The sequence below is a fragment of the Callospermophilus lateralis genome, chromosome 5 (assembly GCF_048772815.1).
Source record: "Callospermophilus lateralis isolate mCalLat2 chromosome 5, mCalLat2.hap1, whole genome shotgun sequence".
NCBI classification, from domain to species: Eukaryota; Metazoa; Chordata; class Mammalia; order Rodentia; family Sciuridae; genus Callospermophilus; species Callospermophilus lateralis.
In genome coordinates this window covers 107,477,756-107,599,651 of record NC_135309.1, presented here as the reverse complement: position 1 = coordinate 107,599,651, position 121,896 = coordinate 107,477,756, and the positions used below count along the sequence as shown (strand labels likewise).

Genomic DNA, 121,896 nt, shown 5'->3' with positions numbered 1-121,896 from the left:
ATTAAGACTACACCACAAGAATTAATTGCTTTATATATATATCCCATGATGTATTAGGTTTTATCAGAACAATAAATGCTAAATCAGAGCTTACCTCAAAAGATAACTAAAATGGCTTCTGCAAATTCCTGTGCTATATACTATGTTATCTGAAATACAATATAAATTAGAAAGAACCAATAACCTCAATGGGGAACAAAAAATTCAACCTAATTTCAGGTTGCCAGTCATATTAATTTACTTCTATTTTTTATTTTAAGATTAAATTTTCTTTAAATTTAGAAACATGTCAAGTGACTACAAAGATGGGCATTTTTGTAATTTATACATCTAACTGGAAGCTAACTTCTAGTCAGAGAGGCAACAATTTTGTTTTTAGTTGATACAGAATTGTCAATCACAGGTTTAGATAACTACTAAAGGTTATTTGTTTTATTGAGTATAGAGAAGAATTTGGCCATTCTTTTAAACTTAAAATGTTTACTCACTATCCCAAATTATTAAAATACCTCCCATATTAAGTTCTAAAAAGCATTTGAAGCATTACAGGCCACTGATATAACGTAGGGACAAAATAGCTACCCTATCCAAGTTTTAAAGACAAACAAGAAATTTTGAGCTCCCAGTGAATTAACCACACTAAAAAGCAAAATGCTATATACACTTTGAATCTAGATTTAAAAAAAAAATGGGCACATTATAAAATGATTTAAATTTCAGGCTCTACAGACTGAAATTTGCAAAGCCAAAGTTGAGGAAAGAAAGTGAATGACAGAACATGTTAAACACACATACACACACACACACACACAATTAACAAAAAACCTTTCTACATGCTACCATGCATTTGAAATTTTATGAAACAGTATTTATAAAGTCACACGCACACAGCTCAAACTTCAGTGCAATGGCTGTATCATTCAACACTTAAGAGAACAGAACCATGCAAAGAGGAGCAACTGCTTATAAAAATGGTTATTTAGTATTTATTCTGCAATGCAAAGGTGACAAACTAAAATATAAAAAGGCTGTTATGGCTTAACATTTTGTTGCAGATTAAATATGCAGCATTGAAAAATGGAAAGGTGTGGCTTCATCTCTGACCAGCAGAGTTAAAAAGAAAAATCTCTCCATTTTCCTTCATCATCATGGGATACACTGTTCAGGCAATCCAAATTAATAAAGACTTGCACTTTCATATGGACATAAGATCAAGTGTACCAGTTAGGTTTTCACATTCACAGTATATAAGAAAATACACATGGAAGGAAAAGTAAAGGGTTAACTTAACAAGGATTTATTCACAGGAGTACATGTAAGTAGAGAAAAACAACAGAAAAGCTAAACAAATGAAATGAAGAGGATCCAAACCAACTTTCACTCTGTAGCTTTTAACTTGCACCCTGTGTGCATATATCTAGGGCACAGAGGGCCACCAACATGCGCCAATACAGTGTAGGAACCCTGCATTACATCCATTAACTTAAACATATCTTTAAGATCATGCTTTGAACAAAAAAGGGAAAGCTTAGAAGGCAATATGTTGAGTGGGAATAAACATTGAAATAGAGCAATCATTTTTCAACTTCTACAATTGTCTTTATGTGCCAACTAACATTTATGCAGCCTTTTACAGATCTTTTACCATGTCATTTAAGTTTTAGAAGTTTTGATAAAAATCACTAGTAGTATATAACCATGCAGAAAGCACATCACACTGACAGCACAGAGGCAAAGATTTTGCACAGGTATATCAGCTTTCCACATTGTGCAGGTTACACACAATACAATATCAATCTTATTCCTAACAGATCCTAAAAAGATATTTCAAGGCCTAGCTGTAAACTACAGTACTTTTATATAGCTATATTCTTAATAAAAATAAAATCCACAAATCTTAAAAAGGAATTTTAAATGCAGGGCTATATTGAATTGGTAAAATGCAACACGAACTGGCGCAACATAGGTCAATGAATACCAATCTCACTCTATGTGATGCAAGCATGCTACTTTCCCACTAATTTACTTTCAATCACTATGAGCCAGAATGCATGCCTGAACCTTAAACTGCACTTTAAAATAATGTGTTGGCCTAGAAATTAAATCTAATGAAGTACAACCATCAAATTATATGCACTACATTAATGTTTTAATGTAAAATTAAGATGTCAACTTTAGTTTTGATATGCCCAACCCCATTTATTCCACCCTCCCTCCCACCCCGCAAAGGTAAAAGGAGTGACTCATTTGGCATTTCACAGGGTGCTTCATTGTTTAAATTTGTTTTGTTTTATTTTCAACATTTTTTGGGGGTACCTTAAATTGTAATTTCCAAGAACCTGCTTCTACTATGGGAAGGCAAGCTGATTTTAACTCTATTAGTTTTGTTTGTGTAGTTCTTCATCAGCATGCAAAACAAGGCCCCATAATGTGGGAACATTTATATAAAAACCTTTAAATTAAAAAAAAAAAATCTTCTTTACTGTTTGTAACCCCCATTCTTAGGTTCCTTTATTGTGCGCTATAGAATTTTTCCTCTTTCTTATCCCTATGCATCATTTATATGGTTCTTGTTTTGGTACAATTCCCCATAATATTCCAGAACGTACTGTTTTGTGAGTAGACAGAATAGATTATTTTTGCTTCTTCACATCCAGTGCGGAGTTGTAATTGAAGACAGATTTCCACCCACAAAGGCTCCAGATGTTAAAACGTTTCCCAACATCGACTTAATACAGTGACGGCACACCTCCCTCCCGCCCCTCCCAGTAGGGTTGGGATTGTACTGTATTCCCTACTGGTATACCCTTCCCCCCTGTAAAGGGTAACATTTTCCCTGGGTGCAGAGGCTCCCTCATAGTCTCCAAGACCGAAGGACCTATAAGAAACAACAGAAACAATTTTATCTTTAACAACTGTCAGTGGAAACATAAAATTCAAACAACAATACTATCTTTACCTATAAAATAAGAAATTGGACAAAATGGCTAAGATTATGTTAGTTAATTTTAACCACACTGCTTCCTTCTTCTATGGCTCTGAATTGTTACCTGCATTAGATATGAAGTGAGGCCAAGTTGAAGAAACAGAGGCACACAAAACTTTGTACAGATAAAATTTGCTTTGCATAATGTTACCAATCTAATTCTTTTTTTCTTTTTTTTTTGGGGGGGGGGGAATGAACCCTAATGGGAACTGGTTATTATTTTTTTTATTTTAATATTTATTTTTTTTAGTTATCGGCTGACACAACATCTTTGTTTGTATGTGGTGCTGAGGATCGAACCCGGGCCGCACGCATGCCAGGCGAGCGCACTACCGCTTGAGCCACATCCCCAGCCTGAACTGGTTATTTTTTATATAATAAGTTACCTTACTGTCTTCAAAATTAAATATCACTTTCTTTAGGACAATCACTTTTCTTACTTACAGAGAATTAAAACATCACTCACTTTTCCAGTAAACCCAGTACTATGGAAACAAAAATTTACTTCAAGAACCAGAAAAGCATTAGTTATTTTTGTTTGATGTTTCACCACAAGGACCAGAAATGTGCATTACACTATAGACAGTACATTCAGTAAATATACAAAAGCAAGTTTTAACACCATCTTCTTAATGTTCTAATTTTCACTCTTCCAACTCAACTTTATTTGGTTATTTTTTTCAGGCCAGCTGACTTTCCTAATGAGAAATTTCCTAACACAGTTTTAGTGGTGAAAAGGACATAAATAAATTAGATAAGATTATTGGATAAACTATTACCTGATAGTGGTCCTTTTAAACAAAACTCTACCACCCACTCATGCCAAACTTTGGATATGCAAGAATATTCATGTGAATTCACAGAGGGTGATTAGTGCATCTGTGGAGAAGTACAGCAACCCCCTTTTTCTCCTGCCTCTGAAAAAATGGGAGAGGAGTACAAAACGGCAGGAATAAGAGGTACCGATCCACTTTTAGCTCTCATTAGGAAACTGAAAATACCAGTCTCAGAACAATCACCACCACAGTTAATTTATGATGAGACCAAAGAGATAATAAATTTGAAAATGATCAAAACTTATTAACTCAATGTTGAACCCTTTAAAACAAAGTCATTTCATCTACTGCAGTCACAAGATTCAACAGTGAACTAATAAGCACGCTAAAGCCACAAAACAGCTCTGAGGACTTGACACCTAAGTGGGACAACTAGGCAAAGGGCCCGAGACATTCCTTAAGGTTGCAAAAGTCCATAACTTGGACACTACATTTTTTTCCAGATTCAAAACCTAAATCAGATTAAACAGGCAGCAAGCAAAGGAAAACTCCAGTGTTGAGTACAATTCAATTTGGTGTACACCTTCTGTAAACACATTCAGCACACCCTCTGACTTCCAGTCAAATCAGTCTCAAATTTGAATCTTTGAAGATTCAAGTCATCTTCAAAACCTGAACAATGTCAAAACTCTGGTTCACTGTACTGGCTAATGTTTCTAACATTTACTAAGCCAATTAAATGTGCTAAACAATATACTAAGTTATGCCATTGCACACTGTTCAGTATTTGATCCTCAACATAATTTAATGAAAAAATTAAGCTAAAAGATAGGAATTGTTAATCTCACACAAAGAAAATGTGGGGGGAAAAAAGAGTTCTCACTGGACTTGGCCTTCCACTCCCACAAAAGAAAACCGAATCTTTCAAGTCCCCTTGTGGGGCAAAATTCTTAAAAACAAACAAAAATCACAAAAAAAACACCCCTCTAGCCTTTATGTAGGTAATTTTAAAGTCTAATATTATTCCAACCCTATAGAAGACAAATAGCTTTTTATTATCTTTTACAGTTTTAGATTATAATCCTAAATTTTTCATCCTGAAAATTTCTAAACTTCTTATAACTTACCCCTAATTTTGGGACTGCAGCTTAAGTGTACTAGATTAAACACCGTAAAAAGCTGCAAGACGCTCTTTTAAGGGAAGAGGAAACTGGTCAGAGAAACGCCTCCAATTTTCATCCCCAACTTGATTTTTAAATCCATGAAGGATCTGCAAAGAGTCAAAAACCATTAATTCATCACTAACAAAAGAAAAACTGATCTGTATAGCTTTTGAAATCAAACAATATTGCTTTTTTTTTCAAATATTTTATCCATTTCAAAGTAGTAAGCTCAGACTTTGTTACAACCTATACCACTGTAACTTGCCTAAAAGCATCTCACAAAATATGCTTTAGTTAAATATAAAATCCAACTAGTATTCTAGGAAACAAATTTATTCTAAGCAATCAGACATCACAATAATTAAAAACAAATAAAAAAGGCACAGAATTTACCCAATGAATAAGACTTATCATGCTAAGTCTTTTCAAACTTGAACTATATAAGTTTTGATCTCATGGCCGAAAATATAGCTCACTAATTTCAGTATCAGATGATGCAAACGTGTAACTGCATTTTATTTCTTATTCAGTTATAACTGAGTGATGAATGGAATTAATCAAAAGGGGCACTAATAAAGCAAAGAACTATGTAGGCTCAATTATTGTGGAGACTACTTGATGCTATTTCCTTTTTTTTTTTTTAAATATTTATTTTTTAGTTGTAGTTGGACACAATACTTTCATTTATTTATTTTTATATGATGCTGAGGATGAAACCCAGGGTCTCACACGGGCTAAATGAGTGCTCTACCACTGAACCACACCCCACTCTGTAAATATGCTATTTTCTGTACACGAAGTAATGGTACTACATGAATCAGTGGTTTTTTGGGAAAATATTTTCAAAGTGCATGATCTATTGATAGTCACACCATATTTTAAGACCAAACATAGTTCTTCATTAAGAACAAAGGTCATATAATCTACCCAGAGTGAAGAGCCTAAATTTAAACTAAATGTTTAAAAAAAAAATTCAAACTTTCAACTAGAAATTTAATACTCCTACCATGCATCATGAAGACTTATTAGTTACCTTACAGAACATGTCTCTGAGATCATCTTTTGGATTAATCCACGATGCAACAGCATCACAAAAAAATATAAAATCCTGTAACAGGCAAAAACCACATCTTAGATTGATAATACATTTATCAAACTTAGCAAAATTCAAAATATGCATGACTCAAAATTTATGTCATGATACACTCATAGCTAAAAGGGGAAAAACAAATTTAAAATCAACAAGGATAAGGAATTAGAAGTATTTGGGATGTAAATAAATGTCCTATTATATCATAAAACAACAACAAAAAAAGCAAATCCCTGCCCAGTAAATGCTTAGCACACTGAGAGCACCATATCAATACCAATAAAATACTTTCATTATTAGATTAATTTAACATATAAATTAAATTCAATCCTGAGATCTGATTCAGCATAGAAACAACTTAAATCCAGCTAAATATATATCAACTGAGCTTAATCTGACATATTAGGAACTAGGGGTACCGGGGATTGAACTCAGGGGCCCTTGACCACCGAGCTACAGCCCCAGCCCGATTTTGTATTTTATTTAGAGACAGGGTTTCACTGAGTTGCTTATCACTTTGTTGCTGAGGCTGACTCTGAACTCGAAATCCTCCTGTCTCAGCCTCTCAGGTTATTTAGATTACAAGATCAAGCATGGTGGCTCACTCTGGTACTCCTAGCTAATTAGGGGGCTGAGACAGGAGGATTTCATGTTCAAAGTCCAGCCTGAGAAACTTAGTAAGACCCTCCTTCAAAATTAAAAAAGAACCATGACATATTTCATAAAAATATTTCTTCAATTTTGATTACCGTAATGAACTATTAACAATTCAACATAAAACATTCAACATATTGCTAATGGTCTGACATGTCAACTACTTCAAATTTTACCATTCAGTTCAGAAAACAAAAAAAATTTACCAACGTGTGTAAAACAATTATTTAAGCAAATGTCATTTACATTAAGTTCACTGTTTATTCAAATCAGGATTCTAATGTCATCTAAATATCCAAAGATAATGTTAAAAATTTAAACACACCGGGCCAAACAAGGTGGTGGACACCTGTAATCCCAGCAGCTTGGGAGGCTGAGGCAGGAGGATTTTGAGTTCAAAGCCAGACAGCAACTTAGTGAGACCCTGTCTTTTTTGGGCAGAGGAGTGTTTCAGTGTTAGGTACCCCTGGGTTCAATTCCCAGAGCCAAAAACAAAACAAAAACAAACCCACACAGAATATATAAAAATTGTGATTAATATGAATGGAGTTAACAAATTTCTACTAACTCTTAAGTTGGTAGTGATTTTATGACCACTGTGCTACTTCTACTACCTTTAAAAACTAACAATACCTGGTGAAAAGATGTTTAAGACACATGAGAAAACAACATTTAGTACTGGAAAACAATACTAGGAGGTTATTTTGAAACTAGGATCCTTATCTCAAGGTAGTATTGGCTTATTCTGATTATTAAGTGATTAATGTTTCATGAATGTGAAATTAGTCAAAAGATCTTTTTCTAGCTCTTTTCTATGCATATCAATCACATTGATTTGAATTTTAAGTAATTATTTGCATTTCTAAGACCAAGTTAACAAATACCACATGTAAAATAAAAATTACCAAAATCTCAATTAAAAAGGCCAAAAAGATCCTTTCTCTTGAAAATGTAAAGATTTTTATATTTTTGCATTTAATGTAGGTCTCTCACAGCCTGAGTTTTGTTTTTTGCACACATATGGTGGAGTTCAACATGCTCCTTTGTTTTTTGTGTCCAGGAAACTGGCAATTGGATCTATAAGTTTTACTAGACTCAGGATCAGCACTGATACCAAATAATTAAAATGCCTAAATGTAACAAGAATTTAAGCTCAAAATAAGGATGAATAAATGATAAGTTCACAACATTAAAGCAATTTCAATGGCTGATTCAGTATTCTATTTACTGTTTGTAAATTTGATTTCCATAAAGTTTGACACTGTTGTAGATATTTTCAAATTCAGCAATCTGATTGCCATTCATGACAGGAGACATGTACAAAGTAAGTAAATAAGTAAAGCCTGAATAAAGATGGAAAAAAACCCAACCTGGCCCGATTCCAAGTAAGAATGTAACCTTACTCTCTGAATCTGCTATTATAATCTTTCCATATCACCCCTCAAATAATTTTATTACTTAGAACATTAAAGTTAAAAACAAATCATTGTGAATATCTTACTTGGATTACGCCACTAGGATTCACACTGATCATGGTACAAATCCCACGGAATGCTGAATCCTTTTCCTCATTGTCTCTTATGTTTCTCAAAGAGGTACACCTATAGAATTACAGAATTGTTTTTAGCATTTAAGTAAAAAGCATATTCAATTATAATACTAATAGACAGTATTTAATGGAATAAGCACCACAGTGTAGATAATGGTTAAATTAAAAAGAGTGGTTTTTAGAAAGCTTAACTTTCAGTTTCTCATACTTCCTGTATGATGGATACATCTCATCTCAATGCAGTGGAAACAATGAAATTCATATTTTCTTAATAGACTACAACTACACAGACAGACAACTAATTTGGCTCATTTAAAGTATTAATGAACCAGAGCCAAAAAAAAAGTAAATTATCAAATTTTGAGAATTGTATTGACTTGTATTCCATTAAACACTACTAAAACCAATCTGAATTGAAGATTATCAATTGAAAGAAGCAGAACATAGAATATACTGCCACAATATAAACTATTACTATACAACTTATGGTGTAGATGTTTAACTTTTACATTAACAAGCAAATAAGATTTTATACATAACAAATTTAAACATGTATTTAATGCAATCCAAGTTTCCAAATTAATTCTAAAAAAGAAACATAATGCAAAAACCTAAATTTATAGAAATTGCATGCATCTTAATTTTTCTGGTGGATATTTAAATGCTTTTTATGTATAATCAAGCTTTTTAACACAGCAAGCATGTGACAATCTTATCCCATGCATCAATTAGTCGTTAGCCACAACATAAAATAAATATACATGACGATGCTACTAAAAAACCTCACAAACCTGATAGGACAAGATTAGTCACATGGTTGGCAATGATTAAGGATTGTGAATTTTGTAACCAACTGAAAATATATCTAAAAGTGAGATAGAAAGAGAAAGAAATAGTGAAGAAAAATGAATTAAAAAAAAAGATTGAATAATACACACCAGGGTCTTATAAACTGCTGTAGCATGGGGGCCACCTCTTGAGGACAAACGTAACCAAGACGACCAATTGTTATTGCTAAGGTAACGCAATCACGGTTATACACCACCAAACGCCAACCAAGACATGAGCAAATGAGGGGGAAGGAGAAAAAATAAAGAAAAAACAACAAATAACTCAGAAACAGAAACCAACAGAATTTGTGTATGATAATAAACATAAGATTTCACCAGTGCTGTTTATTACCACCCCCTAAATAAGGGGCAGCAACATATATGGCATACTTTTGGAAAAAGAAAAAACAAAAGGAATTAAAAAAACTCTATAAAGATTGAGAGAACACCAAAAACCATGATGAATTGCTTTTCTTGCTCAAATAGTTTAAGAAAAAAAAGAGAGATTAAAATGAATGGATTTAGAGAATCATTTAAAGCCAGTCAATTTCAGAATTTAATATGAAATCTACATTTCCCCCAAGAATTAGTAAATATAATTACATTAATGAATTTTCAAACATGTCTCTATAGCTATAACAGTTCAAATTTACTTGTCATTTCCCTGTACCTCCTCTTTTATAAATTATTTCATTCTTTGAAAATTATCTAAGAAAATTAATTCAAATTTTTCTAGTATATAGTTTGATTTAACATTTCCCAAACAAGCCAGCAGGTATCTGTTGCCTGATATATCAAAATCAATTGTCATATTTTAAATAGTATGTTACCCAGTGAATGAATAGATTGGAAAATTGCTATGCTACATGTCAAATTCCATTCCAATAGACCTCTGAAAACTCAGGTTAATAGTCCACTAATTTTAAACCATATTTAAAATAAAATTCTAATATAGTCCACTGTACTGACACGTGATATGTGGACCATAGGGAAAAAAATATTGTCTCTACTATAAAAGGTTTAACATAAAATAGTTAACACATTATACTGATAGCATGCTAATATTTAATTTTTTAAAAATTTTGAAGGGGACAAACATTTATCATCAAAACTCAGGAGCTCTGAAACTTACAAAGACCTAAAACAAGTGCAATTTAGAACTGCATTCTGCAATTCAAAAGTACATACATATAAATACATTTATACACAACGGGAAAAAATACAAACAGAAAACAAACCATGAAGTGCTTTAATGGTGTTCTCTCAAAAACTTACAGGTTAACCTTTCATAAAAAAAGGGGTGGGGGGAGTAAAGAAAAATGTTTAAGGATTACTTGAAGCAAACTACACAGATAATACTAAAATTCAGCAGATTCATATGAAGCAAGAGAAAGAAAACCTATGTTCAAAAGACACAAACTATGCAACATTCTCATTGAACAGGCAAGTATGAACAATCCAATGAAACATGCGATAAAGCAGATGATGGTCCATTGAAAAAGTTCAGTGTAGGATATACTAATTAGAAAAAAAGCAATAATGGCATACTAAGGAATTGGCTTTATGAAATAGTGAGATAATGTTAATTAAATTGCTAAAACTATAGATAATGATTTTCATTTAATAATCAAAAACCCACTCTCTTTTGGATAAGGAATAAAGAAGACAGAATTTTATGTAGTCACTTGCAGTTAAAAGTAATCTAATGAATATCAAGCTTGTTTCTCAATTTGATTGAATCCATCAATTTGTAGAGTATTATCAATTACTTATTATTTACTTGACATAATCATATATAATGTAGATCTTCTATATAAAGCCAATTTGCTAAAGGAACTAAATAACAAATTCATCAGCTGATATCCCACAAGAAACTTTAATATACATTACACTCAACATTTATTTGCAGTTATGCATTCACATTTAAAATAAATAGGAAGTTTTGTTTAGGTTCAACAATAATTTTATAATGGCAAGTGTTTCAAATCTGAATGTCATGTATAGGTACTGCATTCTAATGAGATAAAAGTCTGACAAGGTTTCATAACCATCCTAATAGACTTTCATACTTTTCAACAAGAAAATCTAATTAACTTTGTGAAGTAAACAGTACCCATACAGCCAAACAGCCAGATAACCGTTTCATATTTAAAAGATTTCCTTCCATACCAATAAACAATGTCAATTTTAATTATGTAAAGACAAAAATCAACTCTATCATTTAAAAATACCAAATTAAAGTGTCTCTGAAAACAAACTTTCTTATTTGGAAAACCTTATTTTACTCTTTGTTCAGTATTTGGTAAGAACCTCATTGACTATGAATAAATTACTAGAATTATCTTAGGATATAAAGAAAGGGATGTGCCTGAATGAATACAGAACTTAAATCTTTCATTATTAGCAACAATCAGGGATGGTGGAAAGAATAGGACTCAATCACCCTAAGTGTGTTCTATAGTATGGAAGGTACTCTTTAATATAAACATGCTCTCTGTAAATGCAAAAGAGAAACAAGCCTCCTAAATAAAACTCCTATAAGGAACTGCATGAGTTCCCAAGTGAAGGAAATTTTATGATGAAATACAAAATACAAACGCCACAGTTAACCAGCTAGTCACTGAATTGCAATCTATTTTTGGCCAGATTTTCATAGATTAAAAAATCAGCACTTTGCATCTCTCAGTTACACTCTGGATTAATTAAAAAAGCAAAATTCATACAGTTCAATAGTTAGCTGGAATTCATTTTAGGGAGTATTAAAACATGGAAATAGGGGAGGAAAAAGCATTTTTCAAATGTTTCCGAAAACTGGTTATGGAATGTAGTTAAAAGAATACATTTTGTTAGTGAGAATTCAAAATAAATATAAAAAGCTGAGTTTTAAAAGCTAGCTTATTACTTTGGTTTCTCTACGCATCTTAATATTAAAAGACAACTAATTTTTTCTTCACCATAACAGTTCAGTTATATGGTACCTGTATTCTCTAACAACGTCTTTGGTGTGTTGGGTCTGTTAATGATTTCTACAAGCTGGTGCAACACCATAGGAATATAAGGCTGCATCTCTATACCTATATCATCCCACAAAAAGAGAAAAAAGAAGAAAAGAAAAAAGAAATGAATGTTAAAACATTAGTGTACAACATTATGCTTCCCTTATTAAATGTGGCATAGCTTTATATATATATATATATATATATGTATGCACACAAATATTTTTAATTAAATTTAAAAAAGCGCAAAAAAACAATTATGAAAACATCAACAAGTCTAAAAATTTATACTTTTCTGGGAGTGGAAAACCTCTTACCCATTTGAATGGAGATTTCTCCAATTGCCCATGTGGCATTGTTGCAGACCGAAATGAACTCCGGATTTAGATTGGTTCCCAATATTGGCATGAAATCGGCTTGAAAAAAAAAAAAAAAAAGAAAACTAAGTAATAAACTTCTAAATAGTAGTATATTAAATTTCAAAGGGAACCTACTCAGTAGATAAATCTAGGCAAAAAATGTTTCACCATAAAATAAACATTACAATATCAATTATGAAATTGATGAAAAACACTTCTTAATGTCTGGTAAAATTTATCTTAGGGAACAGAAGGAGGTAATTATCTGGCTACTGAATTTTTATTTTGAATTAATCCAGGAAACTGAGTTTTGGCCCATTTTAGTTATCTTTAGAAATTGAGTAATCTTTTTGTGAGACTAAGAAAATTCAAATTAAAAGTGAGGAAAACACAGTCAGGCACCATGGCACATGCCTGTGATCTCAGCGGCTTGGGAGGCTGAGGCAGGAGGATGCTAGTTCAGAGCCAGCCTCAGCAATTTAGGGAGGCCCTGTCTCTAAATAAAATACAAAAACAGCTGGTGGATGTGGCTCAGTGGTTAAATGCCCCTGGGTTCAATCCTGGGGGCGGGGAGGAGTACAGAAAACATGATAAAATGGAATTTTCCTAAAAAAAAAAAAAAATTAAATAAAACAATCCATGACTTTGGTTCTAAAACAACTTTCACTCTAGTGCCCAATTTGAAGTCTTTAAATAAATATTACTTTCCACTAAAAGAAAGGAGGGTTTGCAAAGAAATATCTCATTATAGGAGAAGGAAGGAAAGGTGCAAAATAAGTCTAGACAGTCTTGCTATAACAGAAAAAAATTCAGGGACCAACTTGATTCAACTTCCACTGCTAGCAGCACGACAATTTGACTGTGACTTCATAATGATATTAAAACACACACACACACACACACACACACACACACACACACACAAGCTAAAACACAAAAGATACCCTTGGAGGATGCTGGGAATCAAATAGTTATTTTGAAAATTGATAAATAAAGAGAAGCAATCAAGTAATTACCCTGTACCTCTTACATGATTTGTACTTCAGGGTAACAATTAATATGGCAAATGCCTCTTTTACATATATTCTCACTATTAAATAAAGAATGAGAATATCATGATGGGGGGCAGTAACAGGGATCAAAACCAGGGGTGCTTAACCATTAAGCCATATCCCCAAGCTTTCTTAGTTCTTATTTTGAGACAGGATCTTAAATTGCTTAAGGCCTAGCTACACTGCTGAGTTGGCTTTGAATTTGTAATCCTCTTCCTCAGTCTCCAAAGTTGTTGGGATTACAGGAATGTCACCATATTTGGCCTATTATAACTACAGGCGTGGGCCACGATGCCCAGCATAATAAATTTTTAACTCTTGATAAATTACTGAGTTGCAATGGTATGAATGCCTTCTCCAAAACTCAGGCCAAAATTTAATTAATTGCCCCTATGATGGTATTAAGAGATGGAAACTTGCTGGGTGTGGCAGTGTATGCCTATAATTCCAGTGACTAGAGGATCAAAGGTTTAAAGCCAGACTTCGAAGGTTAATAAAAACTTAAGCAACTCAGCAATAAACAAAAAATAAAAAAAGATGGGGATGTAGCTCAGTAGAAAAGTGCCCTTGTGTTCAATTCCTGGTACCAAAAAGAAAGAAAGACCCTGGGTTCAAACCCCAGCAACACCACCAAAAAAAAAAGAAATGAGTTGGGGAGAGTGGGGTGGGAAGTTTAACAGGCTGTGCATGGTGATGCATAGCTGTTATACCAACTACTTGTGATGCTTAGGCATGGAGATCACAAGGTTGAGGTCAGACAGCAAAAAATCCCTATCTCAAAAAAATAAAATAAAAAAGGGCTGGAATGTAGCTCAGCAATAGAGCCTTTGCCTCACATGCACAAGGTCTTGGGTTCAATCCCTAGTACAAAAAAAAAAAAAGTGTGTGTGTATGGGGGTTAGATCCTAAGGGCTTTGCTATTCATAAATGATTAGATCTATTCATTTAATCATGAATAGATTAATGATGTTATTGTTGGTATGGATTTCTGATAAAATGACAAGAATCCCGGAATCTCATTAAACCTGAATCTAGATCTAAGTGCCAATGTATTAGTGAATAAAAAACTTTTACTGTTGGGATACGATAAGAAGGCTCTCACTACATATGAGCCTTCAGAATCATAAAATAGGATTTCTCTCAATGGGCCAGATCATTCTTTGTTATAGAGGAAAGGATGTGTTACAGGATATTTAATTCATCTATTATAGGATATTTAGAAATACCTTCTGCCTATATGCAATGAATACCAGTAAAACACCTCCCTAATGTTAAAAAAATGCCTCAACATAGTGGAAAATATTCCTTGGAGACCAAAATTGCCCCACTAGAACCACTAATCTAGACAATACTCATTATGATCGACAACATTACAAAAAAAGAAAACAAATTAAATGAAATCTAGATATCAAATGCTTCTTCAAGAAAGTACACAATACCACTTATCCTGGAATCTCACTGAACCTGTCTCTAGATCTGAGTGCCAATGTATTAGTAAATACAAAATATTAGTAAATACAATGTATTAGTATCTTCAATGGCACCAGAGAGATGCAATTAGTAAAATACAGAGTATGACAAACTATTTAGGACAAAACAAACAAAACAACAACAACAAAAATCCTTGGTTTAACAGCAGAAACAAATGAAAAGAATTTTCAGTATTTCTGTCTATGGATAGTGGCATAGAGGAGACAAAATTGTACATATACTGACACCAGTTATACTGACACAGTAATAGAAAGCTTATTATACTTTATTGTCTTAAAAAATTTTAATAAAAAGTTTAAAAATTATCTTTAATTAAAAAATAATAGGTAATAAATATTTGTATGACTAGCTCCCCACAATATAAGCATTCATTATATTTTTATAGTGGTTGGGTTTAAAACTTTAGTATGGCTCTTAACATATCCTAATGTTATTACTCAAAGTCTAAAAATTATTATTATTCAAAAGCACAACTGTAGCAGGTGAAAAGCCGTGTAGGTGTTTTAAATTAGGTTTAAATAACATATTATAAATAATTATCACCACAGAAAGGAAAAAAAAAAAAAAAACCCAAATCACTTGACCCATAGGTTTGAGAAACTGAGATTACAATATTTAAGGAATCCCTTATTATCTTCATAAAAGGTTAGGATAAGTGCTATGCTATTAAAAACAAATATATATAATTTATTTTGTAGTACTGGGAATCAACCAGAACCCAGGCAAGAACTCTATTGCTGAGCTCTGTGCCCAACCCATCATTTGTTTTAAAAGTGATATTTATTTAAAATTTCCTAGATATTTGTAAAGGTATGCTGGTGCATTAAAGAAGAAAACCTGATACTATTTTTGGGTACCACTACCAAAAAAGAGGCTACTTATGAAGATGCCTGACTAGCACTCAGTATGAAGGCTTCATTGCTGGGCATATCTGTTAATTCTAAATTGATACTACTCACAATTTCTTCCAGTCACAGGACTGCCTAAAGGGCTGCTGAATAGACGGTAAGCTCAAGAAAACTGGAGTTCCCACATCCTACCTGCTTCGATGAAAGCTCCTTTACATTGGTCAGTAGTAAAACTACATACTTATACATGTTGAGATTCCACAAAAATTTTTAATAAAATTTAGTAAAAAGCAAATGTAATGTAAAAATAATTTAAAAAAAACCACATCCACGGCAGAAAATATTCATACCTATACAAGGTTTAACATGCTGAAAGCAAGCTTTAGTCAGGTCACCTAATAGGGCAAAGGAACTCTGTCGAACTTCTGGCATTTTATCCTGTAAGAGAGAAGAAGAAATTAATCCCAAGGTGACAGGATGAACCAGGTTTCGGTTCATTTTAATCTTACAAATCTTACCTGCATGCATTGATACATTAGTGTTAGGATGTTACTTCTGGCTACTAGCTGTTCAATGTTGCCTCCAAGACCTTCAGCCAGCCCACTGAGTAAATCAAGAGCCACTATCATAAAATCTTTATCTGGAGCCTCATATTGATCTGGTTGAGCATTGTTCAGCTACAATTAAACACATTTTATTTTTAATCAATTACTGAAAAAGTTTGTATACTTTATGTCTAACTTTAGATATGAAAAGAAAATACCATGGCTTGTGCAAGAGTCTTTTGTACTAGATTCACACAACGCTGATACACAGGTTCACAGTATGGAAGAAAGCCAGATTGCAGGGCCGTGGCAACTGAAGATAGGCACTAGAAAGAATAAAGTACACATGCTAAAATATTCTGGGTAAACTTAAGATTATGATAAATGCTTAAAACAACTCAAAAGGACCCTAGCTGTTTATGAGTCTGCTCTACTACTAGTCTAGAGCAACCAGTTTGGATGTCACTATTGTTGTCAGCTTGCCAGCCTATCAGGAGAGGTTAATTCAGAAGAGAATGTAAAGAAGTTTCTATAAAGAATTTGTCCTTCAAGGAGAGACTATATGTTCAAAATTTCCCTCAAATATAAGTGATAATTTATGCCCCTATTCCAAAGATGTGGCTAGACTTTACTGGACACATGGAGTCCTTGTTTAAAAGTAAATATACATAAACATATATTTAAACCCTCTATCCATGGATTCAATTTGTGATAAAAAAATATTAAGAGAAATAAAAAAGAAGGTGCATTTGTATTAAACATGCACAAATTGGGGGAAGGGTGTTGTTATTCCCTAAACAATAGTATGCAATAACTACGATTCTTTTTGTTCTGTTAGAAATTAGCTGTTGTTCTTAGTTGCAGAAGATTTTCAATTCCTGTCTAGGGATAATCCACGGCAGAAACTGGTGACCCTTAATATTATACGGGGAATAAAAATGAAAATGACTCAAACTGGCTCTAATAAAGTCAATTCAAGTAGGTCTGTCATGTTTCATACTGAACACCATATAAAATATCTTTAAAGAAAAAAATAATAAACATACATGGAAAAATTTTCAAATTAAAGAAATACAAAGTGAAGTCTCTTCACATCAGCAAAAGTCCTAAAGCTACTTCACATGTAATGTGAACAGATAACACAAAACAACAGAAAACATATTATAAATACATTTATTATGCATAGAGTAGTTAGAGTACTATACAATAAAACCCTTTGTCTACTTTTAAAAAATATAATGTCCATTAACAGTAATTCTTCATACGAATGTATTGTAACTTAAGTAACAAGAAGTTGTGTATTTATTCAATATTTAAAACAGAAATGGTGCTGAATATATCAACTTATTAACACTATTACCATAAAACCCATTTTGGATTAAAACATGTATTTTTGATGACATACCATGTTAAATTAGCTAAATATTACCAGCCCAGCATACCTCAAGTAAAGGAAAGAGATCTTTATCTTCATCCTTTAACATGTTCCATTTCTGGATCAGTGGAGGCATTAGCATCTGAATATATTCCTATTTATAATGATGAAAAACATGTAAAGCTCCACTATCATATGTAAATAAGTCCATTGAGTCTATGAAAATTAAAATCCATTTAGAGCAATTGTGTAAAATCATTACAGAAGGCATTTTAAGACTCATTCTTTACACTAAATAGTTACTTTAAATTTTTTTGCCTACCTTTTCATTTAGATGACCGTGTCATCTTATATATTTTTTGAATATTTTTTGAAAGAAAATGTACATCAATAAATACATCACTACATCAAAATGTAGTGTTTGTTAAATTACAATCAAAAGAACATTTAAGTTCTACTTTTCTGTAACAGAATGTTACATGTAAAACAGAATGTTACACAAAAAACAGCTTTGCTTTTATATAGCACATTATAAATGAACAGATAAACTTACATGAGGAAAAAGATTCACAATTAGCAAAGAGAACGTATTTAAACTGAAGAATAACCAATAAAAAAGCCAATAGTCATAATAATCATATAAGTAGGCGGTACAGATTCTGAAGACACCCAGAAAATATAACCTATCCTCCAATCAAACTAACACCAAAGCAATCCTACAAACCAACCATCTTAAACATCTTAGACTTTTGATTTAGCAATCACATGTATCAAAACATTTTTCAACTCTTCACCAGGGATATTAAGCTACACTAAAATTCTATCATCATATAAATCCTAGTCAAACAAATCTACTGTTCTCTTCTACAATATTACTACAGACAAGATCCTTTTGTACCACATAGCATTTTTAACCTATTGCCTCAATTTCTAATTGTTTCATATAGTACACCCAATATACTTGCACATTCTGAAGAAAAAACTAGATGTGGTAATTAAAAGTTAGTGTTTATAAAGTGGTAGATACAAAAACACTTGGAATTAAAGAAAAGTAGGAATCTAGAATATGGATATTTTTCTTTTCCTCTAGTTCACATATTGGTGCATTCCTAAGAGATGCTACTGTAATTTCCACACTATTTGAAAGGATACACTTGCTGCCTTTCTAAGATCTATATTCTTAAAGCAAAAATTAACTTCATTTTTCCAAGTCTTTTTATTCCCAAATTCAAGCTAACTTATTGAAAAGAGCTTAGATACTTACTGGCTTGTTTAAATGATGTCCTACTGAATCTGCTAATGTTCCTATGGCGTCATAAAGAATAAGCAGGTTCTTATGTTGGTATTTACTAAATGCGAAGACCAGGGTATCAAGTATATAAGCAAGGTAAGGAACAAGTTCTGTACAAGCCTCCTCTTCTAGGGTAGCAAAGGCACTAAAATTTTTTAAAAAGAATAAACATTTATCGTTGTGTAAAAGAAATAACTTACAATAGATAGGAAACAATCTTATTTACAGAGTACCTATTTATATTTTATATTCCTTGCCTCATCACACACACCAGTTGCTTATTTTTACTATTTCTTTTCCATTGTTTAAAATCACTTTTTCATTTCAAAGAGGCTGTTTCCATGGGTAGCTGCTTAGCTACAGTGGTAAAAACTGTAAATGTTGTTCATCCGTGTATTTACTAATTCAACAAGTTTATTTAGTGCTAAACTATTTATATAATCACTGAGTAATTGGAATATGGTCATGAGAAAACAAGCCTCTCTTCTCAGGGAGCTTGGATTGCTCTGGATTAGTGAAAGTAGAATTGAAACAGTTAAATTCTACTTTACACCTCACCCTTCATATGCATAAGCACATCAAGGATTATTATAGAAACACAGGAAAAACTTGAGTCTCAGTGCAATTACTTCAACTTGATATCTAAATGTCTTGATAGTAAAAATAAAAACCTTAGTCATGCCAATGAAAGTCCTACTCATTAGCATTCAGAACTATTAATCCATTACCTTTGTAGCATCTGTTATAAATTACAAACACACAGTTATTAGGCATTTCCTACTACCCTGTAAGTTTCAAGATGGCAGAAACTATAAGCCTAGCATCTAATATGTGTAACAACTAGTAGCTAAAAACCAACAACAAAAAAAAATCAAAATGTACTAAATGAATAAATCACAGGAAACCAATATATATCCTTCTCCAACTTTTTCACCATAGCCCCCTTGTTCAACTTTTCCCCATCTCATTAAGAATTAGAACTCTTCTAGGTATTACTGCTTCAGACCTAGTAAGATTCAACTCAAATTTACTTTCCTCTTTGCAACAGTTATTTTTTTTCTGTTAAAAAAGTCAATGGGATCTGGGGTTATGGCTCAGTGATTGGGCGCGCTGACCTAGCATGTGTGAGGCACTGGGTTCGATTCTCGGCACCACGTACAAATAAATAAATAAAGGCCCATCAACAACTTAAAAAAAAAAAAAAAGGCAAAAAAAGTAAAGCTATTAAGAATAAGAAGGGGGAAAAAGTCAATGGTAAGCCAGGTAGGGTGTGCATGCCTATAACACAGCAACTTGTGATGCACAGGCAGGAGGATTAAAAATTCAAGCCCAGCCTGTGCAACTTAACAAGACCCTGCCTCAAAATAAAAAACAAGGACTGAAAACATAACTCAGTGGTAAGTGCCTGGGTTTAATTTCCAGTTAAAAAAAAGAAAAAGAAAAAAGAATCAATAGTAGAAGCAATTCTACTTGAAAAAGAGTGATAAGTGGCAGCCTTTTTAGAACACAAAGGTTTGTTCTAGGAACCAAATACCTGTGTTAATGAAAGCAGGAGGTCTGATTTATAAAAGAGACTCAAATCTAACTGACAGACAACTAGGGGCACAGATCCACTAAGCATCAAAAGTCACAGATAAGGCTGTTTCCCTGTAGTATGCTATTTTTAAGTCCTTTTGGGTATACAGACTGAGGAGTGGGATAGCTGGATCAAATGGTGGTTCTATTCCAAGTTTTCTAAGGAATCTCCATACTGCTTTCCATATTGGTTGCACCATTTTGCAGTCCCACCAGCAATATGTACGAGTGTGCCTTTCCCCTCATATCCTCGCCAAACTTATTGTTGTTTGTATTCTTAATTGCTGCCATTCTGACTGGAGTGAGATGAAATCTTATAGTAGTTTTGATTTGCTTTTCTCTAATTGCTAGATGAACATTTTTTCAAATATTTGTTGATTCACTGTATATCATCTTCTGAGAAGTGTCTGTTCAGTTCCTTGGCCCATTTATTGATTGGGTTATTTGGTTTTTTTTTTTGGTGTGAAGATTTTTGAGTTCTTTACATATTCTAGATATTAGTGCTCACGCAGCCACATCAATGTTTATAGCAGTGCAATTCACAATAGTTAAATCGTAGAAAAAACCTAGATACCCTTCAGTAGATGAATGGCTGAAGAAAATGTGGTATATATACACAATGGAATATTATTCAGCATTAAAGAGAATAAAATCATGGCCTTTGCAGGTAAATGGATGGAGCTGGATAATATAATGCTAAGTGAAATTAGCCAATCATAAAATATGAAATGCCAAATGATTTCTCCGATTTAAGGATACTGATTCATAATATGCTGGGTGGGGGGAATGGAGGATTAAATGAACTGTAGATAGGGCAAAGGAGACGGGGGGGGGGGGGAAGGGGGAAGGGAAAGGAAGAGGTATATCGGTATAGGAAAGACAGTGGAATGTGATGGTCATCATTACTCTAAGTACATATATGAAGACACAAAGGATGTGACTCTACTTTGTGTACAACCAGAGGAATGAAAAAATATGCTCTATTATGTTTAATATGAGTTGTAATGCATTCTGTTGTCATATATAACAAATTAAAATAAAAAAAAATAAAAAAGTCACAGATGGTAAGTGACAAACCATAAATTTGTAGAACTTTCTGTGGAGTTACGGTAATTGACCTGTAGACTAAGAATACGAATCTACTCAAATTTTGCTATTCCTTTAAGAGTAGAAGTCCTGCCAGCAACACTTCAGTTGTCTGAGAATAAGGATGTGAGATAACTCTACTGTTATCATAGCCACTGAATGGAAAAAAGAACAAATTGAGGAAGAAAAGCAAAGACTGAATGAAATTCAGATAGTCACATTTGATGCATAAAAACATCAGATAACAGTTGTAAATAGAAATTTTTCAGCCTAACAAAATGTGCAATTCCCAACAATACATATCAGTCCTATAAAAAATTCACTAAGAAAAAGCAGGGAGGAGCCAAGTTTGGTGGTACACATCTATAATCCCAGTAACTCTGGAGGCTAAGGCAGGAGAATCTTGAGTTCAGAGCCAGCCTCAGAAACTTAGTGAGACCCTGCCTCTAAATAAAATATAAAAAAGGATGGTGATATGGCTTAGTGGTTAAGCACCTGTGTATGTTCAATCCCCAGCATCAAAAAAAAAAAAAAAAAAAAAAGGAAAACAACTTCCTTCTATTGCTGGAGGTTTTCTGTTATGAAATATTACATTAATGGTTTAATGTCAACATTCCATCACAAGTTTGAAAATTTGTCTCTCACTGAATTACCAATTCCATAATGAAGACTATGTTATAAATTTGTCCCACCTGCAGGCAGCTTCTTGTACTCTCTTGTTGCTATCCAGGATACGCTTTAGCAATTCTGTCATTAATGGCTTCAGGTACGTGTCTGGTGGCTGGCTAACTACCCAGTGTGCATAGCGGCTAAGTGTCCAGCATGTTATGGAGCGCACAAGAGCCTTTTTATCAGAGAGGCACTGAATAAGGTGAGGAATAAGCTCAGGCAGGTATGGAATCATGCCCTGCATGCAACCTAGAAAAAACAAAATAACAAAAAACTTTCAAAAGGTGCCAAATGTGGTTTAAAATTTTTTAGTTGAATACAAAAGTGACACACGTACCCATGAAAAATATTCAGTGTATTCTCACTGCTGTAAATATATAATAATCTATACCAACATTATTTTAAAATAATGAAAAACAGTTAAATGCTCCCCTTAAGTTCTTTTTAGTAGGATTAGTACTTCATTTTACCTCTGCTAAAAAATTACAGCTTGCAGAAATGCCTATGTTTTACTTCTTGTAGATGAATGTTTACAACCAAAACAAGATCAACAATAACTCTTTATATAGGATGATGATACTCCTGTTTTTCTCAGGTTTCCCAAACTTCTTAGAAAACAAAGCTATTTTTCTAGCAAAAATGCTTCAGACATCAGAGCCCTTTTTGTTCCCTCTACAATAACAAAAATATCTGCAAAGTGACCTGTCTAGAAGTAAATCCAAGACTGTTTAATCATTTAAAAATGGTTCAAAATAGAAACTTATCCCAAGATGGCTTCTGGATTCAATGATTTCTTTTAGTTTAATATGGACCACAGTTTTGTCTATGCCATATTGGCTTTACCAGAGAATAAGCCAGTATGTAAATCCAGAGTGAACCCGCTTTGCTTACAGAGTAACAATTCCTTAAAGTAGCCTAGCCTTATACCATGTATTGAGGACTTTACAATCGAAAATGGGCTTACCTTCAGCAATTGCTCCTAAAACCAAGATGCCCGATTCTTTAACAACCCATTCATGATGAAAAAGCAATTCTTTCAAAAGAGGCAAAATATGTGGCAATAGCTCATCACGATATACATTTGCAAGAACATCTAAGGCAGCAGCAGAACATTTTCCTAAGAAAATATTTAATTAAAAAATAATTATATTAATCTCTATTATCACTTAATTACATATTTAAACATAAATACTATATGTATAATGTTTTAGTCATACCTTTAGAGTTAAGAATTCAATGAAATAGAAGGTAGTGACATGAAAAGAATCTATTAAAGAGAATATGCTTTTATGACAAAGAATTAGCAAAATAATTATGCAGACATTTAATTCTGTACATGGAGGTCAGACTAGAATTCTACTGACTACATAGAAAAATTAAAATGAATACTGTTCCACTCAATTCAATACTTCCAAAATAGGATACCTACTGTTAAAATCCTGAGGAAAAATAATATATCCATTTATTAATTCCATTTAACATTTCTAGTGGTAGACCATTTAGAATCAAGTATATAATCATTTGGCTGGAAGTTAGGCCCATAAATTGGAACAAAAGTCACCAAATGAAGCATAAAATGTTAGAAAATATTCTTTACAAAGGATTAACTATAAAATAACTTGAATTTTATTAACCTAACAACTTAGATAAGAACCAATGAAAATATAAAGCACAATAATTTTTCCAATGTGAAATAAGAATAGCAAATAATTTCAAACTATTAGAAATGACACAATTCTTAAAAAAAAAAAAAAAAATCCCGATTCTAATGCCATCACATCAGACAAAGTTATGGGTAGAAGGGGAAATATAAGGAAATGCTTGGTTGCCATTCTATATGGAAGCACTGAAGTCTGAGAATTATTTGCTTTCCATACAATTGTAATAGATTATCCCTTAAAAAAACAAAACAAAACAAAAAAATTCTTTTCTGGCATCTTTTCTAGAGTAGGAAAGAAAGAAATGGAATCATAGAGGATGCATCTTGAAATTCACAGTTATGGTAAGAATTGCTTCTCTCGAGTCCTGAGCGATTGTGACTGTCTTGGGTTACTGTGGGGTTTTCTTTCCCCCACATTTCGTTGGAGTTTGGCTTAAATGATGAAAACGTGTGTGTCACCTAATACTTGTAGCATGGCTAAATAAATATACACTCAAAAAGCAAAAAAACGCTGTTATGTCAGTCAAGTAACACCTTAACCATCAAAAAGAATCTTAGTTACACTATATGCACACTGGATCCATAGAATTGAACAATACATTGACATGCAACAGAAGACTGATATAGGCTTCATAGAAAGGCAGAGCAGCAAACTGCATATAATCTAATTTTGTTTTTGAAAATTTACCATATGTGAAAAAAAAAGCAGCTTCTGGAAGGATATAAAGATGAGTAAAAGGATGTGAAGAGGAAGTGTCTCTCCTCCCCTGCTTCACACACAGTACTACTTTAGTAGATATAAGCATATTCTCTTGATCTTTTCTGCCCCTTCAACTTGAAAGCAGGGATATTCAAGCAGTTAATTTGTGACAGTAGTGAAAACCTTGGATTGTCTTGTTAAGTGGTGAGACTTGGGTTCTAATACTGGATGTGCTATCAGTAGTACCTACGTTAATCTTGCAATAGTTTGTCTTTCTGCAGTTTCCTTATCTACCTACAACTGCAAAGTTCTCAGCCTAGTGCCTGTACATTAGGCACTCTAAATAAAATGTTACAAGAAACTAGGTAACAGGGCAAGAATTACCATCATTAATCAAATCACATACTCTGAGCTGATGATACAAACCCCTAAACACTTTCTCAAAATTTTTTGAAACTCCAACACTAACAAAAGGGGGTGGTTCTTTCCTGGGGATGATTTTATCTCCCAGGTGACTTCTGGCAATGTTTGGAGGCATTGTTGGTTGTCACAATGGTGTGTACACTGCTGGCATCTTTGGACAGAAGTTAGGGATGCTGCTATACATTCTATAATGCACAGAATAGCCTCCACAATAATTAATTATGTGGCCCCAAATGCCAATAGTGCTGAGGTTGAGAAACGCTGAAATAGAGCAGTAGTTTAAAAAAATCAGCAAGTAACCAAAAATAAAACAAAGGTGTATTGGCCCCATCCCAATTAGTGTGGGTCAGAATGCCAGCTGCACAGGCTATGTGAACTTGAAGATAAGGTTGAAAAAAATCAACAGATTCCCAAGTTTTGAATATTTCAAAGGAATATGATAGCATGCAAATTATCACGCATTAAAAAAAACTTATGAAAAGCTATGGCAACATTCCTATTTTATTATTTCAAAATATTTAGTCTTTTGAGAAACAGTTTTAGTAAGAAGTCTGATAATTAAATACAAGAGCAGAGACTAAGTAAAATGCAGACCAAAAGCACAATGATATCCCTTCACATTTACTAGAATAGCTACAGTAAAAAAACAGATGTAATAATAAGATGTAATAATAAGAGAAACGGAAACCCTCAGACATTGGTGATGAGAAAATAAAATGGTACTGCCTCTTTTGGAAAACATCCTGATAGTTCCTTAAAAGGTTAAACAAACAGAAACCACATGATCCATCATCAAGCTCACTCCTGGGCATACATTTAAGAGAAATGAAAATGTATGTTCGCAAAAAAACTTGTACACAAATGTTCATGGAATCAATATTCACAACAGCCAAAAGGGAAATACAAATGTCTATCAGATGAAGAATAGAAAAATAATGTGGTATAAAGGAATCAAGTATTGATATATGCTATGACATAGATAAACCTTGAAACCATTATGCTAAGTGGAAGAAAATGAAAATAGAAAGGACCATTCCATTTACATGAAATGGCCTAAGAGACAGATTTCATAGAGAAAGAACATAAACTGGTAATTGCCTAGGGTTAGGGGAAAATGGCGAATGACCAATAATGAGGATGAGGTCTCTTCCTTGGATGATGTAAAGTGTCCTAAAATCGATGATGGTGATGGCTGATAGTTGTGTGAATATACTAAAATTCACTAAATTATGACTTCAATGGGGGAATTAAAGCTCATTAAAATTGTTATCCAAGTGGGTAACTGTATTTTTCCTTCTCCAACTTACTTAAATTCCAGTCAGAAATTGTATCATCATCATCAATTTCATCATCATCATCATCTTCCTCTTCAATTCCATCTTCATCATGCTGCTGAGCCACAGTCCTTGATCGATGAAAACGTGGTCTTATATCCTGCTCACTATCAGGAATTGTTTCATCTTCTTCCACATCACCCTTTTTCAAAGTGAAATTTTTCATGATATTCATTAAGCTAGTAATATGTACACAAGTAAAAAAAAAAAAAAAATCAGAATATCCAGGGATGGGGTCGTGTGAAGGACCGTTTTCTGTGGTACAGGGGACCAAACCCCAGAGTCTCACACATGTTCAGCAAGTACTTTACTACTGAGTCACATCTGTACTCCCCAAATTTTTGAGACTGGGCCTCACTAAGTTGTTTAGGTTAGCCTTGAACTTGTAAACCTTGAATAGCTAATCATAAGGTGTGTGTCACAGTGCCTAGAATGCACAGGATTTTGAAGCATACCTCCTTGTCAACAACTACTTGCCTATCCAGAAAATATTTCCTTGTGAAAGGGAGCAAAGGCCAACATACAATACCTATTAGGCTATCAAGTCCTTTAGCTGCACTATATATTGCCTTCCATGAGGTGGTATAATCTAACAGAATCAAATTCAGAGCAGCATATGTAAGAATAATTTAAATATAAACTCTAAGTAGTCTAAATCAAAGATAAACTAATGATAATCCTACTGTAACTAATATCAATTAAGCTAGAATTTATAACCATTTAAATTAATTGTTCTGTCTTTGGACTTTTGTAGCCTATTACATGCAACGGGCAGCCTATTTACATAGGGCCTATTCTAAATTAATGTTTTATTGGTCAAATTAAAAATCTACCAGGTCAATATAAAAGTCATCTTCCCTATTCATCAGCAGTTTCCTTACCTTAAGCAGGATAATATCTAGATCTGAGTACTTCATGCCATTCACTAATACAGGAATCAATCTATAAGAAATTAATTCATGAAACAAAACAATTTAATAGAATGAACAAGAGTGTTAACCTTATGTACACTAATAAAAGCAATGAGACAATCACTGGTAATATTAACTGAGCATCCAGGTACTATAATCACCCGAAAACTCCACAAACACTAAACCAGGTATAAATTGCCTAGAGAATAATTTGTAATATTTATAAGGAACTTTAAAATGCTCATACATATTGGTTAAAAATCACTCCCAGGAATTCCAATGTAAAGAAATAATCACTTATGACAAAGAAAGATTATTCTTCCAGGATTATTTATGACTGGAAAAAAAAAGCTAATAAATATTCAATGAGAAAAATGCGCATAGTATGCACAGATATAACAGTGCACACTATGATATAAAACAGTACAGTAATTTAAGTGTTAAAAACTAATGTTATAGAGGAAATTGCACAACACAAAAACTGAAGAGCAAACCTTAAAATTAATCATATTCTAAAGCACTAATTATATGTGAGAAGCAATTTTAAGCACATTATACATTATCACATCTAATTCTTCCCCAAATGCTCTAAATATATGGTATTTGGTATAAGATGATTGCACATAAAAATAACATTAAAAACCAACATATCAAAAATATAGTGATGACTTCTGCAATTTAATTTTCTTCCATAAGCCTGTAATACTTTGTTTTCAAAAAAGTAAACATTACTTTTAAAAGTCACGATTTTGGGTTAAAAATAGATAACAATAAAATTTTGCAGCATCTCAACTGGTGGAAATCATCTTTAGAAAAAAATTCCATCTTGGGATCCATGGTCAAAGTAGAAATATTATTTAAGAGAGAACTATGCCAGGCACAGTGTCGTATGCCTGTAATCTCAGCGCTTGGCAGGCTGAGGAAGAAGGACCGCAAGTTCAAAGCCAGCCTCAGCAAAAATGAGGTGCTAAGCAACTCCATGAGACCCTGTCTTTATTTTTATTTATTTTTTTAAAAGAAAGAGAGAGAGAGAGGGAGAGAGAGAGAGAGAGAATTTTTTAATATTTATTTTTTAGTACTTGGCGGACACAACATCTTTGTTTGTACGTGGTGCTGAGGATCGAACCCGGACCGCACGCATGCCAGGCGAGAGCGCTACCACTTGAGCCACATCCCCAGCCTAGACCCTGTCTTTAAATCAAATACAAAATAGGGCTGGGGATGTGACTCAGTGTTTAGTGCCAGAGATGAATCCCCAGGACAAAAAAAGAGAGAGAACTATGTCATAAATGGTCCAAGATTAATTACGAATTAAAATATTCTAATTTATTAATCATGGAATTTTAAAAAGGTAATCAATTCTTGAAACTCTTTATACTTTTAACAACAGTAAAATTAAGCCTGTCTTCTTTAGAACCTCAATCCCTGATGGCAGAAAAATGAATTTTATAAAAATATAAACATGGAAGAATCACTATTAAGAAATTAAATTTAAGAACAAAGCATGATTTACAAGTAGGAACACTTACTTAGGAAGATGCCTTACGAGTACATCTTTGCATATTGGCTGCTCAGCCAAAGTTAACCAAAATTCACAGGCTTCTAAAGCCACATTTTCATCTTGGTCTTGAGTCCTCTGTAGCATGTACTGTAGAAAGAATCCTTAATATTAATCAATTTAAATAATGCAATTAATAATTAATGTAAACTCAGGCTTGTACCATACCAAACATATCAAACGAAATTCATTCGTGATTTCCCAATGCACCTGGAGATGGAATTGGGGAGTCAACTGATGAATTCCTACTACATACATGATCCTCTTCTGGACTCAAATGCCTCACATGACAAAACAAGGCAACACAACAGTTGTCACATTATGCCATATCATGTCCTACTCCTATGCTGAGTATTGCTAAATAAAGAACTGTAACATTATAAATTTGGCTCCCCAGCTGTTACCTAAGCAAGTGATAAAATTTCTTAACTTTCTGATTAATGCCAAACTCTCACTAATCTTTTAACCAGCCCCACCTGGCTCTTCACAGGAGAGTTTCATCAGAGAAAACATCATTTATCCTAATTATGCTGAAACATATCCTCATTTCTAGAACTAATTTTCCTAATGTTTGAGAATGGAAGTTGCTGCATACCATGGATGATAAGCCTTCTTCTAATGTTTCTTAAGGATCCTCCCTCTCCACATAAGGAACTTTTAAAGTGAAAGGGAGGCTCTACATAACATACTCCTTGATGTATTTGCAAGGCTATATAATATTCATGTAAAAATACAAAATACATTCAGCAATCTGGAAATAGATAAATTTGACTCTAGCAGTACTGAGTACTGCCTAAACAATAATTTATTGTCTATCTTGTTGTTGAAAAATCCCTTCCTTTCATGATGGTTAAACTGTGATTGACATACTTAAAATTTCCTAACAATTTTCTTTCAATTACATGGAGACTGAGAGAGCCTTTAAAAATCTAAATGATCTGATTAACTATATATAGATACTTACTTTTCAGATATAAATTTACTATATATATATATATATTTTTTTACTTATCAGATAATAGTATAGCTGGAACCTCTATCCAAATTGGTATTTAGAAATGGTTTTATGATTTAAAATCGTTGCACTGCAGTCATATCATATCAAAATAATTAATTCTCATATTTTTTATTGGTAAACTTTTTTTATTTACAAAAGAAAGCAATAATATTTTTGGGCATGTATATTTGGAACATGTCAGAACTCTGTAGAAGTGGAATTATTGAGTGAAAATATATGCACATAAGATAGATGCCAAATGATAATGTAAAAGACTGCAGCAATTTATACTCCACAAGATATCCATATCATCAACAGCTATGGTATTTATTATTTATTTTTACCTTGTATTAACTTATGTGTGAAAAATATTTCATTGCTATTTTAATTTTTCTGATTACCAGTGATATTTTTCTTGAAGGATAAAACTTCCTTCTCAGGATAAAAAAAAAAAATCTAAATGATCTGTAGAAACTAAAATGGTCAATATCATTTTCATGACTTACAGTCGATCAGATAAATTTTACCAATAATGTATAGGAAGAAACTTTTTAAATTTTCAACTTTAACAACCAATAATATGGTACTTATCTCCCAAAGTTTTATTGCTTATTTAGTCTGACCCTCATTTTATAAACTCAATGTAAATATTTCCTGGTTATTACAATTAAAAGCTCTCTAATTCTTTTTTTTTTTTTTTTAAAGAGAGAGTGAGAGACAGAGAGAGAATTTTTTAATATTTATTTTTTAGTTCTCGGTGGACACAACATCTTTGTATGTGGTGCTGAGGATCGAACTGGGGCCACACGCATGCCAGGCGAGCGTGCTACCGCTTGAGCTGCATCCCCAGCCCCTCTCTAATTCTTTAAATAACTTCCTTCCATAGTATCTTAAATCTTATGAAATAAGAATCACCATAAAGATAACTAATTTTAAGATAATCATAATTCATTTATAATCCCCCATGTGTTATATAAATTAGAAAACAGTTTCACATTATGTATTTTGTGTCCAATATTTTTCTTGAGGGAACAATGAAGAAAGTCTTTAAACTATCTGTGTTACCTCAACTATATTATGCATGTGAGGAAGCAGGCGATCCATTCGAACTTCAAGCAACATGACAAGAGCCCGGCACACGTTTTTTCGTACCTCTGGTTCCTCATCACCAGCCAAAGCAAAGAGATTCTATTGCATGAGAAACACAATATTTTTTTCTAGTTAATTTTATTCCAACATATTAGAAATGTTCATGTATAATAAAAAGAAATCTGTAAGCTAGTGATCTTTAAAGAAAACTTAAGATATAATACCAAAAAAAAAAAAAGATTTAATTAAATGGCTTTCAGTATTAGAAAAGACAATTAAATGTATAACAACTGCCAAAAATTTTGATAACAGATGAAAAGCCATTCTCTTACAGTATAATCAGTTGTGTTTTGAGTTAATTTTTGTTTGTAAGAACAAAACAGTTTCATTAGAAGACAGGGAACCCAGAAACAGAGGTTAACAACCTAACCCTACATTGCTGCTGCTCACAAAGTCAACTACTGGAAAAGAATTATAATAGCAATTACAGCAATCAATCTTAAAGCTATTCCTCACAAGTTCCTCTACGAGCTAAAAAAGAATGTATGAATGGAAAATAGATTATTTCATTTAATTTTTTTTTTTTTTTTTTTTTGCAATTACACAAGAGTCTTTTTTGCAAGCTTGAGCCTGGACTCACAACTGTTCCCAACGCAGTGGTCCCAGGGTGTGAGTCCCGGTCCTTTGTTCAGTGAGGTTTTATAGGTTTTGGGGGGGATACCATACTCTATGCGTCACAACATCACACAGCAAATCATTCCATACCGCAGGAAAAATCAAACAATAACTCTTAACATTGATTAGCACATTCAATGGCGGGAACAAGTTGGGTAGGGGTGATTGGTTAGTACAATAGGGGGATTCGTTTGAACTGATTGGTTTCCCAACATGTTATCAAGGTTGAATTTTACAGATAAGGAACTAGAAATCAACAAAGGCTAGAGAGGAGAACAGTGATAGACATGCAAGCATCTGTAAGGGAATATAATTTAGAAGAAATTAAATGCTTTCTGTATTTATCTTTTATCTGGAGATAAAAGTTCTTCAGGATTACACTCAGTGGGGACAAGAATATTTCCTGACAATTTAAAATAGTTCACATTACATTTAAATATCACAAGGTCAAAACTTTGCTACCTGAAAATCCTACAGTCAGTTTTCTTCTCTACAAAAGTCACAAACCTCTGGAGGAAATGCAGACATCCAGTAATCCCTCAGTAATGGTAGGCCTAGCCAGTGAGGAATCTGAATTTGGTTTGTTTGGATTCTTAAGTTCACTCTAACTTCACTATTAACAAGCTTCCATTGAAAGAAGTTCTTTCTTGCAGAGGTTGCAAATGAGGATGTGAAAAAAACAATGAAGCTTTCCTTAAGTCACTCAAGAAGTTTTATCTACACACACTGAAAGTAGTAAAAAACAATCATTAAAAAAAAAAAATACACAAAATCCAATATGTCCCAATGTTTTTTTTTTTAATTCAGAATATCAGTCTCTCTAAAAAATGGCCAGTATTACCTCCTATTATTTCCCCTTTCCTTTCCCTTCTCCCTCCCTGGAACCTGAAACTTTATTACAAAAAAGACCAAAGAGAAGTGCAATGATTAAATATGACACTAGGTGAAGTACTATTAAAGTAGCACTTTTTAAACTTCAAATTTTCCAAGTCCTGCTCCTATTTCTGACATCCAATTCAGTAGGTTTCTTTTAATCACAGATATTTTACAGGGCCAGAGAAGAAAGCTCTTCCCAGAAGGTGTTACTTATATATTACACATGTACCTTCGTTAAATTTTACTAGAACTATTTAATTCATTTTTTACCTCTTAGAGAAAAGTAACTGGGCTAGAGGGTGACAGTGTTATGTGTTCAATTAATCACCACGTACCCATTATTTTCATTACTACTATCACTGAATGAATACCCAGGTTTGCCAAGGTATATGTACTGGTAACAAACAGACTCCTCATTAACATTCTGTCAAACTTAGCAGACATAACATCAGCCCCTGAAGAAAACATTCATAATTAAAGAAAATGATTAGTCTACTAATCCATTTAGCAAATTATTACTGAAGGTCCACTATGTGCCAGTTATTACCTTATAGGTCTATTATCATGTAGGATTAGCAAAGATGCTTTACTATGGTACTTAACAGTAATGTAAAACATTATAAAATGCCAGGAGATTTTTTTTAAAAAAATATTTATTTATTTTTAAGTTTTAGGTGGACACAGTATCTTTATTTTACATTTATGTGGTGCTGAGGATCAAACCCAGTGCCTCCTGCATGCTAGGCAAGCATTCTACCACTGAGCCACAACCCAAGCCCAAGGAGATGTTCTTGACCCACTCACTGAGGATTTTTATCTCCAGAAGAGAGTTTCTTTTATTCTAAATTATATTTCCTTATAAGATACTGGTATATCTATAACTGTTTCTTTTATTAAGCTGTGAAAGAATGATACTATGATTATAAGAGAAACCTCTATTACCTCTAAATATAACAGCTAACACAGAAGCTTGTTTTGTGGTGAGCCTGTTCTATTTTATTTATAGCAACTAGCTTTATAATAAACACAATAAGGGAAGTCAATGTCAGTCCCATTTATAGATGATAAAATAGTAAAACATTAAATAAATAAAATACCCAAGGTCACATAACTACAAAGCTGAGGATAGAATCTAGGCAGTCTTGTCCAAGACTTTAAAAAATTTAAAAAAAAAAAAAAAAAGTTATTTAATTATTATTATTTTGGTGGTACCAGGGATTCAACTCAGGGGCACTCAACCACTGAGCCACATCCCTAGCCCTATTTTGTATTTGATTTAGAGACAGGTCTCACTGAGTTGTAGCACCTTGCTTTTGCTGAGGCTGGCTTTGAACTCTCATCCTCCTGCCTCAGCCTCCCCAGCTGCTGGGATTACAGGTGCGCAATGCTACGCCCAGCTTATTTTATTTATTTTTATCTGACGCTGAGGATCAAACGCAATGTCTCACACATGCCAGGCAAGCGCTCTACCACTGAGATACAACTGCAGCCCCTTATCTAAGATTTTCTAACACTACCCAGTACATTGTATTATCTCCACTCAAAAGTATACTAAAAACACCTTGTAGGCATACTAGGGGCAGGCAGGGGGCTCAGAAAGAGCCAGGGATGATGGTATATACCTGTAATCCCAACTACTTGGGAGACAAAGACAGAAAGATTAATTGAGCCCATGGATTTGAAGGCAACACAGTGACACAATATCTCAAAAACCTCAAACCAAACCAAAACAACAACAAACCCCCAAATCAAGTCAGATGTGCAGCACACACCTGTAATCCCAGTGACTCTGGAAGCTAAAGCAGGAGGATCAAATTTGAGGCCAGCCTCAGCAATTTAGCAAGATCCTATCTCAAAGAATAAAAGGAACTGGGGATGCAGCTTAGTGGTAAAGTACCCTGGGGTTCAATTCCCCGTATCAAAAATAATTACAAAAAAATCCTCAGAAGGAGCCAATCCATTTAAAAATTAAGCAAAGAAAAAAATACCCCTATGATTCCCTTCCTCTTAGGATTTCAACAGTATTATCAGCAGCATGATCTCTAAAGGATTTTTAAGAACAGGTGAAAAGAAATGGACCATTTTATTAAATTTCATTTAATGAAAATAGAAGAGAAGATGCCTAAGGAACCTTAATATCTTCAACTGTTCTCAAAAAGCAGACGTTTTGAAAAGTAAATGTACTGTTTCTGGTTCATGGCCAAAAAACTATGCTTTTATCAAATAATGTCTTTAGAGCTGTTTGCCGAGATACAACAGTTCATTTTTTTTCCCTTGACACCTCTAATTTTACAAAAAACATCAGAAATCCCTGCTTACCTATGGGGACACAACCTGAGAAATGCATCTTTGGGCAACTCCAACATTGCATGCATCATAGTCCATTCATACAAACCTAAATAGTATAGCCTACTACATACTGAGGTTATGGGATCACATCATATGCTGCCCACTGTTCAATGGAAGGTAATTACTATGTCCTTTTAGTCCATACTTTCAAATTCTTTATTGGGCAACTTTATCTAACCTTACCAGTTTTTCATGTTTCAAATACTGGAATAACTTCCATATACAATCTGAACAATATATTGATAGGAAAACTTTTAAAGTATCAAGATAAACAGACACTTACACCTTATAATAAATGTTTGTATTACAAGCAGAAAAATTTTTATTTTCAGCTAATAAAAATTACAAAGTCTATACTGTATCCAATTTTAATACTACCAGAAATAATAAGTCAAATACTATTCACAATTATAAGTTATTAAAAAAAATATGTGCTGCTAGCATTATTTAACATTCTTGAAAACAAATGGGGTGGTGACAAATCTTACCTCAATAAAAGAATCAATGTGCAACATCAGAGCTTGAGTCCTACTAATGATAAACTGATTGACACATGCAACAGCATGAGACCTAGAAACAAAGTTTGAAGTTTAACATATGCTCAGTGTGGTTTTTCTGTCTACAAGACTGGCAAGATATTAAACATTCTTTCATAAAAATATTTTGGTACATGCATACCATATAGACAACCACAAAAATGAAAGAGTCAAATCTCTGTTATCAATAAAGATTGTGAACAATATATTAAATGGAAGAAAATCAAAGTTACAAAGCAATGTTAGCATTTCTAAACAAATGAAAAAAGTCTGCAAGGCCATGCAAATTTTTAATAGTGGATAGCATTTAAAAGTAGAGGATTAGGTGAAGGGAACAATTTATTTTATATGCTAAAGATTATTAAATAATGTATGCATTCCTTTTGAAACAAAAATGTAGAACCCAATAAGGCATACCCAATTCAATCCTTCAGCATTATCATTAAAAATACCCTTAATCCAATCACTTTTCCCTGCCTTTACTTCTTACCTAGTGCGCACCTTGATCTCTTCCCAGGGTTATTACATAGGTCCTAGTTGGTTTCCTAAATCCTAATGTGTCAAGCCCTATTATAACCTGCCTGACACATAAAAAACAAAACAAAACAAAACAAAACAAAACTTCTTCAGATTGCTACAATAAAACCTAATCTATTTTTCCTGCAAAAGGCTAATGTAATATTTTAAGCTTCATGGACCACATATAATTTTTACTATGCCTTCATTTTGTTCTCAAATATAGTCTTTTAAAACCATTCTTGGCTTACAGGCTATGGGCTGAAATTTCATTCCATGGGTAAGAACTAGCTAGTTAACCTTTACAATAGGGCTCCTTCTCCCCAGCCTCTATCTTTGGTTTCCATGGTGCTACAGTGAAGTTTTTTCTTTTACTATTCTAAAAGACTTAATCCTAATTCCAGGGCCCTTTCACTTGCTGTCTCTAAAATGTTCTTCCCTTTGATCTTCCAAAGAATCTTTATTTTGTTCAGGCTCTGCACAAATGTTACCATTACAGGGAACCTCCTAGATAAAATATTTCTGTGAATCACTGTTTAAATCTACTCTCATTTTTTTCCATTATATACATCACTACCTGAAATTATATTACTTATTGTCTGTCCTGTTTGCCTACTTTTTAAAATATAAAGCCTACAAGGACCTTTCTTTGTCTTAATTGCTGTGCCAAAAATCATCGATTTTGACTCAGCAGTAATGGCAAGAACATCAAACATTTAAAGTATTAGGTTATAAGGAGATCTGAATCATTAAGTATGTGGCACAAGGTAAGCAGTTATGATTTAAAGTCTCATCTATAAAATATCATATTCATCCATTTATTGTGGGGATTAAACTCAACAAGCAAATGTATGTTAAGTCATTGGCACAGTAAGTAAATGGGAAAAAATAATAAGAAAAGTGACTTCTTAAAGGGTTTTTAAACTGAACTTAAAAGTGTGTGTGTGTGTGTGTGTGTGTGTGCGCGTGCACATATTGGCAAAATTACTCTATTCTTCAAAGGCAACTATTACTACTGTTTTCAAAATATTTTTTAGAAAATTAATAGCAGGATGTACATTTTTTTAAAGTATTTTTTAAGTTGTAGATGGACACAAAATCTTTTTTATATGGTGCTGAGGATAGAACTCAGGGCCTCACACATGCGAGGCAAGCATTCTACCATTGAGCTACAATCCCAGCCCAGGATTTACATTTGTAAATTCACAGTTGAACAAATAAACTCCTTTTACCGCATTATCTTTTGTTGATATAGCTTGCTTAATACACATGTTAGTTGTGAACATTGCCAATAAAGGAAAAAATTAGAAAATTTAACTTAGGAAAATTACCACTTATAATACTATTGAAGAAAATCAAGAGCCTAGAAATACATTTAATAAAATGTGCAAAACTGCTAAAAGTATAAAAACTTTTATTGTAGACTCCTATTTTCCCCAAATTGATCTATAAATGCAACACAATTCCAATATATATTTCAAGTTTTTGTAAAATCTGTTAGCTCTAGGGTTTACATGGAAAAGGATCCTTACTGTCCTGGTTGTAAACTCTTAAAACAAAAACTTCTTCATATTGATAATCTGATGATTAAGGAACAATAAAAAGAAAAAAAAATGTTCCTGGTATATATTCATATATTAGTCAATGTCTTAATGAGATCTGTCTGATGACATGTAAATGGCATTATTTCCTAAAGAATAAAAATTTTCCCAATATAATCCTTTTCCTATAGACCATAGTATTTTTATATTGAAAAAAAATCTCTTAGAAGCAGCTGAAGCATTTAATAAGCTCAGAGTAAATTCTGCAAAGTGGAGAATGTTTCAGTTATTTTCACCGTGCAGTTTTTGCATATTTTAGATCAAATACTGTTTGGCCTGTCTTCCAACATCAATTTTTGTTAGACATAACTCTTCAAATAAGTTGCTTATGATTATTTCCACTGCCCAATGCATGTTTTAAATCTGTAAACTTAGCACGGTGGTGCACGCTTATAATCCTAGCGGCTGGAGAGGCTGAGGCAGGAGGACTGTGAATTGAGCAACTCAGTAAGACTCTAAATTAAAAAAAAAAAAAAGGCTGGGGATGTGGCTCAGTGGTTAAGTACCCCAGAGTTCAATCCCTGGTACCCCCCGAAAAAACAAAACAAAAAAACCTGTAGGCTTTATTATTTTCATTCAATTCCAGGAGAGAATTTAAATTTACCTTATTATAAATAGTAGTATAGTACTATTGAACAGTTAGTTTGAATTAAGATATTCCAGAGCATTACTTAAAAAATTGAAAACTTATCTTGATGCAGTATGAAGTCTCCTTGTTTAATCTGTTTACTTCTGAATACCAAAACATTCCAATATCTCTTTTTAAAATAACTACAATTGCTAAAAGCCTCAAAAGCTCATTGCCCTAAAATAAGCCAGAATTGTTTGAGGCTATGTACATAAAATAGCAACAGAGGGCTGGGGATGTGGCTCAAGCGGTAGCGCGCTCGCCTGGCATGCGTGCGGCCCGGGTTCGAGCCTCAGCACCACATACAAACAAAGATGTTGTATACGCCAAAAACTAAAAAAATAAATATTAAAAAATTCTCTCTCTTTCTTAAAAAAAAAAAAAAAATAGCAACAGAATACAATCGAGAAGCCATAAATTGACCATATACACATGGAATTTTGCATGATAAATGAAATTTTTAAATCAATAAGAAAAAATTATTTTTATAAATATACTTACAAAAATATTATTTAAATAGAAAAGACAGAATACATTCCTATCTCGTGAGCCAGGTGGCACAAACCTATATACTTCCAACTACATAGGAGGAGGCAGGAGGATCACTTGAGCCCAGCCTGAGCAATACTGAAAGAACCTGTCTCAAAAAAAGTATCCCCATAACATGCCTACAGACACCAGATATATTTATCTATTAAACATCAAAAAGCCTCACTTGAAAATTCCTGTGTCAAATGGAACACTGAATAACACAAAAGGAAAAAAGAGACAACAGAAAAAGGCAATGCATAGAGCCAATAATATTCATTAAGATATCCATCATTCCTTATTGACAGGAAAGTACACTAGCAATACAATGAGATATTTTATATATATTTGATTTGCAATATTTAAAGCATGACAATTCCAAATGCGGAACATGTGTAACCATAGAATCTTTTAAATCTTATTAACAGAGTATGAATTGGTACAACTTGTTCTGAAGTTTGATATTGGCAGCACTATTAATAGTAGCAAAAACCCAGATGTCACCCAAAGGCAGCCAGGGGAAAAGTGTACACCAAATTGTTTAATTGTCACGCAAGGCAATATTACACAGTATTCAAAACAAATGGGCTATAGTGACATTATATGAATGCATCTTAGCAACATAATACTAAATAAAGTCAACAGAGATTATAATTAGTACAATGCCATTTTTATGATCCCATAAACAAACTGATACTCTATTTGTGTATAAATGTGATAAAATTATTTAGAAAGAAATGCAAGGGAAGGAGAGTTAAGATTTAAATGTAAAACTATACTCCATTTCCTCATTTTGTTTCCAAGTTCCCCAACAATAATATGAGAGGACAACATTTTTAAGAGTACACAGTAAACACAAGTTAAACTTTTTAAGTTGTTAAATAATATGAATTATTGGAAACATTTATATAAAGATGAATATTAGTGCACAGAGAAATTACAGAGCAGATATCCATATCCACCCAAATATATATCAAAAAGAAAAATTTTAAGTAGATAAAACAGAATCTCAAGTATGTAATCATGAGTATTCACTAAATAGAAATATTTTGTACTGTTGATCAAATGACCATCTACAAAATAAAATACTGAAATAATAATTATTAATATTTACTATCTAGCAATAGTGTATCAATTACCAGGAATATTTTATTGGATTTTTCTTAATTGCTGAGAATTACTCACAAAAAAAGTTAATATTCCTAGAAGTGAAGTATATAAATCACTCACTGGTTAAAATGTCAATGGAGGAGAATTTCTGGGGGACACAAACTTCTATTTAGTTAATTATGCCACAAAAATAACAGTTTGAAAATATACTCTTTTCAATATGTATATTGATGCCACCACAATTATACATCTACTAACTAATTTCCAATCTGAGCATGACACAAGTACAACTTATGAAGAAGAGTAATTCAAATTACTAAGATAAAGTATGAAAGATTGAGAAATAAACAGAATTTAAGATACATATTCTTATAACCCCTTGGGAACATTGCTGGTACCACAATCCTTTGAATACAGTTTGGAATTTTGAAGCCCAACTAATAGTTACAGTCTATGGAATACGGTCATGCTCTTGGACTCCTGAATAAGTGCCTCTAGGCAATGATTTTTATTTAAATAATAATGTGACATTTGATTATTTTATATAAAACCATGAAGCACCAACAAATATAGCAAAAACCAAAGTAACCAATAGTTAAAGAAGGAGCAATATTTTTCATAGAAAAAAGTTAGGGGGAAAAAAAATCACAACTGGATCTCTTTCTCTCTCTCTCTCTCACACACACACACACACACACACACAAAAAATAAGAAGCCAACTGGTACAGCAGCTGCGGGAACACTTGAAGAACTTATGAAGCCTTATGCACTTCCAACAATTAAAACAAAGACATCATACTTATAGCTTGTTAGGAACTGATGAACAAACTTAATAGGTTAGTTTACATATTCTAACATAAGTTTGGCAACTATGTGAGGCACTGTTGTAGAAATTAGGGATACAGAGATGATCAAGGCAGACCAGGTTAATTTCAGGATTAGCCAAGAAAACCTACTATATGATTTCAGGGTGTAATAAAATATTCTGCTACCTTTGAACTTAAAATGCTCACTACTCCCCATAATTTAGATGTAAAATTCTTAAATTACATCAGTTTACTTATCAGAGGATGAAGAAAAGCAGAGAATAGCCAGTCATTGAACCTGCAAACAGTGGTAGAAGGGGAAAGACGACAACATATGTTGAAAGGCTCGAAGAGCTCACAGTATTATATCAAATAATGTTGCCTGACCCTAAGTGACAAGAATATGTAGATATTATTCTGAAGGAATTTCTATTACACATCCACAAATGAAGGCATTTGAACTTGGCAAGATTGATAACTTTTAAAAAAAATCCCAAAGCCCCTCAACTAAATTGGTCTTATAAGAACTTGTAAGACGATGGCTGGTAAATACTGGGAATGTAATTAACTATGTGAATGTAATTAGCTATATTTAATGAAAATTTCATCATTAAGAGTCAACATTTTATGGGATTTGTTATTAAAGTAGTAAATTTCAACTTAATTAAGTCTACCTTTGTGGAATATCCAATATTGTCTCTGTTTTTTTTCTCCCCTCAGTTCTGGGGACTGAATCCAGGGGTGATCTATCACTGAGCAACCACCCCAGCCCCTTTTGATTTTGAGACAGGGTATTGCCAAGTAGCTGAAGCTGGTTTTGATTACGTGATCCTTCTACCTCAGTCCCCTAAGTCTCTGGGATTACAGATGTGCACCATTATATCTGGCCCATTATCTTTTGCTAATCACAAAAAATACAAAATAGGGCAGAAGTAAGGCTTATATCAGAGTTTATAAATTAATATTGGTCATATAAATACCTTATTTTGGGGCTACTGTGTTTGAAGAACTGTAAAAATTTGGGAATCATGATGTTGAGAGGGCGATCTAAAACATCACTATCTAAAATCTCAGCAGAATCTTCACATATCTTCTGAAGGGCACCAAATGCTCCCTGTAAAAGATACATACTTTAAATTATTGGAATTCATTCAAAACAAAGGCATTTAAAAGCAAACTGAGGAATATTGCTTAATTTTATGCATCAATGTTCTCAGCCCACATAAAATGCTGCCTTCTAAAATCTCTATATTATTCAATTTTGAAATAAATTATACCACTGAAATCTACATTTTCATAGAAGTATATATGTACCACTGTAACTTCCCTTTTGGAAGAACATAAAGAAGTCAATACCACTTAAAATTTACTTATAGTAAACCATTTTTTGGTTAAATGGTGACACAATCATTTAAGGGACAGACAATTCACATCGGCAACTATTTCCCTATAATCATTTTATCCCAAAGTGGATAATCCAAAATTCTTAATTTTACCATAGCAACTTTGTGTTTATTCTCCATAGTATAGTTAACTAAAAATTGCCTTTTTAATCTTTAAGGCAATTACCAAACATCCTTTTAGAGTTTATAATGCATCAAAAAGAAACTTGGGAATATAAGTTTACAATTTAATTAAAAAATATAAAATTTCAGCCTTAGATTTAACACATTAAATATAACCTTGTTACTTATTAAGGTAACAACAAAAACAAAAAAAACCAAGTTTCAACTAAGAACAATTTAGCAATCATTTCATATCTACAACTAAAAAGTCCACATCTTTAGTTCAGACAGATGACAAAAATATTTACCTAAAATTCAATTTTTGTGTAGCTGCTACACAATTCACAATCAGGACAAATTTTTTATTCTTGGAAAATGCTTAAAATTTTCATCTGTTTACTATCACATCAAAGTAATATTTAAATAGAATCAACTGTTATATGATGACTAAATATTACTTTTTCTGTAATTTTCTAAGTGTATTTTTAAGGAATTTGTGTGTGCGCGCGCGTGTCTCTGTGAATTAAAAAAAAAAAAATGGGGGGAGGGGAGGATACCAAGGCATCCCAATACTTTGCCAACACTCCCTTCCCCCTACCTTTTCTTTCCTATTTCCTCTTCCCTAAGACAGGTTAGGCAACACACTACATCTCATAAAATTATCTGATTCCTTATCGTTAGGTTTTTCTTATGCTTCTCTGCTTTTAAACCTTGCTACTGTTTGAAAAGGAAGGAGTTACTGCATTAGAAATTGTAAACACTTAAAATGGTTTCACTTAAAATAGACTTCTGCTCAAACTGGAAGCCTGCTATTGAAACAGATACTTTAGAAGTACTTATTAACAGCGAGAAACTGTAAGAGAAGAAATCCATAGAATTCCTCTTTATCTTACCAAATGAAAAAGTTGCCATTGACTTAATCAATGCCCCCCTCACCCCCAAAAAAGCCCAAGATCAGAATTAGAGTATGATTAAAACTAGACCAAATGGGACATACCGCAAATTCATCATTTATTAAACATAAAAATGGTTCTGAGAAACTAAGAAAGTACTTATGGTCTCAGAATTTGGTAAGTTTCAGTCTTTCTTTAGATATGAACATAGTACTTCAACTGATTAAGTCTGGTAATAACTTTATCACATATATGTAACTCCCAAGAATAATTTTACAATAGAAAAACAAGATATTTTCTTATAGGAAACACAGTAAATTATAAGAAGCAAATATTCTTACCTCACAAGTGTTGTAATCTTCAGAATCCAATAGGCTACAGAGTTTTGGTAAGAGGTCAGGCCAGTTCTGCAATTCTCCCTTGGAAGCGATGGTTGTAATCAATATACCTTGAAAGAAAATACATATTTTTAAGAAAGCCGAGTGCATTGTGTTAAATAGCACCATGTAAGCAACACACTTTTAAATGTCCCATATCAGCCCAAGATTTCTAAACCATGTAAATAGCATTCATCAATCCCCATATCACCAAAAGCTACCTATAGAAAAAAAAAACCACAGCATAAATCAGATATTTCTAATCTAGCAATTCACCCTCTAAGTTGTTGCTTTTAAAAATATTTACTAAGTATCTCTATGAAAGACTAAAACTTGCTTCTCTTCAATAATGCCAAGATAGCGCCACTAATTAATGAACTCCAATTTCACAAAAATTACATATAAAAGAAAAGAAAGAAAATAGACCAAAATATTATTACTAGCACTTATCACTAGGTGATAAGTTCATAAAGTTCAAATAAAAAATATCTGAAGAAGCTAAGAATAGCTCGCCGACAATATGGAACCCAAGTTAAGAACCATGGTAGGGAAAAGGAAAGTAGTGGATCATTGATTGAGAATAATTCTGCATGTTAATGCAATCTGCAACATTCCACCTCATGTAGATAGGTTATATACTCCTGCAACAGTTCCCACTTACTGGATCAAAGATGAATCGCCAGAAAGGCGATCTTCAATCTTGGAGGTTAGGTGGCACATGCTGACTGATCATATCGTTTTGACTGACTGGAATATTTCAACTGTGTTGTGCAGCTGCGTTGTGATAGTGGATTATGCAAACACACAGAAATGTAACACAAAAGTTTTGTGTTAACATTTTTATCTGCCTTAGTAAATATATCGTTAGTAATATGTAATAGTAATTATGGGTCTTTTAGTACCACTAAAAGTACAAACTCTGACAGTAGGCAAATTATAAGTACTTTAAGCTGCAAAAACTAGTTTGTTAAAATGAATAAAAGAAAAAGTACTCCTTTCCCAGACTTATCTTAAAAATTGAATGAAATACATAGAAAATGCCTGGCTTCTAATAAATAATTATTACTGAATAGCAAATCTCATTGTGTGAGATTGAAACTTTAGCTTTCAGATGGTTGTTTCAACAACATAACAACTAAAAAACAAAGCTTAAATAAAGCTGTTGGCAAATGTTCACTGCTCAAGGAAAAAATTTAAATAGTAAGGATTAATGTATTAATTACATTAAAAAAATTTTTTTAGTTGTAGATGGACATAATACCTTTATTTATTTGTTTATTTTTATGTGGTTCTAGAACCCAGTGCTTCACGCATGCTAGGCAAGCGCTCTACCACTGAGCCACAATCCTGGCCCCTGATTAGAGTTTTAAGACATAAAGCTCAAATGAGCTCTCCACTAAGATTCAAAACTAACAAGACCCAATCCTCCTTGTAAACTTTCTTTCCTGAAGTTACAACATAAAAGACCTGAGAAAAAGGATCTGGATCTGCCTTAATAGAAACTAAGCATGTCTAAAGACTGCAAATAAGTAATAATTAATAGAAATCAGACGTAATCTACAATTTAGTACTAATGGACTGACATTTACTACTCCTGCTAGTAAAGCACTAAAGGATGTTGACTGAAAAATTCCAAAATCTGCCCCTTAATCACATCCACTCTTGAAAAATCTAATGAAAAGTCTGTCTTTAGAATAAGGGAGAAAAATCGGCCATACTTATTAAGATCTTAAATGTTTAAATAACACTTTGACCCCAAAATGCCACTTTACAAATTAATCCTGTAGAAACTTCCCAAAAGAGTATAAGCATACATAAAAGGAAATTCCCTGAAATAGTAAAACTTACAAATCATGTATTTTTTAGACAACTTTATATTCATGCAATGGATTACTGCAGTTAGTAAACTGTGATCCCTTCCAAATATATTTCCTTAATAAGATTCTCGATATGTATTATAAAGATTAAAAAAAAAAATTAAAGTGGGGCATGGTGGTGCACACCTGTAATCCTAATTACTCAGAAGGCTTGGCTAAGCCATGGAGTTGAAGGCCAGCCTGGACAAGATAGCAAAATCTTGTCTCAAAGAAAAAAAATTAAAAGCCAAGGAGGCAAATTGATTGCTTTATAATCAGAAATCTTTTACTTAAAATATTTACTAAATTCTTAATATGGTACAATCATTTTATTAGGTGTTAAGGAAAACAGATAACTTAAAACCCTACATGGTCCTTATCCTTATGGAGTTCAGTCACATTTGCACATTTGGCACTGTCTGTGGGCACTTTTGGTTGGCGCAACAGAGGGTGTGGCTGTCACTGGTATCCAATGGGTACAAATGAGAGACACTAATTATCCTCCTATAATGCACAGAATAGCCCACCACAAAAAATTATCTAGTCTAAAATATCAGGTGCCGAGATTGTAAAACCCTGGTCTAGACAAACAGAATTCTACTTAAATTAATAATGTATCATGCTTATGTTATTATACCCATCTCAAGAATTTTCTATTAAGGTTGATAAGTGAAGTTCTCGATTTTCTTAGAAATACCTTTCAAAAACCTACAAAAAATATTTTACTTATTTTCTTATGAGAATTAAGATTAACTAATTTAAAAGATAAAATTTCCAGATTTATTGGTGGGAAAGCACCAATAATTTATAATAATAACAAGTTCATCGATTTTCCTAAAGGAGAAAACAAAAACAAAAACAAAAACCTGGCTTTACTTTATCAAAAATAAAAAAGAACTCCTGATGATTCCAAGGTGATGCTCTGGATGAGACAAAAACCAAAACCCAAACAGAATAACTTTAGAATCTTAATGCTGTGCACTCCTCCTCTAATAATTACTCCCCTCTTTAGGAGGAAATTCTGTATATCAATTTCACCACCACCTTTTCTAACCTGCATTAAAACGGGCCACGGGAAAGAACAAAAGTCATCTATTTTTAATTTAACAACATAAAACAGATAATTTAATTGGCTAAGCCATTTATTTCAAGTGATAAGCTTTGTTTTATCCAATTAATATTACAGACATTTTTGAAAATAGAAAACCTCAATATACAAGTTGAGCATCCTTAATCTGAAAATTCATACTTAAAACTTTTTGAATGCTGACAAAGATTCAGATTTTGAGCTGGCTGCAGTAGTGTATGACTGTAATCCCAGTGATTCAGGAGGTTGAGGCAAGAGGATTTTAAGTTTGAGGCCAGTCTCTGCAACTTAGTTAGACCATGTCTTAAAAATATAAATAAATAAATAGAAAAGTAGCTTAGTTGTAAAAAGCACCCTGGGTTCAATCCTCAGTACCAAAACAAAAACAAAACAAAAAATGATTCAGATTTTGTAGCAGTTCAAATTTTAGATAACGGATGTTCAACTAATAAAGTACATGCAAATATTCCAAAATCCAAAAATGTTTGAAATCTGAAAACACTTCTAATTCCAAGCATTTTGGATAAGGGATGTTCAACCTGTACATAATATTGAAAAACAAAATAATTAAATGTATCCACTACCCATCTTCAACAATAGTCATTAGTACACACTCAATCACTGTTTCATCTATACCTCTCTCCACACCTTCCACCTTCACAATCCAAACTGTTTCTTATCAAATTCCATTAAGTGTCTTTTGGAATATATTGCAGTTATGTCTGAAGTTTATTCACTCATTTTTAGTGAAGCAGAGTAAAACAAATTACTAAATTAAAACTCTACCTCATTGGTTTCTATATTAAAAATTGTGGTGTGGTCTCTCACAATTAGGATATTTATATACATAACATAAATCAGAACCAAAACACCAAAGATCTTTCATATTCTACAAATACCAAGAAATAAAAATTACATCTATGTATGTCAATTTCATTTGTTTCAAAATAAGATGTCAGAAGACACTTTCAAGTGTAGTTCAGTGGTAGTGTGTGTGTTTAATATGCACAATACTGTAGACTTGATTCCCAGTATAAGAAAAAACCATTTCTAATACAAACCCAGTTGCAAACATACTCAAAAACTCTTATGGAAGGTTAAAAAAAAAAAAAAAAAATCCAGCATTCCCTGGAATTTTCCTCTCCCCAATACTATTACTTCCAATCTTTCAAATTTAAGGCACAAAGCACTGTAGTTTGGACAAAATGATAAGTTTATAATGAAATACAGTTTAGGAAAAACTATTTCGTATTTAATTTCTATATCTTGCCCTCCCCCTCTCCTTTCCTCTCAGCAGAATTGCCTTCTAAGGAAATCTACTTCTTTTAAAATCCCACTTGACCACATCTATGAAGATTTCTCTCCCTGATTTTTATATTGAAAAGGCTAGCAGACTCTACCCTTCTTTACTTCTCTACCAAGAAGTAAAGCCTTGAGAAGGTATATGGGGATATGTTAAAGTTACCTAGGAAGTCCTTTTCCTCAAACTATAATTATCTTCTACCTATCAAATTTGAAGCCAGTGTTAACAATGCCACTCTTTTTTAATGAGACTGTCCGGAGGGGAAATCAAAGAATCTCTGCTTTTTTTTTTTTTTTTTTTAAAAGAGAGAGTGGGGGGAGGAGGGAGAGAGAGAGAGAGAGAGAGAGAACTTTTGACATTTATTTTTTAGTTATCGGCAGACACAACATCTTTGTTTGTATGTGGTGCTGAGGATCGAACCCGAGCCGCATGCATGCCAGGCGAGCGCGCTACCGCTTGAGCCACATCCCCAGCCCCGAATTTCTGCTTTTTATTTAGATTTAGCTAGATACTTAAAAATTCTTTATTCACCTTTTATTTAATTTTTTTGGTGGTGCTGGGGATTGAACCCATGACCTTATGCATGCAAAGCAATCATTCTCCCAAATGAATATCTGCTTTTTAAGAGACAAACAATACATTTCAAACCTGAAAGACCATAATATACAAAACTAAATAAACTCAGTGAGTTTAACTGACTTCCATTTGACCAACATGGTAGATTAACGGAAATTTACTAGGTCCTTATAAAATACAGCTGCTTAAATCCATGGCACACTGAACACTGCCTATTAGTAGGCTGCTCTGGAGTACTTCCTATTTCTACTGCTACCCATTGATATGTGTTCTTGCTAAGAACCAGTTTTGTGTTCCCAAACTGGTTTACAGCAGTTATTGTAATTAAACATTTATTACATGAACTGATAGAAGGTATGCTTTAAGAATACACTCAGAAAAGACTAAAAATTGCCAATGAATTACGTACAGATGAGACAAATATTAGAAACAAGTGGGAAAAAAATAGTAAATATGTAGAATTCTATACTTAGATCGTTTTTATAGGAGGGTTTTCTTGGCATGAAAAAGCATTACACAACATAGACAATAAGAAACTCCAACTTGCAGAGTCAAAGAAAAGGCCTAAATATCACTTGTTGATGCTCCACTTGAACTAACATTGATTAAGCAACTACCAATGACTTTGGTCTCAGTTGTAAAAGAGCTTTTAATGTAACAATTAACACTATTTCAAAAGCACTTAAATAGTAATAAAAACATCTCCATCATAATTTAACATGAAATGAACAATGAAAATGTTGTCACCTCTGAAAACTATCTAACTGGGATTAGTCAACTTTTTGTAATGTAACTTACCTACAGTGGCTCTGATCAGAGGAGAGGCATCACCAATATTATTTAAACATTCACTTTTAATAAAGTCTGTCACACCATTTGGGAAGTTCTGAAAATGCGCTTTCACGTTATTCTTCAAAATGAGGCCACTCAGTGATCTTGTGGGTTCATCTGTAATAAAAAATAGCATTGAGTTTTAAAGTAGTTTTCATCTCAAAACATGCCAGGAACAACTTCAAAAACATTTCTTCTTTAATGGTTGATTGCAACATTCCAATTTATTTTGCTATAACCAGTTTTAAAAAAAATCAATTATAAAAAAAAATCTCTATAATATAGTTTAAGGTTTCTTGACCCTGGCACTACTGACATTTAAAGGATAATTCTTTGTTGTGGGGCACTACTCTGTACATTGTTAAGATGATTAGATGCATCACTGGCCATACAATAGTATTTCTAGGTAATGTCAGATGTCTCCTAGGGAGGCCAAATTGCTCCTTTTTGAGAACCACTAATATGGTTTAAGAGTTAGTTTATATATGGCCACTGTACTAAAGCTTTGTTATCTGATATAAATATCATCATAGATCTCAAAGTATTAAGTCACTAAAAATATCCAATTAATTAAACAGACATCAAATATAATACATGGGGTTACATTCACATAATAATTGCCATAATTTATGTTTTTCACTTGCCTGTGAGCCTTAAAAAAAAAAAAAAAAAAGGCAAAATCCCCTCTGTATAAGGAAAAAAACTGAGGCCTGGCAAAGTTACACAAGGCCAACTTCCTCAACAATGTGAGGAAACCAAATTATCAACCTCAGTAGTTTGGCTCCAGAGCATACACTCTGAATCACTCTACAGTATTACCTTCCTCTGAAAGGGCTGATAGAGCAGGTGTAAAAGCCAGTGTGTTGAACAGATTGTTATTAATACTACTGCTTCAGCCATCTTCATATGTTAAGTAAATACCTTGATCTTGTTCTAGTTAGTATTATGCTCCCCAACTGACTGCCATTGAAATCTTCAAGTATAAAGCACATATAGAGGCAAAAAAGAGTAAAGTTTCTCAGCACATAAACCCTATTCGGGTCATCACAGCAATATAACCTAAGAGCTCTATTTCATCTAAAAATTTCTTTCCATTCACAACTCATTTCAACAAATATCTTAAAAGGAAAACTTTCAAACAGCTGTGAAATAAATTGAACAGATATTTAACTTCCTCAAGCGATAGATAAGCTTGTTATTACTATATTAGCAAAATAATTTAGGCATGTAATTAAATGGCATGCATATTTGTTTACAAGAGGTACACATCACTTTTATAAGTCACAAGTTGAAGAGTTAATAACACAAAGTGAAACAATTTAACATTAAAAGTATATAGCTTCTGTCCAAATGTTTAAAAAAGCCAACTTCTTTTAAAATTAAGATTGTACTTCACAGTCCCTCAATTTGCTCATCTGTAAAGTGAGTTCATCTCAGATCTCCAGATCTAGAATTCCTTCTCCATGATTCAGCAATAAATTTACTAAATAAGCATTTTCATTTAAAGATATTATTTACATATTCCTTCTGTAATGTGAATGGACACAATGCTAACATTATTACTAATTATTTTTAAAGGACAATTAGATAAACCTATGTTCTAATCTTCTGGGGAAAAAAATTGATAGGCCCACACAAGTAGAAATACCAAGTGTTACACTACTGTGGGGAACAATCTTTATATTGAGAAAAAAGGGGGTTAAATGTTGTTCAGCAGTAGAGTACTTGCCTGGTATGTATGAGGTCCCAGGTTCAACCCCTGATACAGCCAAAATAAATAAACAATGTATCATAAACATACCATCAAACCAGAACATTTATTGCTGATTAAGATATGTTGAGAGAATTCCTAGTTTTTCAAAAGCTAGATTTAGAGTTTTAAATTCCCTACTATGTTTTTCAATCACAAAACCCACAAAATTAACCAGCAAATCATCTAAAAATGATTCAAAAGAAATCACTGTTAATGAATATGAATTATCAAAATCTAAATACAACCTGCTAGAGTTTGGAGCTGAAATCTCGTCTAACAGGCATTTTATAGCTGAAAGAAGCAAGTGGAGGTTAAATGGTATCAGAGTCTAAATAAAACTCGTTATTTCACAACTCCAAGTGCAGTGTTTTTACTATGGCTTCTAAAACACTAATCATTCAATAGGGGACAGTACTTTCATTAAAAGCCAGTCAGTTATCAATACTGAGTATCTTCTATGGTCAATATTCCAGGAAGGGAATACTCAGTACTCAAACTGCCTGACAGAGGTGCTCAATAAATATTTATGAAATAAAGTTCACAGGGCTACACTATCTGTATTAGAAATAAGCAAATGACTGTCACATTAAAAAAAAAAGTTGTTGGCCTTTAAACTGTTAAGAATTTAAAATTGTAAATTAATGAAAAAGTTTCATGTATACTATTAAAAAGTTTTTTAAAAGTTACAAATTTATTTATAAAGAGAATGATATCATTTTTTATAAAATGTTTCCCTATGAGACTGAGGATTAAGTCAGGACCTCATGCATGCCAGTCCAGTGTTTTACCATTGAGCTACATTCCCAACCCTTTTCAAAATTTTATTTTTAAGACAGGGTCTCAATAAGTTGCTCAGGCTGGTTTTGAATTTGAGATTCTCTTGCTTTAGCCTCTTAGGTAGCTGGGATTATAGGCATGCACCATTGCATCTGGTTGTTTGTTTTTTGATTAAATAACTTAAAGATAAAATATAGTTATTTAAAAAAGAGTGTAGACATACACAACTAAAGAGATCATCAATAATTATCTGATAAATAATTTATTTCGGCTACATAACTTTAATTTTTTCTTATAATGAACACGAATTCAGCTAATTAAATCTCGACTTCAATCTGTATACTGAAACAAATCAATCTTTATTATATTTCTGTATATGGAATGAAGCAAACACCCAAGGTAGACTTGTAAAACACATACTTCATTTGCAAAGAATAAATTTACTATATAAATACCCATGAACAACTGAATGTTTATTAAACATTTTAAAGCTTAAAGGGTAGTAACTCTAAGACTCTACATATCACATGTATATTAAGCATGTGGTTAATACAAAATGAAATTATTTGAAATAAATAATTCCCAGAATGTCTTCACGGTGTCTTAGAGACACTTTCAAATAGTTATCAACACAAACCCTACTTACCTTCAGATTTTAATTTTGTAAGAACAAAAATCAGGTAGTTGTTAAAATCTGGATATTGATTGAGTTGTTCCAGTTTCTAGAACAAATAGTAGTTAAGGAAACTTCTTTGTGTAATCCAAGGAAGAAATTAAGCATTTTAAAATCTAATAATCAAGAGTACTTTCTGTGATATTTTTAGTTTTCCACTTTTTACTGAGATTAAGGTATCTTGTTAAATCTAATTATTGATGTGTAGTTCAATAGCACACTAGTGTTTGTTAAAATCCTTAGGTGCTTTTACACCTAAAATTAGATCAATTATATTCAACACAACATATGTTCCAGCTTCAGCATGCTCAATATGGCAAAACTATTTTTCAAAATAAAATTCTTAAGATTTAACAATTTTAAAATATTAAGGCCAAAGGATGGGGATATAGCTCAGTTGGTTGAATATTTGCCTAGCATGCATGAAGCCCTAGGTTCAATCCCCAGGATCAGAGAATGAAGGGCGGGGGGGCACTGAAGAAGTTATTTCAGTATAAAATACAAAAAAAAAAAAAAAAAAAAAAAAATCATAAAAACGAGAACAAATTTTTTAAAGGTGAAGAGCATTTAGGGAAATTAACTTAATAAAACAGGCTTTTAATGGAAGGGGGGATATTTAAGAAAAAAAAATGCCATTTATGCCTAAACCCATACACCAAATCTAAACCCTATAAAAAGTCAGCAATATAGAATAGTTCTATAACCCCTTTCCCCAAAGATCTAACATATCTGGTGACACAAATTTGTAGGTATTTTACCAAGGCTGGCAGATATGTGGCATAATGCTCTACATTTTTTTCTTCAAGCCCTGACTCTCAACCCTTAATACATTTGCTAACTATTTTACTACACAGAAAGATGAAAATATTTTTTACTGAATGGACCTAAATCTGATTAAATCCCTGATACAAATGCGAGGTATATCACATTTGTGCTTACTCTCAAAATATCCAAGGACTGAATGTAAATTCTAATCAAACAGAGTCTCTAATAAAATTCTGAGGTATAATTACTTTCTCCAAGAAAAACCCAGACAACGATTACTTGTTTTGGTGAATGGTCAAGATTAACAGTGTACTGATATAATACATTTTCTATATTTCCTGATAAGGCTTACTTTCTTACAACTTGAAGCTATACTTATTTATGCTACTGTAACAGTCTTTCAAAAAGTGCTCAAAAGCCTATACAAAACAATAATTAAATACATTATATCCTTAGAAGACAGGAAAGAACAGAGTTCATTATTAGCACTGTGAAAATAAAAAGCAGAGCATATTATTTTTAATTAAAACACTGTTTTCCTTTCTCAAGAACAACAATTTACTTTGCTCTTACTCAGAGGACACATAGGTTTGTTTTTTTTTTTTTTTCCCCATGTACACAATAAACTGTAAAATGACTACTAGAATGGACCAAGCACAGTACTGGGATATATAAAAGGTACTTAATGAACATAGTAAAACAAGAAATTACAATGCAATTCCGCACTTGACCAACTTAAGAATCTTAATAATTGTGGCAAACAATACCTATAATTAATTAATTGTCAACTTCTATCAGTCACAGAGCTTTGACAACATAAGACCGAGCCATAACAGAGTTCTGATAAAAGTTCCAATATATCCCGAACTACTGTTCTTTCTTTAGTACCAGCAGTATCAAAACAGAAAAGCGTAAAAAATAAAATAAAATAAATTCAAGCAGATCTAAATTATTATCCCCTCCATTTTTAAAAGGACAGTGTTACATTAATCAAGAAGCTGAGTATACTTAATTCATTTATTGGAGGCTTTAGGTTACAGCAATGCAGTACTTCTTTGAAACTCTGATAAATAAAACCTTTAGTGTCTTAAATTTAAACAAACTCAAATATGAAAGAGCTTACCAAATTCCAGATTAAGTAATTTGCTGCTTAATGACAATAAAAGTAACAAGACTTAATACTTTTAAAGAATTAACTTCTTTGGGCTTAACAGGCCACGGGTAAAACGGTTACTCATGATCTGGTTAAGTGAATTTGTTTCTTTTACTGGACCCAGTAAGGGCTTCTGCGCAGTTTAGGGAACCTCAGAAGTATCATACACAGCGGTTGTTTTGCCGCTTCTTTTCCACCTTTTCTGATTCTAAAACTGTAGCAACAGGACCGCTACAACAGCACACTCCATAACCAATTAGGTAATTGCACCGACAGGTTGGGCCAAAGCTTTAAAAATAAAATCTCATTTGAGAGTTAGGGAGCTCGCAACAGGTGTTAACACAAGCAGCCCGGAATGAGACCCCTTTCTCCCACCTGCAGCTCTTCATACCCTTCAGGGAAAAGGCCCTGGAGAAAACCCCAAGCCCAACCCCGTAGCAGTTCAAACCCCGCGCCAGCTCCACCCATCCCTAGCCGGCCAGCGGTCGTGCAGCTCCGCTCTCGCAAGCTCCCTCCACCGGGCCTCGCGCGCTGGCGCTGCCGCCCCCACCCCGCGGGGCGCATTGTGTGGGCCCGGGCCGCTCCCGCCGCTCCCCACCCCCTCGGCAAGTCTGTGGCGGGCGGGGACGTGGCGGCCGGGCCGCGCACATGTCGCGATCTCTGGCGGCGGCCCGGAAGCCGGCCGCTCGGAGGCGAGCCCCACGCGGCGGCGCCCCGGTAGGGCGCGAGGGCCGCGTGCGCGAGGCGCAGGGCAGGGGCCGCGGCGGCCGGCCTCCCCGCGCAGGCGGGCGGGGAGCGGGCCGGGGGGAGGGGCGGCGAACCCCCGGGCGCGAGGAGCCGGGCAAGCCGCGCGGGCGGCGGGCAGGCCTTGGGAAGGATACTTGTTGCACGGTCCTCTGGATGGTGGTGTCTGGGGACTGGGACTCCTTCAGCAGCTGCAGGATTTGCTGAAGCCCTTGCTGGTCAGGTTTCCACTCATACTCCATCTTGGTTTGCTGCAAATAAAGCCAGACACAGGAAGAGACGGAGCAAATGTTACTCCCCGTGCACAGGCCGGAGGGCTGCCCGCGCAGAGCAACTCCTTTCCCCACCACGACCACCCCATATCGCCCTAGACGCCTCGGACCTGCCTGGGATGCCCCAAAGGAAGTCTCGGACAGTGAAGCCCGGCGGAACTGCTCTTAGCAGCTCGGCCGCCAACGTCTGCTGCTGCCGCCGCGGCCGCCGAGCGCAAGGAGCCGACCAGACTGAGTCACCGCGAATTTGCAATCTGGCCCCAAGATCCGCTCACGGGAGCCCCCTGGGTCCTAGTGCCACGCAGATTTCCCCAACTCAACTCATTCTGTTCAGAGTACTACTGATTTAAAGGTAATCAAAAGTCAAGTCCTTATTAAAACGTCTTCAAAACACCTGAAGAAATCCGTCTTAGGTCATTATATTAAGTAAACATGGTGGAAAAAAGACGAATGATTGAAATGGGGGGGGGGCAGTTAATTCCCCTGACAGGTCAACCATAACTAGTGAGAATAAAAATGTTACCCTTTCTGATATTAAATATTTAAACTAATGATGCCACATTAATAACCACAACCCACACTTCGAAAACATTATATGCAACCTTTGTAGAATTTGGCTAAAATAAAATTTCATTCTTTCATAAACTTCAACTTTTGAACTCAGTAGGTGAAATTTCATCAGGAACTAACTACATTCCCCAACTAAGGAATTAGGGCTGAAGAAAAAAAGCAAGTGTAATTTTACAATTGGATGGTGTTTAATTCTATTACAGCATCTTCACATAAATTACTATTGTTATTCAGTAAAGACTGCGAGTAAAGTCAGGTGTCTTAAGCTACTACAAGTTGCAAGTGCTAGTCAACTGAAACTATTATATCAATGACACACTTTTATTAAAGCGAAATGATTAAACAAAAACGACAAACAAGTATCAAGCATGAATTATTTTACAAAGCCAAATTGAAACTTGATAAAGGAGATATTTTTAATATGACTTTTAAGTGATAGTTTGACAGGTGAAATTAGTAAAAGTCCTAGCAAAGGTTAAAAGAAAAATTTCTTGCTATAGCTCTCTAGTTAGCTTCTCTCTCTCTCTCTCTCTCTCTCTCTTTCTCTTTCATGTTCTTTCCTCTCTTCTTCACCTTTATCTTCTGCTAATATCCTGTAATCTGACTTTGCTTCCCACCTTCTATTGATTTCTTAAATAACCCAGAAAACTCTTCTTTGAGGGGGTAGCAGGGATTGAAAACAGGGGTGCTTTACCACTGAGCTACGTCCTCAGTCCTAAATTGTTGTTAAAAACAAAAATCAAAAACCAAAAACTATGATCATCATCTAAACATTTATTGATATTGTTGTACTTTTATCTCAGCCTCCATTCTGTTTATATGTACACTCTATTTTATAAAAATGGGGCTGTTTCTAGCTTGACTTTATTACATAATAAAATATTTTAATAAAACGTAACTATTCCATTGTATTGCTGTTATAATTTTTATAAATGTTTAATTGATAATATAGACACAAGTTTGTACAAACATCTAGATGGATTGTTACAAAGTGAATACACCTGTGTGACCAACACCTTGCACTTAATATGGAGATCATTAACTAGTGCCAATCTCTCTAGTGCCCATTCTATCATATTTCTCCCCTTCCATCTTTTAACTTAAAAAACTTTTAAAAAGTAACAAAAGCCACATTATTATAAACCAAACAACATGATCAAACAAGGGAAATTAATTCAACACTACTGGCAAAGCTTACTTCTCTGTAAGACATCTTTAACAGTTTGATATGAATCCTTCTACACCTTTCTCTATTCTCAAACAGTATACTTTTATTCTTAATTTTTTTTATAGTTCATACCACACTAACCCAACAACATTTTCACATATAATATAGTGTGGTCATTATTCCACGTCAACACACATGGATTTCACTCACTTTTTAATAGATGCACTTTGGTCTTTATAATGAATAGAGCATAATTTGTCCAACCACTTCCTGACCGACTTCCAGAGTGCCTCTACTTTTTTTGCCACTATGAAAAACACAGCAAAAAAATTCTTGTATCATTGTTCCTACACAGTAGTGGCAACCCTGTGGCATTATTAGGTCAACCTAACAGTTATTACCAGATCACTTTCCAAAAAGTTATGCAATTCATACTTACCAACAATATGAGTATTTCATATCACCTAGATTGTTCTTTGAATTTTTTGAATAACAATTTAATTTCTTGTTACTAGTAGTGGTGGGGAACCTAAGAGTCTGGGCCTTAGTCTTAGTTTTGAGTTTGAACTGCTACCATGCACAAAACCTACCTGTTGAGGTGACACTTGAAAGTCCACTTTCACGTTCTGCTGCACTTTTGAACAGAAACTAAACCCAGGGGCCAACAGAGGTCAAGTTTGAAAAGCATCTTAATCATATCCATCCTAATGATTGCTGCACCATAATATCAGGTCATACCATGCTTCCCTCTTTATCCCTGCACTAAAATAAATAGGATTATTTTTCTTTTTCGAAAAGTTTAGCATTAAGAATATCTAATTTGATCAGACTATGTTGATAGGATGGTATTTTCCTATATCTGATTCAAACTATCTGTAACAAAGGCTCTCAAAAATACTTGACTGATAATATTTGACTTGAAGAGAGACCTCAGGACACTTTGAACTTCTGTATCTCATCTTATAAAAAAAAATGTGATAAGGCCAGGTGTAGTGGAACACACCTGAAATCCCAGCAACTCAGGAGGCCGAGACAGGAGGATCTTGAGTTCAAAGCCGGCCTCAGCAATAGCAAAGTGCTAAACTAGATGAGATGTAAAATAGGGCTGGGGATGTGGCTCAGTGGTTGAGTGCCCCTGAGTTCAATCCCCAGTACAAAAAAAAAAAAAAACCAACCTGTGATAAAATATACATACACAAAATTCACTGTTTTCCATGTACAGTTTAGTGGCATTAAGTATATTCCCATTGTTGTACAACCATCACCACTAGCCATCCCCTGAACTTACATTTTAATAGCCACTAAAATTAGTAAGAATCTTATTTCTGTAGCCAGAGTTATTGTAAGGTTAATTAGATAACATCTGAAGTACTTCAAATTAACCAACACACCAGTATTATTATATGAGGTAGAAATCATTTATTTATATAATAAACAATATATTAAATATCAAGATTTAAATCTGATTTTTAATCAATTTTAAATCATTACTACACAAGGTATTTATTTTGCATACTGAATGTCCCCCAAAATAAGAACATAAATAAATAACAAGGAAGTAGTCCTTCAAATTTTTCTCCTTTAGAATATACAAATCATGCTGATTGGCTGAGACACTCAATGGTGAGTAAAAAAGGCATTAAGCAAAAAGACAGTTCTTTGAAGAATAAGTGGATAGAAGAGTACCAGAATAAAAAGCAGCTTTTAAGATATAAGTGACTGGATACCACTGTGGATCTTCTAAAGACCAAATCATATACTAGGTCCCATACTGCTAATTTACAATTTACATTAAAATTTTAAATTTGCTGCAATTGAAAATGATGTGATAAAGAAGGAAGACTACTGCTGGGGTTGTGGCTCAGTGATAGAGCACTTGCCTGGCATGTATGAGGCACTGGGTTCAATTCTCAGCACCACATATAAATAAATGAATAAAATAAAGGTCCATCAACAACTTAAAAAAAAATGAAGACTAGTTGAAGACAGTAAAAATACCTAGCTTCTTCCCTGCTGGAGGGGATGTAATATATAGTTTAAATAGCAAGACAGGAGGTATGGGCTCAACTGACCCAAGTTTGAATACTAGTTTCTCAATTCACCTGTGCAAGTTAATCTCTCTAAGCCTCAGTTTCTCAACTATAAAATGGGACTATGTTTACTCAGTATTAGGGTTATAAGCACCTACAACAGTATGAGTTGAAGAAGGTAGATTTAATAACTAAGCCAATGGTTTTCTATTATCTTCAAGATAAAATCTAATTCATGGAAGAAGGCTCTTGGGGAAATGGTCCATCACCTTTAGGGGCAGTGTTTATTTCTTAGTTTCCAACTCAAGTCCCCAAATTTATGCTCTAACAATTCTTCTGCACCTCTCATTCTGCTTAGTTTTTGAATAGGGATTTCATGTCTGGAATTCCCTCTTCAAATTCAACCATTTTGCAAACTCCTTTCTACTCTATAGAGCTACTTCCATCCACTGTATTTCCAAATAGTTCTTGAGAGCCTGCTTCCGCATTATGATTGATACTGAATATTATTTCTCTTCAGTGACATGTTTCTAGGATCTTAAAGGTATTTTTTATTACAGATTTATAGTTTACAGCCATTTCCATTCTAGAAACTGTCCAACTGTATTATAATTATTTCCAGGTCTGTGTTCCTTAGAGTAGGTCAGTGTCTTTTTGTCCTCTTTGCCTAACACAGTATGATTAAATAAAAATTTGTTGAATAAATACTATTGTTTTACTATTAATTCAGCTGAATAAATATTAAGTTGAGCAACTACCTTGTGCTTGGTGAGCACTGGCGATTCAAAGGCAAGTAAAATACAGTTCCTGTCCCCAACAAATTCTCTTTTAGTGAGAGAGATACATGTGCCATCTATGAATGAATTATGACAAGAGTGCAATAGGAAAAGTGAAAAGTAAATGTATTCTTCCAGGAAAGGGAAGTGCTTTTCCCCCACTGGGTTCACAACTTTTCTTTCCTTCTCATTTCAACTAAATGCAAACAAATATTTGCCAAGCAGTCAGATGTTTCTGCCTATATGTTGAATCACTATAAATGTGATAAATGTTGCCACCAGTGACACAACTTCCCAAAATTATGAACAATTCATGGTAGAGTTCCAAACAAAACAAAGTACAATCATCGTTCAATAATACAGTATTTTTTATCCTGGTAAAATTTGATATGTATTATAACCCTCCCAAAAGTATATAAGTGAAAACTGAGTTAGGGGCTTGGTTCTGAAAACTCTTAAAAATACTGTTTTCCACTTTCATGACCATCTAGTGGGCTACTCACAAGTCATACAGGACTCAGGATAATTCAAATATATTTTATATATATATATAAAATTCTCATATATATAATTCACATATAATATATATTATATATATAATTATTAGTTACAATTGGATACAATGTCTTTATTTTATTTATTTATTTTTATGTGGTGCTGAGGATCCAACCCAGTGCCTCACATGTGCTGGGCGAGACCTCTATTGCTGAGTCACAATCCTGACCCCCTCAGTCCTATTCAGTAAATGACAAGAGCATCTCAGTCATAAGGACATTCCCAGAGAACAAACAACTTTGCATCAGTGAAGAATGGCTATGGCAGGTGGGGCTTCAAGGACATTATGCTAATCCAGTTAGGAAGTCAGGTAAGAACTTCCTTACAAGAATTTCCAAAAAGTAAATATAAAAGGAAGGCAGACGCTAAGAAGACTTCATAGATCTTGTTAGTAAAGATCCTACAGCTAATAGGAAGTTTGTGAAGGGGGTATAAATTGATAGAAGACATGATTAAAGGGCTGGGGCTGTAGCTTAGTGGCAGAGCACTTGCCTTGTACATGTAAGGCTCCAGGTTCGATCCTCAGCACCACATAAAAATAAACACATAAAATTAAGGCATGCTATATAACTACAAAAATATTTTAAAAGACTCGATTAAAAATGAGGAAAGAGAGGTTCATCTTCTGCTCTATAGCTAAGTTTTGTAATAAAAATGATTTTGAAAAGGATTTAAACTCAGCGTACTACAGTGACATGGACATATCAATGTTTGTAAGCAACTCAATTCACAATAGCCAAACTATGGAACCCACCTAGGTGCCCTTCAACAGATGAATGGATAAAGAAAATGTGGTACATATTCACACTAAAATATTACTCAGCCATAAAGAAGTATAAAATTATGGCATTTGCTGGTAAATGGATGGAACTGAAGACTATCATGCTAAGTGAAATAAGCCAATACCAAAAAACAAAAGACTGAATGTTCTCCCTGATGTGCAGATGATAACACAATAAGGGAGAAAGAGGCGAAGAACAGAAATTCAATGGATTAGACTAAAGGGAAAGAAGGGAAAGAGGGGATGGGAATGGAAAGACAGTAGAATGAATCAGACATAATCTCTTTATGTTCATATATGAATACACGACAAGCGTAACTCCACATCATGTACAACAATAGAATGGGAAGTTATATTCCATGTATATATGTCAAAATACATTCTACATTCATGTATAAGTAAAAAGAAGAAATAAAAAATTTAAACAAAATGATTTTGAAACTGTATCAGGCTGCATTTGGGCAAGAAGAGCCTCAGAAGACCTAATTGCCCAACCTGCATCTCAAATGCAGCTCCAAGTCTAGCATCCTGGTGCAGACCTGTAATCCCAGCTATTTCAGGGGCTAAGACAAGTGGATGTCAAATTTGAGGCCAACGTGGGCAATTTAATAAGACCCTATTCTCAAAATAAAGGGGTAGGGATGTAGTTCAATGATAAAGCACCCCTGAGGGGTTCAATATCCAGTACTAGGGGAAAAAAACGACCTCTAGTTTGTTAGGGGAATGATAGTCATGTATCAGAGAGCCAAAATTCTGGTCCTTAAATATTAAAGACTAAAATTCTATTTTTTTGGTCAATAATGGTGACAGCTATTGATTTTTGATTATCAGCCAGTACTCTAAGCAGTTACACATGTTAACTAAGTTAATCTCAACTCTATGACATATTTTTTAAATATTTATTTTTTAGTTGTAGTTGGACACAATATCTTTATTTTATTTATTTTTATATGGTATTGAGGATCGAACCCAGAGCCTCGCATACGCTAGGTGAGCGCTCTACCACTGAGCCACCACCCCAGCCCAACTCTATGACATATTAATACTAATCACACGCTATGGAGTTATAGTTTGGATCTGAAATGTTCTCCCAAAAGTTCATGTATTGAAGGCTTGGTCCCCAAATCAGAATGTTCAGAGGCAGGGCTTTGGGGTAATGATGACTGGATCATGAGGAATCTAATTTTATCAGTGGATTAATTCATTTGATTGATTAATAACCTGATGGACTACTGGGAGGCAGTAGATGCTATAGGTGGGTAGGGCATGGTTAGAGGAAATAGGTCACTGGTGGTCTGTCCCTGGGGATTATACTTGTCTTAAGCCGCCCCCCCCACCCCCCCCCCCCACCTGCTTTCTAGCTGCCATAAACTGAGCAGCTTTCCTCTGCCACTCCACCATGAAGTTCTGTCTCATCTCAGGCTCAAAGCAATGGACCAGCCAACCATGGACTAAAGCCTCTGAAACCGAAATGAGCCCAAATAACCCTTTCCTCCTCTAAATTGTTCCTGTCAGGTATTTTGATCACAGTGACAAAGATGACTAATACACGTGGATATGATAAATACACTGAGGCACAGAGACCATGATTCAAACACAACTAATCTGGTTCCAGAGTCCACTCTCTAGGCCCCTGCTACACTGGCTTTCCAATAGAAATATCCATCTCTATAAACTGGGGAAATAATCATTTAAAAAATTGCATAATAAAGACTATATACTTGGGGCTGGGATTGTGGCTCAGCGGTAGAGTGCTCGCCTAGCATGGGTGGGACCCAGGTTCGATCCTCAGCACTACATAAAAATAAAGGCATTGTGTTGTGTCCATCTACACCTAAAAAAATAAATATTTTTTTTAAAAAAAGAATATATACTTGATACTTAAGTGAAGAGATAAGAAAAAAGTAAAAATCATATTTCAGTATTATAAAAATCTTAACAGATCTTAGAAAACAGTGTGGGTATAGTATGAAAATATAAAAATGAGGTATTTCAGTAGCATAGAGTAAATGAGTAAAAAGAGTCTAAATCTAAACTTCCCAACATCCCTTAAGTAGGTGGCAAGTATTATTTTCATTTAAAAAGCAGATAAATCAAGAAATTTGTTGAATCACTTGATGACCATGCAGACTTCCACAGTAAATGTCTCCTATACTTGTTTTTTTACAAAAAGATGCTATCATGAGCAAAGAAGGAAAAATAAAACAAAATACCAGAGCCATCCAGTGGTCTAAAAAGAGCATGGTATTTAAAGAAAATAATTATTTAATAAAATCTGCACCAAAATTCAGATACAAAGGGAAAATCTATAAGCAGCTGGTTAATAACTTTTAAAAACTGAAAATTTTTAAACAACAAAGAATCAAATAGACTGTTAAATAAACTATAGCAATCAGTGGTACCAGAAAGTCCTTTAAGGGATTTTATACAGTAGTCAGAGGTTTTAGATCAAGAAAGAAGTGGGGGAGGAATCAAAACTACTAAGCTCAAGCTAGTTGAGGAAATGAACTCAACCAGTTAGAAGGGCAAGGAAGACAACATGTGCTCCGTGGTGTTGGACATTTTGTCGTTGTTTGTTTTTTGGTACTGGGGGACTGACTGAACCCAGGGGTGCTTTACCACTGAGCTACATTCTGAGCCCTATTTTTTTGTTTATTGAGACAGGATCTAAGTTGCTGAGATTCTCACTAAATTACTGAGACTGGCCTTGAACTTGATCCTTCTGCCTCATCTTCCTCAGTAGCTGTGATCACAGATATGGGCCACATGTCCTGCAACACATGGGTTTTAAATCATCCTTGATTTATTGATTAGGGATGGTCTAATTCATCACTTGGAAGAATTATGCCAAGAAGTTAAAAAAGTTTGATTTTCTGGCATTATAAACTTATTGCCATCTAAGAACTGGACAATTAATATTAAAAAAAGAAAATGGAAAATAGATTCTTGAAAAATTAAATAAATGTATTCTTAGAGTACAGGGAGACCTTTAAGATAACTAGAAGGATACACAAATACTAAAAAACTTACTAACAAACATTTAAAAAAAAGTTTGGTAACAAAAGATGTGGGTGATAAAATGTCAAAATTCAACCCAATCTGTAAGCAGGCACTTCTTATACTTCAGGTCATTTAATATTCACAACAGTACTATGAGGTTGGTATCAAATCCATTTTATATATCTGAGGTTTCTAAGAAGTTAAGCAGCCTATTCAGCTTGTATGTGGCAGAGTACATTCAATACCAGATTTGTGATTCCAAAGTCTAGATTGTGCCTGGCAATATCAACCGGGCTATCATTAATGAGTTGCTTCTGTATGTTACTTATCATGCTAAGTTCTTTAATTGCATGATCTCATTTAATTTTGAGTATGTACTATTATTATTTCTATTTTTGCAGAAGAGGAACAGGCTTAAGTGAACTTAAGCAATGTGTCCAAGGTCACACAGACAGTAATAAGCAAAGCCAGTACTCAACCCCAAATGCATCTGACTTCAGAAACTGGTGCACTGAACCACACTGCCGTATTATTTTCAGTCTGTCACCCCCATGAACATGCGACTACCCCTTAAAAGAACTCAACAGTATGTCAACCATGAATGTTGTTGGGCACTCTTCTCTTTACCTTTCCATTCCATGCATCATCAAGAAATGAACAACTTTCTTGATTGGTAAACACTAACTCCCTGGTTCAACAACTAATTTAACCTTCACAGTTGGCCACACTCTCCATGGTTCTCAACATTGACTGCACATTATTATCACTGAGAACTTACAGCTAGATGAGGACTACTTATTAACTCAATATACCTGCCCCTGACAAGTTTCATTATTTCTTCCTCTAATGAGTAGCAGTGTGCTAGTTGTACTAGAAAACAGGACAAGAGGAACAGAATGCAGACTCCTCTGATTAATATGGAAACATAACTGACCACTAAAAAAAAAAGTCTTTGATGAAAACCAAAACATAAGAACATATTGTTTAAAGTTACTTAATAATTTGTACTACTTAGTAAAGAAGTTAGTAAGTACAATATTCATTGACTCTGCAATTTAACAATGACAGTTTGGGTGAGGAATTGCACTTACGTTCTATGATAAAAAAGGAAACTTTGGCAAAGTCAAGTTGGGGGGAAGAACATAAGCATTTATTTCCAATAAATTAAAAGTAAAACAAGCTAGAAAACTGTGGTCTTTGGCAAAATATGATTTAAATTTGTAGAGCAAGTCAACTTATGCTGAGAATGATAACTACCATCTTCCTTCAAATGGATATTAAGTCATTCATAAAACTAAAGGCAAACTCTCCTAAAATAAGAAGTCCATGTGTTAAAACCAATATCACAAAATAAGTAAATTAGATTCCTGATTGTTTTAGCATCATAGTATTCATCAATGGACTTTAGTAGTAACTGTCCACTGCTACATTCAACTGGCAAATTATTTATTTAAATAGTTCCATGGACTATTGCCATTGTCTGTCTCAACGCTACTCAAATAGTTATTTCTATGACACACATTTTTTTTAATATTTATATTTTATTGTAGTTGGACACAATATCTTTATTTTATTTATTTATTTTTATGCGGTACTGAGGATTGAACCCAGGACCTCACACGTGCTACGTGAGCACTCTACCACTGAGCCACAACCCCAGCCCTCTGTGACAGATTTAAGGTGTGGGAGGGTCTTCTCTAAGTATTGATTGTAAATTCCATTTCAGAATACTGTCTGATCATTGTCAAATGGTTTCAAGTACTTAATTATTTTCAAAGTACTTCATGTTTTATCTTAGTTAATTTTCAAAATTCCCTGTGAGATGAAGAAATAGTATCAGTGATAAAACTTGCTAAAAGTCACTCAGCAAGTAAATGTTAAGAATTGAGCTGGAATGAATATCTTCCTATTTGGGGTTCAATGTTTCTTGTACTCCAAACTGCTTCTTTAATTCATAGTCAATTAAATATGTACATATGATCAATTAAAAGAGTGACTTGTCTTAAAGTAACATTGCTCTCCACTGTTTATTACTTGCTGCTTTATATATGGGCAAATATAAAAGATGGAGACAAATCTGTAGTACTCTTGGAAGACTATGATCTCTCTCAGTAAAATACTGGCTTTGAATGATCAAAAAATCTAAGAGCACCAGGCAAGTCACTGATCATAACTGCACTTAACTGAATTTAAGGAACTGGTAAAAGTTGCTGTGATGCAAGTGGCCAAATATTTTTCTGTGAAACACATCAGAAATTACAAATTAAGTCAATAAAAGATTTGATTCAATATTTTAGAATCTACTGTCCTTATTTATGAAGTGAGAGCGTACCTGTATAGTTGATAGAACACCAACCTGATAATTTTTTTAAAAAATTAGCAGGAGGCATGAGTAGGAAAGATGGTAGAATGATGGACATCATCACCCTAAGAACATGTATGAAAACACAAATGGTGTGACTCTACTTTGTGTACAACCAGAGGCATGAAAAATTTGTGTAATATGAATTGAACTGCATTCTGCTCTCATATATAACAAATTAGAATTTTTTAAAAAAGAGAGAGAAAAAATTAGCAATGGGGCCTGGGATTATGGCTCAGTGGTAAGCGCTTGCCTCACACGTTCGATCCTCAGTACCACATTAAAAAAATAAATAAAATAAAGGTATAAAAAATTAGCACATGGAGGTAACTATTACAGATCGTTTTAGTAACAAGTATGCTGTTTCACTGCAGTTAGTTAGATTGCTCCTAACATTCTGAATGAGAGGGTTCTGGGATTTCTCATTCATATCCAAAACTATCCTTGATTAAGTATAATGTGTTGATTCAACATTTCAAGTGAAAACAGAAAAAAAGAACACAGCACTATGTTTACTGGCAAGGGCTGAATGAGAAAAGAGAGCAGTTTAAGCAGTAAAACAGAAAGGTTTAAAAAATGGTAAAATGTTAGTAGTCTGATTAGCATTAATGTTTATCTAATTTTTCATTTCTTCATTGAAATCTCACATATAACAAGAGCATATATTAGTCAGGTTCCAATTATGGGAAGTCAGACACAGCAGAAAAAACTTATGAAAGGAAATCAATTTTTATAATTTTATTTCCTGGGATGAATACTATTCTACACTACTTGTTGCTGGCAAACAGGAAGATAAGAGTAGAGGAAGCATGGAATCTAGAGTCATATATACAGGATTCAATCCCCGTTCTCCCAATTTGTCTTTTTTAGTAAACCTTTGTGAGCCACAATTTAGTCATCTGTGAAATGCGTCCAAATGAAAATAAGAAGATTAAATGAGAATATACTGCCTTCACACTATGCTCCTGACTAGAACTGTCGCTAAAACTCAGATTAACCGAAGGCAGTTTGTACCATCAGATAACATAAAATGAAGATTACTTACATTATTTTTTAAAAAAATTTTTTTGGTACCAGGGACTGAACCCAGGGTTGCTTAACCACTGAGCCACATACCCACCCCTTTTTCATATTTTATGAGTGACAGGGTTTTGCCGAGTTGCTGAGGTTGGGTTTGAAGTAGTGATCCTGCTGTCCCAGCCTCCTGAGTTGCTGGAATTACAGGTATGTGCTTCCATGCCCGGCTTACTTAATCTACTTTTGACGATCAAAGAATACACAACAAAAATGGGCTATTTAACTTGTTGTTTAAATAAGATGATATTATGATTTGAACATTTGTATCTTCCTAAAATTCATGTTAAAACTTAATCTCTAGGTAGGGCCTTTACCAGGTGATTAAATCATGAAGGCAAAGTCCTCATTGATGGGATTAATTAGTTCCCTTATAAAAAGGTTTCAGAGGGCCTGTTTGTCTCTTTCACTCACCTTCTGCCAAGTGACACTATTTATGAAGCAGAGTCTTTACCAGAAGACATACAACCTGCTGGTGCCTTATTCTTGGGTTTCCCAGACTCCAGAATTGTGAGAAAAAGTTATTTATAAATTATCCAGTCTAAAGTATTTTGTTATAGCAACAGAAATGGACTAAGAGAGGTGATATTCTAAATAGAGAAATCAAAAGACAAATTTTGGAAAAATAAGAGAAACAAAGAAAAATTGAAATCAAGTGGCGAATATTAAATCAGATATGAATTTAATCAATCTGAAAAAATATATAAAAGGAAAAACTAAGTAGCTGATCAATGGTGGTGCTCATAGCATGCAAAAGAGGTAAAAAAAAATCACAAGAAAATTCTTTAAAGACAATACAAAAATGGAAAAAAAATTTGCAGAAAATAATGTCATGACAGATGGTACCACATAACCTTAAGTTTAGTTCAAAATACAAGAACATACATTCTATAAGTGTTTAATAATTTTTTTCCCCCCTTGGGACAAAGAAACAATAAGACTCAACCAAGATTAATGAGACATTAAAAAATTAGTGAATATAAAAATTAAAATGAAATGTGATAAGAGAATCTCAGCTTACGCTGGACACAAGGATAATGCTAAACTACCATACATACAAGTAGAGATACTAAGTTAGTAGCCAGATGAATATCATGTTCTTATCACCATTCATTCCCCTCAATCCACAAAATTATAATTTATCAATATAAACTTTAACTGTAATTAGAGAATGGCAATAATAGCATCTAATCATCAGAATGAAAAGAACATTGGGAAACATCTAATCCTCTTATTTTTAAAAAAAGGGAAAATTAAGACCCACAAATCAACAATATTACAATTAGAAGGAAGAATGATTTCTAATTTTAAAAACCAAATATCTAGTTCTATATTATGAAGTTTCTCCCCACCCCTTTGAATTTTTAATAGTACATTAATTTTCTGAAGGGAATTAGATGGCTTGTACAGCCCATGTTTCAGGGAAGAGTCTAATGGCAAAGTTTATACTTCGTGACCACAATTCCTAAATAATCGATTAAACCAGATTAAGCACTCAACCCTTCATATGATGAATCCTGGCACACACACACAAAACAAAGATGAGGTAAATCAACTGAAGTTCCTTTCCTGCAAACATGAACAGAAAGTACTAAGATAATTTACCATTTACCAGTTTTGAAAACAAAAGCTAAAATGTCATAATGTGGCAGGTAGGTAATTACCATGTTCTATAAGCAAGACAAAATAATGCAGGTGCAGAAATTGTAAGCAAGCAGGAGAAATCCAGCACCCAGAGAAGGAAGGAAGGGCTGAGCAAGATTGTATGATCCACCACAGTGAGTACTGCTTCCTGATGATTTTCTATTTCTAATCTACGAATGACTTAAGATAAATCTCTCCCTTTCTTTTAGGCCAACCTGAATGAGTTTCTCTTCCTTGGAGAGTAAACTGAGGGGATAGAGAAAACCATGAATAAAGTTAGCAGCCAATTCAGGTGTGCACCTTCTTTACAGACAACAGAATTCCTTTCTCACCAACTTTCTATCCCTTCTCTATCCTTTTCTAAGGTTTTGGAGGAATGGCAATCACTGCCACTAATGTCTCTAAGAAAAATTGCCTCAATATTTATTTTGTGAAACCTATATGCCAGCGGGAAGTATAGGACAAGAACAGTTTACCCTCACTACAATGTTAGCTTTCAGGTAATACTTGCTTCTTAAGACACACCACATCTCAAAAGACCTATAACATCTCTCCTGCATTTCCAGGAAGGAGGCAACATTGTTTACAAATGTGATAAATATGCTTTATTTGGACAAGTACAAAAGGGAGATCCAAGCATATTACAGCAATACAAAGTTAGATGCTCTAATAAGGTAGCAATACATGAATAACTTAACCTGGAAAACTAATTTAGAACCGATAGATAGCACAATGAAGAAAAATTCATAAGAGAAAATACAACATTAAACAAGGGAAAATGCTGAACCCTACAAGTAATCAATATATGTAATAATGAAGTAATGTTTTCAGTCGAATTAGCAAAGACAATATTAAAATGATAATATCCTCTGCTGCTGAGGATATGATGAATCAGTAACAAATCACCAATGGCAGTGTAAAACTAATATAACCCTTTGGAAATTAACTTGGCAATCTATGTGGAGCCATATACATTTTTGTACACTTTCCCCCCATGATTACACTTGCAAGACTGTAGTCTAAGAATCCCAAATACTGAAAAGTAAGAATTAATTTCAAATATTTTTATCCCAGGATTCTTTCTAACAGCAATAAATTCATCAGTAAAAAACACAATATTTAACTTATGGGCTATCATTAATCATAAAAAGATGATTAATTTCTACAATAACATGAAAAGTACATATGCTCAATAAGTGATAAAAGGTAAAAAAATGCATACAGAGTATAATTATAAATAAGTAAAATTTGTATAAGAAAAAAGACCATATTGTTAAGTGGAAAAGACTGGAAGGAAATAAAAAATTAGCAGTATTTTAAGGTACTGGCATTATAGGTGGGTAATGACAATATAGTCTTCTAACAGTACTATTATCAGATGTTATATAGAGAACAGGGCAAAAGACCCATAGAATGTCACTATTTCATGGTACAATGCTTTCTATTCAAAATGATGACTGAGTCATCAAGAATCTTAAATTACACCTCCAGGAAAAAAAAAAAAGACACTTTAAGAAGGCAGGAAGGTATGACATATAGTTTAGAAAATCTTTTTGTGAAAATGCTTAAAGGTTATGGTTAGGGTGAGGTATCTAGAAAATTCATGTACTTGGAGCAACTTTTTTCCAAATTATGTCCCTGGAATGAGTAGACAAAATTATTTTAAAAATCTTTAATTATTTTTAAAATCTACTTTTGCAAACTACAGAATTATAACAGAAAAGCTATATTATAATTTAAGAGTCCTACTCTCAGTGTTCTGAATACTAGAGAACAGAGCTTTATTTTTACTTGGATAGGTAATCACTTATAGGTGATTATTTGTCATTACTGTTTTAATATTGTATGGAAATAATTTTTAATAATGTTATAAAAATAAATTAATGTTGACTAATTTAAATATAAATAGTGTGGCTTGGGAGACAGAGGGAGGAGGATCAGAGTTCAAGGTCAGCCTCAGCAATTTAGCAGGACCCTAAGCAATTCAGCCAAACCCTGTCTCTAAATTTCACTGAATTTGAATTTCAAAAGAGATAACAAGCATCTTTCATCAATTTCCTAATTTTCAAAATACTGATGCATAACTCTGGAAATAACATGTAGAAAAAAAATAATCCAAACAACATGTTGGACCAAGAAGAATTAAGAAAAGAAAACCCAAAGATATAAAAGTGAAAAGCAAATAAAAATAAATTTAAGCTTAGAAAAGAAAGCCTATAATTCTTCTAAAATGGTTCTTGAGACTTCTGCAGTAATAAGTTCAACAGATTTTCTCAATAGTTATAACCATAAATATTTTAAGAAAAAATTATATTCTATATAAGCATTATAATAAAATCTCTATTGCAGAAATAAATTATAATAGGCATGCCTACAAATAAACTTATCACTTAGTATACACTGAACTGAAAAAAGTTAATATTCTAGTACTCTTTTTCTTAATAATCAACCACTGTGTAATACACCATTTTAATCCTATTTTAGGAACATATTTCATAAATAATTTAAAATTAAGACCTTAAGAAAATAGCAAATAAAACTGTTCATTTAAGATTAAAATATTGTTAGAATTATCAATGGGTTATTCTTAACGTATTTTTCTGCCTAAGGAAGCAAATACAACAAATGTAAAGAGATGGAAAGAAAATGTACATTTATACTTAAAATGAATGGTGTAGTTTGGTGTGCCTATTTAAGTCTTTTTAGGTATATACCACACTCATGACTATACACTTCTAAGTGCTAGACATAAGGAGTCTAATGAACTATCTTAAAAGCACAAACTATTTACACTACACTAACTGATTCTTAGAAACATGAATTAATTTTTTACAAAATTAGCTTCTCCTAAATCTTCCTGGAGTACGGTTAAGGACAAACACAGTAAGTCTTTACTAATGGTATCTCAATTTACAAAGTAATTTCACATAGCAACTAATCCATATTATTTACAATTAATAAATACTTAATGCCAGCCAACTCTGATTCTCATTCCCCCCAAACTCTCTTTTAAAAGACAGGGGTCTCACTATTTCAATATATGCCTCAAAGCTGACCCCAAAATCCTGAGCTCAAGCAACCTTCCTGCCTCAGCCTTTCAAGTAGCTAGGACATAAACATACACGCTCAACTTCATCCAGTTTTGATTATGGAATCTTGATATTAAATAGAAACTAAACATTTATTAGGTGCTTGTATATGCAGTATTTTATAGCTGGAAATTACAAATGTAATTTGTAAAAAGTTTGGAATGAGAGTGATGACTAGGAAATTCCTAGTATTTAAATTATTAAATCTAATAATTCAATGTGGCTATGCACTTGATGAATTCAAATAAAAAACATTTGGAGGTTGGGGTTGTAACTCAGTGGTAGAGCACTTGCCTAGAATATATGAGACACTGGGTTTGATTCTCAGCACCACATATGAATAAATAAAGTTCTATCAACAACAAAAAAAAAAATTGAGATGTTCAGGAGTTTATATTACCTAGAATCAAAAAAATGATTTTGTCTGAAATAATAATTTTCCCCTGGCTGCTGAGGATCGTAACCTTAACTAGAATGGAGTCTGAATATGTATATTGTTTTATAAATAAAAATTGCTGGCTGTGTATCTGGAACAGCAAGTATAAATAGCAAAACAAAAGCCCTAGAAGGTAAAGTTAAAACAAAGCTTGAATTTTTATTAGAGCCTTTTACTTTTTATGCCTCATCAGTTTATTTCACTACTGGTTCTTCTTATTCTCCATCAAATTCTTACCCTAAATATTAAAGTACCATTATACTTCTCTGATTTAGAGCTTACTATCTATACTAAAATACGATTGCAGAAAATTCCTCACCTTTACAGTGCCTCAACTGTTTTAACCTTTATTTATTTGAGTGAGGGATTGGACAAACAGAAAGTTGGTATGTGGGGAGGCAATGAAGACACTTGAACTCACAACCACAGCCTATTTGGAGCTAAGAGCGAGCCCAGTGTAATTTCAGGAGGAATCAAAATACTCATTATAGCTCTGGGACTCAACTCTCCATTCTCTGTACTAAGAAAAGCTTAGCTGGGCAATCTCATACAAATCACTTGTACTCATTTGGTTTATTTCCTCACCTATAAAACAACTAAAGACCATGTTCCTTTCAGCTTCCAGAAATAATACATTCATTTGACTGTAAATAATAAATATGCTTCTACTCCATACAAAAAAGCCAGTCCTATTTCTTTTCTTTTATACTTGCCACTGAAATTCTCTACATACCTCCTATCCTGCAGGGAGACTTGTACTCAGTTCAATTGTTCAAGTGTAGTTCTGGGACGACTAAGTTACCTGAGTAAGAGTTACATGTCACTTGATTCTCTGGCAAATACATGTGCTCCTATGCAAGGGCACAGTACTGTGCCTGTCTTAAATAATTTCTTATAGAAGTCACATTCAATAGTAAGAATAACCTTTGGTTGCAAATGTTATAGAAAAAAATTGATGATAACTTGGATTTCTATGCAATGAAAGTCCTTTTTCATTATGTCCTCAAAACTGGGAGATAGAAAATTAGATAAAACAAAAAATCCAATTGAGCATTCTAATTCCTGTTCTGGAGCACCTACAGTTTTAATGGTTCACTCTTCAATGCTCTTTTCCTAAATTATCTTAATATTTTCTAATAAAAGCTTGACAATCAGCATTTTATAAGTGGAAACAAACTCTAAAACAGATCAGAACCCTTTTGAACAAGTCCATATACTGTTATCAATCTTATCAAAGAATTAATCTAAATATTTAATTTTACCTTTCTAAGCAATCAGTACCAATAACTCTGAAAACATCAGTTATACCAAAATCCGAAAAAGTTATATAAAACTTGAAATATTACTTTTCTTGTTCTTCCTTCTGTTCTTATCAGGATAACATATTAAACAGATCTACCATTATGAAGTACTACACTACAAGAAATTTAAAAATTTTCCTTTTGATATAAGGATCATTGCCTGTGGTCTATATTTTTGCCTTATCTGTCCACTTCAAATAAGGAATTTTAGATTTTTCCAGGCACTACATGGCAGATACTATAGTGCAGTTAAGAATACAATACTGGAGTCCCTCTGCTTAGCTTTGAGTTCTGGCTATGTCACTTATTAGTCATGGAAAAATAATTAAACTGTGATCTATGAAATGAGATAATTAATAGTACTTATATCTCATGGGATTTTTCTCAAATGGCAAAGTTCTAGCTTAAAAAATAAAAAGAAAATACCTCTTTGTGTCTAAAAAGACATGACAACTAAATGTAAAACCCTGCACTGGATTGTGTACTGGCAGAAAACAAAATGGTATAAAGGATGTTACTGGGACAACAAGCAAAATTGCAATATGGGCCATAAAAAAATTGATATTGTATGGTTTCCTAAGAGAATATGTTGCTCTTATAATACATACATTAAAGTGTTCAGGGCTAAAAGGCAAAGATGTAAGCAGCTTACTTTGGTCATCATTCAAAAAAATTAACAGCATGGCAGGAGTGGACAGTAAACAAATGCAACAAAATGTTAAAAATTGGTGAATCCAGGTGAATTGTGCATGAGAATTCTCTGAATTATTTCCACAGCTTCTCTAAAAATTTAAATCATTTTATAACAATATCTTTAAAACCCTACTTTAACCTTGTTCACTCTCACACCTACTCTATTTCTCTACTCTCCTCTACTCAGAGAAACATTTTAAAATTGTGCATAGTCACTGCGATACCTTTATTTTTTTTCTCCTTTTTGTGGTATTTGGGGTTAAACTAAGGGGTGCTTTACTACTGAACTATATACCCCCAGCCCAATTATTTTTTTATTTTGAGACAGGGTCTCACTAAGTTGCCCAGGCCGGTTGTAGAATATGTGATCCTCCTGTCTAAGTCTTCTGAGTAGTTTACCATACCTACCTTGTCTCCCCTTCTTTACTTCACTCCTGAGAGGCGGATTTCCTTGTTGCCAAACCCAGTGATTTCTTCTTGGCCTCGTTTTAAGTTCTTCACAGGGCTGAACACATGCAACCACTCTTTCACTTCTTAACTGATGACACCATGTTTTCCTTATTTCCCTTTATTTCACTAGCTGGTCTTTGTTATAGTCTTCTTTACTGGCTCCCTTATCTCTAAGTACCCTGGGCCCCCTTTCTTTTCTCTACCTATATCATCTCATCCAGACTGTGCCATTAAACAGCATCCTGAATTTCACACTGAAGTATCTAGTATCTTACAAGACATATCCATTTGTTTGTTTAATGGGCAAATGGGCATCTCATACTTTGCTGGCTTAAATAGAACTTTTTTTTTTTTTTTTAATCCCAGGGGCACTTTACCACTGAGCTCCATTTCCAATCCTTTTTAATTATTTTAAGACAGGGTCCCACTAAATTGTTGAGGCTACCTTGAACTTGCAATCCTCCTGCCTCAGTCTCCGAAGCTGATGGGATTACAGGCATGCATCACCATACAAAGCTGAAACTGAACTCTTGTTTCCCTTTCTCCATCCCACCCAAATCTGTTCCTCCTCCAGTGGCCTATTATCACTAAATGCTACCAGCTTTCATCCAGTTGTTCAAGCCTTACTAAGTGGGCATCTTTGAATTCCCTTATACCCGCCATCCAAACTGTCTACCAGTAGTATCAAAATGCTTTTAAAATACACCTGGAACTTGACCATTCACCTCCTCCACCTGGGAGTTCCAGAGGCCATGCTGAGAACATAATCTGCTACAATAGATTTCCTGTCTTCTATTATTCCTTTATAGCAAAATGATCTAGTTAAACCTACAATTTATCATGTCTTCTCATCAAAATCTTCCTATGGCTTCCCATCACACTTAAAATAAAACATTATATATCCTTTGATAGCCTACAAAGCTATGTCTAATCTGGGCCAATGCCCATCTAGATTCATACTCTATAGTCTCTGGGTTCCCCTTGTTTATCATTCTCCAGTCAAACCAGTTTTCTTGCAGTTTCCTGATCATGCTAAGCTTGTTCTGAACTAAGAGCCTTTACTTTTGCATGCTCTTTTCCCAAATACATATATTGCTCACTCCTCCTCCTCTTTCAGATTGCTGGTTAGGTATGGCATTTTAGAAAGGCAATATGCTCCTCCCTCTTCACCCCATTACCCTCCATTTTCTTTCACTGCTTTATTTTCTTAAATATCTGTTTGCTTTTCCCTCTTGCTTCATTTAAAAAAATCTATAAATGAAAAATTAATGTGACTACTTTTCATTATTAAAGAAATAAGAAAAGTAAACAATATGGATGATAATCAAGCTCCTTTCAACTACCTCTTGTAATCCTGTCCCCTCTGACCCAGCCCAAGGTATTCTGGTATTCATTTTATATATATACTTGGAGAGCTCTTTCTGTTCTCTAACAAACTGTTTTTCAAAATACGGCTTGGTTTTCCAAGCTATTATATATAGGTCTATTTCATTACTAATTACAGTAATTTAATGATGAATAGTCAACCTATTTAAAATTTTGTACCACAAAAGTTCCTTTTAAAAAATATTTACTGAAAGCTTACTACATTATAGACACTGCTATAGTTGCTGTGGATACAGCAATAAGTCAAATAAGGAATTTTGCCTTATTAGAGTTTGCATTCTTGAGGAGGAGAAAGACAACAAGGAGAATAAAATAAAAACTTTTTTCTGAAAAGAGCCAATAATAAATATTCAAGCTTTGCAGGCTACATATGTTTTGTATATTCTTTGCCTTGTTTACAGACCTTAAAAATGTAAAAACCATTCTTTGCTCGGAGGCTGTACAAAAATAGGCCAGGGGGTCCAGCTTGTTGGTCCCTAATATAGGACATTAGAATTCAGTAGGTGCTGTGTAAAAAATAACAATGCATCCAGGATGGGTTAGGGCAGGTCCAGGAGGAAACAGTAGTATTAAACAGAGAGTTTTAAAAAAGGTAAGATCTGAGTAAAGATTTAGAGGTGAGGTTACCAAGCCAAGCAGATATGGTTAAGTACATTCCAGATAGTAAAGATATAGAAATGAGGTCAATGAACAAGGAGGGAAAGGAGTAGTAGGAAATGAGGTAAAGAGATAAGGAGAAAGGGTAGCAGGTTGGGCAGATCATATAGAGCTTTACTGGCCACTTTAAGGATTAGATTTTCCGAGTGAAGGAGAGAATATCCACTCAAGCTGCTATAATAAAAAATCATAACTAGATAGCATATAAACAACAGAAATTATTCCACCATTCTGGAGTCTGGGAAATCCACAATCATATTTAGAATCTGGTCTGCTTTCTGGCACACAGAAGGCTCCTTGCTATGTCCTTCAAGGGACAAGAGGCAAGGGATCTCAGGCAATTTTTATAAAGGGCACTATCCCTATTCATGAGGATTCCACTGCTGTGAACTAATCACCCCCAAAGGCCCTTTTCTGAATATTACCTATCACCTTGGATATTAGGACTTCAACTTATAAGTACAGAAGGATAAATACTTTAAGACCAGAGTAGGAGCTACTACTTGGCTTTGAATAGAAAAGTAAAAGGGGACAACTGTCTTAGTTCGTAAAAGGCTTAACTCTGCTACTGAATTGAGAAAATACTGCCGGGAAGGGCTAGAATAAAATGGACAGATCAGGTAGTAACATATTACCATAATCCAACATGTGATAATGATAATGATTTGGACTAGGGTGATGGTAGCTGTGGAGAAGCATGGTAGGATCTTGAATATATTTTGATAACACAGAAAACAGTTTTTCCTAAAACTTTTTCCTAAAATGGATTTTAAGAGTGAAAGAAAAAGTAAAATCAAGAGTAACACCTTTTTGGCCTGAATTAATTAGAGGACAGAATTGCCATTTACAGCAAAAAGGAAGTCTGTGGTTAGGTTTTGGAGAATAAATTTATGAGTTTAGTTTTGGATATGCTGAGTTTGTTGTCTATCATTTTAACATTTAGGTAGAGATGTTGAATAGGCTGTTGTACATATGAGACTGAAATTAGGGAGAGAGGCAAAAGATCTAAATTTTGGGCATCACTGACATTTAGAAGGTATTTAAAACCATGGGACTGAATGAGATTACTAACGGAAGAAGTGCAGATAGGAACAAACAAACAAAACAAAAAAGGACTGAAACTTAGAGATCTCTAACATTAAGAGGTCAGTGAAGAGCAAAGCAAGGGAGAATTACAAGGAGCCAACTTTGAAGTAGGAGATAACCAAGAGTGTATAGCATCCTGGAAAAAAATGCAGAAAGTGTTTTAAGACTAAAGGGAGCAAAGAGCTGTGTCAAATGTGGCTTAGAGGTTAAGTACAATGAAGTGAATCAGACATTTGGCACTTAGCAATATGGAGGCTACTGAAAAAAATTATGAGACAGCTCTGCAAGAGTGGTGCAGGCAAAGGCCTGACTGGAGAAGGATTAGTAAAGTGCTGGAGAAGAAACCAATAAATTGGGGAAATGAGTAGTGAAGAGTGGGTCAAATGCTTTCTTCTTAAAGAGAAATAATAGTTGGTTCTCTGTACCTGTGGGTTCCACATTCAACTAAAAGCAGATTGGAAATATTAGGGAAAAAAAAACAGTGTTTATATGAAACACAATACAGACTTTTCTCCTTATCTTTACTCCATAAAGACTATAACAACCATTGACATAGCATTAGGTATTGTAAGTAATCTAGAGATGATTAAAAAAAATCTGATAGGTTCTATGCAAATACTATGCCATTTTATATAAGGGCTTGCCAATTATGGATTTGCTACCCTGTGAGGCAGGTGGCCTGGAACCAATCTCCCACACATACTGAAGAATGAGGGTAATAACATGTCTGTTGCTAGTAGAAATGATTCAATAAGAGAAGAAAATGGGTGATGTAAGAGAGGCTAAAGCAATGTCCTCAAAACATTGCAGATGACAACAGGAGGAGTTAATCTAAGGTACAGGCAGGAAGACAGCACATATACTAGCAGGTTTGTGGGGTGGTGAATCTATGAAATTCTTTTTTGAAAAAATATTTTTTTAGTTGTAGTTGGACATAATGTCTTTATTTTATTTATTGTTACGTGGTTCTGAGGATCGAACCCAGCGCCTCACACGTGCTAGGCGAGTGCTCTACTGCTGAGCCACAACCCCAGCCCTGAGTCTGTGAAATTCTAATTAATTTTTTTACAGAGTAGAAATCAAGGTCATTAGCTTAAAGTGAGGATGGGAAGAGAGTTATAGGACATCTGAGGAAAAGAAAACATGAAAATAGTCACTTAGAAACGTGGGAGAGTGAACAGACTAGGAAAATACAGGACCACCAGGCAGCATGAAGGACCCACTTGAGGTTTGTGGTCATGTGTGATTGTGTGCTTTTTTCTGGCCACACTCAGTTACACAAGCAAGCACACTCAAAAAGCTTGGTTTTTCTGGGGTTGGGGTTGTGGCTCAGTCGTAGAGTGCTCACCTAGCATGTATGAGGCATTGGGATCAATCCTCAGCACCAAATAAAAATAAAACAAAGATACTGTGTCCACTAAAACTAAAAATTAAATATTAAAAAAAAAAAAGCTTGGTTTTAACTACAACCCTGGTCTTGCCAAACAAGCAAAGAGTAAGGAATGGGATCCAAAGCAATTAACCATGGAATTTAAGCTGAGTAAATTCCCCATGAAAGGAAGTAGAAATATCAAGAAAGTAAGTGAGAGCAATAGTAACAGGATCAATGGACTGGAGATTCCATTCAGAGCAGAAGATGGTTAGGGTTGAGGCACTATGAATGAACCTCAAAACTAGGAAGCACTGGTCACAGAGTAGAACAACATGAAATGGTAACTTTGGAAGCATGGCAGTTGTTGACAATACAAAGAGGATATCTTTGTGGAAAAGACTGGCTGAGATAGGGTAGATGGGAAGCACTGAAAAAGATGTCTAGGGAAAGAGGCCAGGGTATTGGAATAATCTATTTTATATATATATATCTATATCCATTTTATTCATTAAGCGCGCGCACACACACACACACACACACACACACACACACACACATTCTAGATCAATATAAAATTCTGGGTGGCACTTGGGCCTTTATGATATAACCCAAAGTCTAGGATTTTTAGAGAGAAAGGAGAGAGAACAATCTGAAAGCAGCAAGGAGATTTGTGGTAGACACCATTCCCATCTCCAGGAACAGTGGTAAGGAAAGCTATGTAAACAAACAAACACACAAACAAACAAAACCAGGCACAACCACACAGTGGAAGAGTAAGATTTGAATCAGAAAAAGAAAATGAAGGGAATATTTAAGAATAGGTTGAGACTGGATTTTGCAGATGATGGACAGTAAATTCCAAAGAGATTGAAGAGTTGGAAAAGTTTTTTGTTTTGTTTTGTTTTGTTTTAAAAGACAGAGACAGAGAAGACAGACTTAGGGGAAAAGAATGTGGGGCTGGGTACTGGGGGTGAACCCAGGTCCTCAGGTAGCTAGGCAAGTGCTTTACCACTGAGCTAAATCCCCAGCCTTCTTTTAAAAATTTTATTTCCAGACAAGAGTCTCACTAAATTGTCCTGGCTGGTCTTGAACTTGTGATCCTCCTGCCTCAACCTCTCAAGTTGCTGGGATTGTAGTCGTGTGCCATCACACCCAATACGAATAGGCTCTGATGAATGGAGTGCAGGAAATGAAAAGTGATCTGAAAGTACAGAGGCTCCGTGGTTACTGACAAAGACATCCTAATACACAACAGCTCTTGATATACCATGTGTTTCTCTAAGAAATGGAAACTGCTAGGGCAAACATAATTTTACTTTACAATTAAAATAATTGTAATGATTTATCCAAATTATCCAATTTAGAGTTTCCCTACAAAGTGTCAATATACTAACAAAACATTTTAGTATGATAGGAGAAAAAATACTGCTTTATTTTGTGTTTTCCTACTGGTAAAGTAGAGCATTATTTCATGTTTACTGACTAGCTCTACTTTCTTTTCTGTGAACTTGCTCATTTAAAAAACTGAATTGTTTTTCTCTTATTGATATGTAATGCTTTAGAACTATTTTATTCTTTTCTTAATGGTTCATACAAATAATGAAATTTCCTGATTTCAAATCTTTCAAATGGTTCAACACAAGGCTCAGGTGTCTCCTCCTCAAATCCCTCTGTGCTGTGTTTTAAAGAAAGAAAAAATTAAATTATTATTATTATTAGTAGTAGTAATAGTATTGTAGACAGGATCTCACTATGTTGCCTCAAACTCTGTACTGTATTTTAGAAGTTGTCTAAGGCCCTCCAGTCAAATCTGGCAACATCCATTAGTTTTCTCACCTTCTGTCTGTGTTGTACTACAATGGCAGAGTTGTTATGGCCCATGAAGTAGAAAATACTTATTATCTAGCCCTTTACAGAGAAAGTTTGTGGATCCTGCTCTTTACTTTTCAGGTCCCTGAAATACCTAGTTGGCCCGCCACTCCTCCACTCTCTTCAAGGAGTCTATGGTAGCCTTCCTTGGGGCCTGTACAGATTTATATCACAAAACCTGTGCCTGCACTCAGCTGTTTACATCTCTCTCTCCCCACTGGTACAAAAATCTACGGAGGACAAAAGATAATCCTGGCACTAATAAACGGCAAAGTCTTTTGTAGTTTGTCGTCTTTCCCTCTTTTCCTATGTTCCAGCTAAAATAAACAACTTACATTTTCAGTTTATCGAGTATTTTTCAAAAACACAAATGATCAATGGTTCCAAAATTTTATGTTCATTTCTTTAATATCTATTCATAATCATTTATTTAGTATATATTCATGATTTACTAAAATACCTCTCTTCTCTAATGCCTTCCTCAGTAAAGACAAAAGCAACGGGTTGTTGACTTGCCGAGATGAACAATTTCATCTATGGTAGGATTTATGCATCTAGGATAAAGATAATTATTTTACTAAAGTCTTCAGAGTCCATTATAAAATGCACTCAAATCTGTATGTTTTAGTCAGGCGTGGTAGTGCACGCCTGTAATCCCAGCAGCTCTGGAGGCTGAAACAGGAGGATCAAGAGTTCAAAGCCAGCCTCAGCAATTTAGCAAGGTTTTAAGCAACTCAGTGAGACCCTGTCTCTAAATAAAATACAAAAAAGGGCTGGGGATGTGGATCAGTGGTTAAGCACCCCAGAGTTCAATCCCTGGTATTAAAAAAAAAAAAAAAAAAAAAATATCAAATCTGTATATATTTCTATCTTTGCTTAATTTTTCAGTATAAAATTAGTTCCCTTTATTCTCCTTACCTGGAACATCTCCATTAATTTTTTTTTTTTTTTGCTTATTTCTCCATTAAGAATTTCATCAACTTTACCAGGGATTTTACCAAGTGTATTTTTCAATTAATTATTTAATGGGTCTTTAACTTCTCTGAGTCACCAAATTTAAACAAATTTTGATAATTTCTTTTTTCATATCTGTACTGATATCATTACAAAGAATGTTGCATCCTAAAATACTTACTGCATTGGTTTTAGAATCCTGCTTTATATATTCATTAACAATTTTATCTCATTCAGGTAAGGATTTCTTTTTGTCCTTTCCTAAAATGAACATAGAAAGTAAAGCTCTATCTGGTTTAACTTTGTGACTCTTCATTATTTCCGGCTCAATTAACTATCTCGATAATGTGGTCTATAAATTATAGTTACTTACATAAGACTCTGAATATGTATAGTATATAAGCAATACAAAGTAAGCATGCACTTTCAATCAGGCAGATCTAGATTAGATTCAGGCTTGAACACTGAGAGGGTAAAGTATCTAATCTTCCTTCTCCAATAAGTAAAATATGGAAGTAACTTCCATTTATACCAGAGGAGTATAAAAATAATGGTTGTAAAAGTAACAATGTATGCTAAAATGCCTAAGACATTACAAGAAAAAAAAATGTTAATTCACTCTTTCTTTTTAACCCAGTTCAATAGGGTCAATAAATCTGTGTTGCTCCAATTTACTTTAAGACCATTTTTATATTTCTTTAAATAAAAGCAATTTGGCAATATAGACTATAAACTTTGGATGATCACATACTTTGCCCTAATATTTTCACTTTAGAGAAACAATACAAAACACATAAATTGTTTTATGAACAAGCATGCTCACCGTACTCTTTTATAATTGAAAAAAGAAAAAAGCTCTTTAATTATGAGAGAGTCACACATACATTACGTGCCCATAAGAAAAGCTGACAAAATAAGTCAATTGCATAATAAAATGCTTATGATGCCAGGTTAAAAAAAATACAAAATTATTCATAATAGCAAAATCTTAACTGTATTTAAAAAAATCAAATAAATTCAGAAAATATATTGGAGGAAAATACAACCAAAGGGATTAATAGCAATTATTGCAAAGTCCTGTTCCTGTTATTGGCAAGTTTTATTATGATTATTTTCAATAGTTTTCTATAATTCTTATTTCATGATTATTTCCTACAGTTTTCTACTGTAATTAACAATGATAATGACATTGATGAGAACAGCAGCTATTATTTATGGAACAATCACAATGACAGGTGCAGTTCTAAGAGCTTATTGTATTAACTCATTTAATCCTCATAATCATTAGGAGATGAAAAATTGCAAGATGAAGTAACTTGTCCAAGGTCACACAGATAATTACAGAGGGAACCAAAATCTGCATCTAAGTAGTATGGCTCTAAAATTTCTTTTCTAACCTCTTACACTATAATAAAAAGTTTTGCTTTGTTTCAAAGATTTAACCATTAAAAAGGATAACATATCAAGATAGGTATTACAGTGGTAAGCACCTATAATCCCAGCAACTCTGGAGGTCAAGGCAGGAGGACGCAAGTTCAAGGCCAGCCTCAGCAACTTAGAGAGACTCTTGTCTCAAAAAAACAGAAAGGGCTGGGATTTACCTCAGAGGTTGAGTGAGTTTGGGTTCAATCCCCAGTACTGCTAAAACAAAAGGCATATAACAATCCAAACCTATTATCTTCAGTTGCCAGTTTTCTTTTAGTACTGAGTTCAAATATTTGCTCTGCTATTGAATGCCTCTTCAGAATAAGATGTGGCCACCATTCCTGTATGGGTTTATCTATTCCAGATAATTCCAAGACAAATCTGCAGCCCTTTTTCCCTATTTCAATATCTTACTTGACAATTGAGACTTCTGAATACTAACATTATTACTTATTACACCAACTGACAGTACTTCAAAGAATCCTACCTAGTATACAAGTCTTGGAGTAACTCAAAGTTGGCTTTAGAACTTAGAAGAACCCCCACCTATTTAACTATAAATCATAGTTAGTGCTTTTGCAAACATCTGTCTTCCATTGTATTCATTCTCTCTGCAACCCAGTAAACCCCTCATCTACAAATACCCTCCCAGAAATCTACCATAGCACTGGCTAAATAGGACCAAGAAAGCACCTCAACACCTGGGGAATTCCACTCTTCCTTTTTGAACATGGCATTGTTCCCCATTGTTTTTGAAATATCATCAGGTAATTAATAAAGCGAGTCTCTCCCGATTTCTCACTCTTTTGATGGTAAACCAAACTAAGGGTGGAAAAAAGATCTTTCCTCAACTAATAGGTATTCAAAAATCAACTGCAGGAATATTCATAATTTTTATACCGTGGCCAATAAAAATAACTTCCCCTTACTGCTCTCCTCTCTCTTCAGTTCATATCTGATAAATTTATTTCATTACTTATGTCACATGGCTTGGTTTATAACCTGATATCTTTTCTTTAAAAAAAAAAAAAAAAAAGGTTTGGGGGCTGGGGTTATAGCTCAGCCATAGAGAGCTTGCCTGGCACATGTGAGCCACTGGGTTTGATTCTTAGCACCACATAATAAATAAATAAATAAATAAATAAATAAATATAGTGTGTCTTCTTAAAAAAAAAGTTTGTAGAATCCAACACGATTAACAAACACAAGAAATTTTTCTAAATAGAAGAGGCATACATTTCAGTTCATTTGGCTTTTAGGAAAACTGAATTCATGTTATAGCTTTAACATTATATAATTAGGAAAAACTACTGTCATAAGACAATGAATATAATAACAAGTGATGATACTGAAAAATTTTATAATCAGAATATTTTTACCAAAATCTTATTCTGCTCACCTTATATAATGGCAAATGGCTTTGGGGACTGGAGGTAGGAGCATACAATTTTTTTTCCTATATATTTTGGTGGGGAAATTTAATAATTTCCGGAAAGAATAGAGATAAGAACCACATCAAGGCTAATCCAAGCTGGAGGATCATTTTAGGAAAAAGAAAATGGAGGATTAATAGTTGAATAGGTTTTAGTTAAATTACACGAAGTAAAAACTCTACTGTCAAACTCAATGCATTTGCCAAGAAACAAATCTGCACCTTCAAACTAATTTCTTTTTTTCAGTTGCAAGTTTCAGCTTGGTGCAGTCATTCTCGAAGAACAACTGGGATACAGGGTAGGGGAAAAGTGGAAAACAGAATCCTTTCTCAAAAAACTGAACTCCGTCTTTCACCGAATACACTTCCTTATTACTGCAATATGAAAATATGGATATAATACGGAAACTTGAGCTTCAGCAAGTACTTTTATTGTCTTAAAAATGAGCACAATTAGACAGCCATTTTACAATCTAAAAAATCTAAATACCTGCTACACCAAACATCTTGCACTTTTATCTTTTCTTGGGGGAGTGGGGGTTAGCTTCTTAATACAACTAACAGAATTAATTAGCAGATAGCTTCCAACTTCAAGTTTCTACATTTATATCCGTTGCTGAACCAAATTGATCAGTGATTAGGATAACAGATTTAAATTATAAGCAATATTGCAAAATTCAGTTGATTTTTAAAATAGGTAAACAGCACGAGATCATTTTTAAAGAAAAAAAAAAAAAACAGCCACTCCAAAACCAGACCAGTCTGCGGCGGCCAGTCTGCTCCTCAGCAGCTGTTCCCGGTGGCGTGTACGCGTAGGAGTGGAATAAGTGCAAAACCCACAAAACCACGCAAAACGCGTAGTTACAAACAGCAAAATCATGTTTACATGCGGTGAAGCCAAGAGGCCCCAAGGGGAAAAAAGAGCGGGGAGGAAGGGATCTGCTCTCTGAAACCAAGGTGTGCGCGGACCTAGGACCCCGGGGCCCAAGGAGCTGGGGCGGGACAAAGACCGGCCCAAGTCGAGCAGCGCCAGGCAGTGGCGAGAAGCAGCCCTCCCAGGGCAGCACACTACCGCGCCCAAGGGCTCGCAAACGCCGCGGCTTAACAGGCGGGGGCAAAAGCTCCGTCGGGCAGCGGACCCTCGCCTCCCGCAGCCTATAACGGGCCCTGGGACACCTGAGGAGCGTCGCCTCCCGCCCTTACCCCGACCCCAGGGCGCCCCGGCCGGCAGCTGTTGGGCTTAGAATCGCGCCGCCGCCGCTGCCGGGCTCCAAACGGCCAGGCAGGCATCGGGAGGGCGGGCGAACCTGGCGCTTCTCCCCACCGCGCATGAGGCAGCTTTGGAATACCCTGTCTCCGCTCCTGCCCCTCCAGTCCCGGGCCACGCACCCTCACGCCACCTACCCGGTCCCACACCATCCCAGAGGCCTCCGGCGCTCGGGCCTTCTGCCGAAGCGGCGCTGCCTCCCGTCCGGGGCCCGAAATGGCTGCGGAACAAAGAGAATCTGGGCTCGGGCGAGCGCCGGTCCGATTGGCCGGGGGGCGGGGCCCGCCGCGGGAACATTCGGCGGCGGTCGCCTTGGCAACCGCGGCGGGGCTGGGAAAACTGCGGCCTGGGCCTGCGGACCTGTGGGCCTGCGTGCCTGCGTCCAGCGTCCAGCGTCTAGCGGCGCGCGACAGCGGTTTCTAAGCGGGTTCTGCAGCCTGGGATCTGGGCCCTGTGCTGGGCTCACAGATGCTCGCGCCCCCTGCGGCCGACGCGCAGGCCGGAGGGAGCCTTGGCTCTTGAATACAGCCACCGAGACGCTGCCCCGCACTGTACGCCAAGGGAAAAATGGCTTGCAAGCGTGTTGCCTGGGGCCTTTGCGGTGCCTTCCTAGGAGGATGACCCTACCCCAGCATAACCCCCAAGTGACAGCCGTGCCCTCGGAGCCTATTCAACACCGAACATGCCGCGTATCCCACAATAATACAATTCCAACTTCGCTGGTAAAAAGCAGAAATTGCATTGGGAGATAGGTGTGGGTGCCTGCTTAACACAAGATAGGCTTTTGAGATATGCTGTAGCTAGCACAAAATTACTATATAGTTCCAGCTAAATAATTTATAAAATTGTGTATGTCACATAAGACTAGTATCTCGTTCATAGAAATAACAAGCCTTTCTCCCCTTAACCAGCCATCATAAATTAAAATGTCTTCTGTTTTCTGAACAGAAAATAATTCAAAATGGGAGAGGTAGACATTTTTATACCCAATTGTAACATGGTAATGAATAGACATATGTCGGTTCCCTTCCCCCAGATCATTCTTATATATAAATTTACTGTATATGAATATTTTAAAATTTACATAGTAGGTGGTCTTTATTTCCTAAGGAGATGATGCTGCTGGTGATAATATTCCTCGTGATCAACGTGTGTAAAAATGCCAGCAGTTTTAACTATCTTACTTGAAAGTGCTGTGTATGTTCTAAGATGTTTAGCAATTGCTACCTTCCAGGTACAGTCCAGATAAAACTGCAGTGCGTAGTACTAGAAAAATAGCTGATTTGTTAACAAGCCTGCTAATAATTTTCATTTGGGTTGGCGACCATTTTACTGGAACAACTAGTTTATTTAATTAAATTTTGAGACTGAAGAACCATTTTTAACATTGAGAAGTTGAACACAGCAAAACAAAATATTATAAATAACTAAAACACTTATGACTTCAACATTTTCTAATGTTAATAGCAATTGGATTCAGTAGTGTGCATGGGAAGAGACCCCCCCAAATAGGTTATTAAGAAAAGCAATTTAATGTGACCATTTTAATATAGTAGTTTAGCATGTCAGCAGGGACATTTACCCAGATAAGTATATTTATCCAAATAACAGTCCTTTTTTCACACTGTAAAATTTGCACTGTGGAGTAGGGATCCGTATAAATCAGAGAACATAAAGTGTCTGCTTTCTATTCTGCTAAAGACTTAAAAAAAAAAAAAAACAACAAAAAAAGTATTTTTAAAAATTGGAAGGAATAGCATGTAATGACATGTAAAGAACTACTAGATAACGATTAGTGAGGAATTCACCTGATTAATACTTTGGAAATAATTGGAATGAGTTGGAGGGGAGTGAAGTATTATTTGGCATGTGCAAGATTTATTGGTTAAAATCTTTTGAGAGAAAAAATTTTGATTATTAGATATAAAATCGAGACTAGGCAAACTAGATATTCTTTTTATAAAGCTTAATTGAAAACGTTAAAATAGTTTTGTTTTGAATAGAAATGTTTACACATATAGTCTTTTTGTTTCTATCTTCTACTACAATTAAAAATACATGCTTTTAACAATAATTCTTAACATTGATAAGGGTGTATTATTTTGTTTTCCTTTTCCTATTTTTTTTTGTTTTCTCTTTGCCCCATTTGCACATATAATGGCAGCTATCTAGTAGTGTTTTCTCTTCATACCCAAATACAATGCTCATGTAATAAAACTTTGAAGAATTGTTGATATTTTTAAATGACATACACTAAAATTAAAAATAGTAAACTTTGTTTTGAACTGTTAAAACTTTTTAATGGTTATTTTACATTTTAATTTCTATGTTAGTCTCCTCCTTAGGTGAAAAAATTTACCAAGATAAAAAATCAATGTTAGCAGTTGCAAAATAGCTTTCAAGGAAGGAAGCCTACCTATAATCTTTCATCTAGGAAGAAAAAGATGCTTAACTTGTCAGATGTACCATTGTCAAAACAAGTGGGAGGCAGAGGACCTATATGCAGATGTTGGCTTTACTACTTGTGAACGATTTCTGTCTAGTCCCTTTGAGCTTCACTTTCTTTTGTGTTAAACAGGATCAAATAAGAAACAATATTTAAAGGGCTCATTAGCAGAATACCAGGCAGATAGAGGGCAATAAATGAAAATATTACTTACTGTAAATGAATGGAAGTTTGAAAAGAAATGATTATTTTAAAAAACCCAATGGTCTAATATATCCAACAGATAGTCCAAAAATTTTTAAATAAATATATTTAATAGGCAATTGTTAGTGAGTATGTAGAAACTCTAGAATATAGTGACATATTCTTTTAGATACAGGCAAATTTCTAAAATAGAATACTTCTGAGAAATATTGTTTCCACCTATGCTTATGGAAAGATGAGATTCTCATTATATTATTTAGCACTAGACAGTCTAAAGAATTGTCTTTCTGCTGCAATGTCTTCAGGATGGCTTTAAGGAAAAATATTTTGTAAAGTAATTATTCGGAAGAATTTAACTCAAATGTTGAAAGAGGATTTTTTATGGTTAATATTCAGAAATATGTAAATAATCTATTGGTATTTCTCATTTAAAGCAAACCCACATATAAATTTTTAATTTATAGAATGAAAAATTAGGGAGTTATTATTAACTGGGAAAGGATTAACTCCAAAGTTCCTTTAACTATTAATGCCTCCTAGTGTTTAAAATATGATTTGATTTATAAAAAGATCTACTTAGACTTGCACTTCTGGAAAAATAGAGTAGCATGCTTTTCTCTATTCCTCCCACTGAGTACAGCTTAAAGTCCTGAACATTATATATAGGGAAAACACAAGAAGACTCCAAACAGTGGAGAGAAAACAGACTAACTAGGGACGTCGGGATCCAAGGAACGTCATAATGATAATTCTCTGAGTTTGCTTTTTTTCTCATATATCCCAGACTCGAAGCTGAAGAACTTACCAACCTGGAAATACCAATGGCATGGACAAAAAAAGCCCCATCAAAACGAGGTTCTCTGTAGCTGAAGGATCAGAAAGGGAACAGCACAGCAGAGAGAAAACTTTTAGATAATAACTGCTTACACCAGCCAAAAATCACAGAAAAAATCATAACCCTACCGAATTCATCTCAGCAAAGGCTTAATGGAGAGCCCAGTCTCTAACAAGGTGACCCAACCCCTCTTTGCCTAGATGATATCAGTGAGTATCAAATAGAGATCCAGAATTTCATCATCATGGGGCAGTAATGAGGAACCTCCCATCTTGGGTATCATTGGGTATCAGAGGGAAAGTTGGACTTCTCTGACAAACTGGCAATAATAAGGTGGTACCTGCTTTTCCTCACCCTCTCACCCTGATAGCACTGGTAAGAAAAAAAAAAGTTAAAAGGGAATATTTTTAAAAAGATCCCAAATCTTATAACACCCCAAGTGTGCAGGTTTCAACTGAAAAGTATGCATCAAGAACCAGGAAGATCTCAAATTGCATTTTAAAAAATGACAAACCCCAAATATAGAAATGTTAGAATTATCTGACAAAGATTTTAAAGCAAATATTTTTAAAAAATTCTTCACTGAGCAACTACAAAAAAACATTTGAAATGGGGTAGGAAGGGTAGTATAATCAATCAGACATTATTACCATATGTACATATATGACTACACCTCTGGTGGGATTCTACATCATGTATAACCAGAAGAATGAGAAATTATATTCCATGTATGTATGATGTATCATAGATCATTCTACTGTCATGTGTAACTAATTAGAACAAATTTTAAAAAACACTTGAAACGAAAAGTCTCAGCAAAGAAATAGAATATATAAAGAAAAATCAAATGGAAAATTTAGAACTAAAAAATACAATAATTATAATAAATATGTGGAAGGTTTAACAACAGAATAAAGGGAACAAAGAATCAGAGAACCTGGGAATATAAGTTACCCAGTCTAAAAAAAGAGAAAATAGAGTGGAAAAAATGGTCAACAAGATTTCATGGAACTGAGTGACTATAACAAATAATCTAATATTCATGTCAATAGACTTTCGGAAGGAGAAAAGCAAGAGGGTGGGGATAAAAACTATTGGAAGAAATATGGCTGAAAACTTATGAAATTTGGCAAAAGATATAAACTATACATTCAAGGAGTTGGTGAATTTTCAATGAAGGTTTCAAAACAGTTTAATGAGAGCAAGTTACTCTTTTCAACAAATAATGCTGTGACAACTGAGTATCCACATGCAAAAGAACCTGTACCTCATGTTATTTACAAGAAGCAACTCAAAATGCATCATAGAAGTAAATGTAAGAGTTGAAAGTATAAAATTATGTAAAGAAAACATAGAAGTCAATTTTGTGACATTAAGAGTTATTAGATATGCCACTGCAGGCCAGCGGTGGTGGGGGGGAGGTGAAAAGAAAAACAAGGACAGTTGACAACATCAAAATTTAAAACTTTTGCGCTTCAAAGACCACCATTAAAAAAGAAAATGATCCCAAAGGCTTATGAGGCAGAGGCAGGAGGATTGTGAGTTCAAAGCCAGCCTCAGCAAAAGCAAGGCTTTAAGCAACTCAGACCCTGTCTCTAATAAAATACAAAATAGGGCTGGGGATGTGGCTCAGTGGTTGAGTGCCCCTGAGTTCAATCCCTGGTACCCGCCCCCTCAAAAAAAAAAAAAAAGAAAGAAAGAAAATGAAAATGAAAATATTTACAAGTCACATAGTGGATAAAAGACTTCTATCTAGAATGCAGAATGCTTATCTCAATAACAAAAAGACAACCTAATAAAAAATGGATAAAGGATCTATACAGATATTTCTCCAAATGTCTATATGAATGACTAATAAAGATATGAAAAGAAGCTCAATATCATTAGCTGTTAGGAATATGCAAATCAAAACAAGGAGATACCACTTCACACCCATTAGGAAAGCAATAATAAGGGCAGTGAACAAGTATTGGGAAGTTTGTAGAGAAATTGGAGCCCTCATACATTGCAGGTAGGGATATTAAATACTACAACTGCTTTGGAAAACAATGTGGCAGTTCCTCAAGCTATTAATATAGAGTTTCTGTATCTCCCAGAAATTCTACTTCTAATGGATATGAAAATATACCTACACAAAACTTGTGCACAATATTCATAGTGGCATTATTTGTAATTTTTGAATGCCCCAAATCTAGAACAACTGAAATGTCCATCAATCGATTCATGATTAAACATATAATATAGCTATACAATGGAATAAAATTAATTGACACTAAAAAAGAGTGAAGTGCCAATATGTATTGCAGTATGAATGAAACTTTAAAACATTATGCTAAGTGAAAGAAGCCAGTTACATAACCCACGCATCGTATAATTATATGAAATGTCAAGAAGAGCCAAATATATAGAGGCAGAAAGTATATTAGTGGTTCCAGGAATTGGGAAAAGAGAAATAAAGAATGGTTACTAATAGGTATAGGGTTTCTTTTTGAGGTGATGAAAGTGTTGTAAAATTAGATGGTGAAGGTTGCACAACACTCTGAATACTAGAAGTCACCGAACTCCAAACTTTAAGAGGGTGAATTTTATGGTATATAAATAATATCTCAATAAAGCTGCTGTTCTAAAAAAGAGAGAAGTGAAAACTAAATAGGTAAGAGTCAAAGACATTCTTGCCAAGACACACTATAGTTCAACCTTTGAAAACAAAGGAAAAAAATCTTGAAAGCAGAGAAGAAACCACACCTTCACTATAAGGGGGAAAACAATCTAAACAACAGTGTATTTCACATGAGAAACCTTGGCAACAACAAAGAAGTGATACAACATTTTTAAAGTGCTCAGAAAAAAAAAAAACTCTCAACCCAAATCAGCAAAATATCCTTTATGAATGAAGGAGAAATAACATTCTCAAATGAAGGGAAACATATTTTATCACTAGCAGACTTTTTCTAAAAAGAATATCAACAGGAAGTTCTCTAAAACAGAAAGAAAATTACAAAAGAAGGAATATAGGAAACTTGGGAACCAAGAAAAAAAGAGATTAAACAACAAAAAAGGGTAAATTCAATAGTACAATACAAATGATCATAACTCATCCAACGTAAAAGAAATTATTTGAATAGTCATATAGCTACTAAGGAAATTAAATTCACAATTTTAAAACTTCCTTAAAAGAAATCTCCAGATGCTTTCACTGGAGAATTCTATCAAGCATTTAAAGAATTAATGTCTGTGACAATGTTTTTCAGAAAAATAGGAGGGAACTATTCCCAATTTATGTAGTTACCCCAACCCTGATACCAAAACCAGACAAAAACGGTACAAAAAAAGAACTTCAGGCCAATATTTCTCATGAAAATGGATTTAAAAATTTACAGGACTTGGCAATATAAAAGAATAATTAAGTTTCAAGGCTGACTCAATATTCAAAACTTAGTTGACATCGTTAGCCATTAAATGAATGCAAACTAAACCACAATGACATATCACTACACACTTATCTGAATGGCTGAAATTAAATTCATAATTGTCAACAATAAAATTTGGTAAGGACATGGAGAAATCAAATCATTCATACATTGCTGTTGAGGGAAAAACAAAAACTATAACTATCCTTTGATACCAGCAGTTGTACCCTTGAGAACTTTTCCCAGAGAAATGAAAAGTTATTTTTACATAAAATCTGTACGTGAATTATGTGTGTGTGTGTGTGTGTATTTAGTTGTAGATGAACGCAGTATCTTTATTTATGTATTTTATGTGGTGCCGAGGATCGAACCCAGTGCTTCACATGTGCGAGGCAAGTGCTCTACCAATGAGCTACATCCCCAGCCTGTACATGAATTTTTAAAGCAGCTTTTTTATAATAATTGGAAATAATTCTGACATTTTCAATGAGTAAATAGTTAAAAGTGTGGTAATCCACTAAGGAAGAGTATTCAGCAATAAAAAGGAACAAACTGTTGATACAATCACTTGGATTAATCTTCAGAGAATTGACTGGGAAAAACCCTGATCCTTGGATCCTTAGTTAATAAAGCCCATTCCTTTCTTTTGATTTTCCCCTTCGCCTTCTGTCTCTAGTGTCTTCAACTTTTTCCCACCACTTTTGCATCTTGTGTAGAATGACCTTGGAAGTTGCAACAGAAAAGTCAGACAAAGCCAAAACTTTTCCAGAAACAAATCAAACATAATTTTAATATTGGTAATTGTTGTGTGGTCCTAAGATAAGAACAAATGGAGAATTCCATCAACTTCAAAAGACTTTTAGGGTAGGAGGCAGAATTGCATCCCCATATCTTAAAGGGACAAATAAAAATAATACTGAGTGATCCACTGGAGAAAAAAAAAGCAGACTTCAGTGGATAGATCAGGGCTTCTTACTAAATGGAATTTGGAATCATAATGAGCAACTTGTGAAGTTATGAAATATCTGTTACTAACTATGAATAGGTCTAGTATGTTTCATTAGTATTACTGGGAAGAATCAATAAAATTTCTAGTCATTCATAATCCTAACTGTATCTTCGAAGACAAAAAATTCCACCAGAAGATTTCCAGAACCCATAAATAAGTTGAGCAAATTAGCAGGATACAAAATCAACACTCTTAAATCAATTACTTTTATATACTCCAACATCATTCAGCTAAGAAAGAAGTCAGGAAAACTCTCCTCTTTACAATAATCTAAATACCACCACCAACAACAACCACAACAAAACCAAACCAGCCAACCAACCTTGGAATTAATTTAACCAAGGAGGTGAAAGGTCTCTATTAGGAAAACTATAGAACACTGAAGAAAGGAATTTAAGAGAACTTTAGGAGCCACTTCGATGTTTATAGCAGCAAAATTCACAAAGCTAAATTATGGAATTAACCCAGATGAATGGATTAAGAAAATGTATATATACACAATGGAGTTTTTCTCAGCCATAAAGAACAGTGAAATAATGGAGTAAGTGAATAGAAATGGGAAAAATCATGCTACCTGAAATAAGCTGAACTCAGATATCCCATGTTCTTGGATAAGCAGAATTAACATTGACAAAAGGACCATACTACCAAAAGCAATATACACATTCAATACAATCCCTATCAAAGTACATTCTTCATGGAACTAGAGAAAAAAAAAAAACAGTCCTGAAAATCTTTGGGAAGAATAAAAGACCCAGAATAGCCAAAGCAATTTTGAACAAGAGAAGTGATGCAAGAGGCCTCACAATACCTGATTTCAAACTATACTACAGAGCTACAGTAGCAAAACCAGCATTATTTTGGCATCAAAAGAGGCACAAAGACTAATGGAATAGAAAACACAGAGACCAACTCAAATTTTTACAGCCATATGATACTTGTCACAGGTACCAAAAATTTATGTTAGAGAAGAGAGCCTTTTTAGTAAATGGTGATGGGAACATTGATGTTCATATGTAAAAGAATGAATTTAGATCTGTATCTTTCACTCTGCACAAAAGTCATATCAAAAGGATCAAAGAGTTAGACCAGAAATTGTGCAACTGCTAGAAGAAAACATTGGATCAACACTCCATCATATAGGTACAGGCACCGACTTCCTCAACAAGATCCCTAAAACTGGGCTGGGGATGTGGCTCAAGCGCGGCCCAGGTTCGATCCTCAGCACCACATACAAACAAAGATGTTGTGTCTGCAGAAAACTGAAAAATAAATATTAAAAAAAATTCTCTCTCTCTCTCTCTCTCTCTCTCTCTCTCTCTCTTTTAAAAAAAAAATCCCTAAAACTCAAGAAATAAAACCAAGAATCAATAAGTGGGATGCCATCAACTTAAAGAGCTTCAGCACAGCAAAGGAAATGATTAAGAAAGTGAAGAGAGGGAAAAATGCACACTCATACATTGCTGGTGCGACTGCAAATTGGTGCAGCCAATATGGAAAGCAGTATGAAGAGTCCTTGGAAAACTTGGAAAGGAACCACCATTTGACCGAGCTATCCCATTCCTTGATCTATACCTAAAGGACTTAAAAATAGCATACTACAGGGACACAGCCACATCACTGTTTACAGCAGCACAATTCACAATAGCTAAATTGTGGAACCAACCTAGATGTTCTTCAGTAGATGAATGAATAAAGAAACTGTGGTATATGTACACAATGGAATATTACTCAGCAATAAAAGAGAATAAAATCATGGCATCTGCAGGTAAATGGATGGAGTTGGAGAATATAATGCTAAGTGAAGTAAGCCAATCCCCAAAAACCAAACGATGAATGTTTTCTCTGCTATAAGGATGCTGATTCATAACGTGATTATGGGGGGTATGGGAGGATTAGATAAATTCTAGATAGGGCAAAGGGGTGGGAGGGGAAGGGAAGGAGTATGAGGGTAGGAAAGACAGTGGAATGAGATGGACATCATTACCCTAAGTACACATATGAAGACACGAATGGTGTCACTCTACTTTGTGTACAACCAAAGACATGAGAAATTATGCTCTGTATGTGTAATTTGAATTGCAATGCATTCTGCTCTCATGTATAACAAATTAGAATAAATTTAAAAATAAAAAAGCCATAAAAGAAAAAAGAAAGCAAAGAGAGGGCCTATAAAATGGGAGGAAATCTTTGCCATCTACTCCTCTGATAGGGGATTAATATCCAGAATATATAAAAAACTCAAAAAACTCCATGCCAAAAATACAGATAGCTCAAACAATAAATGGGCCAAAGAACTAAACAGAAACTTCTTATAAGAAGAAATACAAATGGCCAACAAATATATAAAAAAGTGTCCAGCATATTCAGCAATTAGGGAAATGTAAATCAACTTAAGATTTTATCTTACTCCAGTCAGAATGGCAATGATCAAGAACATGAATAACAGTAAATGCAGGTGAGGATGTAGGGGAAAAGGCACACTCTTACATTGTTGGTGGGACTGCAAATTGGTACAACCACTCTGAAAAGCAGTGTAGCTATTCCTCAAAAAAACTAGGAATGGAACTACCATATGACCCAACTGTCCCACTCCTTGGTATTTATCCAAAAGATCTAAAATCAGCATACTATTGTGATACAGCCCCTTCAATGTTTATGGCAGCACAATTCACAAAGCCAAATTACAGAATCAACCCAGATGCCCATCAATAAATGAATGGATGAAGAAAATGTATATATATATACACAATGGAGTTTTCTCAGCATAAAGAAGAATGAAATAATGAATAGAAATGGAAAAAAACCATGCTAAACGAAATAAGCCAGACTCAGAAAATTAAGGGTCAAATATTTTCTTTCATATGTGGAAGTCAGAGCAAAATAAGGAAAGAAGGCAGTTGGGGAGGGGATGGTATATTATAAAGGAACAGATAAGAGTAGTAGTAGTAGGAGAACTAGAGAGTGAGGAAGGAAGAGAAAGGGGAAGAAAAATGAATTTAACAAAATCGTATTATATTCATATAAAGTTATCAAAAGGAATTTCACTTTTATATATACATAAAAGAAAAGAAGTTTAGAAAAGTAGAAGAGGGAGAATAGGGGCATGGAGGAGGGAAGGAAAAGGTGGGTAGGAATGGGGATTGGAATTCCTTGCACGTATGATTTTGTCAAATGAACCCCAATGCTATGTATAATGATATTTCTCTAATAAAAAATGTCTATTCATTTTTAATCTCAAATAAGCTAAGAAATAAGTGTGCTAGTTAGGATTAGATTCAGCTGAAAGTGACAGAAAACCTATAACGAGATATGAATGTATCTCTCAGGTAAGCATATGTGGTTCACAACTGGCCTGGAAGTTTCATAATTATCAGAGATCTAGGCTCTTCCATCTTGCTGCTTTTCTATGCTTAATATGAAACTTCATTCTCATGGTTCAGTATGGATTCCCAAGTTTCAGCTTAGCTATTTATAACTACATTGCTGCCACTAGAAAGGAGAAAAAGAGATGTATGCCCCCTCCTTTAAGAAACTTGCATATAGCACTTTCATTTGTCATTAGCTAGGACATTGTCACATGTCCTTCCCTAGCTTAGCATCTAGGCCTAACTCTACTCCCAGAGAAAAAATACAAGACCTGCCTCCTAGAAACTGGGTTACATTATGCTTCTGTTCAAAACTTCCTGAACAGCTTCCAATAACTCTTAGAATAAAACCCTTATCAGAGTTACGAAATTACATGATCTGGCCCTTGCCTGCTTTCTGACCTCAACTCGTATTGTTCTCTACTTGCTGACTGGGCTCCATCTGCACTATTCCTCAAACACACTTAGCTCATTTCCACCTTAGGCTTTCTACACTTGCTGTTTTCTTTGCTAGATTGTTCTCCTCTAGGATTTAACCCATTTGGCTTTCTTATCTTTTCAGATCTCAAATATTTGAGTATCTTACTTCTTCAGATCTCAAATACCCTGCTAAATTCTTTGACCACCCTACCAAACCCTCTTCTTACCTTCCTTAATTTTATTTATTACATTTGTCAGTGTCTCAAATCATTGTTTGATTTTTTTATTAAAATGTTGAGTCCATTAATTTGAGAACATTCTTACATCTTTATCTTTTAGAATTGTATTTCTGGTGGTAGGAAAAATGTGAAGCATACCTAATTATTGAGTGGATGAATGAATGGATGGATAGATGGATGGATGATTAGCTCAGTGAAACTAGCCATTAAGAATAACTTGCTTGTCTTTGGACTTTGGTTTTTGTTTTGTTGTCATTGTTTTGCACTAGATTGAACCCAGGTATGCTTTACCATCATCAGTCCTTTTCATTTTTTTAAATTTTGAGACAGGGTCTTGCTAAGTTTCCCAGGCTGGCCTCAAACTTGCAATCTTTCTGCCTTAGCATCCTGAGTCACTGGGGGTAACAAGCACATACCACCATGTCCAGCACTGTCTGGGTTTTAAGTTCATGTTCACTAAGCAATCTTCTGATTAAAATTTAGCTTCCATAATAAATTTGATTACTAGGGAAAATTTTTTCCAGTTGTATTTGGTCATTGACTACTGATATTCTATTTTTTAAATTTTTTTTTTCAGTTATTACTGGACCTTTATTTTATTTATTTATATGCAGTGCTGAGACTCAAACCCAGTGCATCACATATGCTAGGCAAGCGCTCTACCACTGAGCCACAACCCCAGCCTGACATTCTATTTTTTATGCATGTTTCTTCCCATATTTAATTAATGGGAGTTTACATGTAATCTTGCCAGGCAGCCCCTGATCTTGTTGGGTGCTTTTTTTTTGAAACAGCAGCAAGGAACCCCAACATTGGACCATGGTAACCCCAATCTAGGAGAATAACTCTGTTCTCGCTCTGGAACATTTCCACATTTATTCTTAATTTCAACCTATAAAGATTTTGAGGAACATATCTGTCAAGTGGCAAACCTTTCTAATTTACCATTTAATCCCCTTCCTTCCATATCATCACAATACAACTGTATTTTCTTTTTCTTTATCTTAAAAAAGTAGTGAACATGGAGGTTAAAGGCAAAGCTTTAAGACTAGCATATTTGGGTTCAAATCCTAGCTTTGCTATCTTGGAGATGTCAATTGACCTTTAGAAGCCTTGGTCTCCTCACTTGTATGATGAGAACAATGGTGGAATCCACCTAGGATTAGAGGAAAGCATGCTTGTAAAGCGCTTGTTATAAACAAATACCTGTTGTTGTTGTTATTATTATTATTATTATTATTTGGAATAAATAACAGCTTGTCCTAGGTGAGTTTAAAATGATGCCAATTGTACCATTACTTTTAACAGCATAACCAAAATGGAGGAATGCAAACTTTTTTTTTTCTTTAGTGATGTCTTGGTCTTGGTAAGTGTTGTAAGTATATTGCATTGCATGCTACTAAAAATAAAAGATGAATTTGGCATATTGTTTAATCCCAACAAAGCAGAAATAATGGAAAATAATGGCAAACCTTAGAATATCTAAAGGGATCTCAAATCTAGATCTTTGTGGAAGGCATGGGAGGAAAGTACTGGCTTAATGTCTCTTATCTCTTAGTCAATTGCTCAGATATTTAAAAAACAGAGTTGTCTTCTATTGACTGCATCCCTTCCCCTCACAAAATTTAGTTTTCTTCTCTGTTTTTGATTTTGCTATTCATTTTGGAGGCTTTCCTTAAGTGTCTGCTGAGGCTTGGTTCAATATTCAGATATCCTAAAGATTAAGGCCTGACAACTATTGAAAACTGTTGTGATGGAGATATTTGTGAACATCTTTGTAGAGCAATGGTACAGCTATTGTGTTGGGGAATCCTATGGGTCTTCAAAGGAGGCTCCTCTGATGTCTTGATTGGGAGGAATATATTTGACTCCTGATGTTCTGGGACCTGGAATAGGATTGGGCTGGAGGTGGGAGGTTCATTATGCCTAACTTATTAGTTCCTTGTATTCAGGCTGGTGCCTCATTCCTGTACTCTGTGTGTCTAAAGTCCTCAAATCTGGGGCCTGTCTGGTCAATTACCATAGAGGATAAACTTCTGCTCTCCTTAAGGGTGAGATAAGTGGTTAGATGGCTTCATAGGATAGGGCTCCACTGTTCTTTTTCACTGGTTTCTCTGTTGTCAGATCCACTCTGCATTTCTCTGCCTTATTCAGTACTTTCAATTCCTGAGCCCTTCCTGGATTTATGGAAAGAATCAGCTTAATTCAATTTATTATTAGGCTCTTTGATCTCAGGTTTCTCTGCTCTTCTAAGCCAGAATATGCTTTCTATCTCCACCAACTTAGCATTCCTTGTCTATGGTAGTCTCTCTCTAGTTCTCTTTATGATTGTAGACTTATATCTTTAATTTTTTTTCCTTTTCAAGTAATTTTGGAAGAAAGAAGAGAGAAAAATACATCCAACAAGTTAAACCAGAATTTATTTCCTTCCTTCCTTCCTTCTTTCAAATTTGTTTTACTTTGTTAATGGGGATTGAACCCAGGAGCACTCTACCACTGAGCCACATCTCCAGCTCTTTTTTTTTTTTTTTTTTTTTTGAGACAGAATCTTACTTAAGTTGCGGAGGCTGGCTTTGAACTTGAGACCTCCCTGCCACAGTCTCCCGAATCACTGGGATTACAAACATGCCTGGCTAAACCAGAATTTTCCACAGTACTTATTAAAGCCATTAAATGATATTTTAAACATGGTTTCATTTTTAATTTTAGGTAAGAAAAAAGTATTACAATGTATACAATTTTGAGTTAGCTTAATGTGTAGAATTAAATATTTTAAAATTAAATTTATATTTAGTTTCATTGATAATTTAGGAGTATTTTGATGTTATCATAATACATGTGGAATTACATGTAATTTATCTGAGAAAGCACCTTATAGTTTTTCATGTTTTATGTCATGAAAATTCTGCACAAAATTAATTTATAAATGAAGCAGCAGCTTTCATAAAATGGAGATATTATATCCAGAAAAGTTTTCATTTTAAAATGCAGATTGTTATGGCAAAATTTACAGATTAAAAACATCAAGATACTTGGGATACTGCTACATCGATGTTCATAGCAGCACAATTCACAATAGCTAGACTGTGGAACCAACCTAGATGCCCTTCAATAGATGAATGGATAAAAAAAAATGTGGCATTTATACACAATGGAGTATTACTCAGCACTAAAAAATGACAAAATCATGGCATTTGCAGGGAAATGGATGGCATTAGAGCAGATTATGCTAAGTGAAGCTAGCCAATCCCTAAAAAACAAATGCCAAATGTCTTCTTTGATATAAAGAGAGCAACTAAGAACAGAGCAGGGAGGAAGAGCATGAGAAAAAGATTAACATTAAACAGGGATGAGAGGTGGGAGGGGAAGGGAGAGAGAAGGGAAATTGCATGGAAATGGAAGGTGACCCTCAGGGGTATACAAAATTACATATAAGAGGAAGTGAGGGGAAAGGGAAAAAAAACAACAGAGAGAAATGAATTACAGTAGATGGGGTAGAGAGAGAAGATGGGAGGGGAGGGGAGGGGAGGGAAGGGGAGGGGGGATAGTAGAGGATAGGAAAGGCAGCAGAATACAACAATCACTATTATGACACTATGTAAAAACATGGATGTGTAACCGATGTGATTCTGCAATCTGTATATGGGGTAAAAATGGGAGTTCATAACCCACTTGAATCAAATGTATGAAATATGATATGTCAAGAGCTTTGTAATGTTTTGAACAACCAATAATAATAAAAAAGATATCTATAGTCATACCATTTAAAATAAATCAACCCTGGAGATGGAAATGAAACAAAGGCAATAGGAGAGTGTATTTATAATTTTTAATTTCTATAGCAGAAACTCTGAGGTCTTAATATCCATGAAACCTTGGAACCATTCTTCTATAAATGTGTGTATTTTGAACTTTTAAAGCAATAAAAGATTCACTTATGAAATTTTCCCTTTGAAGGTCTTAAGTTACATGTATGTTAGACTGGCTCTTTTTTTTTTTCCTTACTCTGCCTTTTTAGTTCAATTTTCAACCATGTTTCTCAGCTTTACTTTTGTTTTGTCCTTAGTGTTCACTGTTGTTCTTCATTTAGGAGTCAATAGATTGGCAATTTATCAAAAGACCAATTAGTGATCCTGTAGATTATGCTTTTCCTAGCACCCCTGTGAGGGAAGATTTGAAGAATTCTAAAACGAGGGCTGTCTTCCCTAGTAGGCCTGATGTGGAAGTAATAATTTGGATTTTTTGGCCTATACTGGAATGATTGTACAGTCAGAGAAATCAATTTTAAGGCATTAAAAACTCTGTTTTGCATTTCACAGGGCTTGCCTTGCCTATGGGGGGAAAGAATATCCCTTGGTCCCTTAGGACTAAACAGAAGGAAAGTTTTCTAATCCTGAAATCTGATTTTTTTCTAATATTGGCTATCAGAAGTATGTTTTGCTTTAGTGTAAGTTACCATTACATTATTGTTTTTATTTATTATAAAGGTGGACATTTAGCATCCGGTGTAATTTTCAATAAAAAGTAATTTTGAAATAGAAATATTTTTTTCTGAGGGCATATATTCACATAAATTACAAAGAAAACTCATTAGGAAATTTTATTATGAATAACATATATGTAGACAAGATACCGCAAAAAATATAAGGAAAATACACCAATAGTTATGGATAAGGTATTAATTTATAACTTTAAAACCTTTCCCAGGACTGGGGTTGTAGCTCAGCGGTAGACAGCACTTGCCTAGCACGTGTGAGGCACTGGGTTCTGTCCTCAGCACCACATAAAAATAAGTGAATAAAATAAAGGAGTATATAAAAAAAAAACTTTCCCATTTCCCCATTCCCTTTTCTTCATGCTGGTTCATCAGTTTTTGCTCAAATAATTTGTGTTCTTTCTCAGGAGTGTGTTCTGCTATATGGAGTGCATAATAACCCAGTTACAAATGGATATAATACTGGAATTTGGGTTGCTGAGGATGTAGGATGCCATCAATCATATTACTATGTTGAGGATTTTTCATGATTCTAGTTGTATATCTTGTTTTGGTTCAAGAGACAATTTCCTACAAACTATCACACATTTATTTATTATTTTTTCTCTCACTTTGAGATCTGAATAGATGCAATTAAAGCCTATTTTACAAGTGCAACAAAAATCTATACATAGTTAATAGATCTGTGTCTGTTGAGTTTTCCTTTGGGAAAACAGAGTACTCTTTGCAACAGGGTATGAAGGGGAGAAGAGTTCAGAAGTGAGTCAATCCAGTTGAACATATCTCTAAGCCATTCAGGTCAACTTTAGCTGGACAAAGTTTATCTTACACGCGTTAAGCTAATGGGAAACTTCAAACTGAAAGAAAGGAGTGACGTGAATAAGAAACTCAAGGAAGTCATACAGAATCACACAGAACAACAAGGCTAGGTGGGGAGATTATCTGAAGATGAACCATTTCATTTTATTCAGATAGAAGTTGTATTACTTTTGATATATTTGAAGTGGGGAAGAGAGAAGACAACAAAATCCAACTCAGACCAGCTTAGACAAAAAGAGGAATATATAAAAACATTCACTGGAATATTCTCAAGCACAAACTGAATAACCTACTTTACAGACAGAGATCTAGCTAGCCTAGGAACCAGCAATGTCAGATACTCTGCTTGCCTCTTGTATCTGCAGATCATCTTTACATGGGAACATGGTATGCCTTGTACATATAAGGTCTACATCTCATGGCTTCAAGCATTAGGGACCAAATTGCTTTCCATCTTTTTTCCTATCTGAAACCCAAATTCCTGGGAATGGGACTCACTGGTCCTGACCCATACTTGGACCACAGATGATTAGATGTGGCCATAAGGGTCACTTTTCAGCTGCATTATAATAGGAGGAAGAAAAAGAGAGAGAGGAGCGTTTCTAGAATAGGCAGGGGGATAGGGAGACTATCCCAGAGTTTTCTACTGCAGAAGTACTTCTTCAAATCATTAAATTTAATTGGAATAGATGATTTGATGTAAAAATCTTGCTATCCCATCATCATATAATAAGATAGCAAGTTTACTAGGGTTTATTTTACAATTTAGATAGTAATTTATTAATATTAATTTTATAATTTTCCTCTCGTAAATTATTCATTTTGAATTACAGCTAGAAGGCATCAGTAAGTGTAATGCAGATTTTTCATTTTACATAGAAGGACTCTAAGAGGATAAGTAACTTGACCCAGGTCACAGTAAATAATGAAAACATCCGGGCTGGAATCCAAGTCTTGTTTCTTATCTAGTGTAGCTATCTTGATCTCATTATTGTTTGGAAATACTTTATCTTTTGCTTAAAAAATTAAGGATACTGAGTTATTATTTGTACAATCTTTGAATCAAAGTGTACATAAATCCCAGATCTCATTGTGTCCAGGAGCAGCAAAACTTAGAGCAGGTCAGAATATTAGCTCAGAAACTGAGGCACATGGCGGTGGTGGGTGGGCGACTGGGGTTGTAGCTCAGTGGTAGAGCACTTGCCTAGCATGTGAGAGGCACTGGGTTCAATTCTCAGACCCAGATATAAATAAAATAAAGGTCCATTGACAACTAAAAAATATTATTAAAAAAAAAGAAATTGAAGCACGTCAATTCTATACAGTACTCCCTCCTGAGTGAAAGGCCATTCCACACAGAGATGACTTTCAAAGAGAACAGCAGGAAAAGTCAGGATATAAGAACAGATTTGGACTCCACCAGCTCCAAGATAGTAATTTCAATGATAGATCAGGATCTATCACAATTTAATACATCAGTGATCTGATTTGATCAATATGTTAAAGCAATCAATACCAGTGAGTACCCCCTGCATAGCAGACAACAAAGCACATGTAAACAAACAGGCTAAAGATAACAGTGATAACTGCCTTGAAGAAAATATGATGAGGGATATGAAAAAGAGTGATTTGAGGTGGCTGTGGGTGTGACTCAGTGGTAGAGCACTTGCCTAGCAGCCAGGAGGCCCTGGGTTTGATTTGCAGGGGAGGGGGAAAAAAAAGAGTCATGGAAGGCTACTCAAGAATTCAGAGAGAATTCCTCTCTGGGAATCAGAGGAATTCTCTCTGAACAAACAGATGACTCAATGAAATGGAAATTGTCAAGATCAAAAACCACATAACAACTTTAATAATTAAAATCCTGTCAATAAAAGTAAAAAATAACATTTAATTAAATGCAACATCTAGTCTTAAAACATCTTAAAATTGGGCTTTAGGGCTGCTTTTTCTTGATATTAAAAAAATAAATATTAAGAATTTAAAAAATTTTAAGAGCTGACTTTATTAATGGGAGCACAAATTCAGCAACATTTTCCTTTTTAAAAAAAGAGGTGCTTTTTGTAAAAATTTTTAAATTTTTACACCACCAATTTTTAAAATCACAATAAGAGGGTTTAAAAAATTTTTTTAAAAAAATAGTTGTACACAATACTTTTATTTTGTTTATTTTTATGTGGTGCTTAGGCACGAACCCAGGGTCTTGAATGTGCCAGGCAAGCACTCTACCACTGAACCACAACCCCAGTCCCACAATAAGAGTTTTTAAAAATGACAACTAAAGACTGACGGAAAAAGGAAACAAAAAGCATTTGAAGAAACATAAAACACAAACTAAACTACTATAAAACTACTAGGGATATTTAAAGCATTCTGTGGATAGGCAATTAAAATATAAATATGCAAATACCCTTATCTTTCCTAAACATTAGTAATAACTAGAAATGATAACTAAAAAAGTGATCTTACTCATAAACTTTAATAAAATAATTTTTTAAAAACCAAATGAGTATAGACAGAGTACAATTGTGGATTGTGAAGATGATATTTTTCAGATTAATGTATAGATTTAGCATATCCCCATTAAAAGTCAAAGAATACATTATAGAACTTGATAAAATTATTATAAAATTGATTTTGCAAAATAACTGGGAAGAATAATCAAACAGTACCATAAGAGGAGAAAAATAAGGAAGAAATATTCTTGCTAGATGCTAGAATTTTAAAGGAAATGAATGGAAATAATACAGAACCAGTAAAAAATGAAATAAAAGGTAACTAAATGGATATATAAACTAGTTTACATATAAATTTAAGATATGAACCCAGCTTAGCCAAATGACAGGAAAAGGAATTATCACTTAAGAATTAGTAAGAAAAGCAGACACTTCCTTTTTTTAAAAAAATGTTTTTTTTAGTTGTAGTTGGACACAATACCTTTATTTTATTTATTTATTTTTTAAGATCAAACCCAGGGCCTTGCATGTGCTAGGCAAGCGCTCTACTGCTAAGCCACAACTCCAGCCCCTAGAAAATCAGCTATTTCTATGGAGAAAAATTAGCTTAGAGTTTTACTTCACACTACATTTCTATTCATTCTGCAAGAGGTGCCCATCAGGATTTTACTTTTTTTTTTTCTTTTTTTGAAAGCTGGAATTACATCATTTAAAAGTTGTCAGCTGTTTTCTTTTTTATAAAGGTGAAGTTATTGATTCATCTTTGGAGAAGAATTTTTTGTTTTGGGAAAAAAGCACTGAAATAGATATTTTTAATTACATAAATGTAGAGCAAGTATTCACTTGTTGATTTTGGAAGAAATTTAAGTTTCCAGTAAGATGACAAGTTTGATTTGGAAGTGTAAATTGTTTTTATCTGGTGGTGTATGTTCTTTTGGAATCAAGAGGGGAAAATGTGTATCTTTGGAATAGTATCTAGGCTAAACCATTCTTGCAAAGTTCTGTTTGTATATTTGTTGGGGGGGGGATTGTAGAGAGAGGGAAGGAGGATGGGGGGCGGGGGGGGAGGGAGAGAGAGAGAGACAGAGGAGTTTAAAATAATTGTTTACAGGAGATTGTCACACTAGACCATGACAAAGGAGTTGTGTAAATCTGACCTTTTTATGCTGGACATAAAGTATAAAAGGGAATCACCAGGACTAGGCGTGGCACAACACTGTATGCATTCGACCATTGGTGCCTTTCTCATGGTGTTGTTTAAGAATAATTCAGACCTGAAAAATGCAGTACTGGTGTTTACCATTGTCTTGTGTGAGCCTTGGGTGGGTATTCCCCTTGCCAGTTCTTTAATTTGCTTAACTCATTTAATCTTCACAACAGGCAGATGAGATGGCATGGATTTAGAGAGGCTCTCTCTGTTTCTATTTTTTTCTACTTCCTTTCCTCTCAGTCTCCCTACTACCACTGGTGTTCTTAGGGCCACTGGTACTTCAGAATGTGCAGCTGTCTGGAGATTTTCTATTGGTAGTAGTGAGCTGGCCACTGTCACATTGGGTCTTCCAAAAATTAACTCCATCTAATAGTTGTTGGAATCTATTGTACTGCTTTCATACTCAAATCCGCGGTATATTTTTGTTAATTATTTTAGTCTTGTCTTAGCTGTGCTTTGGAGAATTAAAAGGAGGAACCTAGTCCATGCTTAAAGAAGAACTGATGAGGTACATGGCATTCTTGAGAAATAGTTATCAGATGTAGAAACAGTAGTGATAATAATCATGAGGATTGATTTAGTGGAACATGTAATAGGCCCATGGCAGGGAAATTCCATGGAAGAATGAATTTCTTCTAGCTTACTTGGAATGTAGGTTCACAGTTCTTGTAATGTGGCTATTAAAGGAAATGTGACCTTATTATGTAGTCACAGAGTTGTGTGGTTTGTGAACTATTGGGGCCAATTTACTTGTTCCTTCACTACTTCAGTCATTCCACAGATATTATCGGCCACTCATTCCATGTTGGGACTGGGCAAGGCAGGTAAATATAGTGATGACTAACAGAGTCTTTCCCCTTTAAGATAAAACTACAGGAAGTTAAATATTAACAAATCAAACTATAAGAAATAAAAAGAAAAGAGAGGAGAGCAAATAGAGAAATGAAAAAAATAGAAGACACACACATGGCTATATAAACATTTTGAATGTCTATAAAATTAAAAACAAAGAAAAAAGAGAATAGGAGAAAGAGGGAATTACTATAGTAAATCTAGCAGATGAAGTAGTGAAATTTTGAGTATGTTAATCTTTAGTTGAAAACAAAAGCTTAACACAAAACCCCAGAGAACAAAAGGACACTAACAACATTTAAATAAATCAATATGCATTGACTTTAAAAGAGTACCTTCAGTAGCAATTTAAAAAAAATTCACATCAAAACAACAATAAGGCCAGGTGGGTGTGGTGGCGCATGTATGTAATCCCAGCAGCTCAGGAGGCTGAGGCAGGAGGATCACGAGTTCAAAGCCAGCCTCAGCAAAAACAAGGCCCTAAGCAACTCTGTGAGACCCCGTCTCTAAATAAAATATAAAAAATGGCTGGGGATGTGGCTCAGTGGTTGAGTGTCCCTGAGTTCAATCCCTGGTACTCCCTAAAACAAAACTAAACAAGAAACAATAAGGTAATGACATACTTAATAAATCTGAAAGTATAAGAAAATCATAAACTGTGAACAAAATTGTGAAAAGATAAACACTCAGGCACTGTTACTCTCAGTATAAAGTGATCCAATATAGTAGTTTAAAAAAGTGACTTAGCTTTGAATATTTTTTTTTAAGAGAGAGAGAATTTTAATATTTATTTTTTAGTTATCGGTGGGCACAACATCTTTGTTTGTATGTGGTGCTGAGGATCGAACCTGGGCCCAACGCATGTCAGGCGAGCGCGCTACCGCTTGAGCCACATCCCCAGCCCCTAGCTTTGAATATTAAGAGCCCTTTTCAAGTGAGGACTTATCCTAAGTTGAAATTTCAATGTTAATAGTTTGGTAGTTACCACCTACAATGCCTACTTTGCACCAGATACTTTATGAAGTGCTTTACATATATGAGATGATTTAATCTTCACGGATGGCAGATAAAGTCGGAACTTTTATCAATGCCATTTTACACATGCATAAACTGAGAGACACAAAGATTAAGTAAGTGCTTAAAACCCCATGGTTGGTCAGTGACACAGCTGGAATTTGAAACTAGATTGCTTGGCTTCAGGGTCTAGATTCATTATCATTTCACTACACGGTTTCAATGGAAGAAAAAAATTGCTCTGTACAAAAATGCTGGTGTCACTGCCATTTATAATGTAAAAAGAAAAATATGAGGGAAAACTTCATGTTCCCACAGTAGGATAATGGTTAACTAAATCATGGCTTATTCACTCAGTAGATGATTATTCAACGAGTTATTCACAACTTTTATTTCCAGGTTGCAATGGGATGGGCCATACACTTACCAAGTGTTACTTAGCCTTTTACAGTCCTCCCTATGTCCCTACATATTGAGCCATTCATAAGCATCAAGAGACCTTGTCCCAAATGGATATTTCATGGTGTTTTGCTGCAGTGGTCTGTGACCTCATATATTATTATCCTATTAAAAGGACTGGGTGTTGCTAGAGTGAAAGTTCTTTAAGGATAAATTACCATCTTTCCTAGATACTTTGCCCACATATAATGAACACATAACATTTCTTTGACCTCATGTTTCCATCCTTTTACCTTATACAAGTAAAGCATTTTAATGCCATCAATATATTAACATAGTTATCAATACATTCCTTTACAGAGGGCTGTGAAGACCAAGTTGATTTTTGTATTATAAATGTTCAAAAAGAGTTTCAAAAAATTAAAAACAATTTTTATTTCTACAGAAACAAATTAAAACAAGGAAGGAAAGATTCATACATTATGAATTTTATCATGAAGCCCCTCATACTTTTTTCCTATAAATGATAAAATATACATCCCATTTATTAGATGTCTATCATATGCCAGGAACTATCCTAACTTCTCTACATAATTTATTGCTTTTAGTCCTCTATATAGCCATATAAAGTAAGTATTCTTAATTATTATTATTTTACATCTGAGAACACAGAAGCTTGGAGAAGTTGAACATTTTGTCTCAAATCATGCAATTTTTACATGGAAGAGCCAGGACTTAAACCCAGATCTTTTTTGAATCTAGAGATCAAGCTGTTAATCATACTGATAGTATCTTCTCCTTCTTCTTTCTCAAAAATAAATTTAGAGTTACTTTTTCTAATGTTTAGTTCTATTATGAAGCTCTAACTTTATAATAATATGACCAGTTGCCTTGGAAATGAAGAGGAGAATATAATAAATTAAAACTGGACATGGCTTACTGTATTGAATACAGAGTTCTTTGAAGATAAATCTGCCATGACAATCAAATTTAAAAAAAGGGAGAAAAGGGAATATAGAAACAGAATACAGAATACCCTTTCAACAAATTTATATGTTTTACAAATACATTTCCTAAAAATGAATAGAGTGTACAATAAATATTAATGCCTATAGGGAATAAAATTTGAAATTACCTAAATATGTACCAAGTTCAACTGTAGCTCTTCCAGAAGAGTCCCCCTTTCCCCTTTTTCCACTGACCCAATCTTACAAAATACAGCTTTACACAAAGAAATCTGACTCACACGGAAGAATTCACCAAGGTCTGGCACTGATTTCACAGTGGTGAATTGATAAAGCTTTTTCATGCTTTGCCATGAGTAACTTCCAATCTTTCTCATACTCCGCTCTAGCCTTCTTTATCTTCTTCTTGAACTTGAGAATAAAAAATGTCTTACAGGGTGATCAAAAATGGCAGGCTAGAGGGAGGCTGCATTCTATGTTGCTCTGTGACCTAGGATTCAAATAGTGGGAATACTGTTTCTCTGTGAGCGATTAGAAGACACCCAACAGCTGTTCCCATGCAGGAATCACGGCTGCCCCCTCAAGCTGGGCAGGTCTCTAGGCCCCAGCATCAGCACAGGATTCTTGGCCACTTTCCCACACAGGAATTCTGGCTGCTGCCTATGCACAGGAACTCTGGCTGCCACTCCTGTGTGCACCCCCATCTACCAATGTGGGGCTCCCCTGGTTGCCTCCATTTTGGAACACTGCAACCACTGCCATAGCCCCCTACATTCAGTAGCCTGCACCTGGGGACACTGCACAAGGTCCGGAGACAGCCGCCAGCCACAATACTGCGCACAACAGAGCTGCATCTCTGAACACTGCCCACTGCCACCGCTTGGCCCCACCAGATTTGGCACCCCATCACTGAAAGCAGCAGCCTCCATCTTGGGACACCTTGTTGCCATCTTTAGTTGAGGCAATCCCCAGCTTGGAACACTGGCTGGGGCTTAGAAGCAATATCAAGGGCTAGAAGGGAAAACAAATGAATAACTTGAAAAAAACAAGGGAAGAAAGTGCCCCAAACAAACCAAGATACTACATTATTAGAATCCATGGGCAACACAACAGAAGAAACTACAGACTAAGGAATTCAGGCAGTACATAATTAAAATGTTCTATGAATTAAAGGATGATATAAGAGAGCAAATACAGGCAGCAAAAGATCATTTTGGTAAAGAGCTACATAAGCAAATACAGAAAGCAAAAGTTTACTTTAATAAGGGGATAGAGGTTCTGGAAAAAAAACAAACAGAAATCCTCGAAATAAAAGAAACACTAAATCAAATTAAAAACTCAATAAGAAACACCACTAACAGTTTAGATCACTTGAAAGAAAGGACCTCAGACAATGAAGACAAAGTATATAATCTAGAAAAGAATATTAATCATATAGTGAAGATGGTAAAAAACCATGAGCAGAATATTCAAGAAATATGGTATAACATAAAAAGACCAAACTTAAAAAATTATTGGGATAGAGGAAGACAGAGTTCCAAACCAAAGGTATGAACAATGAAATAATATCAGAAGAATTTCCAGACATGAAGAATGAATTGGAAAATCAAATCCAAGAGGCTTACAGAACACAAAACGTACAAACTCACAACAGATCCACACCAAGACACATTATAATGAAAATGTCTAGCATACAGAATAAGGAGAGAATTTTAAAAAGCCACAAGAGAAAGAAATCAGATTACAGGTCTCTATTAGGAAATTTGCAGCTTTTTCAATCCAGAACCTTAAAGCCAGAAGATCCTGGAACAACATATACCAGGCTCTGAAAGAAAATGGATGCCAACAAGAATCTTACATCCAGTAAAATTAACTTTTAGATTTGATTATGAAATAAAGACCTTCCATGATAAACAAAAGTTAAAAGAACTTACAACTAGAAAGCCTGCACTACAGAATATCCTTGGCAAAAGGAGAAAATGAAAAACAACAATGAAAATCAGCAAACAGAGGTATTACACTAAAGGAAAAACCAATCGATCAAAGGAGGAAACAAAGTCAAGTTAAATACCAAAAATGACCAGGAAAACAAATCATGTCTTAATAATAACCCTGAATGTTAATGGCCTAAACTCACCAATCAAAAGACATAGATTGGCGGATTGGATTAAAAAAAAAAAAAGACCCAACAATATGCTACCTTCAAGAGACTCATCTCATAGGAAAAGACATCCAAAGACTGAAGGTGAAAGGTTGGCAAAAAACATACCACTCACATGGACTGTGGAAACAAGCAGGGGTTTCCATCCTCATATCAAATAAAGTATACTTCAAGCCAAAGTTGATCAAAAGGGATAAAGAAGGACATTTCATACTGCTTAAGGGAACCATACATCAACAAGATATAACAATTATAAATACATATGTCCCAAACAATGGAGCATCTATGTTCATCAAACAAACTCTTCTCAAGTTCAAAAGTCAAATAGACCACAACACAATAATTCTGGGTGACTTTAACACACCTCTTTCACCACTGGATAGATCTTCCAAACAAAAGCTAAACAAAAAAACTATAGAACTCAATAATATAATCAATAACTTAGACTTAACAGACATATATAGAATATTTCATCCTTCAACCAGTGAATACACTTTCTTCTCAGCAGCATGTGGATCCTTCTCTAAAATAGGCCATATATTATGCTACAAAGCAACTCTGGGCAAATACAAAAAAGTAGAGATACTACCCTGCATTCTATGAAATCATAATGGAATGAAATTAGAAATCAATGATAAAATAAAAAAATAGAAGCTACTCCAACACTTGGAGATTAAATAGTATGCTATTGGATGAACAATGTATTGCAAAAGACATCAGACAGGAGATTAAAAAATTCTTAGAGGTAAATGAGAACATTGATACAACATATTGAAATCTCTGGGACACTATAAAGAGACCACTAAGAGGAAAGTTCATTGCATTGAGTTCATTCATTAAAAGAAGAAAATGTCAACAAACAAATGACCTAACATTATATCTCAAAGCCCTAGACAAAGAACAAATCAACACCAAAAGCAGTAGAAGACAGGAAATAATTAAAATCAGAGCTAAAATCAATGAAATTGAAACAAAAGAAACAATTAAAAAAACTGACAAAACAAAAAGTTGGTTATTTGAAAAAATAAATAAAATTGATAACCCTTTACCATGCTAATGAAGAGAAGGAGAAAACTCAAATTACTAACAACTGTGATGAAAAAGGAAATATCACAACGGAAACTACAGAAATACAGAAGATAATTAGAAATTATTTTGAAAATTTGTACTCCAATAAAATAGAAAATATTGAAAGCATCAACAAATTTCTAGAGTCATATGATTTGCCCAAACTGAATCAGGATGGTATACACAAGTTAAATAGATCAATTTCAAGTAATGAAATAGAAGATGCCATTCGAAGCCTGCTAACCAAAAAATGCCCAGGACCAAATGGATTCACAGCTGAGTTCAACAAGACCTTCAAAGAAGAACTAATACCAATACTCCTCAAATTATTTCATGAATTAGAAAAAGAGGGAACATTTCCAAACTCATTCTATGTGGTCAATATCACCCTGATTCCAAAACCAGACAAAGACACATCAAAGAAAGAAAACTTCAGACCAATATCTTTAATGAACATAGATGCAAAAATTCTCAATAAAATTCTGGAGAATGGAATACAAAAACATATCAAAAAGATAGTGCACCATGATCAAATGGGGTTCATCCTAGGAATGCAAGGTTGGTTCAACACTTGGAAATCAATAAATGTAATTCATCACATTAACAGACTCAAAGATAAGAATCATATGATCATCTCAATAGATGCAGAAAAAGCATTCAACAAAATACAGCACCCCTTCATGTTCAAAACACTAGAAAGACTAAGGATGACAGGAACATATTTTAACATTGTAAAAGCTATCTATGCTAAGCCCCAGGCCAACATCATTCTAAATGGAGAAAAACTGAAAGCATTCCCAATAAAAACTGGAACAATACAGGGATGCTCTCTTTCACCACTTCTATTTAACATAGTTATTTTTTTATTTTTGGTTGTAGATGAACACAATACCTTTATTTTATTTATTTATTTGTATGTGATGCTGAGTATCAAACCCAGTGCTTCACACATGTTAGGCAAGCACTTTAACCACTGAGCTAATTCTTCTGGAAAAATAAGAGACACAGAATAGCTAAAGCAGTCCTTAGCAAGAAGAATGAAGCAGGTGGCATCACTATTCCAGACCTAAAATAAACTTGGAGACCAATGGTAGAGAATAGAGGACACAGAGACAAACCCACATAAATACAGTTATCTCATATTAGACAAAGGCACCAAAAACATATATTGAAGAAAAGATAGCCTCTTCAACAAATGGTGCTTGGAAAACTGAAAATTCATATGCAATAAAATGAAATTAAGCCCCTATTTCTCACCACGTACAAAACTTAACTCAAAGTGGATCAAGGACCTAGAAATTAAACCAGAGACCCCGTGCCTGATAGAAAAAAAAAAGTAAGCCCAAATCTTCGTCAAGACCCTGACTTCCTTAATAAGACTCCTATAGAATAAGAAATAAAAATCAAGAATAAATGAAATGGATTCAAACTAAAAAGCTTCTTCTCAGCAAAAGAAATAAACAATGAAGTGAATAGGGAGCCGATAGAATGGGAGAAATTTTTTACCACATGCACATCAGATAAAACACTAATCTCTAGGATATATAAAGAATTCACAAATCTTAACACCAAATAAAACAAAACAAAAACAAAAACAAAAAACAAAAACCCAATTGGCCAGGGAACTGAATAGACACTTTTCAGAAAATGATATACAATGAATCAATAAATATATAAAAAAATATTCAGCATCTTTAGCAATTAGAGAAACAAAATCAAAACTACTCTAAGATTTCATCTCACTCCAGCTATTAAGAATATAAACAACAATAAGTGTTGATGAGTATGTGGGGAAAAAGTCACACTCATACATTGCTGGTGGGACTGCAAATTGGTGCAACGAATATGGAAAGCAGTATGGAGAATCCTTGGATAACTTAGAATGGAACCACTTTGACCTAGCTATCATACTCCTTTGTTTAAACCCAAAGGACTTAAAAAAAGCATACTATAGTGACACAGCCACATCAATGTTTATAGCAGCACAATTCACAATAGCTAAATGTGGAACGAACCTAGATGCCCTTCAGTAGATGAATGGATAAAGAAACTGTGGTATATATACACAATAAAATACTACTCAGCAATAAAAGAGAATAAAATCATGGCATTTGCAGGTAAATGAATGGAGTTGGAAAACATAATGCTAAGTGAAGTAAGCCAATCCCAAAAATCCAAATGCCAAATGTTTTCTCTGGTATATGGATGATGATTCATAATGGAGATTTGAGGGGGAGCATGGGAGGAATGGAGGAAATTTAGATTGGGCAGTGGGGAAGGAGAAGGGAAGGGGCATGGGGGTAAGAAAGACAGTGGAATGAGATGGACATCGTTTCTCTAAATACATATATGAAGACACAAATGGTGTGACTCTACTTTGTGTACAATCAGAGACGTGAAAAATCGTGCTCTATATGTGTAATATAAATTGAAATGCATTCTGCTGTCGTGAATAACAAATTAGAATAAACAAATACATTTTTAAAAATGTCTTACAAACATAGGAAAAGAGTGATTATTCTGAAACCATGGTAACAAGTAACCACCATAACTGGTTTTAAACCTGTTCAATCAAACAACAACTTGCCTCAGTAAACACAATTTTACAAGGCAACCACTCAGTGTAAGTCTCTCACTTCTGAACATCAGCCAATCAGGGACAGACTCACTCCAATAAGCATGTGTGTGAGTGCTGCCCAATCAATAAGAGTCTCACAATGAGTAACCAGACTTGTACAGATGGTGTCAACCTACTTACTTTTCTCAGAGTCAACCAGTTCTGAACTCCATGCTTCCATACACTAGGTAGGAGCAGCCATTTGTTCTGCTTGAAAAGACTGGGCCTGACTTGCACCTCTTATTATGACAAGCAAGGTTAGCTTTATCTTTTTATTTTAGCTATTGAATAATGATCTCTTTTTTTCTGACATTTATCAAGGTTCCACTGAAGTGTTTTGAAGTCTCAGTTTGGCAGCATTCCAGGGGACCATTAGACCAATAGGTGTACTCACAGGGCATCTTGTATCAAAATTCCATTTATTCTTCAAATATTCTCTCAAGTAAATTAGGCTTCAATAATAATCTGATCTCTGACAATTTTCACTGAGTTCTTCTTGCTGAATTTATTTTGTTATTCTAGGATTTGAGGCCAAATAGGTCTTTGTTTAGGGCTTTGTATAAAACAATTAGACCTTTTGGTTTAAAGATACACCATAGAGTAAATAATTGGATCTAGGTGTTAATTCAAGATAACAAGACCTTTTGTTTTGGAGGTAAGCCATTTGATAACTTTTTAACCATTAGCCTATTTATTCTCCTGTTTATTGCCTTGCTTTTGCTGCTGTTTGTCTATATAAACACAGTCTTGTTTCATGTGTTTTTGTTTTGTCCCTAATTTCTTGTTTCCATGGAGTGTATAGGAAGTATTCCATATAGAACATGTGGAAGCGTAGACTTGGTCAGTTTCCAACCTGGTGAAGTCATTTTTGAGGACTAATAGCTGGAAGTCCACTACATTTACAATATTTTGGTGTAAAAATGATTGGTCTAGGAGTCAACCATAAAACCTTCATGGCGTCTTCTTTTTATTTGTTAATTTCTGAAAGAAGCTCATTTTGTTTTGTCCATGCTCAAATTAAGAATTGTCACATTGCTGACTATATGGCTTCTTCATAATCCCTACTTGATTAGGGATCCCAATTACTCATTCTTATGTTACAGATTTGCTCATGCTTACATCTTTTATCCTCTTTCTGGAAGATCTTCTCTTTCTTTTAAGATGACTATAAATCTGTGGGAAGTTTACAAAATTCCATAGCAGATATACAGAATCTGGAAGCACAGTTTTTTAAAAGAAACACTGGGAATCATCTAGTTTTGAGATCTACGGAGGCAAGATCTGGCAAAACAGATTTTATAGACCAAATGAAACCTTAAATTGACACCTGCCCAGATTCTCCATGAAACATCCCACCACCGTGGGGACAAATTTGCCACAATATGTAACACTAATTGGAATTTTTTTCTGGTATTAACAGAAGACATGGCCAATTTACATCTTGTCTATAACTAAATTAAACTAATTATTGTGGATGTTGGGAATGGACTAAAACCACATTCTAAGTGATCCTTTGAACATTTGCAAATGAATTTTACACCATATATTCCTTTGTGATTGATGAATTTGTGCTAATATTAGTATATTTATTTTCTGGATGGAATAAATTATTTCCTTATCAAAAATCCACAGCATTCACAGTGGTGGAAATAAAAAAAAACAACAAAACCACAATTAGATTTTGTATTGCTTAGAATATTCCAATTATCTATCCAATGAAACAGAGACACATTCAACTAGAATGCCTATTCATAAATTTAAGTTGTGTAAGGCTTTTCCCATCACTCGTAGACTTTAGTGTCCTTTCCCCACTTCTCAATCTTATGGGGAAAAAAGGGTCCTCTCATTAAGGACCCAACTGAAAAGTTACACCAATAAGATATTATAGATTGAGGTTCTTTAGAGGGCCTCAAGAAGTTGATGGTTAGACAAGTTGTTTTACCCAAGATCCTCAGAGGAAGGTGATGAGTAGAGGGAGAAGATAGTTTGGGCCCAAGACTACTGAAGAAGATTTTCTAAATATCATACACTCCACTGCACATTTTCATTTGTTATCTTCTGGGCAACACTTTTCTCCTTTATTAAAGCTTGAAGGGGGTCTACTTTTGATTTAGCCTGTCATATTCCCCATATAAGGATTAATGACTTGCCTAAGGCCAGTGGTTGTCAAACCATGGCCTGCACAATAAGTGTGGCCTGCCACCTGTTTTTGTAAATAAAATTCTATTGGAACACAACCACAGCCAATTTTTCAAAAGCATATTATCCACAGCTGCTTTTATGCTATGACAACAGAACTGAGAAAGAATATATGATCCATGAAGCCAAAAATTTAATATCTAAATTTTTACAGAAAAGGTTCATCGAAAAATATCATCTGAATTCTATAATTCAGGTCTTTCAAGCTACTTTTATTTTGGCATTTTGATAAATGATAATTGCTATGTTGCTCTAACTTTACTTGATACTTTTGGCACATAATGCATAGATGAAGTGAAATGTCCTTGTAACAGGGAAATGACAAAATGCAAGCAATAGGTGTTTGTCACACAATACTGAAGTATAATATATTATAGCTCCACCAAAGTTGAGTTATTTCATACAGTTTTTCACTCCTTTTCTTATAAAGAAATCAGACTACATCACCATGTAGAACCAAAGTTAATTTTTCAATTGAATTATTAGTTAGGTCATTCCTAGGGTATGCTTTATGGTTTGTCTTCTAAGGATTCTCACTTTTTGGTATCCAGGTCAGTGAACTCTGTACCCCTCTCTCATTGAGTCAGGGTTGACCTTTATGACTAATAGAAATGGCAATAGTGATGGTATGTAAATTCCAGGATTCAATTATTAAAAACATTGTATTTTCTGCCTTGCTCGTTCTCATACCATTCATTGTAGGGGAAGTTAACTGCCATATTGTGAGCAGCCCCACATGAGGCAAGGAACTGAAACATCCTGTCAATAATCAGTAAGGGACTGAGGTCTCGTCAACAGCCAGCTGAGCGAACCTTCTCAGAAGCAGACCCCACACCAGAATTCAAGCCTTCAGAGAGCTACACCTTCCCTGATACCCTGGTGCGACTTCATAAGAGATGCTGATTCAGAACCACCCAGCTGAGCTCCTCCCAGATTCATGACCCTTGGAAACTATGTGTGTTAATATTCTTATTTTCAAATTTAGAATGGTTTGTTATAGAGCAATACATAACTAATACCATTCCCCAATATCCCCAAAGGATTATATCTCTCAGAAACAGCAAAAAAGTATATAATTTTTTATGGGAAGAGAATTCTGAGAGTAATGATCATATTTGTAGAAAAGAAATTACTAGAGGTACTCATCAAAAATTCGTTCTATATTTTGACTGGCATGGTGCATATATACAACTCAACCCCTGAAGCAAGACAAACTAGCTTCAACCAAGTGTGTAGTTATAGGCAACAGAATGGCCACACATTTTCTTTCAGTCAACCAGGGAAGATTCTTCAGCATTGCTAATACTGTCTAATCGTGTCGTGTCTAATCACTATAGGTGAATTGGAGTAGTCTATATGTAAGCTATAAGTAAAGTAAATCTGGCTGTCTTAAATGTCTTGGAAAATCTTGGGGATTTGTTTATTTTCATCATCAGATCTGGGGATTTGAGGCCAGGGTTTTGAATTAGTTCCAGGCCCTTGCAGTCATACTTACTTGCCTCACTGTTGTTCAATGTCTATTGTGTAGAGTCTCACATGCTTTTTTGTGCACTGTTGTGACAGATGATTCAGCAACTGATTCAAAGACAGAAACCAGAGTAAAATCACACGGACAGATATGAAAACTGAACATTGCATCTTCACCAACAAAACCTCACCTTCAAAGAAATCAACAACAGTAAAGATTTTCACAACACTCAAAATTCTCTCATGCAGCTTTGATTGACTGAAGAACAAGAGGATGAAAAGAAAATAAGGAAGTTCCCATAAATATAGGAAACAACTGATTTCTTTTTCTGTGCCAGTGGAAACAAGTAGCCACAAGATCCAGTTTTAAACCCATTCAATCAATAAAGAACAACTTGCCTCAGCAAGCCCCTCACTCATGAGAATCAGCCCATCAGGGACAGTCTCAAAACAATCAACACATCTCAGAGTGCCAACTAATCAACTGTAGCCTTACCCAAGTAACCGCGCTTCTCCAGATGTCAGCCCACTTACACCTTGAAAGTTTGACTATTCCTGGCTTGTCATGCCTTCCCCAAACAAAACCCCTATATGAGATCATTGGTTGGCTGTGCTTGGAGAGACTGACCATCACAGCCCTCCCTTATAGTAAGCAAAAAATTCAGCTTTGTCTTTTTTTATTTCAAATACTGAGTGGTGGTTTCATTATCCTTAGGCAAACTCCCTCGATTCTCTTATTATTTTAAAATTTCCTTCTTATTATTAGCACTAATAGTAATAGTTATGATGATGATGTTGGTGGTGATTTCATAACCTCCACTATATGCCATGCTCTAGGGTAAGGGCTTTAAATGCATTATTTCAATAATTGAGGATGTCCAATAATATATGGCTACTAGAACTTTTAGATTTTCAGGTAATGCTCAAATCCCAAGTTATCAGCCATGGTTCATGCATTATAGTCATTTGCTTGTTTGCCTTCAAATCCACTCCTTGCCCCTCCTTGCTCTGCTCTATGTCACAAAGGACTGACTCTTCCAGGTGTTTTCCAAGCTCTTCTATCATTTGGCTTCGGCTCAGTTCTGCTGATGAGAATCTATGGTGAAAGATGGAAGCAGGGAAGGAGGAAGGGAGAAGGCAGGGTATCTCTCTCCTTTTTGCTTCCGGAGATGGCCTGGACAATAGCTGTGCTTCTGTCCATCATTCCAGCCCTCTGGACATGCCTTTATCTTGGTGGTAGAGATGTGGTGCTGTAGATACTGAGGCTGTCTCACAAACCTGTTTGGAATCTCAGCTTTTATAGTTGTATTAGATTCCTTCTTTTCAAAACAGAGTGCTTTCCAACTTCCTGGATCACTGATAATAATCATCAAGAACGGATGGTAGAAAGTGTACAGGTAGAACTGAAAGACTTGAGATTTCATTCTAAGTCTGCTTCTTAAGTCTCTTGTGACCTAGAAACAAGCACAGTTTGGTGCCTCAGTCTTGCTGTGTATATAGTGGAATTTTTGGTCTTTAATGGTCCCCCACCACCCTGCCTAATCAGAACTTTCTTTAATGCCAGCCTTGTAAGAAATGGTTCACATTTATAAGGGTTATAAGTTTCCCCTTCTCTCACATAGTTTAAAATTACTTTAAAAGATAAAAGTACAGTCAGGCCTAGTAATACATG

The 121,896-nt window shown here is 34.5% G+C and overlaps 1 protein-coding gene across 2 annotated transcripts; it reads right to left on the bottom strand.

Moving 5' to 3' along the window:
* Positions 1–2,234: 2,234 nt before the first annotated feature.
* On the bottom strand, positions 2,235–86,792 carry Tnpo1 (transportin 1). Of its 2 annotated transcripts, none has more exons than XM_076857136.1 (25): positions 86,712–86,792; positions 55,063–55,176; positions 52,237–52,312; positions 49,028–49,177; positions 43,372–43,478; positions 41,613–41,746; positions 35,396–35,477; positions 30,984–31,106; positions 28,893–29,011; positions 27,334–27,394; positions 26,426–26,594; positions 23,300–23,452; positions 22,359–22,584; positions 18,979–19,150; positions 17,782–17,868; positions 16,558–16,665; positions 16,313–16,471; positions 16,145–16,232; positions 12,362–12,460; positions 12,027–12,122; positions 9,157–9,232; positions 8,171–8,270; positions 5,959–6,033; positions 4,890–5,032; positions 2,235–2,878 (listed from the first exon to the last, which is right to left on the bottom strand). In XM_076857136.1, exons 1-24 carry the CDS (start codon positions 86,724–86,726, stop codon positions 4,925–4,927), a joined length of 2,697 nt encoding a protein of 898 aa, XP_076713251.1. In that variant the 5' UTR covers positions 86,727–86,792; the 3' UTR covers positions 2,235–2,878; positions 4,890–4,924. The 2 variants fall into 2 exon arrangements, with proteins under 2 accessions (XP_076713251.1, XP_076713252.1); XM_076857137.1 differs by lacking the exon at positions 86,712–86,792 and adding an exon at positions 55,308–55,444.
* Between the last annotated feature and the right edge of the window lie 35,104 nt (positions 86,793–121,896).

What these genes read in the sequence shown, in the direction of transcription:
- Tnpo1 (XM_076857136.1), bottom strand. An exon ending in GTACAAGAAGCTGCCTGCAG is followed by an intron (nt 19,151 to 22,358) that starts GTGGGACAAATT and finishes AAAAAATTTTAG; the next exon opens with TGCCTTTGCTACCCTAGAAG. An exon ending in TCAGAGACATGTTCTGTAAG is followed by an intron (nt 5,033 to 5,958) that starts GTAACTAATAAG and finishes GACTCTTTGCAG; the next exon opens with ATCCTTCATGGATTTAAAAA.